General features: G+C 39.0%; 10 protein-coding genes, 1 long non-coding RNA gene and 2 other non-coding genes across 20 annotated transcripts; 6 read left to right on the top strand and 7 right to left on the bottom strand.

The window, feature by feature from the left end:
- Positions 1-1,080: 1,080 nt before the first annotated feature.
- On the bottom strand, positions 1,081-1,241 carry LOC122666462. Its single transcript, XR_006333647.1, has one exon. It is a non-coding gene; the product is annotated as a U1 spliceosomal RNA (small nuclear RNA).
- A 3,277-nt stretch (positions 1,242-4,518) lies between these two features.
- Positions 4,519-4,714, bottom strand: LOC122666480. The gene has a single exon (XR_006333662.1). It is a non-coding gene; the product is annotated as a U2 spliceosomal RNA (small nuclear RNA).
- A 2,786-nt stretch (positions 4,715-7,500) lies between these two features.
- LOC122663652 (10 kDa chaperonin 1, chloroplastic-like) lies at positions 7,501-17,162 on the top strand. 2 transcript variants are annotated; one of them, XM_043859261.1, is made up of 7 exons: positions 7,501-7,781; positions 7,869-7,927; positions 8,088-8,138; positions 15,980-16,045; positions 16,164-16,211; positions 16,393-16,422; positions 16,499-16,555. In XM_043859261.1, the coding sequence occupies exons 1-7, from the start codon at positions 7,700-7,702 to the stop codon at positions 16,538-16,540; spliced, it is 378 nt and encodes a 125-aa protein (XP_043715196.1). In that variant the 5' UTR covers positions 7,501-7,699; the 3' UTR covers positions 16,541-16,555. The 2 variants fall into 2 exon arrangements, with proteins under 2 accessions (XP_043715196.1, XP_043715195.1); XM_043859260.1 differs by lacking the exon at positions 16,499-16,555 and adding an exon at positions 16,943-17,162 and having other exon boundaries at positions 7,508-7,781.
- A 1,264-nt stretch (positions 17,163-18,426) lies between these two features.
- On the bottom strand, positions 18,427-18,777 carry LOC122665934 (peroxidase 60-like). The gene has a single exon (XM_043862061.1). The coding sequence runs from the start codon at positions 18,775-18,777 to the stop codon at positions 18,427-18,429; it is 351 nt and encodes a 116-aa protein (XP_043717996.1).
- A 5,778-nt stretch (positions 18,778-24,555) lies between these two features.
- LOC122665933 (peroxidase 60-like) lies at positions 24,556-26,400 on the top strand. Its single transcript, XM_043862060.1, has 4 exons — positions 24,556-24,774; positions 24,962-25,141; positions 25,590-25,749; positions 25,874-26,400. The coding sequence occupies exons 1-4, from the start codon at positions 24,556-24,558 to the stop codon at positions 26,398-26,400; spliced, it is 1,086 nt and encodes a 361-aa protein (XP_043717995.1).
- A 916-nt stretch (positions 26,401-27,316) lies between these two features.
- On the bottom strand, positions 27,317-51,439 carry LOC122665162 (26S proteasome non-ATPase regulatory subunit 2 homolog A-like). 3 transcript variants are annotated; one of them, XM_043861237.1, is made up of 26 exons: positions 51,253-51,439; positions 51,044-51,144; positions 50,200-50,320; positions 50,045-50,104; positions 46,183-46,250; positions 35,766-35,808; positions 35,401-35,466; positions 35,142-35,180; positions 34,975-35,057; positions 34,427-34,541; positions 34,139-34,205; positions 33,957-33,960; positions 33,346-33,508; positions 31,190-31,297; positions 31,003-31,107; positions 30,780-30,920; positions 30,591-30,695; positions 29,813-30,034; positions 29,515-29,628; positions 29,224-29,439; positions 28,823-28,882; positions 28,631-28,744; positions 28,451-28,536; positions 28,254-28,362; positions 27,954-28,132; positions 27,317-27,859 (listed from the first exon to the last, which is right to left on the bottom strand). In XM_043861237.1, exons 1-26 carry the CDS (start codon positions 51,361-51,363, stop codon positions 27,784-27,786), a joined length of 2,676 nt encoding a protein of 891 aa, XP_043717172.1. In that variant the 5' UTR covers positions 51,364-51,439; the 3' UTR covers positions 27,317-27,783. The 3 variants fall into 3 exon arrangements, with proteins under 3 accessions (XP_043717172.1, XP_043717171.1, XP_043717173.1); XM_043861236.1 differs by lacking the exon at positions 33,957-33,960 and having other exon boundaries at positions 33,346-33,504; positions 34,131-34,205; XM_043861238.1 differs by lacking the exons at positions 33,957-33,960; positions 35,142-35,180 and having other exon boundaries at positions 33,346-33,504; positions 34,131-34,205.
- Positions 51,440-54,557: 3,118 nt separating this feature from the next.
- Positions 54,558-67,574, top strand: LOC122664565 (DNA excision repair protein ERCC-1). Of its 2 annotated transcripts, XM_043860438.1 has the most exons (10): positions 54,558-54,921; positions 55,007-55,160; positions 55,694-55,797; positions 62,908-63,007; positions 63,149-63,225; positions 63,525-63,624; positions 63,836-63,907; positions 64,384-64,452; positions 66,880-67,496; positions 67,536-67,574. In XM_043860438.1, exons 1-9 carry the CDS (start codon positions 54,662-54,664, stop codon positions 67,216-67,218), a joined length of 1,275 nt encoding a protein of 424 aa, XP_043716373.1. In that variant the 5' UTR covers positions 54,558-54,661; the 3' UTR covers positions 67,219-67,496; positions 67,536-67,574. The 2 variants fall into 2 exon arrangements, with proteins under 2 accessions (XP_043716373.1, XP_043716374.1); XM_043860439.1 differs by lacking the exon at positions 67,536-67,574 and having other exon boundaries at positions 64,384-64,441; positions 66,880-67,115.
- On the bottom strand, positions 54,989-91,349 carry LOC122664563 (regulator of nonsense transcripts 1 homolog). 4 transcript variants are annotated; one of them, XR_006333353.1, is made up of 31 exons: positions 90,657-91,349; positions 84,093-84,344; positions 83,821-83,991; positions 83,662-83,712; positions 83,397-83,489; positions 82,976-83,071; positions 82,773-82,823; positions 81,144-81,262; positions 80,159-80,267; positions 77,682-77,804; positions 77,483-77,554; positions 76,759-76,830; positions 76,576-76,642; positions 75,741-75,883; positions 75,563-75,634; positions 75,332-75,460; positions 74,391-74,546; positions 74,146-74,259; positions 73,955-74,053; positions 73,756-73,833; positions 72,873-73,007; positions 71,624-71,698; positions 71,371-71,488; positions 70,818-71,191; positions 70,680-70,742; positions 70,529-70,600; positions 69,789-69,920; positions 69,531-69,650; positions 68,926-69,449; positions 56,883-56,887; positions 54,989-55,000 (listed from the first exon to the last, which is right to left on the bottom strand). XR_006333353.1 is itself a non-coding variant. In XM_043860433.1 (29 exons), exons 1-29 carry the CDS (start codon positions 91,185-91,187, stop codon positions 69,303-69,305), a joined length of 3,834 nt encoding a protein of 1,277 aa, XP_043716368.1. In that variant the 5' UTR covers positions 91,188-91,349; the 3' UTR covers positions 68,590-69,302. The 4 variants fall into 4 exon arrangements, 3 of the variants coding, with proteins under 3 accessions (XP_043716368.1, XP_043716369.1, XP_043716370.1); XM_043860433.1 differs by lacking the exons at positions 54,989-55,000; positions 56,883-56,887 and having other exon boundaries at positions 68,590-69,449; XM_043860434.1 differs by lacking the exons at positions 54,989-55,000; positions 56,883-56,887 and having other exon boundaries at positions 68,590-69,449; positions 69,789-69,911.
- Positions 86,778-108,449, top strand: LOC122664567. Its single transcript, XR_006333354.1, has 3 exons — positions 86,778-86,791; positions 91,506-91,511; positions 108,373-108,449. It is a non-coding gene; the product is annotated as an uncharacterized LOC122664567 (long non-coding RNA).
- On the bottom strand, positions 93,960-94,642 carry LOC122664566 (cytochrome c oxidase subunit 6b-3-like). Its single transcript, XM_043860440.1, has 4 exons — positions 94,478-94,642; positions 94,318-94,409; positions 94,151-94,232; positions 93,960-94,033 (listed from the first exon to the last, which is right to left on the bottom strand). The coding sequence occupies exons 1-4, from the start codon at positions 94,622-94,624 to the stop codon at positions 93,980-93,982; spliced, it is 375 nt and encodes a 124-aa protein (XP_043716375.1). The 5' UTR covers positions 94,625-94,642; the 3' UTR covers positions 93,960-93,979.
- On the bottom strand, positions 96,123-123,109 carry LOC122664564 (protein TRIGALACTOSYLDIACYLGLYCEROL 4, chloroplastic). Its single transcript, XM_043860437.1, has 5 exons — positions 122,737-123,109; positions 116,971-117,220; positions 111,531-111,912; positions 97,248-97,579; positions 96,123-96,408 (listed from the first exon to the last, which is right to left on the bottom strand). The coding sequence occupies exons 1-5, from the start codon at positions 123,006-123,008 to the stop codon at positions 96,211-96,213; spliced, it is 1,434 nt and encodes a 477-aa protein (XP_043716372.1). The 5' UTR covers positions 123,009-123,109; the 3' UTR covers positions 96,123-96,210.
- Positions 123,110-129,342: 6,233 nt separating this feature from the next.
- On the top strand, positions 129,343-129,888 carry LOC122665932 (putative invertase inhibitor). The gene has a single exon (XM_043862059.1). The coding sequence runs from the start codon at positions 129,343-129,345 to the stop codon at positions 129,886-129,888; it is 546 nt and encodes a 181-aa protein (XP_043717994.1).
- Positions 129,889-132,140: 2,252 nt separating this feature from the next.
- On the top strand, positions 132,141-137,473 carry LOC122665931 (putative invertase inhibitor). Its single transcript, XM_043862058.1, has 2 exons — positions 132,141-132,462; positions 136,957-137,473. The coding sequence occupies exons 1-2, from the start codon at positions 132,141-132,143 to the stop codon at positions 137,454-137,456; spliced, it is 822 nt and encodes a 273-aa protein (XP_043717993.1). The 3' UTR covers positions 137,457-137,473.
- The last annotated feature ends 5,313 nt before the right edge of the window (positions 137,474-142,786 follow it).

Raw genomic sequence — 142,786 nt, 5'->3', positions numbered from 1 at the left:
GCATGTGCATAGAATAGGAGGCCAGGGAGGGAGTGGTAGCAGAAAATCCAGTGTATGACAGCAGTGTATTAAATAAATAAAACCGTATGCCTCCAAGAGAAATCACAGAAGAAAGGAAAGGAAGGTTGAGGCAGGGAAGACAACAATTATGAATGGCTAGAATAACAAAGAGAGTGGTAGGAACAAATGAAAAGAATACAGGAATGGGAACAGGAGCAACATGGGACAAAGAGGTTAAATGGAAATGCTCAAGCAAGATTAACACAGAGGAGACAGTTGGGGAACCAAAAGAACATTTGGGTTCTCGGCATTCAAGGAGCTTACAGGGAACAAGTTGGAGGCCCAGGCATCGTGGAGGAATACCCGGAAGAATAAAGCTTCCTCAGACAAGAGAATTTGTTTAGGTCCTGGTGAATACCAAGTGTTTTTTCCCTACTTCAGGTAGTTCTTCCTTTCAGTCATGTAAAAGACCATATGACCACCAGATAGAAGTATGGAAACTGTATCATTAAAGATAATGGATCCATTTTGTATCATATCTATCATCTTAAAGCTCTTAAAGCATGGAAATACAAACATTTGGAGAAATAAATCCAAAAAAAAAAAAAAAAAAACAGATAATAAATCAAAGAATCAGATTCTGCTACTTGAATTTGGGATCAATCATTAATGTAAAATCAATTTTATTACAAAATTCTCAAGAAAAAAAGTACAACATGATTCTCTTCAAGAATTGACATGAAACATGAAGCAAGACAGTTTTACCCAGACACTATTTCCTCTTCTAAGACTAGCAAGAAACACTATCAACGAACTTGAAATCATAATCCAAGCCCATAACTATTCTACAACAGCAAAAGAAAATGACCAGAAAAGCGACATATATTTGCTCAGTGAGAAAATGATTCTGCAATCACCCCATTAATACCGTGGAAATACTGTATGCATTAACTTTTGAGATACAAAAAAGCCCTTTTCAACTGCAGACTTCAGCTCACAGTTACTGCAATAGCTGAGAGTTCGAGATGAACTAGTAAAGGACAGGAGGAGAAAGAACCAAAAAGCTTCGAGTTAGAAATGGTAGGGGCCGCGCGAACGCGTACCCCCGCTACCACAAATTATGACGTACACTCTCCCACTTGGGGAGATGTTAGGCGGGCACCCCTCCCAAGTGCAATGGAGGTCACCAACCTAGGCAATGGGCCTTCTTGATCACCCATAGACCCCGTCCAGGTAAGTATATTCTTAAGTTCTTGCTTCCCCTCATTTCTACACTTCTCTTCCTTGTCTTCTTTAGTAGCGGACCGATGTGGGAGTAAAAAGACACGTCTCATGTTTCAAAACACTTTTAGAGTTCAACAATTTAATAATAGACTTAATACCTAGTAGATAAGTAAAGATCTTTCGTGGCCACTACTCCATGCCCTGGATTTGGAGAACACTTGGAGCTTATAAACTGGTTCTGGCACACAAAAAGAAATAGCATGTGATAGCAGAGACTGGTGAAAATAGGCAACTCCTTCTTACCATAAAAAATGAAGATAGACAACTCCTTTTTTTTAATACCTCTTTACTACTTACCATTAAATATTAAATATATTAAATAAATACCAAGCCTGGAACCTTGAACCTCAAGGTACTACACACTACAAAATACAAACTACAAACCACAAACCACAAACCACAAACCACAAACCACAAACCATTGAGGCCACAAGAATGTTGGTGAGAATAGATAACTCCTTTAATGTAATAAGAAAGTCTTTCATCGATGGGGTTTGGATGTAACTATGCATGCCATTCAAGGTAATCATATCAAAGTCCAAAGAAAAAGGGTAATCTATTTTAACATTTTTTTTCTTTTCTTTTCTATTTTTTTTTTGGTGGTGGGGGAGGGCGCTAAAGGACCAATAAAAATAAAAACAAGAAAAAAACTATTATAAGATTGACATCTACGCAATACCCAGACGGAGTACAGAAATACTGATATAGATTAGTCACTTTTGGCATTGCCATCCGCAAGAAAATTCATAGCAATGCAGTAACCAGAGGACGACAAGTTAAAAAATCTAAATCTACTTCTACACAGATCATGTCTCATGTGACCTAAGCCTACAAAATCCGGATGATTGTCAATCGCAAAAGATGTTAATCTTGTATTTTCTTGGTAAGTAATTCAGCAATCACATTCACCTCTCGAAACTTGTGAGTAATCTTCCAATCAATTGATCATGGCCTAACGAGCCCAAAAAACCCAAGGGACACTAGTAGATTGAACATCTACAAACCGAGAAGGAAAATCTAATTCTATCCAAAGTTGTTTAACATCATTTCTTCTAGTTATCTCCAATCTTACAATTAAGGCTTCAACCTCAACATTAAAATTTGATTGGACATTGAATATTTGGACAAGCGGCACTAAATTAGAATACCCTCAGAATTCCAAAAGACACCCCCAACTCCAACTCTTCCTGGGTTACCAATTGAACAACCATCAACAATTAATTGTGTCCAATTATTCATTATCTTGCACAAAAAAACTTCTAAAATCCTATAAGCAATAGGAGGTTTTGGTTCATTTCCAAAGGCACATAATTAGGGATGCAAGTTTGGCCATATCGGCCTGAACTTGCCCTAAGCCTGAATAGGGTCTGGGTTGAGATAATTGGCCCTGAGGGTTGGTCAAGGCTGGGAATTTCTGGCCCTAAGTCAAGGTCGGGTCGGGCCAAGGTTGAGACCTCGAGCTAAGCCTAGCCTGGCCTGGCCCGGCCCGATCCGACCCTGTTTTAAGTTGTACTATAAAATATATATTGATATAATATATAAATTATAAACTTTAAACGTATAATTGATAATTTTCTCCCGAACCCATTCCAGGCCATGCATTTCCTTCCCCCTCCCCATGATCAGGGCCAATCAGGTTTAGCCTGGCCCGACCCTGAGGGTGGGTCAGGGTTGGATTTTTCAGGACCTGAGTCAAGGTCAGGTCGGGCCTGGGCCCAACTAAGGGGACTTAGGGTTGGGCTAGGGTTCTATAAAGTCTGGCCTAACCCGACCCTGTTGCAGCCCTAGCACATAATATAAAAAAGATCTTGAACAGATCTAGCAACCGTTGTATTCATTAAAAAATTCACATCTAATCATTGAAGGGTGAAGTTCAACTTGTTAGATCTTTTAAATTAGGGCTACAACAGGCTCGGGTTGGGTCAGGCTTTTTAAAACTCTAGCCCAACCCTGAGTCCCCTTAGCTGAGCCAAGGCCCGCCCTAACCCTAACGGTGCCAAGCCGAGCCAAAGCCCGCCCTGATTGGCCCTGCTTGGGCTGGGCTTGGCCTATTGGCCCTGACCCTGACCTTGGCCCTAACCCTAACCCTGACCTTGACCCTGCTGCAATAAGCAAATTAAAATAGTTGAATGTTTACATAACAACACAATAAAGGGTCGAATTCACATTAATCTGGTTAATTTATTATGTTTCTTTTTCCTTGGGACAATGGTTAAGCCCCATTTTAAATAATTATATTCTTTGATCACACGTATCATAACTTCTATTTTTTGATAGATAAAGAATTTTCTTCACGGAATACAACCCAAAGATGAAGCTTTAGTGAACCATAGAGCACATACTAGATACTAACATAACAAACAAATGAAGTATAAAATCAAGGCCAAAATCAGGGTCAAAATCAAGGTAAAAAATCAGGGTCAAACTTAGGGCCAAAATCAGGGTCGGGCTGAGCCCGAGGTCTCAATCCTGATTCTGGGCCAGGAATTTCTATCCTTAACCCGCCCTCAAGGCCAAAAATCGTTAGCCCAGGCCTTATTCGGGATTAGAGCAGGTTTGGGCCGACAAGGCCAAACTTGCAACCCTATTTCAAATCTTTTAAAATTTCTTTGGGCCCAAATCTGATAGGAGACCACAATAAGACTTGTTTCCACCATAATATGAAGTCATGAAAAGAAAGAAATTAAGGCCAAGGTAAGCCAAACAATGAGCAAAACCAGGACCACAACTCAATATGAAGTCATTTAGAAAGAAATTAACGTCCAAGGTAAGCAAAAGCCAGACTACATAGTTTTGATTACAACGGTTCCTAGTTAGAACATAGTTTTGATTACAACGGTTCCTAGTTAGCCGATAAATTATCAGAACCAGACCAATAACTTGTTAGTAGATCTTTAGAACCAGACCAATGAATTATTGGGTGAGTTGGTTTTGGGGGCCGTTTTCAGCCTAATTCCCGGTTCATGACCAAATTTGACACCCTGACCGTAATGTAAAAACGCGGGAAAAGGTCGGGAATCTAACTGAAAGTTTTGGCGACAATTGTAATATAATGTGCCAAGTGCCTTTGTGGATAGTATTGCCACTTGCCGCCATTAAAGCCCAGGCCCAAAAAACACTTCAAAAAAATTTAAAATAAAACAACCTTTTTCTCTGGACAATTATTTTCTATAAATTTAAAACGCCCAATGTAAATCCTGAAACCAACTACAATAGATTTGAAATATGAATTGGAAGGGATGCGCCAGGCCCGTGCAGTAGTGCAACGCATGGGCGACGCTTGAGGACCCCAGTAGCAAGCTACTATGGTGGGCCTTCCCCCAAGAAAAATTAATTTAATATCATGTGGATCGATGATCCACGTATCAGATATTAAACTGATAAGAACAGATACTACACTTGATCTTAGCCAAAAGGCCGAGAAAGGTATGATTTGACCATTTTCTCTTTCTTCATTTTATAGCCCATCTCTCTTTAATTTCTTTTATTTTCTATCGATGTGGGACTTAAGTTGAGGTTGAGGAATCCTAAAAACTTTTTTTTGGGTAACGAGAAACTTTACTAATAATAATAAGAGTGCGTACAATCATTGATATCACTTACACAGACATCTTGAAGCCAAAGAGTGGACTGTGGCCAAGATGTCTCACACCCAAGAGACATAGCCTTCCGAGGAATCCTAAATACAATGTATACTGCACAATGCACATGAAGGGTTGAACCTTTATTTTCTCATTTTAAAAGCAAGCAAATGTGGACCCAAATTTTGTAAGCACGGATCTAAGGTTCATTACTCAAATGTTGAACCTCACCTTTAGTGAAGTTAGTTAGGAGGAGCGTTTTTGTGGGGGAATGTAGCCCTTCCGTGTGCATAGGACCACAATGAGAACACGCACAAAAGCATCTTGGGGTGCAGGATTTTTGCTTTTCATAAGGGATAGGGTGATCATTTCGCCTCCCACAATGTCTGGGCATGGATGGTACACTCCCCTATAGAGAACTTTTCTCCTCAAAATAAATAATGAAAATGTCCCATTAAGGGGTAATTTGAACAATCTAAAAGGTTATAGGAAGTGAAAGTTTGTTTATTAGGGGAATCAGAATAGAAATAGCAAATTAAAATTGACCACTCCAACTAGGGATGTAAACCGGATTGGATTCGGTTCAGATATACTACGATCCGAATTTGAATCCGTTTATTGAATGACACATTTGTATTCGATCCGATATCCGACGGAATTTTAAAAACTAATATCATATTCGAAATCGAGAGTTTATCAGATAACTGAATATTATCCAACCAGATAAACTATCTAATTAGTAAAGGAATCTGACCTATATCAATTAGGGATTTCCAAATCCGATTACCGTTTTTACTTAGGATTAGGCATATACCCAAAATATCCTTATAAAAGTGTTTATAATAAGGTTAATATAGTAACATATCATATGTTTTTACAAAATTATTAAACTAATCGCATTTTACAATTGGATAGTAAATTAACCGAATATTATCCGATCCGAAATGTAAATATTTGAATCCAAACTTTTGGACGGATTCAGATAATTTTTCAGAAACCAAAATTTCGAATTCGAAAACCCTAAATGGATTCGAACATGGATCATATACGAATTTCAGCTATCCATTTACATCTCTAACTCCAACAATCAATCATCTTTCCCAAGTCATTTCTTCCCTTCCACTATCCTTTCGCTAGGCTTTCTAACCACATATCATCCAATAATCATTGTTCATGGGAACTTTGATCCTAACACCAAGGGAGCTAGAGAGGGTGCTGTTATAATCTCTAACCATCAATTCATTGTGACATACATAAATTTTGGTTGTGCAGGAAATCAGAAGAAGCATAGGCAAGAGGAATCAAACAAGGAGTCAAGGTAGCCCTTTCATTGGAAAGCAAAATAATAAAAAGGGAAAAAGTTCTCTGTCCGGGAGTGTGGCCTACGCCAACACTCTCATGAGTCTATCTCTCATTCCCATGTGAAAAGATACCTCTGCCCCCTTGTTTTAAGGAGGAGAGAGATAGACACATGGGAGTGCTGGCATAGGCCACACTCTTGTACAGAAAACTGCTTCCTTAATAAAAATATGGACGGACTCGGTAGGACTAGTGAATTGGGTCACGTTGCCAAAGGATCATCCTTGGTGATGGAGGATTTTTTTTAGTTTTATGACATTACAAACTATTTTCACTTTCTTAATTAGTAAGAAGGAAAGACAAGTTATCCAACCGGCAGACATATTACATATACTGTAAATCTTTTATTTTCCTCTGATTCTATTTAAGATTTTTTCTTTTAATCCAAAAAAGAGGTAGCGAATTAAAATTGACCATCATTCTTGTTGATGCGAGTTCTGAAAACTCATTTTCGAATCAATCATTAATGTACTATGACTGGGGCTAAGTGAAACCAAATTTGAAAAGTAGGGGAGGTTCGCTGAATTATCAGAAAGGGTAGGGGAGATCAAAGTAATTTATTTCTTTTTATTTTTTATTTTATTTGCAAAATAATTAAAATCAATGAAACTTATTTTTTAGCTAGATCTACAAAATTTTTGAATGGAAATTTTCAAAAATTCAAAGATTGTGGAAATAATTGAATGAAATTTTTCAAAAATGTTAATGCTGCTACTATGAATGGATAAGACCGTGCTTTCTTCAAAAATAAAAAATGGGAAGTGATTATTTGTTCGGGTGCGTGGCCTACGACAGCACTCCTTGTTTCTATTTTTCTCCTCCCCAAATAAGGGGTATGGACGTCTTTTCACATGGGGAGAACCGACATAGATACATGAGAACGCTAGTGTAAGCCATGCTCCCGGGCAGAGTTCTTTTTCCTAAGAAAAATAAAGCGGGTGTTCGACGAAAAATTATTTCCTGCAATTATCTACTCGGTCCATTTCCCCAAAGTCCCTCTAATAGGGGGGTGGAAGTGGAACCGTGGAACCCACCCAAGAAATGTGTTCGAGCAAGGGGTAGGATGGTCATTTCCATCCTATGAGAGGAATTGCAGGAAATGGACGGGCAGAAAATTGTAGGGGATAAAGATCCGTGTTCGACTCACTTGTAAGTTGTAACCAAACAGACCAATAATATGGATAGGTGGAAGCAGTGCAGGACTAGGAGAGAGGGCCACCTAATGGAGGCCCAAGCCCAACTGCCCCAAGGGAGAACACACTCCGAACTGTCTAGAAAAAACCGGTGAGCTAACGGTCCAAACCCGTTCGCACCCATATCTTCATTGTAATCGACGAACTTCCGCCGCTATTTAAACGGCGAGACCTGATGTGCAGAACAATAACTATCGAGCTGGGCTTTGTTATTTGAGTTCTACGATCTACTCATTCAGAGCTTTGCCTCTTTTTCCTCCGTGTCTCTCTTCTACCTTATCCATGGCGTCTGCTTTTATTACAGTAGCGAAACCTTTCTCTTCCAACAAAGCAATTCCTTCTTTCTCTAGTCAGAGATCACCAGGTATGTACTCTCTAATGCTTCATCTACTTTGAATGACTTGTTTTCCTTTTTCTTTTCCTCTAATTTTAGTACATGATTTGTTGCTAGGTTTGCGGAAGTATGCTCTGAGAATTAATGCAGCGGCCACGAAATGGGAACCCACAAAGGTCCCTTTTCCCCCTCCCCCCTGCTTGGAAGTCTAATTTTATAACTGAGTGTGGAATCTTCATTTAATTTTTATTTTCCTTTACAAGTTTCTTTGTGGATTTCGAGTTTTATACTTCTTTTTGCTGGAATTCATGGGCTTTCTGCTCCTTTCTCTTACAGGTTGTTCCACAAGCAGATAGAGTTTTGATTCGTCTAGAGGAGTTGCCCGAGGTATATAGCTTTTGCTGTTGTTCTTTGTTATCTCTTTTAGGATATCTGGTATCTAATAATTTATATGTAAATTCTTCCGATAAGACATATTCGTCCAATTCGTGTTTAATTTATTTTAGATAACCTCTCAGGTCAATTCTTCAGAAAGTGAACTCCTAAGTTTATAGTGATGAGATTTTTCAGTGTTTCTGAGTTATAATTCTTCATATTCAGTTCCTGTACCCCTTTTTTAATTCACCTACGCTTACAGTACAGTGACTACGGTCTAAAAGCTCTGGGCCTGAGTGAGCTCAGGTCTTTGCTGGACTCGAGACAAGGGGTTGCTAAATATGCCTGAATAAACAGACCAGCTAAGTTGGTGATACAATACAGCATTACAGCTTCAATTTTGTAATATAAAACTTACATACTAATGTTTTGATTCAGACTCTAGTCATTAATCATTTATCTTGATAATTAAGTGTATTTCGTGCAGTGGAAAACACCAGGTTGTAGAGGAAATTACTTGGTTGTAACGGAAATTGCCTACTAAGTATGGGTCTTAGTAGCATGAGAAATATAAGACATAAAACAAGCACATCAAAAGATATAGGAGGATTTTATATGATTCGGCTTTTAGCTTACATCCATTGGTGAAGATGGGGCGAAGGTTCTACTAATAACAATGGAGAATATAAGAGAATAGTAAAACTCTTATTAACCCAAAAAACCTCTATGCATCCAATGAACTCTTTCTATTTCTCTCAAGTTCTATAGGACTGTTGTACGACCGGCTATGATGTACGGGGCATAATGTTAGGCAGTTAAGAAATGTCATATTGGGAAGCTATGCATAACAGGGATGAGGATGTTAAGATGGATGTGTGAAAAATCTAGGAGGGACAAAGTAAGGAATGGGCGTATAAGATCTGACTTGGGAATTGCCCCGATCAATGACAAGCTCCAAGAGAGTCGTTTGAGGTGGTTTGGTCATGTTCAACGGAGGCCTAGGGATGCCTCAGTAAGGAGGAGTAATATGATCCCGATAGAAAGAGCTAAAAGAGTTAGGGACAGGCCTAAAATGACCATAGGAGTAGTGAGGAAGGACATGCATGGTCTGGGTCTGTTCCAAGTATGACCTTGGATAGAGCTTATTGGAGGGCAAGGATCCATGTAGCAGGCCCTATTTAGCTGAGATTTTCCTGACTTGTTGGGTTGTGCCTCTTCTCTTACCTTCATCTTTTACCTTTCATTTTTTCTTATTTGTCTTTTCCCATTTTCCTTCTCTCATCTTACTTCCCACCCCTCCTTTCCTATCTCTTCATTCCCTTTTTGTTAGACCTCTGTTTTCCTTACATTGTTTTGATTGGATCCATGTAGCCAACCCCATTAAATTGGGATAAGGTTGGGTGGTTGTTGTATTAAAGAAGATTTGTTTTGTCACTTATTGTCCTATCACTCCCCTTTATATAGAGGAGCCTAGATGAATAGTGTCGTGAATAGTGTCATGTAGGTTTCACGTGTTGGCTTGGCACTCACGATGCAGAACTCTCATCTATATTTCTTATATGTTTATGCCGCTGCCTTTGTCATCTTTTGTTGGTCCGTCGACTATATGACTTTCTCACTGTTGGCGCCGTTTCGTAATTGTACGCAATTGACTTTGATGTCTCAATTTGTAGACCATCCGTAGTCACATTTATGGTTGTAATAATAATGCATAAATGTCACATTTATGGTTGTAATAATGCATAAATGTATGCATTTGATTTTGGTGCTTTAATTCATACACCGTCTATATTGAATTCAAGATATACAATAAATGCATGACATGCATTTATTATAATTTACCTTGGCTTGAATTTTTCCAAGCTAAAGAAAAAACAATTTTCTCTTGCCATCTTCGCTTGTGAATGTAGGCTAAAGTTCAAACCACGTAACATCTTCCTGTAGACCTGTACTTAGCAAGTGATTTCCATTACAACTTGGCGATCGCTATAACCTGGTGTCTTTCACTACAAATTGGTATTAGAGCCAACTAGTTATTGGTGCCTTGTCACGATGACTGCACTTGTCTCTGCTGCTAAGTATAAAAAAAATAAAAAAATTGATGAGCGAAACAATTTCAGCCTATGGCATATCAATATGAAAGGTTTGCTTGTTATGCAAGGGCTGTACTAGGCTTTAAAGGTTAAAGCTAAGTTATCTGACAGTATGTTAGAAGTAGAGAAGGGAGATTTGCTTTCAGGGGTTTATAGCCTTATAGTGCAATGTACTTGAGCCTATGAGCGAAACAGTTTCAGCCTATGGCATATCAATATGAAAGGTTTGCTTGTTACGCAAGGGCTGTACTAGGCTTTAAAGGTTAAAGCTAAGTTATCTGACAGTATGTTAGAAGTAGAGAAGGGAGATTTGCTTTCAGGGGCTTATAGTGCAATGTACTTGAGCCTGATAGATGAGGTGTTGCGAGAAGTTGCAGAAGAGAATACAACTTTTGGACTATGGAACATATTAGAGACTACGCTAGTCCCTCACGAACTGGCTATACTTGAAGCAATGGCTTTACACCCTACGGATGAAAGGTCCAACCATAAACGGGCACCTTAATGAATTCAATAAAATCATTATGGACCTGAAAAATGCTGATAATAAAATTAGTGATGAGGACCAAGCCTTGATTGTATTGTGTTCTCTACCTCACAAATATGTGCATTTCATTGACACTCTACTTTATGGAAAAGATACAATTTCTATGGACGTCAAAGTCTCCTTAAACTCTTAGGAGTTGAAAAAGAAAGTATCTAGAAATGGAGTAAAAATCAGCCGAAGTGCCTATTTGTGAGAGGTAGAGGCAGAGGAAGAGGCTCAAATAGCAGAGGTTGTTTGAAATCTAGTCCTCCAAAAAAATCAAATGTTAATACTGTCACAAGAAAGGGCACATAAGAAAAGACTGCTCAAAGCAAAGGTGGAGAGGAAAAGAAAGAAAAAGCCTCTACTAGTGCTGAAGTGTCTGTTGTAGAGGAAAATTCTGATGATGCTAAAAATGTCATCCGTGACCACCAGCTGCTCGGGAAATGACTGGATCCTTGATTCGGCTTATTCCTTTCACATTTGTCCCAAGAAAGATTGGTTTACCACTTATTAATCAATTAATGGTGGCACTGTTTTGATAGGAATAATTTGAACCAAGATGCATGATGACATTCTAAGAAACCTGATAGAAGTCTGACTTGTTCCAGAATTGCAAAAGAACCTCATATCTTTGGGGACTCTTAACTCCCAAGGCTACAAGTATTCATCTTTAGGTGTTCTCAAAGTCTGTGAGGGTGCTCTAGTTGTGATGAAAGGGCAGCTGATCAATGGTCTCTATCACCTTCAAGGTAACATTGTATCAAGTGTTGCATCAGTTTTTGAGTCAAGAGACAGTGTTACCACTCGACTTTGGCATATGCGACTCGGGCATATGAGCGAGAGGAGTATGACAATGCTGAACTATTGAGGTTTGTCGTGCGGCCATGCTATCAAAAAGTTGGATTGTGAGTATTGTTTCTTTGGCAAGTAGTGTAGAGTTAAGTTCTGCCCGGCGGTTCATCAGACCAATGGTACAGTAGATGTAATCCACTCAGACCTTTGCTGTCCTACTCTTGTTCCATCAAAGGGTGGTATCGATATCTCTTGACCTTTATCGATGACTTTCTAGAAAGGTTTGTGTGTATTTTTTGAAACACAAAAATGATGTCTTTGTCAAATTTAAGCAATGGAAGGCGTTATCGAGAAGCAGACTGGGAAGAAAATTAATCGCCTGAGAACCGACAACATGGCATTTTTTGAAAAGAGTTTAATGAGTTCTGCAAGAATGAAGGCATAGTGAGACACCACACTATTGTAAAAACACCTCAACAGAGTGGAATTGTAGAACGGATGAGAAAAACTCTCTTGGAGAGGGAATGTTGTATGCTCTCGAATACTGGTCTCTCCAAAGACTTTTGGGCTGAAGCAGACAACTCTGCTTCTTATTTAGTAAATAGGTCTCCGTCTATTGCTATGGAGTGCAAGACTCCTAAAGAAATATGGTTTGGCATTCTTGTTGATTACTCTATTTTGAGAGAGTTTGGTTGTTCTGCATATGCAATGATGGTAAAATTGAGTTGAGGGCAAGAAAGTGCATATACCTAGGGGCTATACATAAGGTGTTAAAGGATACAAATTATTGTGCTCTGATCCTCAGTCACCTGGGTTTCGTATTATTAGCTATGTAAAATTTGATGAGTCTATGATGCTACATCAACAAAAGGAGGAGTTGATCAACACAAGAAAAAATCACGGTGTCAGTAAAATGGTGAAGTTGGAAGTTGGAACTCTAGACGATCCAAATGGTGTCCAAGAGGTACAGGAAGATGACGAATAACAATACGACATTGCTACTAGCATATAGAAGAGACAAACCAGTTCACCTCAAAGGAACATGGATTGGTTTCTTTTACATTTACTGTAGTTGAGAATGTTGATGGTAAACAGCCTTCCACGTGTCAAAGGTTGTTACAGGCATAGTTCAATAACTCGTTTCGTTTCGGTCAAAAATTTGAATATTTCGAGTATTTCGGTCGAGTCGAAATGAAATGCAACATTCAATTAAAAAAATGCAATATTTCAAAATTTTCGGAAATTTCGGTCATATCGTTTCGAAAATATCAGAAATCTAGTTAATTTCAGTCATCTCGTTTCAGAAATTTCCGAAATCTCGATCATTTTGGCGGTTTTACTCCCACAAATGACCAAGCAAAACTCACAGAAAAAATACCATATTTTGGAAATTTCGGTCTGACCGAAACACCGAACGAAACGAGATTTTAAACCTTGGTTATAGGTTCTGAGTATGCCTAGTGGACTATTCCCATGACTGAATAGATTGAATCTATTCACAATAATCATACTTTAAGTGAGTACGATTACTGTGTTTATCACATGAAGCTCTTAGATGGTTCATTTATGTATTTGTTGTTGTATGTTGATTGCTGCCAAGGACATTTTAGAAATTAGCAAGTTGAAGACTTAGCTGTGTAGTGAGTTTGAGATGAAAGACTTGTGAGTAGCCAAGAAAATTTTGGGCATGGAGATTTACAAAGACTGATGATGTCAGTAAAATATAAGCCTTGGTGTGCACTCATTTGAACATTTTACATGTTGTTGGTGTTGTTGATAGATATATGGGACATCCTGGCAAGGTTCATTTGCAGGAGTGAAATGAATATTGTGCTACTTGGAGGGTACTACAAATCCTGGCTTGATATATGATAGGAACAATGCTCTTAGTGGAAATGTTGTCAGTTATGTTGATTTTGAATATGTTTGCGATTCGGACAGAAGAAGATATCTGAGAGGTTAGGTTTTAACTCTTTTTGGTTGCTTCATTAGCTGCAAGACAACATTACAATCTACAGTTGCCTTGTCTACTATAGAAGCTTTATGGTTGAGAGGTTTGGTTGGGGATCTTGGCTTCTAACAAGATCAGACTGTTGTGTATCGCAACAGTCAGAGCGCCATACATCTGATAAAAAATCAGATGTACCATGAGGGGACCAAGCACATTGATGTCAAAGTTCACTTCATTTGAGAAATAATCTCTTGGGGAAGTATCACGGTGAAGATCACAATGGAAGAAAATCCGGCAGACTTGATGACCAATCATATTCTAGTACTCAAGTTCAAGCATTTCTTGGACTTGATTAGAGCTAGCAGCAGTTGAGAACCCATTGGGGGCTAAGGTGGAGATAGCTCCAGAAGATTGTTTTTTGAGCTTGGAAAAATTCAAGCTAAGATAGAGAATTGTAATAAATTGAAGATATGCATTTATTATTCAAAATGGACGATACATGAATTAGGGTACCAATACCAAATGCGTGCAGCCATGTGTTATTATAACCATAAATGTGGGGCTGTGGACAGTTTATGATTTGAGGCCAAAGGCAATTGCGTACGAAGTGACACTGACAATGTGAAAGTCATACATCCAATGGGCTGATCCCCTTATGTCAATTCAAAAACAACACAGAATTGGTGACCCTTGACCATCATCAGCAGCAGGAACAATTGATGAGTTACAACTTCCCTGACCACCTTGGACAACATTATCAACAAGAAGTCTTCCCTGCATATAAATTTTAAATTATAAATAAAGAGGGAAGGCAATTAGTGCATATAAATTATAAAGTATAAATAAATTATGAATTCACACTGAACACTTGTAAAGATTCAACTCCTTTGCTAGTACATTGAAAAGGAGCTCCCATTTATTTAAAAAAAAATTACAGAAGAGAGAAATTAATTAAGATAGATAAAAGTAAGTACCTGACCATATATCTTCCTCGTTGTCTCCGTTAATTTGTAGCCAATAGAGCATGTAGAAGCACCCCTCATAGTCTATCTCTCCCTCCTCTTTCCTCATTTAATGAAATGCTCCCCTCTCCTCCCCCCCCCATCCCCAACTATATGAATTGATTCCCACTGAAACTCCTCTCTCCCTCTAGGCGTGTATGATGCCAATATTAGGGGCAGCGTGTTGATCCCTCTCCATTAATGTTATGTTGAAGTTGTATATGAATTTCTAGCACAGAGGTAAAGTGTAATTTTAAATGTATATTGCCAAGGTTTGAACCCTAGACCTCTAACAAACTAACCCGAATCATTTCATGAACCCTATATACACTATATTATCACATTTTATTTAGTTTTACCTGCACATATTGGACCTTCTGGACCATTCAAACTACAACAACAGCAACAACAACTCAGTCTTACCCAACTAAATGGGATCGGCTACATGGATCCTTGCCCTCCAATCAGCTCTATTCAAGGTCATACTTGATACAGGGCCTAAGCTATGCATGTCTTCCCTCACCACTGTGTAGTTAAATTGTTACCTATTGGGGTCTAGGATCTGATTTTTGATGGAATGAGATTTCTGATTGAAAGGGTGGTTGCTTTGGAAATACTTCTTCATTCCATCATATGGAGCTTATTACTGGAAAGAACTAGGCAAATTTCTGTGGATTGTTTGTCTAAACCTTTTTCCCTCACTGATAAAATTGAAATGTTGTATGTCACCGAACTCATGCTCATAAAGATTTCAATAGTGCTACTGTATTGGCATTTTGAGAGATCTGAGTGTGGTAGCTGGATTTGCCCTTTCCAAACTTAAGGTTGTTCCACAGCCCAAACTTGGATTGGTGTTTGATTGTTAACTAAGGCTGGGGTATCGGTGGGCTGCTTTCAGACTAATGCTATAGTTAGTGTTAGTACACGTAACACCTCTTTTTTTTTAATTCGGGGTTTATAGATCAGGGGGAAAACCGGAAAAGAACTCCTGAGCTAGATAAAACTGTGTTTAAAGGTGATTTAAACAATTGTTGAACCAGAAGAAAGGAGGCACCATACATTAGGATCTTTGTATTTAATCATACGTACGAATTTTCTTGTGGGTTTGCCTTTGCATTTGTCTTGTTCCTATATTTTTTTGGGTGTACCAACTTGCTTTTGTAGTTGTCTTATTTCTGGGAGGTGCAATTTGGCTGGCCTGGGTTGGAAAATTGATGGATTTTGATCCAAAGTGAGCCTGAGCCTGGCCAAGCCCAGCCTGATTTGGTCTAATTTGTGTCTATATTTTGCCGGGGTCGCACCCTACTTTTTTTTAATATTCTTTTTGAATCCACTTTCTACTCTTAACTTTTCAAATGAAAGTTTTCTAGTATTGAATGGAGGAAAAAAATTCTTTCGAAGTTATAATCAATTCTGATTTAATTGATATTTATTCCTTTGCCTTTATTATCCCTGTAATTTCATGTTAATTGTCCAAAACTGTACAGAAATCAGCTGGCGGAGTGTTATTGCCTAAATCAGCTGTTAAATTTGAGCGCTACCTGATGGGTGAGGTGAGACACAAACACATGCCTACATCCACCCCACCCCACAAAGAGAGAGGAAAAGGGAGAAAGTAATCATTTCAATGGATGCCTAGGATCTTTAATCACATTAATTTCTTTTGAACAGGTTTTGTCTGTTGGTGCTGAAGTGAGCAGTGTAGAGGCTGGAAAGAAGGTAAACAATCAAACAGCCAAGCATGAGAGTGATTTCTTGTAGTTGTCTGCTTGCGGACATCTTACAAAGCATTCCCAATTTTGGCTGTTGACTAACTACTGATCAGAAATTAATAGAATTCTAAATCAAGCGCTTTATTATTTTTTTTTATCTATAATAAGATGGAACTTCATTTTGGCAGGTTCTTCTATCGGATATTAATGCATATGAGGTGAGTAGTGTTATCATGCATATTAGTAAGGTGCTATCTATGGTCTTGAATAGAAAACTCCGTGATTTATATGCAGGGGATGGGACACCCAAAAAATATAGGGACTCACTCCCCTTGATGTCCTCCCGTTGCTTGCCTATGCTCTATGAAATGACACAATCTAAGTGCTTTTAGGGTCCGTTTGAAGTACAATTTGTGAGAAGGTTATTGTCCAATTCGGTCCTCTTGTTTAATGAACCTGCCCAAATGCCACACAGTTGAAATCTTGCAACCGATTGTGTGCAAAAGCCCAATTTCTTTGACCCTATTAGAACCTTAGGCAAGATAACATTGCCTAGATTGTGTTTTGATTACTAAGTTGGAAAGATGCTTGGCTAGCAACCATCTCAAGTGCAATTTCTAGAATTAGTGCCAAACAAATTTTCTTCTGAACTAGGCATGCCTATTTGATTTATGTATTGCACACCATAGTTTCACATTATCATGTCTTGAGGTCTTATTTTACATCCATGGCATGCAGGTGGATTTGGGATCAGATGGAAGGCATTGCTTTTGTCGAGCAGGTGAACTGCTGGCTGTGGTTGAGTAGGATTAAGAATTCTTGAGGATTTTCAGAAGAATAGCAGTTCCCCTTTTATGAGGATAGGTTTTTGTAGACTATTTTATTGAAGTTTCTTCTCCACTGTTTTTCTCTCTCAAACCGTGCAGACATTAAAACTTTGAATTTTTTTTAAAGCTCACATCTGCTGTGTTATCCTCTAGCATAGCATCCCATATAACGCAGAACGTCTTTGCTTTAATTCAAATATTTTCAATGTGGTTTTAGCATTGAAGATAGTAATGAAATTGCTTCTTCAACCTTGTGGTGGATCAGTTTGAGTGGGGGAAGATTTAGCCAGATCCTTTGAAGACTTTCTGTTCTTGGTAGACGACGTTTCTGGTTCTGATATCTAGCCTTTTTTCAAGTACACCCAATGTTGTTTGGGTGGAGATTATAATGCATAATCTACAGGCTTTAGTATTAGTGTTGTGGTAGGCATCCTCAGGCCAGTGTAAGCAGGTTAAGGTCCCTTGGTCTTTTGGTTTACCAATCCAACTTGATTAGGAATCAATCGAATTTACCCTCCCATTGTTGCATGATACCCTATCAACACCATTTGAAGGCCTCGATCTCCCTTGATTGTGGTTGAAGGAAAAGTTGGCTCTATTTTAATTTATAATTATGAGGGAGAAAGAACGCTGCGCTTAGCATGGCAACCTTGCCTAGACACAGAATCGGCTTGGGGCACCTGGAAATGACTGCTTTGCCCCTATGAAAAGGTGGATTTTTTCAAGACGCCTAAAGGCAGTTCTGTGTCTGGGCGTGATCGCATACAAGGCCAGGTAGCGTTCTATTCCCCTGATTATAATAAATACAGGATCAGGCCAAGCCGGGCAGACTCAAATTGAGGTCTCAGCCTAGGCTTGGCTCAGCCCTACACTGGGCCTAGAAATCTCCGCTCTGGCCTGGCCTGACCCGCGGACACCCCTGACTGCGACTTTCATTTATTCCTGTAAGATTCTATAACGATGGTAGGACTAAAACAATTTGGTGGTGATATTAGAAACCGCTCAAAGTTTGAAAATTGTTCTTCCAATACTCAAAAACTATCGAAAAGGAGGGATCTCAGAATAGGATGGAAGATCGCTTTGTCAATTTGTTCCATGTTTTTGAAAAGGAAAACATAAAAGAGAGATTAATGTTCTTCTTATGGATCAAACCATCTTTATTCCAAATAGATAAACTGGTCTTGATGTTCACCAAAATTCAAAACAAATCGCACAACTCATTCATTAATACATTGTAGATCAAAATTATAAATAAATAAAAAATACCAACATAATCAGAAATTTCCTTCTTCGTTTTAGTGAGTATTAATGGTGAAAGCCTCGTGCATTGAAACGCTCTTTTCTTCCTTCTTCATTTCGGTCAGAATTAAAGCCGGGAGCCTCGTGGACTGGGAATCAATTTTTACTTTCTCCATTTTGATCAGTATTAATGGCCCGGCATGATTTCCTAATCTGACCTTGTGTTCCAGTAAGGACCTCTACAGCTCCCATCTTCACCATAGCCTGACCAAACAGGGTAGTGAAATTAGACCCATTAGCTAGAGACATCACTGTAACCCTAGTTCGAGGATCCAATGCCAACTCTTGGTCTATCTGTAGAATTCCTCTGTTTCTCATCAACTGCACATAATATGAATTGTCAAACAGGTTTGTACGTAGCTGGTTCTGATCTAGACTAACTGTGTTGTCCTTCGTTGCATTTTGTGGGCAAATGAGCCTCAAACTTGAGACTAAGGAAGGGTCCATGGTCGGATCAGGCTTTCCTGTGTTCTGGAAATTGTAGAGACGATCCAAGATGAGTGAACAATGTGCAACTCCCACGGTGTGACCACCTAATTACAACATTAATAATACATACAACTCTCTCAACATTGATTTGAACACATCAATTATGAAGTAGATATACAGGAAATTAAGGGTGGGAATTGAAGACATTTTAATCAAGTAGTTAGTTACCAAGCAGGAGAACCATATCTGTAGGGCTAAGTCCCTTATTTCCAAATGCTGCAATGGCTTGAGAGATCGATGCTGAAGGGCTTGGGAGATTGACTTCACTGGCAAGTGATACTAAGCCATCCCTTCTCCCTGTTTGTACATTGTATCTCTCTCCTCCATCCTGCAAATGTAAAATCCAATTAAAAAGTGGCAATTTCAGACCCCAAACCGCCTGAACCGGCATTGGTTGTTTTAGAATTTGGTTTACTAATCCCAGCCCAGATTAGACCATTTTAGAATATTTCTACTGGATTAGAGAGATGCATGGCACATTCCAAAGTCCAAAGATCAACCCACCATAAGCGGTTTAGTATTGGATAATACTTGTTAAGCAAGTTTAATTTTGGACCGGGTCAGGGTTGGACCAACAATGTGAATCTGAGCAGCCCAAACCAACCCTCACCTAGACCCAGTTCTCATTCATGCGCCCACTATGAACTCTTCTTTTATTACTTTTTGTAGTTAAATGTCAAGGGCATTTCAGATCTTCGTACAATAGAGAGAGTAATTATGAGATCATAATGTGAGGAAGTCACAATTTCCTGTTGCAAGAAAAACTAAATAGTTACCAAGAAAACAGCATCACGAGCAGCCATGACGATAAGATCAGCACAAGAAACTAAACCGGGACAAGCTCTCTCCACAACAGCCTTTGCTTGATCGATGACATCGAATCCTCTCAAGCTTAGGTTGGGAAATGCAGTCTTCTCGGTCGTATTTCCATCTAAAAGGATCGATGCATCGCAACCCTTTTCATTGAACCAAAAATACACCATATATAAGCATTAATAAGGTTTAATTAACAAACTTAATTAATTAAGCATATAATAATAAGGGAGAAGTCATTATATATTATGTACCAATAATAGCACACAAAACTTGCTAATTAGTAATTACCACCCTTATACCCATGAGCACATATACATATATGCTTACCCTAACAAAGCAATCATGGAACTGCAAGCGAAGGAGAGCAGGAGCAATGGTTGGGTCCTTGATGAATTGTGTGGTGACGACATTTCCGACGATTTGTTCGACATCTCTGAATCCACATTTTCTGTTGTAAAACCCAACTTGCAGGTCACCAAAGCATAAGCCAATGAAGCTCATGAGTAGAATGAGCCCAAGAAGTGTAACTCCTGCCCTAGCCTTCATTTTTATGTTGGGGGTTAGTTGGGACTACTTAGCTTGATTTAATTTTGAAGTTTGAACTGAACTGAAATGAATAGACAGAGAGAGAGAGAGAGTAGTGATGGAGAAAACAAAATCTCTCTCTCATTTGGTATTTATAGATGAGGAATTAGAGATTTGCCCAAGCGCTTGTATTACTACTACTAATTCATCAATGAGTTGTCCATGAACGTGAACCCATGTAATGGGAAAAAAAAGAAGCAAACATCTGGCAACACTCCTTAATGACCGTTGGATCAATTAGTTGTGATATTGATGAAATCATAGTCAGTGCATCTGATGGCTTGTAACAAAATGGACGGTTTGTTTAATAATATATAGATAGTGTAAGACCTGATTGGTTGTCACATATATAGAATTGGCTTATCTTGTTCGATCAATTGCATATATATGACCTGAAGATTCTGAACCAGTCATTTGCTGGTCAAAGATTTACTACTTTCCATTATTGTTGTTGTTCGTGACATCATCATTAATTACTACTGTTGGATCTTAATTAGTATGAGAGTTTTAGTACCCGCTTGATAACTTTATTGTTGTTTCAGTGCTGAAAAACAGCAGAAGAGGTTTTTCTGTTTCTGTGCTGAGAAACCGTTTTTGTCCCGCTTGGTAAACTTGTTCTGGAAACGTTTTCAAATGAGTAAGGGGTGTGTGGAAAATTCATACACAAAGATCATTCACATCTTCCAATAATTAAGCAAAATATGTTCACATATCTTGTTTAAGACAAAAATGCTACTATGAATGAATTCAAAACCCCAATTTCCGAACTTTAGATTCCTCAAATCAACAAAATAAAGACATCAATGTCCGTTAAAACCACATGAGCTTGGTGAAGAACCACCTGTTTTTTCATCCTCCTCTATCTCTCTTTGCACAAACTCGAGATCGAGAGGGAGAGCGATAGGAGAGAGAACAGTGAAAGATAGGAGCAACAAAAGAGGGTTTGGGAGAGGCAACAAAGAGAAAGAAAGGGGGAATTTCTAGAATAGGGTTTCATCAGATGGTATGACCATATGAGAGAGAGAGAGAGAGACCGAGATTACCTGCTAAGTTTGAGAAGTTCAGTGAGGATCCACAACACCTCTGGTTTCAGTCGCAAGAGGAAGCAGGAGATGAGATTTCTCCTCTAGTTCATTCACAAGAGGAAGCTGGAGATGCAAGATCTGAGCTCTGGTTTCAGTAGCTGGATATGAGACGAGATTCACATCGCAAGAGGCATGGAAACTGTGTCCAGTCGCTGGAGATGGAGATGGTCATGTGAGATTCAACTCATTGCAAGAAACTTCATCGGGAACGATTTTCCCTTCATCTCTCTCTGGTTTCCCAGTTGACGGGTCGAATTGCAGGTTGAAGGAGCATCGAGTGAGAAGTGAGAGATGTGTATCGTGAGGTGTTTGTCCAAAAATTCCTCCTTTTTTATCAGGCATACTTTTGTAAATTTCAGCCCAGAAATGTCAGAACATGTATTTGATGTTCTAGCAAAATTCTTCCACAGACCATAAATTTCAATTTCTGTTCCCAAAAACACTCAACAAAAACACTCCGTTATCAAGCACTTTTTATGGTGTTTTCCCGTTTCTCGGAACAGAAAAACACCAAAAATTGTTTCCCGTAAGGTTATCAAGCGGGTTCTTACTTGTTTTTCAATGCAAAAGGTGTTTAATATGATATCTAAACCTTCGCACGTATTTACAATCATGAATGTAAAGGGTTAAGCCAACATGGTTACAAGATTTTTTGGATTCTATGGAATCGGCAAAGATGATAGCTAATTCTATTGACTTTGGAGAAATTCAGAGAACACGTGTCAAGTATGTGTCTACGGCTTAAGAGTTTAGACAAAATCACAGAATACATTCAAATTTTTGAAAAGATATCTACGAATTGCTATATGGGTAAAAGATTTGTACAACGCCAGTTTTATTTCAAAATTGCATGCAGACAATCTTCACAAGACTCAGATTAATTAGTGTAGTACCACCCCTATAAAATGCCTTATATACCCCCCCCCTTATTTTTATTGTTTTCTCATAATGCCCCTCCTCTAAGGCATGAAATTGTACACTATCCGTGTTGCAAACCCTCTCCCATAAGGTTAACATATTCATGGAATATATTGAGGATGTTTGATTCTAATATAAATGAAAATGATAAATTTAATTATGTGTGAAATCCACATAAATTGAGTATATAGATAAATTGGCTAGTATGCTTAGCAAGTTAGTCAATGAATGATGGTGGTAACTTTTCAAGGTTTATATTTGATTCAAGTAGGACATGTTGGATCACATAAGTGATAAAAAATAAAATATAAGATAAAGGAAAAAGAAGATTGTTAGGCTGCGTGGCGCATGCACCCAGACGCAAGAGGGCAAAATGACCGCCCTCACCACCCGAAAAATTCCACCCCTATTGGATGCACCGCATTGGTGCAAGCACCATGCAGCCTGGCAACGTTTATTTCCCCATAATTAAAATACAGCTTTAAATCAAAACTCAACTATGAAGTTGGTTATTATGAAAAATAAATTTTTATGAATTCTATTTCAATTTCAGATTGATTTCATGAATTAGTCAACATAGATTTTGGGTCAAGAAATTAAGATTGTTTTGGTTGCATCAAATTGAATTATTCAAGAATAAGAAATCAATTTGATAGTTCAATTTTTAAGAATAGATTATCTATATCTGTTTTGGGAGAGGATGGTGGTGGTGGTGGGGTGGGGTGAGGATGGGGCCGGGAAGGGGGGGGGTGGAGGTGGTGGTGGTAGTGGCAGTGGCAATAGTGTTGGTAGCGATGGCGACGGTAAGACCATCAAGAGAATAATGGTAGTGATTTATTTTTAACATGAAAATTTTGCTTTGCCCATCAAATTAACCATGAGCTCATTAAAAAATAAAGAGAATTAGGTGAAATCAATTTCAATTTCAAATGTTAAATAACTTCTCAACTATTTCAAAGTTTCTACTCCATTTGATTTCTATTTCTAGTCCAGGGAGAGGTCGCATGTTTGTCTCTCCCCTAATTGGATATGATATGTACATCTGTTATTCTCCCCCTTTCTCCCCCCTGGCTAGTGGCCCATAGCCCCTTGATAAGAGATGATCAAAAAATAAATAAGGTACAAAAACCAAACCAAACAAATTCTGAAATAAAATCACCACATAAAATTGAAATAAAAATCATACCAAAGCAGACCTCAAACTCTCCAATTTTTTATCTTCAATTCTTTGCAGCTACTAAGATATATATATATATATATATATATATATATATATCTTTTGGAAAAGTCAAATTACTTAGAGAGAGAGAGATCTTTTGGAAAAGTCAAATTACTTAAATTCATTCTCTAACAAACAAAACATAACCATTGAAGACAACTCATGAAGCCATTCGTTGGAGTAAGGTTGTGAGTTTTGGAAGACTATAAATTAAAATAGCCATGCATGATGATTAGATATAAACTTACTTTTGCTTAATTACTTACAAGTTCTTCAATAATATTCTTCTCTTTTTGTTGTGAACTGTTTGTGATTACCAATTAATAGCCTAATTAACAACGATCTTCACTTCGATCCAGTTCGAGTTTATTGTTTGCAAACATTCAAAATAATTAATTTGTCAAACTCTTATTAATTTTTCAATTCAATTGATGTCGATCGAACCAATATAGCGGACCAAACATACCACTAAATAAAAAGGTTTAGACTTTAGATATCAAATTAAACACCTTTCGCATTGAAAAACAAGTAAATCTCTCATATTAATTAAGGTCTAACATTAGTACTTAATGATGTCAACAACAACAAAAATGGAAAATAGTAAATCCTTGATCAGCAAATGAGTGGTTCAGAATCTTCAGGTCATATACATGCAATGGGGCCCACAAGATAAGCCTATTCTATATATGTGACAACCACTCAGGTCCTATTTACCAAACAAACCGACCATGTTGTTACAAGCCATCAGATGCACTGACTATGATCTCATCAATATCACAACTAATTGATCCAACGATCATTAATTAAGGAGTGTTGCTAGATGTTTCTTTTTTTAATTTCCCCATTACATGGGGTTCACGTTCATGGACAACACAACACACGCATATGAAATAGTCATGCAGTAGTAGTAGTACTCTAGCTCAATGATGAATTAGTATTAGTATTGCAAGCGCTTGGGCAAATCTCTAATTCCTCATCTATAAATACCAAAGAGAGAGAGAGATTTTGTTTTCTCCATCACTACTCTCTCTCTCTCTGCCTATTCATTTCAGTTCAGTTCAAACCTCAAAATTAAATCAAGCGAAGTAGTCCCAACTAACCCCCAACATAAAAATGAAGGCTAGGGCAGGAGTTACACTTCTTGGGCTCATTCTACTCATGAGCTTCATTGGCTTATGCTTTGGTGACCTGCAAGTTGGGTTTTACAACAGAAAATGTGGATTCAGAGATGTCGAACAAATCGTCGGAAATGTCGTCACCACACAATTCATCAAGGACCCAACCATTGCTCCTGCTCTCCTTCGCTTGCAGTTCCATGATTGCTTTGTTAGGGTAAGCATATATGTATATGTGCTCATGGGTATAAGGGTGGTAATTACTAATTAGCAAGTTTTGTGTGCTATTATTGGTACATAATATATAATGACTTCTCCCTTATTATTATATGCTTAATTAATTAAGTTTGTTAATTAAACCTTATTAATGCTTATATATGGTGTATTTTTGGTTCAATGAAAAGGGTTGCGATGCATCGATCCTTTTAGATGGAAATACGACCGAGAAGACTGCATTTCCCAACCTAAGCTTGAGAGGATTCGATGTCATCGATCAAGCAAAGGCTGTTGTGGAGAGAGCTTGTCCCGGTTTAGTTTCTTGTGCTGATCTTATCGTTATGGCTGCTCGTGATGCTGTTTTCTTGGTAACTATTTAGTTTTTCTTGCAACAGGAAATTGTGACTTCCTCACATTATGATCTCATAATTACTCTCTCTATTGTACGAAGATCTGAAATGCCCTTGACATTTAACTACAAAAAGTAATAAAGAACGAGTTCATAGTGGGCGCATGAATGAGAACTGGGTCTAGGTGAGGGTTGGTTTGGGCTGCTCAGATTCACATTGTTGGTCCAACCCTGACCCAGTCCAAAATTAAACTTGCTTAACAAGTATTATCCAATACTAAACCGCTTATGGTGGGTTGATCTTTGGACGTTGGAATGTGCCATGCATCTCTCTAATCCAGTAGAAATATTCTAAAATGGTCTAATCCGGGCTGGGATTAGTAAACCAAATTCTAAAACAACCAATGCCGGTTCAGGCGGTTTGGGGTCTGAAATTGCCACTTTTTAATAGGATTTTACATTTGCAGGATGGAGGAGAGAGATACAATGTACAAACAGGGAGAAGGGATGGCTTAGTATCACTTGCCAGTGAAGTCAATCTCCCAAGCCCTTCAGCATCGATCTCTCAAGCCATTGCAGCATTTGGAAATAAGGGACTTAGCCCTACAGACATGGTTCTCCTGCTTGGTAACTAACTACTTGATTAAAATGTCTTCAATTCCCACCCTTAATTTCCTATATATCTACTTCATAATTGATGTGTTCAAATTAATGTTGAGAGAGTTCTATGTATTATTAATGTTGTAATTAGGTGGTCACACTGTGGGAGTTGCACATTGTTCACTCATCTTGGATCGTCTCTACAATTTCCAGAACACAGGAAAGCCTGATCCGACCATGGACCCTTCCCTAGTCTCAATTTTGAGGCTCAGTTGCCCACAGAATGCAACGAAGGACAACACAGTTAGTCTAGATCAGAACCAGCTAAGTACAAACCTGTTTGACAATTCATATTATGGGCAGTTGTTGAGAAACAGAGGAATTCTACAGATAGATCAAGAGTTGGCATTGGATCCTCAAACTAGGGTTACAGTGATGTCTCTAGCTAATGGGTCTAATTTCACTATCCTGTTTGGTCAGGCCATGGTGAAGATGGGAGCTGTAGAGGTCCTTACTGGAACACAAGGTCAGATTAGGAAATCATGCCGGGCCATTATTACTGATCAAAATGGAGAAGGAAAAAATTGGTTCCCAGTGCACGAGGCTTCCCGCGTTAATTCTGACCGAAATGAAGAAGGAAGAAAAGAGCGTTTCAATGCACAAGGCTTCCACCATTAATACTCACTAGAACGAAGGAGGAGGAAATTTCTGATTATGTCGGGTTGGTGGTATTTTTTTTAATTTATTTATAATTATTACTGAATGAGTTGTGGTATTTGTTTTGAATTTTGGTGAAATAAAGATTGTTTGATTCTATCACAGAAAATTAATCTCTTTTCTGTTTTCTCTTCCAAAGAACATGGAACAAATTGACAACCCATAAAAATAAAAACAAAAACATTTGTACAGACAAAGAACTTGATCAGAAAATGCGGGTTATGGATTAATTCCCATATTTCTTAAATGTTAAGCGAGCGGTCTTCCATCTGATTCTGGCATATATATATAAATGGGACCGTGAGGCCGTAGATCAAATTCTGATGTCTAACATTTAAATTTCATCACTAACATTTTGATATTTACCATATTTTTGGCAAGAAGTTAATTACCTTGAACTGTTGAATGTGGCCATATCTTCATCAATATGCAGCAAACGATGTTGTTGGAGTGAACCGTGGCTCTTGCACTATTATGCCCTACCATGTGCTTGTCAAGGGTTTCTCACTTCGATTTTCCCTCTTGAGAAAGTTTCAGAGAAATTAGAAGGAAGACCAAAACTCCTTATGTACAATTCTATATTATGGACTTGTATAAATGTGACTAACCAAGAAAAAGAAAGAATTACTGAACCTAATACGAAAGAAAGTTTCTAAGAACCTTAAAGAATCATAAGCATAGAGAGTGCTAGCTAGGAATAGATTCCGGCTTTGGCTTAGATGTCTTAGGTTTATAGGTACTGGGAATGGAGTGAGCCTTGTCATAATGGGGCTTCTGTTGGACACCCCAAACACTCCAAACAAATTTCAAGGGCGTGCTTTCAAGGAATAGAATGCCAAATATTCATCCATCCTTAAATCGTGTAGATAGTATCACAAAATAAATCCATGTAGACGAGATGTTCAACTGGGAAACCCAGCAGGGAAACTTTCTAAGACCTCTGGAGAGGGAAAATTTTCATCAGCGAGACATTTAACAATTCAATCAAACAGTTAGTGGGAACAGAAAAATAGACATTGCATATACCTCAAAGCTATTGTCTTAGATACAACCAATTCTCTTCCCCTGCACCTCCCCCTTTTCTTCCTTCCCTTTCAAGAAAAACAGATATTTCCAGGCATAAACCAAATAAAGAACACTTTACACAGGAAGACCACACTTTTTTCATCCCCTAGTTCAATAAATGATAGCAGAAAACTTCTTCCATAGGTGATTTCCCTTGTCACGAGGCAACAGTCACTTCCCTATATCAGAATCATGCATGACGCCAGGCCAGTCCACAAATTCGGACATACACTAGGCCCCAAGGAATTTTGTCATCTTCAAGTTGCTACACAATCAAGCCTAGCGATCCTCTTGGTATTCCGGGTTTTCTCTCAAGATGACGAAGCCCTCCAGAATGGGCGAAAGTGGAATGTATCTGCAAAAAACCAAATGGCATTAGTTCGCAGTGTACAAATAGAAAAGGGCTAACAGCAATCCACAATAGATCAAAAGATTATGGTGTCGTTTACTTCTCGGTCGCTAGTTCAGCTCTATCACCGGCAGCCAACAGAACTGGGGTTGAGTGTGTTTGGAATCCAGTTATGGTCTTGGGCCGACCAGCCTGGCCAACCACATCTACTGCTTGACCTACCCGCACAGGCACCGACAAAGGTTTCAGGTTCTCATCCACAGTCAACAACATTCGAGGCTGCTCATCATACACCAAGAATGAATAACTTTTAGATGACAAAGAACCACCACCAAGGTAACAATTTATATGACGAAGTTATAAACTGAAAAGAACAGAAGAAATCTAGTCGAGAATGGACCTGCATCGCCAATACAAGGAAGTAAAGAACATAATGATATTTTCCTAGGATGATTGATTTCATGTCCAGACACGCATGCAACAAGATAATTAATCCCGCTAGTGCTGTCCTGGAAGGACAAACAAAAGAATTGATTTCTTCAATAGGCAATAGTGCCTACTTTTCCTTACAAAAGAAGTGGAGAAGAGTTGACTTACGGAGACAACAGGAACCTCTCAGAATGGAATGGAGACAGAGTTAGCAAACCCTTCCCCAGATGAACAAGACCTTGAGCTATTCGGACCTGCATGAAGCCAACCCAAATGAGTAATAGAATAGTTTTCTATAAAGCCCAAGCAAATTAAAAAGGAAAAATGGAATTGAGCATCAAAGCTTACACAGAAAAGGAGACTGGCTTCTTTGTAATAATAGCTTGAAAGATTCCGAAGCATGCCAGCTATTCGAGCATTGTTGGTGCCTGCACCTATCAAACCTAAGGAGATGATGGCAGCCTGCAGAAACCCGAGATACCTTTTAGACTCTAAGATGATAAAATGTTCAAATTTCAAGCATGCTGCAAAAGGATATACCATAGCTACTTCTGAATCTGTATCATGGCTGAGTCTGCTTAACGTGTCCATAACATTGACCTGGTCAGGAACACCAAGTCAAAAAATTTCCAAGCATCAACATTTCTGAAAGATTAAAAGCTAGCCCCCCCCCCCCCCAATTTATGTACATAACAGAACGTCGGACTCTTTCTTTTCTCTTTTATTTTATTTATTTATTATTTTTTTATATTTTTTTTGGGGGGGGGGGGGGTGGGGTTACAGGTAAATCGGCATTTGCTTTTATTTTCCAAGGAAAGGACCACTTGGCTTCCCATTCCCAATTATCTAACAGAATTAATTGGGACCACCTTGCTGGCCACCATTTTCAGTCAACAAATGCGAGGGTACCAACAAATAAGTACAACCACTCAATTCATTACCTTTGGGTTGGAAATGCAGAGGAGGCCAAGAGCCAAAGGAACTGCCCTTCGGATATTCTGCTCTCCATACTGCAGCAAATGCTCTAATGATCGTATAGCCATCTCAAGACCCAGCTCTTCAGCCATTGCTACCATAGCAATCCCAAGAACAGCAGGTCCCTGGTGCATCTCACCCTTGTCAAGATGTTGAGCACAATGCCCCAGAAGATGCTGAACCTGTATGAAGGAAGAGTTAATGACTAAGACCACACGTGATCTCTGAGTTCCATCGGACAAGCAGAGAATATATACCTTGAGCACATTTCCCGTCCCAGCATAAGCACAAGATAGCAGCGTCATATCACAATATTTTCTAATTTTGTGATTAAAAGTTTTGGAGACTTCAGTAGTAGCCTCAACACTTTCCTGTCAAACACCCAAAGATTGGTAACACACTTGTATTGGCAAGAGAACTGCATTTGTCCATCACATTCTAGAAACAGATATTTTTTTCTTTTTTTTTGGGGGGTGGGGGGTGGGGAAGGCATTTAAGAGACTTAAAAACCATCAAAAGTATCAAAAACAAGCCATAAATCATGAATTCAATTACCTGCTTCCCAAGGTAAAGAAGACCAAGGCCTAGAGGCAGAAGCCGGGTTAGAGGCTCACCCAATTCTGACTCACTCCGATCCATCAAGGCAAAGACGATGGCCTGGGCAACATCCTCATTACATGAGCCCACATATACCAAGCCCAATGAGATTGTCGTAAAGGCAATCACATCAAGAGGAGCTTTTGAATCTCCCAATATCGGAGATAGTTTCTTCCATACCTGGCAATCAAGAAATCAGTCAAGCATAAAATGGAAGTCATTACCATTCACAAAAAGAGCAGTGATATGTACTGCACGACAGCAACCAAGGTGTCTACTTCAATAAACGGTTTTGAGAAGCAAACAAATACAGCATCTCTAACAATCGAGCTTAGTCATTTTCAGTTTCCAAGAACAGATAATCCAGTGACAAAAAGGCAGTGTAACAATATATCTCTGGATCTTATGTACAGTATAATTTCAGATAAGTGATTCCCAAGTGGGAAAGGGAAGATTTCTCCTATCTATCGGGTAGACTCAGTCACTAGTAACTCCCCTTATCACAGTTTTCTTTTTACAACTCAACCAAGCCTTTTCAGAACTAAATGGGGTCAGCTACACACCCTATTTCGCCATTCAACTTTATTTAAGCCCATATCTATTGTCAACCCAAATCGACTCAGATCTCCTTTCTCACCACTACTATCACAGTTTTGTTTAAGAATAAAAAGTCTATATTAACGAGAGCTCCCCCCACCCCCTTCAAAACAAAAAAGCAAAAAAAAGGTCACTCCACCTGCTCATTCTCGGTTCCTGCATAAGCGAGGCCAAGGCCCATAATGGCACCAATTCGAACAGTTGAATCTTCTTTTCCGATATAATCACCTAGAAGCGCCAATGCCTGGAGGACGAAATCCAAAAGATATCAAGAAAAATCTGGGGATCAATAACGTTACCGTGTATAAAAACTATTGAAGTGGCTTACAGGGTCACAGTCATTCTTGATACCACAGTTGACAATGCCAACTCCCAATAATGCACCAGCAATGACATGATTGTCGTTGCTGTGAAAATACTTGTCAATCTGTGCGAGGCCAGAATCGACATCCCACAACAGAATCATACCCTACAACCAAGAACGAAAAGATAAATCTAAGATAGAAGTCAACGAGTCCAAATTGAACAGAAACCTAGAGGGGAAAACATACCAGGCTCGCAGCAGCACTGGCCTTCCCATGTTCCTTATTCTTGAATAGCCAGCTGCCAGTAGAACCACCACTAGAAGACTCTGAAGGGACAGTCATCAACTTATCCTGCAGACCAGAGATAAATTACAAGAGAAATGCAGAACATAAAGATCTGAAAAGAAGCATGGCCTCAAAAGTGCCTATTTACCTGGCCAAACCCAGCATTGACAAATGCATTGACAAATGTAGCTGCTAAGTTCTGCCTAGCAGAGTCAACACTTGCACCAGCACTTGCCCGGCCATCAATCAAGTGCACCTAAGAAAATAAAAGCAGATTAGCATATAGTATGCTGCAAGTTTATACCTAAGGATGTCAATGTGTATGTGTGCATGTGAGTTGGCTACCAAAGGAACTCCAAGACTTAGATGAGTATCAACTTGGTGCAGTATTCAGCTGCTGTTAGAAAGAAGAGGAAAAAAAGAACCTGCAGTTTGGTTTGGTCTGATTTTGCGCCAATTTTCTTGTTCGGAACCAACCCTGTGGTTCATGAATGGTTTAATTCTGGTTCATCTAGAAACCAAAACAGAATAAGGAACCTCCCCCGTGCATGGGCTGAGTTGGAACTCTCCTATCTTGATCCAACAACCAACCACGGTTTCAAGAATCGGGATCGAATCGGCCGGATTGGTATCGGCCGAGGCCAATTACAGCCGATCCGGCTTGTCTGATCATTGTACGGAAAAACCCTAGATGCCATGAATATACCAATTCTGGGGCCAATCCAGGCTGATTCCGATCAGAACCGGATCCGGAATTGGCCGGGACTGATCTTGATCCCGATTCCATGATCCTTGCAACCTACCAACATAAAGAAACTGAAACTGAATCTTACTACTTTCAGACGCAAGCTATTTGGATACAAAGAAAAAAAGAAATACATTTTGCACGGAGAGGAGAGAAGCGGGACACTGAAAGGCCAAAACAGTGACAAAAATAAGGACAATTACACTAGTAATTGAATGCCCACTGTGCTTTATCAACTTGTAATAAGATCTCTAATGCAGTGCTAATCACAAACCAACAAAGTCCAGCGGGAGATCAACTTGCAACAGGATTGCAAGTATAGAGACAACTCAGATATGCATGAAATTATGGTTGAATGGTGGTCTGTTTTTCAAGGAGAACAAGTCTGTAAAATCTTATGTTGTTATAATGGTCAGAATTAAAAATATGGGGTAGTCTCAAAAATAGCAGGTAACCAAAATAGAAACTCAGATTTTGAAACCAATAGAAAACAGCAACCATTAACCAGAATTTAGAAAGTCAAAATTGGAAATATCAAGGAGTTATTAAAATAAGAAAGTTGCTGAAATAGAAAGTTCTTATTTAGTAGCTCATAGAAATGACAACTGTCAGTCTGTAACCCAAAATAGAAACATAAAATAGATTTAGTAACTAAGGAACAAAGTAAGATGAGAACATAGAAATAGAGACTAGAAGAAAATAAGAAGAAGATTGAAGGAAGGATATGTTAGGCCTCTCACCTAACCCTGGAGAACGAATCCCATCAACTCCAACTTTGGCATCCCACAATAGAGCAGTTCTGAATCCCACAGAACCATGCTCAGTTTCTCACAGAAATCACAAGCTCATGGCTAATCTTTTTTCACAAATCGTTCAGATGGGTATGATCCCCCTCCGGTTTAGGAAAATAGGAAAACCCTTATGCATGGGAGGGAGAATCCCTTACAACTTAAGTCTTCTTCAAGATAGAAACTCCTCTAGAACTAAACAAAATCAAAACTATGGCTGGATTGTAGCATATCTATCCATTATCTTATAGTTCTATAAACACTACTAATATAAAAAAAATACAACTTACTAAAATAGAAACAACACTAATCCCGTATAGGCCTTAAATCCCAAATATTTGGGCTTACAGAATTGACCCATTATAATAAAAAAAAACCCAAAATTAACCAAGCCATCACCCATATAACCCATTGAGCACTCAAAATTATGCCTATTGGTCCATTCTTGGCCCAGTTTGACCCAACCAATAGCCTGGTTTGTCGCTGGCCCTCTTGTTCTTCTAAACTACATCAATCTTTGTTGACCATTGAAGTTAGAAACACTTAGACTGAGCAGTAGGAAAGAAAAACTTAGAGATCACTGGCAGCAGAATATCTTTAAGACATCAACTATATGGTATACAAAGGTCATGAGACAAACAGGGTAGAATGAAAACAACAGCCATTTGACTGGAATCTGGATGAGGAAATACTTGTAACAATATCTACACAAAAGGTAGAATGAAATAAAGCAGAAAGTACTTTCAATATTATGAAGATATTACTCAATACCTTATAGATATCTTCCGGAGATTTTGGCTCCATGACCTCTATATCACGGGCAAGCGTAAGATAACCTTCACTTAACTTGGTGTTATAAACGATTTCTTCCAATGCCTCCCTCTCATCATCGTCTTCAGTTATCTCCATATCAAATCCGAAAGGAACACCCTGCATTGCAGAAATATTGTTTTCAAACAATTTCCATACTTATTCATACAACAAACTAACTAGAGTCTCTAAACACATTCACAAGAAATTCACTACTTCAAACATACCCCATTGACCTTGTTTCTACTTGTCCAAATACCTAATCCCTTAGTCTCCTCCAACAGAAACCCCAAATAACAGCCATTATAGCACAAAAGACTGAATTCCAAAAGCAAAAACCTACAGGGATCACCATAAACTAAACAAAAGACAAAATAGAGAGAAAATGGAAAATGCTATGCCCGCACTAACCAGCATCAACCAAAGTATAGCTTTAGATGGTAAAGATGAAATTTCAAGTTCTTTTTACCCATCACCAACAAAAAATACATCACCAGAGAAACAATTCACAATTTTTCACTAAAACAGTGTTGGTTAAGCAAAAAACACGAAATGGCAGCAAGAGTTGTCACTGGGCTAGAAACGCAAGGTAACCAATATGCAGTTTTGCTCCTTAAGAAATAATAGTACAGAGATTATGTTAGGAAATTCTAATAGGATTACATACCTTTTTAATTGGGTATATCTTAGTGAAAAATTAAAAGCAGTGATAGGAAAGATGAACCAACAAGAAATTTAGGACTTACGTGTCGACCAATAATGTAACAGAACTGTTTTCTTTGGAGTAGATTATCACAAGATGTAAACAACTGCTTCACATACTGTCAAAGAACACACGAAGTATAAGAATTTCATTGACTAAAAGTGGCCCCTCTTGAATGGCAACAAAGTGTATTCTATGTATAGGAGGGCACAAGAAGTTAAGGAAAGAAATTCCCAATATAAAAAGAATCTTTGTTTTAAAATTGCAACATTATTATGTATCTTAAAGATAAAATCAGAAGAAAAAAAATTATTTCCATTTCCAAAATGAAGTGCAAACCTGCATGTTATCAAGGAAAAGTGCAATTCGAAGTGCACTCGGGTACTCTTCGAACTTTAAATAAATCACATATGCTATATCGAGCACTAATATATCATCTGGTCCAGGAAGATAGCTGCAACATGTTGCCATACAGACTCATCAGTTCATAACTTGCAATCAGAAAGGAAAGAACAAGGAACAGAAAAGGGAAGCAAGTAACTGGTGCTCCAATCCTGTTACCACATCATTGTAATTATTGTTATGGGGAAAATAAGGCTACCTGGTCGTGTGAATGACCACCGCACCCCCATGGAAAGGCAGAAATCCCTGAGGGTGCGGCAGTCATTTCGCGAGGCCCTGTCTAGACGCAAGAGCCACGCACCGCACGCGACCAGATAGTGTTCTCTTTCCCTATTGTTATTGCCCCCTTTTTTTAAGGTAAAGACTACATACAACTACTTACTAACTTCCATAATCCACATGGCAAACAAGAACAATGAAATAAAGGGCAAACATGCTTTTGATTGTAGATTTCCATGTTCAAATTAAAAAAAATTGGTAGTTACCTAGCAGAACTGGTGAGGTACAAGCATGTCCTTTTGTAGTTTGTAGCATCAACTTGTTCAACTAACGTATCGAGGTCTTCTACCTGGAGCCAAATAGAAAAGTTACAATAACAATTTGCAACTCAGCCAAACAAATGGGACTAAAGGCAAAAAAACCTCAGGAATACCTCCATCAGCAGATCCACAGCTTCAGGTTCGGCATTGTGCTGCAACACAAAGACAACAGGGGGAAAGATTCAACATTACTAATGTACTCCAATCTACAACACAGCAGGACATGAACAAAACAATTACATCATTTGATAACACATTTCCAGATTAACTAGTGAAATAATAATTCACAGAAATATAGACCATGAAATGTCAAATAAGGCTACACATTACACAATAATGTGAAGTGACCAAAAACATTCATATGAACTGTACCTTCAAATGGAAAGCAACAATTTGCGTTACAAGTTCCATCAGATCATCTATTGAGGCATCCTCCATCTGCAGTTGAGCACGATGGAAAAAATATACAAATTACAAAGATCAGACATTCGATCTCACTAAGGTAGACACTAATTTGCAGAATTCAATAAAGTACCCAAACATTAATCATATATACCCAAAAAATTAAAAGAAAAAGTAGATTTTTCTCAAAATATACATGCATTATTTGTAGTCTTTCCCTTGCACCCAGAAAAATAAAATCTCTTCCAGTTCCTCCTTTCGTTTTTCTAAGGCTCTTCTGACCCTTGCAATCAAAGGGAAATAAACTTTATAGGATCAAACTCCAATCATCTAACCTGTCTCTTTGCATACTCCAGTGCTATTTCTCCAGCAAGGTTCCTAGACACAAATATATAATCAACAGCGAGGACAGATAAATTAATATTCTATTACAACACTATATGGAATTGGTAGCAGAAAATATGTTACTAATCAGATAGTAGGAGGGGGATCAAATAACAGTCAACAATGCCAGCCAATGCAGTCAAGAGAGAGATGGGGGAAGGAGGAACAGGCAAGGGCAAAAAATAAATTCTTGGAAGGTCAAAGGTATTCATACATGGACACCTATGGAACACAGCATAATCGTAGCGGAGGCAAGCCAGCAGCCAAGTCTAACACTATCGTTTTTTTATGAATTTCAATCACAAATAATTTAAAGCAAACAAATGTATACAAGGCAGACCTCACCAGTTTAAGCTAGCTAAATTGATTCAAACATACTTCAGTCACTTCATAGGTTTGAGTTTTATCTCACATGAGGTTGCTAATACAAAAAGCTTGGCTGCATTGAAGCAAATTATACACAAATTTTCAGCAAAAAAACTAAGGCAGAGACATGGCACCAAGCTTCCCAATATGGCGCCATATACGTCCTCCACTCTGACTTGCATAAAAATTCTCAAGCTCAAAATCGTAAAAATTAAGCCAGAACTCTCCAAAGATATAGTTAAAGAAGAGTATGTTCTTGTACCATAAGCTGCTCAGTGAAGCTATCTTCAGGACATAAAAGTTGTCTGGGAAAGAGAAGGCAATTTGGGGGTGGGGGAGGGGGGGGGGCATGTTTGGGTATTGATCTGAATGTATTCAATTTGGCATCATCGACCAACTTACTGGTTTTGCATGAGGAAGACCCACAAAAGACAACTGCCTAAACCCATTTGAGGATAAAACCTTATATGCCAAATACAGCAGATAACTACAATGTGACTATTATCATCTGACTCAGGGCGCACAGAGACAGCTCATAGGCATTTCTTGAGATAAGAAAATATATTAATCGTACACAATTCCTTACAACATGTATTTTTCCATTCAAAGTCCAAATTTGAAATGTGAATCAGAATTGATTAAAATCCAGACCAAACATGAGTCAGACAACAGGTCCCAGTCAAACGAACGGCTCTTCTCAACTCCCCTCCCCTTTCTGATAAGTAACACATCGTTGATCAAGAAAGAGAGGGTGGTGTGAGATATAGTAGTACAATCCTTCATGAGGGGAATAAGCTCAAAGTGCTATTCCAAAACAGCAGAAGGAACAACATCCACCCAGAAAACAAAGAACTTAGTTCACAAGGGAATAGTATTCCCAAAACACATCATAGGATGAACAGCCCTGTTTTGCCAATTTATCTACCACCTCATTTGCACATCTCGACTTCCATTCATGGAACAAGAACTCGCCGAGATCTCGGTAATATCTCGCTATTTTCAAAAGACGAGACGAGATGGAAGGCGAAATGGAAAACTACACTGTTTCGGTCGAGATTCGGTTCAACCGAGACTGAACCAAAACCCGCTTTAAGTTATGCTTTAACTCGACCAAGCTCAACTGGTCTCGGTGCTCTCGGTTGTCTCGACAGTGAAGCTCCAAGAAACTTGAAAAAATTTAGTTTTGACCCCATTTTTCGACGGAAAACTCGCCGGATTGCGCCGAAGGTAGTTCAACAGCCTGGTGGAAGTAGCAGTGGATTGATCCCATCCCAACCACCTCTTCCATACCCTAGAAAAGGGTTCCTTCAGATAGTTGATGACAACACTTTTATGTATTATGTGGAAGAGTACGCAATGCTTCGGCAGCACTATGACATGGGAAGCCTATGTGTCACATACAGAGGCTAACTTGCTTCGAAACTATGGCTTGGAATCATAGAGGTATATGTTAAGATCGACGTATTTTACACTTTTACATTTCTAATGCTTATTTAAGTAATTAAGTTGTTTTACATTAATTGTATGCTTTGATTGCTTTCTATTACTAACTTATCTGTAGAATAGGGCCTATTAGTAGTTTAGTATGTCGCACCCTACCAACCTAGGATTCAAAGTCAAACTCCTATTTGGACTTTGATTTTGGAAAATTTGATAGTGCTATTGTGTATAAATGGCCCAAAATAGGCTGTATACCAAGTTCCATGACCAAACTAGGTCAAAAACCCACCGAAACCATCAAACGAGTTCAAAAAAAAGTGCACCAACTCACCAAGATCTCAGCCCAACTTGGTTTGGGCAAAACCAGTACCGTAACCGAGTTTTCAAACCATGCTTCCACTGGCACATGCAGTTCATCTAGGAGAGAAGATAGTGGATGGGTCAGATACAACGAACTGATGTAGATCAAAGGAAAAAAGAGAGAAAATGGGCCAGTAGTATGGTTCAAGCCCAGCCATTAAGCCCCTCCATCGATGCCCAGCCAGCCCTTGGGTTGGGCTTAGTCCAATGGGCCTAATTTCCAGCCCATTAAGTTGTCATCTAATAAGTTCTTGCGTGGGGGGACAGCTAGTTTCTACCTTCTAATTTTATTTAGTTGCTATGTAATTGAATATTAGTAGGTAGTGTCATACCATAGAAGCATCTTTCCTTTTATTTAAGATTATTGTACAAGGTTCCTACTATGCGTGGGACTCCTTTTTATTACTTTTCATTTTCTGTTTTGAGTGCTACAAGCCATAGTTGTCACGGCATCTAGGCGGCCCAAGGCATTGGAGGGGGTCCAGACGCAAGGTGACACCAACAAAGCGACTAGGCGAGCCTTGACAACTATGCTACAAACACCTATTAATTGTAAGGACCTTGAGCCTATACGCACAATTTAATGATGAATGAAAAGCTTGGTTATTTAGACATGAATGCTGTGAGATGAAGGGAGACGTAAGAAGCCCATTAGATTAGTGAGAGACTGACCAAGGCCATAGGTAAGAGGCTTTGGTCATATCCCTCTTCTTCTCCCCCCTCCTCTTCTAGCATTCCCCTTCTTCGTTACTATTTTGATAACCCTACAACAAGGTGTTGACAGTGAGGCTTCGAGTCATCTAGTTCCTTTATTGTTGCTGCTATTTGGTTGTTTGAAGAAGGCTACATTGATTCCCCAAACAGAGGCTGCCATTGAAGACTCAATCCAACCACGCAGCACCATCTTTTAGCCTCCTACCACAGCAAGTTGCAGGCCATGATATCTTCTGTTCTGGTCATCAACTACAGCCCAAATCCCTAGGCTGGTTGTCTTGTGGCTGTAAGTTTCTATTTTCCTCCTACAGTTTCTAATTTGTTTCATGAGTCGCCACATCCAGCCATCAGTTGTGGCTGATTTTCTGAAGTCTTAAAGCATCACAGCCACTTCCTTCGATAGTAGTTTTGGCTCCATCAGTGGTTCTATCAGCTGCTACTGCTGGATTGTTATTCTTGGTCATTGGTTGCTAATAATGGTTTAAATCTGTAATCAGTGATCTGTCCATCGGTGACAGACATTTTGGGGCTGTCCATTGTAATTGAGACATATACTTTTGCTATCAATTTGGGGGTATCCTACCCTAGGGCCTATGAGTTACATGTAGTTACTAAATTTGAAAGCAAGCTGCCACATACTGAAGGCCTGCTGTAGTTGCCAATCCAACCATTAGATTATGTTCATTGTTTGGGAGTATATTACTGTTGTCGTACCCATAGTATTAAAACTCGTCTCGGAAGGCCATTTTGGCCAGACGGAAATTTACGAGATACTGAAATTGCCGAAATATTGTATTTTTTCTATGAGTTTTGCTTGGCCAATTCGGGGTGTAAAATGCCGAAATACTGAAACGAAATGAGCGAAATTTAGACGAAATGGTGCATTTTTTAGACCAAAGTTTCACCGAAATTTCCGAAATATTGCATCTTTTCATTTCGACATAGCATCTCGTCTCGGCCTGGCCAAAATTTTCAAAATTTCGGGCGAGATTTTGAACTATGGTCGTACCCTTGCTGTTGACCTAATTTTAAGTCTGATCCGACAACTATTGCTGCTGTTATTAGGATCCTATACTGCTGTATCTATCTATCTACACCATTAAAACCTAAACCGCAGAGGGATACCTTGCTGCCTTTCTCTCTCAGGTTCCTGAATGCATGACCTGAGACAGTATCTTGTTTGCAATCCTTCTTTGATGATTTGATTTCAACAACAGTACCTCTTTTGATTGTTAAGCCCTATGGTTGGTTGCGGTTTACACATACTTCAGGCTATTATGTGTTAGCCAGCCCTTCTTCATCCAAGAGCATACCTTATTGTGATCTTCAGAAATGTCTGACCTAAGTACTGCATCAACTGAAATGGAAGGCACAGGTCATGGAACTGATATTCCTTCCTTCCGTATTAGCTCCATCAAGTTAGATGGGAGAAACTACCTGATGTGGTCGCAGTCATGCTTTCTCTCTATCGATTCTTGTGGATATGTTGGTTATCTTACAGACGAGATTGTTAAACCTACTGCTGCTGGTCAACCTCAGGAAAAATCATGTCTTTTCTCATCAACTCGATGCAACCTAACATAGCAAGGGGTTATTTATTGCTTGATACTGCAGCCAAAATCTGGAAGGCTGCCAAGGAGACTTATTCTCAGGTTGGTAATGATGCTCAAGTCTAGGAGTTGTGAAAGATTTGTGAGACCAAACAAAAAGAACTTAATCTGTCACAGTACTACTCTGGCAGGAGTTGGATTTTTAAGAAGACTTCCAAGATATCTGCCCTGATGAAGCTACCGCTTTCAAGAAACGTGAAGATAAGTTGAGAGTATATGATTTCTTGGCGGGTCTTAATGTTGAGTACAATCCGATTTGTGCTCAAGTTCTCAGCAGAGATCCTTTTCCCTCTTCTTAGCAGTCATATTCTCTGGTACAATTGGAAGACAGTTGTCGTACCGCAATGTTGCAGCCATGTCACAGGAACGATCAGCCCTATAATCTAGCCCTGGTACTCAACCTCGGGGTGGTTCACACATTCTAGTGATCGATCCAATTCTGATCAACAACCTGTTAACTGCGACAATTGTGGAAAGGAACGTCACACTAAGGATCACTGTTGGAGGCTTAATGGTCTACCAACCTCTTCTCGTGGTTGGGGTCGAGGACGATCTAATCAGTCCCATGTGAACCATACAAAGACATCTGACACTGCAATCACAGGTTCCTCTCTTTCTCAGGATGAGCTGCAAACTCTTAGGCGTCGCATGACCAAGTTGGAGCCCTCTACCACATCAACACCGATCTCTGCACCTGCCCAGGTAACAAATGGTTCCCTCTCCTCTATATCCGAAAAGGTTTCTATTCACTACTCCCCATTACTAACCTTGCAATCTGTTTTACATTTTCCAAACTTTTCCACTATCCTTCTTTCTATTAGTAGTACCACTAAAGATTTAAATTGCAAAGTCAACTTTTTTCCGTCTCATTGTATCTTTCAGGATCTGGCGACGGGGACAACGATTGGCTGTGGTAGAGGTGGTCTCTACATGCTCGAGGATGGTCTTCCTTCAGTTTCACCTGTTCTCAGCCGGACTCACCAGACAGTTTCATCTCCAGCAGCCTTGACCGAATAACATCAGTGGCATAGAAGATTGGGTCATCCACCCATTGGCACATCATCTAGAATATTTCTTAGTTTAGTTAATCAGTGTAATTCCCATGATTTTCATTGTGATGCTCGTGTTTTTGCCAAGCTAACCTGTTCAATTTATCCAAGTTTGAATAATAAGAGTACTACACCATTTCATTTGATTCACTCTGATGTTTGGGGCCCTGCCCGCCATGTTTCTATTTCGGGATACCGATTGTTTGTGACCCATTTTATTGATTGTCATACCCGCACTACCTGGGTTTACTTATTACACCATAAGAATGAAGTGTTTCGCTGTTTTCAGTTGTTTCACAGTATGATCTGGATCCAATTTGATGTGGAAGTAAAGACTCTTCATAGTGACAATGGTAAGGAGTACATGGAAGGCCCTTTTCAAGCTTATCTTGCGGATCAGGGTATTATTCACCAGACTAGTTGTGTTGATACTCCTACAAATGGGATGGCAAAAAGGAAGAACAAGCACTTGTTGGAGGTGTCCCATTCTCTCATGTTTACTACATAGTCCGAAATCTCTCGAGATCTCGCCGAGATTCTCGGTTTTTGGATTTTCCGAGTCGAGATGGCCTACGAGTCCCAAAAGTATACTTTCTCGCCGAGATCTCGGTTTGACATAGGCAAATGCCCATCTAGGTCCTTTATATGAGTGCCACATCTCGAAATCTTGGTGGAAAATCTTGGTATACAGACAGCTATCTATGCCAGGAACCAAGGTAGACAAGACAGACACTTATTTATGCCCAATATCATTTAAGTACATGTTTTTGTATTTCATTTACTTAAGATATTATTCATAAATAAGCAAATACCCCCTTATTTGAATCCAATAAAAATAGTTAAAAAATCAAATTCCAAAAGGAAAAAAAGTCAACCCCCCAGTTCAAGAACAAAAACTGGATTTTCGACGGTAGGTGCAATTTTCAACTTTCTAATGCTGGGGTTTTTCTCAAATCTAAAAATTTCATAAATCTTATTATGCAAAACCAAAAGTGCGGTAAAATATTTGTTTGTTTTGATGTCCAAAAAATTATTTTCATTCAGAGCGATTTTGGCGGTATTCACTTTCCAACAAGTCCAAGATGCTTAAATCGATTTATATTAAGGAGTTATGCACGTCAAACTTAATTCGAAAGCTGCGAATACCGCCAAAATCGCTCGAATGAAAATAATTTTTGGACATCAAAACAAATGAATATTTTACCGCACTTTTGGTTTTTAGCAATGTTTTACCATAATAAGATTTATGGAATTTTTAGATTTGAGAAAAACCCCAGCATTAGAAAGTTGAAAATTGCACCTACCGCCGAATATCCAGTTTTTGTTCTTGAACTGGGGGGTTGACTTTTTTTCCTTTTGGAATTTGATTTTTTAACTATTTTTATTGGATTCAAATAGGGGGGTATTTGCTTATTTATGAATAATATCTTAAGTAAATGAAATACAAACTTAAATGATATTAGGCATAAATAAGTCTATTTGTTCTATGTCTATCCTGCTTTCTAGCATAAGTAAGTGTCTGTCCTGCTTTCCCACTAACTGAAACTCCTATTTAGACTTTGTTTTTGCAAAATCTGATAGTGCCATTGTGTTTAAATGGCCTAAAATAGGCTGAATACCAACTTTCAGACCCAAAAGAGGTCTAAAACCCACCGAGATGGGCTTCCGAGTCCGGGGGGAAAAAAAGTACACAAACTCGCTGAGATGTCGGCGAGATCTCGGCCCAACTCGGTTTTTGGCTGGGCCGAGATGGCTCCGAGACCCGAGTTTTCGAACCTTGGTTTACTATAAATGTTCCTTCTCAGTATTGGAGACTTGGAGTGACGCTATTCTTACAGCTGCCTACCTCATTAACCGAATGCCTACTCGGGTATTGGACTTCCAATCTCCTCTTGATGTTCTTTTTGGTTCTACATCATTTATTGTGCCACCTAAAGTGTTTGTGTGTGTTTGTTTTGCCCATAACCATCGTTTGCCTGGTACGTTGGATACTTGGATCCCCAGGGGCTTAAGTGCATCTTTCTTGGTTACTCGGCTACTCAAAAGGGGTATAAATACTATCATCCACCTACTCGGCGTGTGCTGGTTACTATTGATGTGGTCTTCCAAGAGTCTGTGGCTTATTACCCCTCCTTAGCACCTCTTCAGGGAAGTCTGGTATTGTTGAAGATGTGCCTCCTTCATTGCCTTCATTGATTCCTCTTGATAGTGATAGCCCCATGGATGAGTCTTAGTTGAAATGGATGATACTTTAGTTCAGGGGGAGTTATAGCCAAAGTCTACACAACAACAACATCAACCGGCTTTGCGAGTCTATTCTCGGAAACAACATGTTGATACCACCACTACTACTCTGCCTGCACCAACTCTACCCAGCCAAACGCCATCTCCTGATCCAGGCTCTACTCCAACTGGTAACATCCTTCTTCTAATATCACTAATCCTTCTCTTGATTTACCAATTGCAATTCGAAAAGGAGTAAGAACTTGCACTCAACATCCCATATCCCATGTGGTGTCATATGACTCTCTTTCCCCTTCCTATCGTGTGTTTGTATCTTCCTTCTCTTCTGTTTTCGCTCCTCAGAGTTGGCATGAGGCACTTACAGATCCTTGGTGGAAAGCTGCTATGCTTGAGGAAATGAGGGCACTTGGGAAAAATGATACCTAGGAGTTGGTGGCTCTTCCTCCAAATAAGAGACATGTGAGTTGTAAGTGGGTAGTCACAGTAAAACAGAAGATGGATGGTACTGTGGACAGATACAAGGTCAAGCTTGTCGCTAGAGGATTTACCCAGACTTATGGGATTGATACCAAGAGACGTTTGCTCCTATGGCAAAAATAATACCATTCGAGTTATTCTCTTGTACAGTTAACCTAGAGTGGGAACTGCAACAGCTTGATTCGAAGAATGTGTTCCTCCACGGTGAACTTGGAGAAGAGGTATATATGGAAATACCTCCAAGCTTCTCTTGTCCAAAAGACTCAGGACACTGTTTGCAAGTTAAAGCATGTGTTATATGGGTTGAAACACTCGCCCAAAGCTTGGTTTGGCAGATTTCAAAAAGCCATGGTGTTAGTTGGCTATAAGATCATACTCTGTTCATCAAACGGTCAGGTGATAAGATTACAGTTCTGAACATGTATGTTGATGATATTGTGGTCACTGGAAGTGATTCTGAAGAAATAACCCGGTAGAAGGCCTACTTGGGTAAGGAGTTTGAAATAAAAGATCTAGGGAAAATACTCTACTTCCTTGGCATTAAAGTTGCTCGCTCCACCAAAGGAATCTTTCTCTCCCAAAAAAAAAGTATACCCTTGATCTTCCCCCTGAAATTGGAATGCTAGGATGTCGTCCTGCAGATACTCTCTTTGAGGCCAATACTCATCTCAAGGGTAAAGATGGTGAACCAGTTGACAAAGCTAGAAATCAAAGGTTGGTAAGGAAACTAATATATCTTTCACACACTTGGCCTGACATCGCTTATGCTGTAAGCCTAGTTAGCCAATATATGCATGATCCCTATTCTACTCACTTGGATGTTATTTTTCGGATCCTTCGTTACTTGAAGTCTGCTACAGGGAAAGGTGTCTTCTTCTCTCCACATGATCATCTACGTATTGAGGCCTTTACTGATGTTGATTGGGCAGGCTCTCCTAATGATCGTAGATCCACTTCTGGTTCCTGCACATTTGTGGGAGGAAAACTTGTTACCTGGAGAAGTAAGAAACAAGTAGTTGTTGCTAGATCCAGTGCTAAAGCTGAGGCTTGGGCCATGGCCCAAGGTATTTGTGAGCTATTGTGGTTGCAAGGTCTTCTACAAGATTTGAGTATGTCTACAAACATTGCCTATGATGCTATACTGTGATAGCAAGTCAGCAATCAGCATTGCACATAACCTTGTTCAGCATGATCGGACAAAACATGTAGAAATTGATCGTCACTTCAACAAAGAGAAGCTAGATCAAGGTGTTGTTTGCATCATGTTTGTTAAGTTTGGAGATCAGTTAGCTGATGTGTTTACCAAGGGTCTTAGTTGTAAGCTGTTTCACCCGATTGTGTCCAAGTTGGGCATGTGTGATATCTATGCACCAACATTGAGGAGTGTTGTAATATAGGTGTAACATGGTATAAGGGTATAGTTGGTATTTTGTCTTTCTAAGAATATTCTAAGTTTGTCTTCTTCTATTATAAATAAAGGAGGCTGTGGTCATAATGACACAAGTCATCAATTTTCCCAAAGATTTCCATCAAAGACATGTAATTATTATCAGATTAAAGGTTTCTGATATCACAACATGTATTGGATGTACATGCAAAATGGTAACAACATTTAGCTTCATCAATATAAGCAGATAACAGGTTAGAGATTAGGTTCTGGTTTCAAAAGAAGTAAATAAATTCATAGGTATGTAACCAACCAAAAGAGAAAAGTATCCATAACTTCCTGTAAAAATGCTATCTAGATTATTGACATTCTAGCATCCGTTTTATAACATAGAGTAATTTACTAGTGGAAAATATTTATTGACAAGCTTCTTTTGACCTCATTATGATCATAACTTCTGAGGAAAATACTAAATAGCACAGTTTTGTCTTTTATTGAATAATGGGTTGATGTGTCACATTCCCTATACTTTAGTTATAGTCTTCTAGATTTTCACATAACCATGACAAAAGATATTATCATGAGCCATAATACTCCTAAGCAGTACTCAAGTTCAAAACCATAGATTAAATGTAATAAAAACAAATAAAATGCAGTAGCACACCAAACTCATGACCCAATAATATCAACCATTGACTTAATTGAGTCAACACCTGCTTACCTCACATACTCATGACCCCATGACCCAATGTCTCCATCTGAACCTAATAACCTGTACTTTAGGCTGTCCTGCAAGAGTAAGTGACCATCCGATAACATATTAATAGCAAAGGATACAAAAGTCAAGTTTTGATGGAGAAATATAATGGAAACATCAAACTTAGGCAAAAAATCATAAACAGCTTTTTATAGAATTATCAAACTGTTGCACATGAAAATGATCCACCAGTTAATAATTCCTATTTAAAAGAGACATAATGGAAATAGGTATTGCATAAAATCTTGTTCAAATATATGTCCAGAATGTCAGAAACTAACAAAGAAAAAAGAATAAAGATCAAAGACAGCAACATTAATAAAGAGACAGAATGATGCAAAATTTCAGCAAGAAGAGAAGTGGGCAGTTTTGTTTAAGTGAGGCTTAATTTGAGTGCCCAATGGGTTATATGGGCCATGGGCTTACTATTGGAATGGGCGAATCTAATAAGCCCAAATATTAGGAATTTGAGTCCTATATGGGATTAAGTAGTTAGTTTCTGTTTTGGTGTTTATTGTTTGTTTTATATGATGTGAAGAAGATTTGCATGGAGGATATTCTAGAAGATTGAATGAAGATTTGCATGGGCCGCATGTGACCTGTGTGGAGAGGAAGAAGATTGCTGGAATATTATGTTAGATCTACTACTGCGTACTGTTTTTTTTTTGGGTGGGGGGGGGTAATGGATCTTAGTTATTAGTCAACAGCTAATTAGTAGTTACTACTTTCTGTTTCTTTCCTTTTTCTGTTTTAGCAACTAGATCTTCTTTCTAGAAAGTTGCTTTTTTCTGAAGTTGCTATTTTGTAGCTACTTAGTAGACAAGACTTGCTATTCTTGTAACATATACTGTAATTTTATAATACAAGCAAGGGGAACACATGCGCAACAATTTGGAGTGACTGAGATTGGGTTTGCCCTTCTGTGGGTCAGGGGTGATGTTGTTCCTTGGACTGTGGTGATGCAGCTCCAACCCTATTGGGGTGAAGCAATAGGTTGGTATTGGTGGTGATTCCATTCCCACCGGCCAGATGATGAAACCTTGGTCATATTCCTTTTATTTCTTCTTTCATATGTAGGGGGAAAAAAGTTAGAAAATTCTATCATCAATATTGGTTTGTCCCTCTATGCAATCCTGTTGCAATTGATCTCTCTTTGGCTTAATTGGTTTGAGATTAATTCTGCATTACTTGGTATAAGAACTAAAAAGGGACGGCAATCGAAATCGACAGTTGTTGCATTCTTCTTCTAATTGAAGGTTGATCATGTGAATCTGATTTGACATCACTACAAAACTCATGGTTGAGGTTTTTTTTTTAAGACGGAAAGAGTTGTTGCAGAATTTCAGCAAGAAGAGAAATGAGCCTATTGTTTTGGGTTTGGTTTAGTTTATTGGGTCCAACTGAACCTATGTGATGCAAACCTGAGAGGGTAAGCAAGCCAAGATCGAATCTGGAAGAGAATAGGGGTAGGTGTTGGACAGCTTGGGTCAGATTTGGTTTAGTTCTGATCTTGCTATGTTGGTGTTTGAATGATGAAGGTGGTGATGGTGCAAATGGTGATGGATGATGAATGATGAATGTTGAAGATAGTAGGATAACTTTGGCAAGCTAGAGTCCCACTAGTTGCCCAGCCATAGGAGTCCCACCTAGCCCGCTATAGGAATCTCACTTAAGCCCTCTTGAGTCACACAAGAAAATATTCAGATTGTTTGCTCTAAAAATTCATTGGGTGTCTTTGAGAGCAGCCCATGGTTTGCATTATATAGCAGTGAGGGAGGCTTTAAAAGCCTTGAGTACATCAAGTAGCATTAAAGTAGACTCTTAGAATTCCAAAGCCCCTTTGGAATTCCCCATACATAGATACCAAATTCTAGACATGGAAAACTACTCCCCAAGACCTAGAAACTAAAACCAATAAAACATTAAAGACATAATACATGAATCTAGGAATATGAAAAGATTAACACTAGACTCTAGACTAATACTTAGAAAAATTAAAAGACTTATCTAACAGCCTAGGAATAGGAAAAGGCTTATAAATATGCCTAAGAAATATGAAAATAAGCTACTACTAAGCTTATAAAATCTTGAAAAGGATGATCCAACCTGCTTCTCTAGGGTTGGGGATTCGTCAAAAAATTTCTTCAAACTTGTACTAAAACTTAACAAAGATCTCTCACAATAGAAGAGATCATAGCCCTCAGATCCAAGAGCATCAATGGCAGTCTCAAGCTCTTCTTCTGTGATTCCAACGATGGCAAAGATTTAAGATTGGGCAAAAGACCAAAAACAAGAAGGGCAACAGAATGGTTTTGGCCATCGATTTGCCAGCAAGCTCCCTTAAAATTAATTGAGGATGACATTCCTCCATGGCAATAGAGAGAGAGAGATGCGTGGAATGGGGAGGAGAGAGAGAGGAGGGTATTTGTCCAATTCGTAAACTCATTTTTATGTAATCTTGTAATTTTCCCTTTCCTGTATGTTCTGAGATAAACTGTAGCTGCATCATATAAAATTCTTGAGTATATAGATTATAGATTGTGCTATTTTGCATGCCAATTCACAATACTGTGTACACCAATATTGTTCAACCACAACATATAAAATTCTTGAGTTACATAGATCATTACCTCTACTATTGTTTGACTGTACATTTTCTGGTGTTATTGTGTATGCCAATTCACAGAGGAACATATAATGAATATGCTTATAATATATAAGTTTTTTTACACTTCACATTGATTTATGTTTATTGCTTTGTTTTTTAATGAATATGCTTATATTATATCCTATGTTTTGTTTATTACATGTTGGTTTTATCATATTACATTGATATTGTTCCATACTGATACTAGCATAATATATATATATACAAAGACTATATAATACACACATAGGTGATGCCCAGGCAAGCACACCTAGGTGCCCCTCCACCGTCTTGGGTCACCTAGGCGTCTTGACAACTATGCTCTCATCTTTTTCATTTTTCAATTCAACTTATCTCTTTTTTTTCTTTTCTTTTCTTTTTTTTTTTTGGGGGGGGGGGGGAATAACTCATCAATTACAGAAAGAACAAACAATTAGTTGCCTAGATCAGTTTTGTACCATTGTTTCTGGATTTAAAAGTTTATAATTCTTCATATATTAGCCTTACTGGTTGGTGCAATTATGTACATCCAATAACTCATCAATTACAGAAAGAACAAACAATTAGTTGCCTAGATCAGTTTTGTACCCTTGTTTCTGGATTTTAAAAGTTTCTAATTCTTCAAATATTAGCCTTACTGGCTGGAGAAATTATGTACATCCAATCATCCACCTTAACCAATTAGCTCCAGAATTGTCACGGCATCACCTATACAACGCCTAGACAACTATGATTAGCTCATTCTTAAATTAGTTTTCAGCTAAATATACTCTGGCCAGCCAACCAAACTTATTACCGATTAGAAGAATACTTCTATTCTCTAGCACACCTCCTATCCATTCGTGTTAAGTGTGGTGCATCTGAGTTGTTTTGCTTAATTTCTTTAATTCTCAGTCCCTATGTATCAAAATTCAAAAGTCAACCATAAAAATATGCATATTTCCTTTTTTAGTTAGTTTTCCTGTACATTCTCTACTTCTTTCCTATTACTAACAGAACTTGAGCAGGGAATTCTTTTTCCTACACCATGCCCACATAGAAAACACTAAGCAATGACAATAGAGTTCTTTTTTTATTTTTAACTGAGAATCACACGAACTGCATTGAGTGTTCCATTGTCAAAATATTGGAGTTAATAACTACAAACTAGAAATAGCATTATGAAGCAACGTCACATACCCGTTCTCCTTCTGCCGACATAGTCAACGCTAAAACTGAAAGTATGTCGGCTAGGTATTTCTGCAATTAAGCAGAGAAAGGGAAGGTGAGAAACCACACAAGATGTCTTCTGTCCAAACAAACATAAGTAGGAAACCAAAACAAACGGTTAATACTTTTTCAGGGGAATCCGCCATTATATCGTAATATGCTTTTAAAGTTCCATAATGAGGACGAAGAAACTTCAGTGGCTTCGGAACTGAAGTCATGGAACTTGTTGAGGTTCGTATCTCTTGCCTACAAGAAGACAGAATACACATAATCAAGCTAATCTGTAGATAAGTTGTTTCCCACAAATTAGATAAATGTTCTGCGCAGATTTATCCACAACAGGTGAATACATTATTCCCCATGAAAAATAAATTCTAAAGAATAAGAAACAGAGTGTTACAACTGTAGTTATCCCTAGTAAGATCCCATAGAACAAAGAATATTACAGCATCAAGAAAGTACACTATCAGAAAAAACACTTCCATGTGCTGGACCACCATTAAATTTTACATGCTGTATATAGATATCAAGAAGGGCCTCTTCTATCATATAGTTATATTGATTAAATGAAAACTCTGTCTCAAAACATCCACAGAGGACTTCTTTATAATAAAAAATTTCCATCAGACAAATAACCACGAGGTATTTTATCTAAATTAACAATATGCATGAGATTCAATATATTTGTTGCTAAATTTATTATAATTAACTGGAAGAAAAAAAATCAAGAAAACTTTGACAAAATAAAATTGTATGAATCTTATCCACGATAGGGCATGCATTCCCTACAGAGTGAGATTCAGGATTACTTTTTATATAGGTCATAGCTTAGAAAATGTACGGTTTAAATGCTCCAAACATTCAACTTTAGTTTAACGTAATTATTCAAACTTTAGCTTCTCCCCCGCTTCCCCAAACTTTATTAGTTTGCCTAGTTTTCAATCCCCGCAAAAACTCGAAGAAAGCTACCTCATACTCTCGAGGGCGACTTTCTGCAAGCCTGGGTCAGGATCGTGAACTCTCTCAACATAGAGCTCCAATTGCTGCTTCAAGGCTAAATCTTCGTCCGACTGTAATTAATGGATAAAAACAAGCATCAGATCGCACAGCTAATACGGCTAGTGGCGGAGAACTTTCATAAAACCATAAATATATGGAAAGGATGGTTTTAAACATACAAGATCTTCCTCCTTCTTTTCGTCCTTCTTCTTCTTGGGGTCCTTGGAGGGAACCTTCAAAGAGGCCTCCTCCCGACTTCCGCCATTGTTAGGGTTTGGGTCGGTCGTCATGTTTCAGAGCTCCAACAGTGAACAGACCAAGAATCGAATGGAGCAGGTGAAATGAAAGCAGAGATTCTGAGGGAGATTGGGACTTCGATACAGTGATACACACTTGTGTATTTATGGATTTCTCATCGGCTTATATCTAGGGTCGTTTTTAAGCACTCTTCTTTCTTCTTTTTTCTTTTTTCTATTGTTTTTCATAGAAACATTTTTGCAGTTGTTTAGTGTCATTTATGAAACTTGTTATTTATTTACTTGGGCAAGAGATCATTGTGTGTAATCCATGCGGCAGCGCATGAGATCACTCGCAAGTGCATCAAAATGGATGGGATTTAAAATTCATTGGATCATTGGGTGGTAATTTCATGCATTTCTGTGTTTAGATGCAAGAACACGTGACCAGTTAGTGTTATTTTTCTTCAAATAAACAAGAATAATAGAAAAACCATAATAACAAGGTGTGGACACGCGTGTGGTTGAAACCAAATCTCAAGGCTCATTCAATTTAACGAATGGGAGTAATAATTGATTTCAACGTGCATATCAACTCGGAAACAAAAACCCACAAAAATTTATTTTCAGGGCTATGAAGGCTCTATTTGGTATGATTTGCATTTTATTTCTTTATTGTTTATTAAAAAACAATTTATACAAAAAATATGATTCAAAAACAATATCTTTTTTGTTACTATTACATATAATTGATTATGAAATGAAAAATGTGTTTGGCATTTTTATTTCTCAAAACAATTTCTACAATAGGCACGCATAATTGTAACTCACAACATCAACCTTGGTTGAGGTACTTTATCGATACTTGATGCCTAGTGTAAAATACAACATTGGAAGAGCCTATCAATCACTACGATCATTCAAGGAAAAAAGAATGATGAAAGACTAATACACCTTAACAATCTATAAAAGAATTTACTACAACAAAAAGTCTATTTGGCAATCAAATTCAATACTAATCACTAATTGAGATTCACAACAACTAAAGAGGCCTATCTATTTGACAACCAAATTCAATATTATTCACTAATTGAGATTCATAACAACTAAAGATAGCTATGTCACTTTTGACGCTTACACCACAGTCTTTGCTGATACAACTCAATAACAACAATTGGAAGCTGAAGCACTAGTCTCTATTTAGAAGACTGTTGTTGTGCTTGCTTTGAGGTTATTTATATAAATAGGGAGCGATTTGGTTAATTGTATAACTAGCGCTTTGGTTAGCTGTATAACCTTGTAAGTGTAGACTGTAGACATCTCATTTTGTCACTTCATAGACCGCTTTGACAATGATGAGTCATCCTTGAGGTTAGTGTCTCTCTCTCTCTCTCTCTCTCTCTCTCTCTATATATATATATATATATATAAAAAGTGATAAACTATCCCCAAATTTGCTGATATGTTTGAAAGACGGATTTTTTTTGTCATACCCAAGTTTGATATGAATATGACTCCATTTGCCCCTTCATCAAAAGAATTTTATATTTGATGAGTGAAACCCACACTGGAGGCCATATGATTTGACCAATATTGTTCCTAAAGTTAATAAAAAATCATCGCATATGAAACACGTGAAAACAGTCTTTGAATCGTCAAATTCGGACATTCGAAGCCGAAGTTATTGTTGTCCGATCATTCCAAACCAATCCTGGATAAGCCCAGTCTAGCCCAATTCCAATTGAAATTAGTCCAGTCCAACAGTGAACCGGCTAAAGCGGCAAACCTTAGACAATTGAAAGAAAGTTTGAAAAAGTATTGAAAGTAGATTCAACATAAACCATTGAAAAATGAATGGAAAACATTGTGGGCTATAGAATTGATATAGACCCTCAGATTTTATAAATGACCCATCAATGGATCTAATATTTTCCATAGGCAGAACATAAAAAGGGCCTCTAGTATGGGTGTGGTGGAGCATTTTACCTTTTTGTTATAGAAAAAGGTTCATTACATAGCCCACCTTTTTTTGCCTTTGTGAATTTAGTGAACGAATATGGGAAGCAAGACCATTGGACCTTTGTACAAAGCTTCTTTGGGGTTCATCCTTGATTCAATTATTTTGTGAGCTTATTTCCTTACCAAGGGACTGTTTCAAGGATTACAAGTGGATTAGGAAAAACAGAAGGTGGGGGGAGATATAAATCTGGATGGATTGTAAAGATATGGTGAATTGGATTTGACTGAAGAGCAAGAAAGGATGGCCTTGGGATATTTTTTATTTTGATTGTGTGATAGTTTACAAACATCAACCTCTTTTAAGTTTGTAGTTATTCTGAAGAAAAATAGGTTGGTTGTGGTGGTAGCAAATGATCCACCTAGGAAAGCTAGGATCCATAAGTTAATTTATTGGGTACCTAATGTATGGTCTTTTTGGTTATCTTAATAGTAGTATTTTCTTTGATCATTATAAAAAAAAAAACCCACATAGCAAGAAAGGTCTTCTTCCATGGTCCACCTATTTTTGCCATGTGGCAAGGTGATGTAGTAATTTTGACTATTAGATAAATAGGGTTATATTTTGGTTTCATAACATTCAAAATTCAGAGCAAAATTCAAGCTTTGTTCCCTTATGTATTGGCAATTTTTTTCCTTTTAATTATAGATTGTGCAATTGTTTTTAACTATTTTTTTTGAATCCAATCAATTTGAATGGAAAACTATTGTTGTAACCAAAATTGGTGAAAAAACAATTGTAACTTTATTTTTTTTACTCTTTTATATAAATCATTTTTTTTTTCTTCTAATGAAGATAAATCTTGTCATATCACATGTCTATTAAAAAAAAATATACATTTTTATTAAGGAGAATTCACTCTCAAATTATTTTGAAAACCTTTTTTATTCGTATACTAAGTACTGCCTGCTCGAAAGAATGTACAACTTTTAATAAAAGTAAGAGATCACTATTTGGTTTTATAGCGCTTGCACTAGCGTGGCACTAGCTTGGGGTCATCTCGCTATGCAAATAGAGGCATCAACAAGATAACATAGATACGATTTTTTAATTTGATGGAGGGAAGGGGCGGCAATTTCGTTTGCCATTGTATCTGGGTGTTGGAATGCCCGACCCGACCGGACTAGGTAGTTTTGTTTAAAGGCCCGAACCTGACCCGGTGTCCTCCACAACTCATTAGCGCCTCGGTTTTCGTCAAAGACTTGAAATACGGGCGTAAGGCATAAGAGCTCGATTTGCAGATTCCTAATCACTCAAGGAAGAGAATCATCCAAATCTCTGATATTCAACAGAAGAAGTAAGAGAAAGCGAAGATTGAGAGGAGAAGAAGAGAAAATGGAGGACGAAGAGGAGCGACAGCTGAAACAAACAATAGAAGAGGAGGAGAAGAAGAAAAATAATAAGAGCTCCGTTGTTATAAGGATCCCTTCACATGAAGAGGTCTTCGAGACCTCTCAGTCAAAACCTACTCCTTCCCTTTTCCGTCCCTCTACCTCTTTCTCTGAAGCCTTTTCTTTCCTAAAGAAAACCGAATTCTACACAGCTCCACCTCAACCATCACAGCCTTCGCTGAGGCCTGAGAACGACACTTCAAGGTTAGACTCTGGACAGATTATCATGAAATTAGATTTCTGGTTATCTGTTTGAAACTGACATGTTCTGCGATTTTTTTCCCTGTAGCCAAAGTCAAATTGCACAAACAGAAGCTTCTTCTTCTTCATCTTCTGCTACGGCTGCTGTTGGTGGCGGTGGCATTTCTGCTTCAGTTCCCTCTTCCTCTTCACCACATGTTTCTGTTCAGAATCGCAATGCTATCCTTGTAAGCCATCGGCAGGTTAGTATGCTTTCTGGTTTAATCTGGTACTGGGTAGGGTCCATTTTGATTGTATGACTTTAATCTCTGGAAGCTTTCATTTTGTTTGTAATACGAACATCAAAGCGTTGGGGGCTCGGGCGGAGGTTGGCAGGGAGGGAGAGACCAACTGTGTTCGTGGCCTAGTAGTTTAGTTAAAAATTAATTGTTGCGTGACTTTTCGTGTCCTAATATGGATTGTAGCTCTTACTAATTCCATATATGTACTAGGGTCTTCTAGGTAGGTTGCCAGAAAATAAAAGTAAGTTCTTTTATAAATTGGAAAACATGGTAATCATCTATTCTGAAGCTGTTAAAGATTGGATTTTTCCAATGCCCTCTCTCTCTAAGGCTTAATCCTGGAATGTTGAAGCTGCCGTTAATGGTTTGACGGTTTTTACATTTTTAATTTTCTTTTGCCTAAAGTCAGTACTCATTTTGATGTATTTATAATTCTATTTCAATATCATGCTTCATAGCTTGACTTTCCTGTTTTTTGGGTGGCTTTTGCACAGAAAGGAAATCCCTTATTGAAACATATCCGAAACGTGAGATGGATGTTTGCAGACATTATTTGTGATTATTTGCTGGGCCCGAACTCATGTGCTCTATATTTGAGGTCTGCATTTCTAAGCTATTTTTATTTCTTCTGCGTTCACTTACAATTGGATGCTCAAATTTTATGCACTTTTTCTGTTAATCCTTTTTATAAAAGTTAGAGAATCAATTAATGGCCATGTTTTGACCATCCCAAGAAATTAATATGACTAACTTGGCTACTGCCTATGTTAGATGAAGGTCACCATGAGTTGTGCTCATGTAAGCTCCCCCTGAAATTAGACCAGTTGCCCTGTTAAGCTGAGACAGTTGGACTGAATCCACCTGCTTTGATTTAAATGTTACACCCTGCCTCTAGGTTGATGACAGCATGCTCAAACACTCTATATAAAATGTGTTGAGAGAAAGTTGAGGAGCATGAATCTGTAGTTGGTATTTTACCCTTGATTAGAACTAAGGCACTGTGCTATGGGTTGTTGGATCAAAAGAATCTCAATATCATATTTGGGAATGGCAATGGGGCCATATACCCATCCAAAACTGTAGTTAAAAGTACAACACTGAATCTACTTCTTTATCATTTGTCAATCTGCATGAAGTCTGTTTCTGTGGCAGAAAATTGGAGTCACACGATGGATATCTTGTGGCATGGGAAACAAGGGGATGGCCGGATGGGAGCTTCGCTTGGTAGACTAGAAGTCGGTCTGAAGGAGGTAATTGGCTTGGGATAAGACTATTTGAGAGATGGTCATTCCATAATTGGTGATTTGGAAATGGAGTGATCCTATGGCTCAAATAATAGTAGCTATATATTAGGGTTGAGAGGTGAAGTAAATATGAGAAATAGCATCACAGCCAATGTTTATAGCACGGGCATGTCAATTTGCTACTTGCGAGAGACAGAAAAGGGAATATCTGATAAAGATCACCAAAATACTTGAAAAAGTTCTCACGTAATAGGTCATTGTTATTGGATTCGGAGAACCTTTTAATATAAGAATTCTTTGTTAGATGCAAATTCTTATGAACTCAATAATTTGAAAAAGTGCCGGATGCTAAATATGAAAACAGAAAGAACAAACTCAAGACTTGGTTAACTTGCACCATTTAACAAAGAGAAATGATAATACTACCAATGAGTAGCACTTGAACTCCATGATCCACCTTCCCACCACATGTGGGCTTTACAAAATCTGAAAATAAAAATTAAAAATTTTAAGACACCACATTTAAGTGAAGGGGTAATTCATAGAGTTCTTAGCCCCACGTTGTTTGTGGTGCTGGCCTTCCTCTTTGCTAGATGATTTGATTAGCTTAAATAGTTATAAGAATGGGTAACTGAAAGATGTCATTCCATTTGGTTACTTGGTGCAGTGTAGAAAAGCCTCACAGTTGTTTCAGTGTAGAGATGAACTATATTTTGAACATCAACTCTCTATTGAAACTGACAAAAGATATAGTCTAGGTCTCTCCTGCTCTGCATATGATGCATATTCACTAACTGTGGTTCCTTATTTCTATTCTTCCCAAAACCTTAGCAATATACCCACATGATATCATTGTAACTTGGTGCAGACTTAGGGGGCTTGGTTAAATTGAAACTTTCTAAGTGAAGGAGTTCATGGGCATCATAATTTGGTCCTGCCACTTCCACAAGTTACACTGAACTGTAAGAAAATGTAACAAACAGGCAACCAAGAACTCTACAAAGTTCACTAATTTTTTTAGATGTTTTTGAGACCCAATATCTTTTGCTTGAATGGGATACTTGCCTCAAGAAATTTATCTTTCGCAGCTAAAACAAAAGATCTTCTGAAAAGACAAAAACTGGTTCCTAATCTCTTGATGAAGTCAACACTTTTCACTATTATTCTGGGGACAGGGCATCATAACGTCAAAGATGAGAAAACCAAGTTTGTGCATATATGTAGGGAAACTAGCCATGTGGCTCACTTTCTGGCTGAGTACTGTACAAGTTTATATGAGGCAGTAATGGGCATTGACCTTCTTCCTGGTCAATTCCTTTCTATTTCACCCAAGGACACCGGAGGCCATATATACAACAGGATGTAAATTTGTGTGTTTCTGTTTTATAATATTATCCTTTATTTGCCTTCACGTACCCCTCAAAATAAAGCTACAACCGAGTTTAAGAAATTTATTTGTTAGAAATGATGGGGATTGAATTCAGTTCTACTCAGATTTATGGTGGGCTCAACATCCATTGAATATGTACTTGTGATCCAAATCATTGAAGTAAGGGTATCAATCAGTCAGTCTGGTCTGGTTTCAGTCAGACTGAATCGGTTTTAGGCATGTACTGGGCTAAGCTGAAGCCTAACCATTAAGGTGAAGTTTGGTTTCAGTTTCTGTCCGGTTCGGTTCCGGGTTTCTATCGGTTTTCCTTAACGAGTTCTTATCACTCCACTTGGTTTTGGTTTTCCAATGTATATATAAAGAGTAATGGTAAACTGTTTTTATTCAGTTTTTCAGGTTCGGTTTTAATTTTCGTGTTGAGAAGTGTACCACGATAGGGGGAGTGTCCCTATTGTGGTTGAGTCCATTTTGGTTTCCTTTATTGTTTTATGTCTTTAATTGTTAGGAGTTAGGAGTCAGTTTCCTAATCTAAGTTAGTTACCTATTTTAGATTAGGTTTAGTTTCCTTTTCCTTTTATGATTGTAATGGTTTTATTATAAATAAGATACTTGAGGGAGGAAGCAAACTAACATATACGGCTCCTCCCCTTGCAGCTACTCTTCTCCTCTTCTTTCTTCTCTCTTTTCTCCTCTATAAGGTTATTGGTTACAGGTACTAGGTTTTCTACATGTCGGTTGATCGATTGGTTCATTTTCTAAAAGGCCAAACCGTTAAGAGTTCAGTTCGGGTTTCCCTGGTCAGTTTGGTTGGTCCAACCAGTTCTGGCTGGAATTTGACACCCTTACATTGAATAGTTTCTTTGAAATTCAGTGGCCTTGGAAGATATAGACTCTTTTTATGAAGTTACGCCTTAATAATTTGGAGATCTGAATAAGAACTATGGAGCCAAAATATTTAAACTCTTTACTCAGATCTTTAGAGTAATCCAACCAGGGCTTGGGTAATTCCCTAGGAGGTGATGTGGAATTCTCTGGTGCCATCTAATTTTTTTTTAATATGGCTTGTCATCCATGGACAAGTTTGACAATTCCTACCTGGTAAGTGAGGGATTCACACACTTCCAAATGTGGGATTTATAACTTAGAAGAGGAAGATACTCTAAAACTGCTGCCACATTGCAATGTCGTTACCTCACTTGGAGTCTATTGGAGCTCTATCATGCCTTTGGAGCAAACTATGTACTTATACATGAGAACTCCATCATCAAACAGGATCAGAGTGGTTTGGGATCTTTTGGCTTTTGAAGTAGGATAATGTTAATAGTTGTTGTGGAATAAGATATTTGAGTGATTGGGGGAGGAAGGGCGTAGAGGATGGTGAAGGCCATAGATGTGATAGAAAATAAGGCAGAAATGGTAGTTTAACGGGTCAACTCAATTCAACTCAGCCTTATCCCAACTGAATGGGGTCGGGAAAAATGGTAGTTAAATGGGTATAGACATCATTATTGGATGATATGCATTGTGGTAGATTTGCTAGAAATGAAGCTAAGAAGATTGTTGGAAAAGCAAGGGCGAAGAAATATAAAGATCTTTATAACAATCTGAGCACCATAGAAGGGGGAAAAAATCTATTTATAAGATAGTTAAAGTGAGGGAAAGGAAGAGTAGAGATCTTGACCATGTTAGATGTATTAAAAGTGAATATGGTAAAGTACTAATAATGGATGAGGACATTAAGAAGAGATGTGATGGTTATTTTTGTAGCCTACTAAATGAAGATACTTCGAATAATAGTGTTCCAGAAGACTGCATTATCTAGCAAGACACCACATGTTGTAGATATATAAGAAGAATTAGGGTGTCTGAAGTAACAGAAGTTTTAAATAGGATGAAAAGTAGGCAAGGCACAAGGCCCAAATGAGATCCCAATAGAAGTATGGAAGAGCTTAGGAATCTGTGGTTATCTTGGCTAACCAAGCTGTTTAATAAGATTATGAGCACAAGGAAATTGCTAGATGAATGAAGGAGAAGCATCGTGGCTCTGATTTACAAAAATAAAGATGATATTCGGGCTGCAATAACTATAGAGGCATAAAACTAATGAGTCATACTATGAAATTATGAGAGAGGGTTATTGACACCCACTTGAGACAGGAAACTACTATTATCGAGCCCAATTTGGTTTTATGCCAGTAAGACCCATGACGAAAGCTATTTACCTAATTAGGAGACTTATGAAAAGATTTAGAGATTGCAAAAAGGATCTTCATATGGTCTTTGTTGACCTAGAAAAAGCTTATGATAGAGTCCCTTGAGAGTTAATTTGGCGAGCACTAGAGAAGAGAAGTGTTTCAAGTAAATATACAGACATAATGAAAGATATATATGATGGTGCGGTGACAAGTGTAAGAACTGTGGGGGGCCAAGGTAGTGAATTCTTGATTGCAATTGGGTTACATCAAGAATTAGCTTTAAGCCCTTATTTGTTTGCGTTTATCATGGATGATTTAACCGGAGGCATTCAAGATGAGGTTCCTTGGTGTATGCTTTTTGCCGATGATATTGTTTGTGTAGATGACAGAAAAACAGGAAATAGGGATTAATGCCAAGTTATGGAGATCAACCTTGGAATCAAAAGGTTTTAAGATAAGTAGAAAGAAGACGGAGTATATGGTGTGTAATACACTAGGACGGATAATGAGGTGGTGAAAATTGATGAGAGGGAGATTCAGCAAAGTGATTATTTTTAGGTATCTTGGCTCAATCATAAATGGAGAAGGTGATATAGAGGATGATGTTTCATAGAGAATTAAAATAGGATGAATGAAGTGGAGAGGTGTATCTGGAGTGTTGTGTGATCAGTGTATTCCTTTAAAATCTAAAGATAAATTTTATAGGACAATCATACGATCAGCTGATGATGTATGGTGCAAAATGGTGGGTAGTTAAGAAGCATCATATAGATAAACTCAGTGTAGCGGAGATGAGGATGTTGAGATGGATGAGTGGCAAAACTAGGAAGAATAAAGTTAGGAATGACCATATTAGAACTGATTTGGGAGTAGCACCGATACATGATAAGCTATGAGAGAGTCGTTTGAGGTGGCATGACCATGTTCAACGGAGGCCTTTGGATGCTCCAGTACGGAGGAGTGATTTGATTTAGATTTAAGGAACTAAAAGAGCCAGGAGCAGGCCTAAATAATCTTATGAGAAGTGGTTAGGAAAGACTTGCATAACCTAGGCCTTGTATCAAGTATGACCTCGAATAGAGCTGATTGGAGGGCAAAGATCCATGTAGCTGACCCCATTTAGTTGGGATAAGGCTGAATTGTTGTTGTTGTATGCATTGTAATAGATTATAGATTATTTTTAGTTGGGGCTGACTTACACTAAGGGAACCAATTGGACTAATATTGGGTTAGGTCTTTGTAATTGACAGTTTGCTCCTGAGTTCGGCCAGAGTGTGCCCATGCTCATCTTTCTGTAATTAATTACTAGTTAAAAGGAAATGGAAGTTGAAACTGGAATGTTGGTAAATTAGGTCTTACAAAGGTGTTACTGTTAACTGCTAAGTGGTAAACTTAAATTTATTTTTGGTGGACCTGTTTGTAAGTCAATCTGGTATAACTGTATGTTAGGTAGCTTACTAACAGTTGTAACTCATAACCATTATTTGACTCCCAATTTTGATATCAATTTGTTCTCAGCTCAGATATAGTTGAAGTGGTGGAACCTAGGGTTCGATAACCCTGATTATAGGTCTCTATGGATCCACAAGAATGCCAAATAACTCAAATTAATGGTTGAGTGGCGAGTCTGTAAATAAACTGAAGTTCAGAACGCCTGAAAGAGCAAACGGTCTTGGGACAGACTGGTAATTAGTTAATAAGGAAGGGCAGTACTGGAATTCACAAAGGCTGGTGGTAAGGCTGGATCAATTTAACAAAGGATGGTAATATCAGCTATGGACTTAATAGTAAATTCGATGAACAGTACCTTCTTCAACCTCACGACTCTAAAGGAAATAAAACAGCGAGACTCAGTGTTGTTTCAATTGAGAGATCTCTCTCGTATGAGTGTATGACCTTTGAATGGTCTGAAATTTGGGTGGATGTTGCTAATCCATAGGTTCTGAAATCCAACTATGGGTCAGTCGAAAAAACCACTTGAAATTAGTAAAGTATCTCTGAAACCCCTCCTGTCGGTAGAGTCGAGCTCAGATCTGATTGCATGTTCACTACTCACAGAATAGGAGGACTTTGGGGATGGGAATCCAGGGTTTGAGTCGCCCTAGGGAGATGATCAGACACCCAGAATATGAAGGGGAAAGAAGAAGAGGCGAGAGAGATCGAATGATGTAAAGGGACTGGCGGTTACCTACCCATAACCCACTCAAACCAGATTCAAATCAGAATTCTCTTCCAGATTCGATCTTGGCTTGCTTACCCTCTCGGGTTTGCATCAGGCGGTGCCATTAGAGCAGGGACCAAGAATGATTAGGGAGAGTGTATAGCAGAAAACCAATAAGGGAGAAGAGGAAGAAACAGGAATGAAAAAAGGAGAGACAAATGAAAATACCTGGGAGGGAAGGGACCTGAAAGCAGGAAAGATGAGAAGAGGAAGGGGAAGAAACCACGCAACCTCCAAGCGCACCACACTACCACAGTGAAGCACAGTAAACAACCAGTAAATTTCTCTACTCTCTTTTCATTCAAAACTGAACTCCATCGTAAGTACATGATGCATATAAATAGGAAAATGACTTCTACGTATCTAAAACAGAAGAAAGTCTCAAACTAAGAAACGGCAAAAGAGCTACCTTCCTACCAAAATAAAACAAAATAAATAAAAGAGAAGATTACATGTTATCCCCCCAACGTAGCAATAAATTCTAATAAATCTTACCAACCTTTCATGGACCAAAAAGCTGGGTTGGGCTGGGTTTGTTTCGGCATAGGCTTCCGCTGTGGTCGTGCCAGTCCATCCACATCAATGCCACTGCATCAAGAAGAGCATTTTGTAGGTTATAATTTATGTAATAACTGTGTTTAATTACCATTTGATGCAGTCTTCGGTATCATCTGCTTCATCCAGATTATCTCTATTATCGAATAAGGGAGCTGCAGAAGAACTTCAAGCTCCGTGTGGTTCTGTGTCATGTCGATTTGGTATGTAGTCCTGTTTTCCATTAAGTTTCTATTCCTTTCAGGTCATTTTCTGTTTCTATATTGAGTATGTATAGAATGATAATCATCTACACCCCCACATGAACAATTATATGATATTTTCACTTTTATCCTTTATTTCAGGAGGATGTAGTTAAGCCTCTACTTGAAGTTACAAGGACAGCTCTACTTCATGATTGCACTCTTCTATGTGGGTGGAGGTACCAAGCAATTTCCATTTCTTAGTGTATGGTGACATAGTGATGCCCAAAGATGTATTGGCTATATCTTATGTAGTGATATTTGATTATTTGCTTTTCATTACTTTTATGCTGAATTCTGTAATGGTCCAGATGAGATATTAAGCAACTTTTTCTGTTTCCCCCAAGCTCTTCTCTATTTATTTGCTAATTACTTTTGAACTTACACCATGTCTGATGATGTAAGTTCTCTCCTTGATTTTAAAGCCATTAGAGAACAGCTTCAATTTATTTCTTGATAGCTTCCTGGTCTTTTCTAGTTTGGAGGAATGCGGTCGATATTTGGAGACAATAAAAGTTTATGAAAACAAGCCTGCAGACATTATTCAAGGGCAAACAGATACAGACTATTTATCACGGGTATTTATCCATGTTTATGTTCATGTGGTAATCAGACATTCAGCTTACCATTATTGGGTTAATGTTTTGTAACTTATTCTGTGATGAATTTCCCATCACAAATGAAAAATCTTTTATGAACTATGCTCTCTATCCCTGTTTGAGAGCATTATAGCTAGACTCCACTGAGACTGATTGTTTTTTTATCCTCTCTTTCATTCTTTGGTGGTAGTTGCATCATGCCCTTACAGCGGTTCGACGTGTTAACAAGACTGATGTTGTTACTCTTGGTTCTACTTTTGGGGTAAGGATACTCATTTGCAGCAAAGCATTCATAATTGGTGACTTTACGTACATATCAGTTATCTATGATCTGAAAAGTGCCTACGTTGATTGCACTTTGAGGCTATGTTGATCTTTACTACATGACTAGTAGATACACTTCTCATTTTATAAAGTGATACAGTGGACATCTATGATGACATAACCCTTTTTTCTTGTTTTTGGGTTTTTCCTTGTCTGGTGTCAAGCCCTGGTTTCTCACCTTTGTATTTCCTTGTTCTTTCTCCTAATAAAATTTTGTCACATTGGAAGGGAAATATTTTAGTGATAGCTTTATCTTTACTATCAATTCTATTTGGTGATGTGATGCCTTGAACTTTTCACCAAATACATAACAAAGGCGATAACTTTATACACATAACGAGCTCTCAATTTCTTGATTTTCTTCTTTGTATTTCACCTTCAGATTTTTCACTCAGGTTTGATGTTCCATTGCAGTCTCTTTCCCGTATCATGGATGCATCCATGGAAGACCTTGCTCGATGCCCTGGCATCGGTGAGCACAAGGTAAATTTATTACTGCATTCTTGTATTAGTTCCTTCAAGCCTTTCCAACCATTTATTTGACATTTTACTTTTTCTCTTTTAAGGGTTTAAATGTACTAGATGAATGATGATTGTTGTTAAGAGCAATATCTGGAATGTGGTGAACAAGAAAATAGTTGGACTCTTAGTTGATTAGAATATGCAAAGTTGAAGTGTTATTCCTAACATGGATTATATTCTGTAAAACTCAATAGTTTTGGTGAGTAACCCCCCCCCCCCCAAAAAAAAAAAAAAAAAAAAAATATATATATATATATATATATAATAATTTTGGGAGTATCCACTATATATATATATATATATTATAAATTGTTAATTTAGATTGCATTTGTCTTGGTTGTTGGACAACTATATACTGAAATTTTCCAGTATGTAGAAAAGAATTTTTTGTTTGTCTTTAACTCTTGAAAGCAAATATGCATGAAATAATGCCATGCTGAAAATTTTCAGTTTGTTATTTTCAAAATAAATAAATTTTCTATGCAAATTACTGTGCTTGGGACCACATGTGTAGAAACTGAATTAGTTTTCTGTCAGGAGCAGCCAGAGATTATCCGGGTAGTAGGGTTGATGCAGTAGCATTGACACGGTTGGACTGGCACAATCTGCTATGGAAGCCCAAGCCGAGATGGCACCGGCCCAACCTGAGTTTTTGGTCCTAAAGGGCTTGGTTGATATTTATTTTCTTTATTGGGATAGATATTGTCATCTTTTATTTCCTATTTAGTGTTAGCTTCTGATTTTTATGAGTTTAATTTCTTATATGTACGTGTACTCTACGATTGAGATCTTAGAGAATTGAATTATTTCTGGATTGCCACAATTTTCTGTCTTGCTAGAACAGTATCATCGCTGTTTGATACTGTTGGTTCTTCTTCATCTTCTCCAGTTCCTCCTCCCTTCTATTTTCACCAGTTATTTTCTTCTATTCTCCTTGTTTCTCTTTCCTTTGCCTCTTGCTTGCTTCTGGTCTCTTCTTATTTATTTTCCTGCTGATTCTCTTCCCCATTGCTATTGTTATTCTGTTCCAGTGGTACCATTGTTTCTCCATGCTAGCTTCTTATCTCTCTCCTCCTCATCCCTTTCACTCTGAGATTTGGAGCAAAGAAAGCCCTTCAAAGGCGACCTGAATTCTTGAATCTTAAGCCCTATTATCACCCCTGCTGTAAGTTGGAACTCTGCAAACAAATCTGAGTTCCTCCCTACCCCCACCCACAATTTCTGGAAATTTATTTGAGTTGTTAGTTGCTGTTTCGTTTGAGTACCACTTGGAATCAACAGGCCTTGTGGTTGAGAACCTGGCTGCAAAGTTGTACAACCATTAGAGCTCTAATGAAGGAGTTCTCTCCTTTGTATTGCTGCTGGTTTCTGCCTCCTGGTTTGTGTCTTGAGGTACGAGACAACTCCCTCCCCCTCCCCCCCCCCCCCAACAATATATTTTTTAAAGTTGATTTCCAATATTACCCTTCCCTACTTTCTTAATCAAGTTCTATTCCTTTATTTTATTTTGCTCAGTTTACCTCTGTTCAATAATTGCTAAACTCTTATGTCCTTTTCTCTTTTACCTACCAAGTAACCACTTAAGAAATTCGGTAAATTTCCAGATTGCAACTACCATTATACATTGACCTGGTTAGGCACTTGGGTTCCCAAACGAGGTTTTCGAACCCGGGATTGCATCAAGGGATGGCAATGGGCGACATGACCTGTTTGATAAACATGAACATTACCTACTCAGAAATAAATAAAGTGAATAAAACAAACATGACCTGTTTTTTATCTTTCAACATAAGTGCATTTGGCACACAACTGCACGATAAACCCAACATAAATAAAACCTGATGCAGCAGTTTACAATTAATAACCTGCAAAATCCAGTACGCTCAAGACATTGACAGTTTCAACTCACTAAGTCTTGGCCAACTACTTAGTGTTGTTTATGTGAATACTGTTCCACCATTCCACTCTAGTCCCATATTCACTGTTTATGTGATTTTTCAGGACTGTGCCAAAGGTCCAGCTAAGGATTTTCTGAAAGTCAGCCGCCAACATGATATGTCCATCATCCTCTCTTTATAATTCCTTTTGACAGGCTATGCAGAAGTATCAGTGGAGTTTCATAATCCATGTAGATCTCTTAGATTAGACCCATAGAGACATGCTTTCAATCCTCTTTACACCATCCATGTGTCTCACAATTTGCCAGACTACACTTGTATGGGTCCTTAAACTCTAGACTTTTATTTCATCTTTTGATCTTGAAGGCAGATATGCTTAATATTTTTTTTCTGTGGTAGTCTGACATGTTGGTGGAAGTAATTTGTGCTCATAGAAATTGAACTATGGAGCCTACATCTTTTTGACCTTGTCATCCCAAAAAATTTTCAGGTGAGACGATTGTATGAGACATTCCACGAACCATTCAAGCTTTCTGCCTACAGTCGACCCACTGGTGTTCCTGAAGCTCCTGCCCAGGAGGATGTTGCACCTCGATCAATAGACAGTGATGTGGAAGCTCAGGAGGAAGAATGTGTTGCAACAAAGCAGAAGAAAAAAGACCCTGATTTGACAGTGAAATCAGCGTTGAGTGCTGCTTTTGCAAAGTATTCAGATAAAATTTGTAAGAAGAAAGAAGAAATGGTGGATCATAATGATGAAGATTTTAATGTTGCTCCATCGAAAGCAAAAGCTCAAAAACGGAAGCCCAATGAGAAGGCTGCAAGCTGAGATAAAACATTCCAGATATTGAATGGAAATGGACAGAAAAGTCACTCTGTACACTGAGGGGTTTGGGATTTGAGAAATTACATGGACTTCTTCAAGGAAAGAATTATGGGAGCAAAAAACAAGCAAGCAAGCAAGAAGAATCACCATACCTTGACGTGAATGATCAACAGAAAGATATGATGCTTGCAGGATTTTGCTTCTGGGCCTACTCTGGCAGAGCACCATATTTGGAGTCCTGTTGATGCCCGGCAGTCTGCGTCTTGAACTGTTGTAAGTTAGTGTAGAGTGTTCTAAGTTAACCCAGCAGCGGTAGACAGAATGCACCTTGTGAAACACAATTGGATACCTTAACCTGCACCTTGTGAAACACAATTGGATACTTTAACCTGCCTTTCGTTCTGCCTTTTGTTGACATGTAACTTAGTCAGGCTAGACCAGTAATTGTTCGATTCTTAGATCCCCTTTGGTATGAAATTCAAAATTTGTCCGTATATTCTTAGATGCCCTTTGTTATGAAATTCAAAATTTGTCCGTATTGAAACATTGTAATGAGCTGGTTAATCTATCATATCGTCACTCTTGTTTTCGTTCAGATGATCGGTTTCATGTTAGTTCACTACACTAATCTGTTACACACACACTAACAAATCTTATTGTTACAACTTTTTGGTTTTCAGACATGGATATTTATACACACTCTTGACGGAACGTTTAGGAAATTTAGGGACCAAATCTAGGAAATATGAAAAACTTTTTATCCCTCTCTTCTAGGTTCTAACATCTCACTATGAGTCACGCAGAAGATAGTTTCTGAAACTCCAGGATTATGAGGAAATCTACCCTCTGATATATTTTTTGGTAACAGGAGGTATTCGGCCATTGGCCGACTAAATCTCCCAGGGCTCGTATATGAACCCACAAGCAGGAGACATTGGGACCCCTATCAGGGAGTTTCCTCTCAAGCATATCAGTTGCCCTTGACCTTTGATCACTCTTCATCTGTAAGAAACAGTTGGGCTTTAAAGATACATTGACACTCTTGAATTGCACTTCGAGGTCTGATCCTCTATTAGGTCACACCCTTCTGAGTTCTGAGTAGTCAAGTTCACAATTACGATGAAGCGCATCTTAAAAACCTGAAGCAAGTTAAAAATGCTGTAATATTTCATTTTCAAGAATTGACATTCTTGTAATGAAAAAGTACACGTTTGCAGACATTCAGCTTGTTGGCATAAGCTAGGTCTCTTGTGCTGTGTGCTAGACACAATGTACATCTAATTTTTAAGGCATTTCACCAATGATCTAGTTAACTCTTTCAGCCTGTAACTCGCACTGGGTCAGGCAACAGCACTGAACTGACGGGAAATGGAATACAAGGGCAGAAATGGACCATTTCCTCCATTATATTCAAACGGAGTTCCAGTTTCAAAGACAGCAAATAATAGGATGAAACACAGAACAACGTTATCTCAACAAAGATTACAACTGGAAGTATATATTCTTTTATAAAAAATAGTCTCATAAATATGTCTGAGCTTCAGGGCGGGACCAACCTTCCCCTGGTGGCTGTACAAGACTTGCAGTCGAGCTGTACCCGTAATTCAATCAAGTGGATGCTCTCAAGAGGCAAACAAATAGCTCTGCTTCCTCTGAGAGGTCCACCAAAATTTCCCGGTGTATGTATTATATATGTTTTATATATTTAACAATGCCAGCGGGTGCCTGCTGTCTTTTACATGCATGAGGAACCGAATCCGACCAAAGCCCTCCATTTCTCCATGCCTTGCAATGCTCCCTCCCAATGGTTGCTTCTTCCAGAACAATACAAAACTTCAAGCAGGAACTGGGGTTATCCTTACCTCAGCCTAGCCATGCTGCTCATGTAGCACAGAGAACCGTAACCATTTGTCAGCTTGAACTTCCCAATGCCATTCAATCTGAACCAACTAGAAGTGCAATGGGAAATGACTTCTAGAAAATGGAGATCTCTTCTGCAGGAATGCAGATAAATGGCACACATGTCAGCACAACCAAATTGCTGGATGCAAAGAATATAACCCAACATATTCAGGCCCAATGGCTGCTCAGCCATTGTAGTGGAGTTTCTGGTTTTGCGAGCTCTGGCCGCCCTGCTGCTGCTGTGGCTGTTGCTGTTGTTGTGGACCTTGCAGGTTTAGTGGCTGAGTGTTGTACTGGGTGAAGGGTTGGGAATAGAGAGGATTCATCAAGCCCTGTACAAGCAGTATTAACTGGTTCAGCGCAATAACTATTTTGACAAGGCATACATTATAAGTATAATTGATGAATTAGACCTGTGACTGGAGTGGATTGGGACCTGCCACACCAAAGTGGCTCTGGGAAGCATCTTCTTGGGTTGGGTCATTAAACCCAACCTGTGTGAATAGGCCTTGTGATCCATGAGGCATATAATCCTGAGCAGAAAAACAGACGAAACAGAAGACTAAGACACCAAAATAGACAACTAAGCAAAATTTAGAGTTGAGAATGGACTGCTGGGGGAAGATACAACAGACTTGCCAATTAAGATAAGATTTGCAGCTTAAACCAACCTGAGAAATTAAATCATTTCCTGTACCCAAATGAGAATATCCAGCCTGCGAATTCTGGTTCAAGAAACTTCCTGGGAACCTAGCTTGTGCTCCTTGTGTAACATAATCAACGCCATAGCCACTCTGAGAAGCCTGAAGAACATGGCAGGTATTAGGTTATGTATCGGAACGGCCAATTGAATCTTAAAAACGCATATAGAAAAATGGTAAAAGTGTGACATAAAAGGTTGGAATCCTCTTAGGTAACATCCACCAGGAAAAGGTTAGAATCAATGGACTCAAACAATTTTCCCAAAGGTTAGAATCAATGGACTCAAACAAATTTCCCAACAGTCTAAACAGGTTTGAAACACAGTATTTTAAATTCTTCCACGGAACATGCTAACCAAGAGCATAACTACAATGAAAAGATAGTATTTAGAGCATGAACTGAGTAACATCTGGACTAGCATACTCACAAGATAACACATTCTTGTCAACTAAAATAATAATTTGTGAGCCCCCTCTAGAAGACTAGATATGCAAGGAACAATCATAAAGGACTTAACAGGAAATGCAAGAGTTGGATTACGATAACATGCTTATCACAGCCAATCACCAAATCAGAGTGTGCAGATAGGCGAGTGTACATTTTGTTTAAGAAGACCATGCATAAACTAACACAACAATTGTGGCAGCACCAAGTCTATTTAGTAATGTTTCTCGTACAAATAAGAAACAGAAAAGCTCAGGAAAAGCACCTGTGTGGAGAAGTCCGCAACATTATATGCAACATGAGATCCCTGACTTTTGAAATCATCGCCCAAGAAATCCTGAAAGCATTGTACAATGTTAACAAATGAAGATCACCCGCAGATACAGAACTTATTTATTCTACACGGAACCAGATACCTGAGACATGCCCCCAATGGAAAACCCATCACGGAAAGTCTGACTCAACCCTTGAACTGGCATCTATAGGATATAGAAAAGATATTTTCAGGACACAAACATTTATCATTATGGAAGGGAGACAAGAGTGTTACAAACCTGAGTCATTAGCCCAGTTTGTGATAAATTACCACCCGCAGACGGCTGACTGTTTGGATTGTCCAGAGCAGGAAAGTTGAAAGTAGATCCAATATTCCCCATGCTTTGCTGGGAACCTTGCTGATGCGAGAGATGACCGCCTATAGGACCACCTGCATTACCACGCCCAGCACCAAAACCCCTGCTTCCAGCTTGAGGGACCTGAGGAACAGCTCCAATTGGTCCATGAACAGCTCCACGAGTTGGAATTGCATATGGCTGAGAATGGGGACCACCAGGAAATGGTGGAAGTGGAATTCTAGGTACAGGAAACCCTGTGGGATGCACTCCAGGTTTATGTGTCCCATTCGGAGGACCAAAAGGCATATACGAACCTGGATTTTGGAGAGCATAAAACAGCATTAGTACTAGCCAAAACCAAAACTGCTCTAGTAGAGAATCCTGTGCAACTCTTCTACCAAGTAGCAATGCGTTATGCATATTATTCCATGTAACTAGAAAAAAATTCATGGTTGAAGTGATACAGTTTAGAGGCACAAACATAATAGCATACCTTTAGAGCGACTGCCTCTTCTATCAGCATTTGGGTTTGGCGACCCAACCGACCCAAAATTGTCATTAGGAACAATCCCTGGGCCACCGCCGAAGAAAAGCCTTCGGTCATTGTAGATCTGTTTCACATGGAGAGCAAAGTTAATGATACAACTCATGCATATGCCTAGCTAATCATCATTCCACCACAAGGCCATCAAAGTGGAAATCATGCAAAACCAACACAACAGACATGCTGTCTCTTGGTACCATACCTTCTTTGGCTTTTGAAACTGAACCATACTCTGCTTCAAGTTATTCAAAGGTCCTTCCACCAAGCATTCATGTTCCTACGGAGAAATAAATAAAAGAGAGATCACATACAAAGAAACCATTGATTCATGAGTTTGTGAACAAGCACAAACACGACACACAAAACATAGAAGTTCACAACATATGCGCAACATAAAAAGAAACAGCTAAATGCTCTCCAGTTGACAAAGATACTGTGCATATCCATAAATGGATCCTATATCTCGACATGGCGGTGTACACGAAGCTCCATAGCGGAGTGGCTACCGGTCGACCGACCTATCGGACTTGGTACAAAAGCAAGTGAAAGAAGAACCAACAACGATCTATCTATCCTAAAGGAGAAGTGGGAAGAGGAAGAAGAGGTAGCCAAAAGCACCTGGTTCGAATGATTATTTTAGCCCTGGTTCGACTGATTACAAGATACACAATGAGACAAAGCCTACAGGGGAGAGCACTTGGACAATTCACTTTTTTTACAGGAAAGCCTGCTGGGAGGAATTCCTCAGGGCATAATATGGTTTTTCATCAAGGGGGTGGATCGAAGCGATTGCAGCAAAGAATTCTGAAACGAAGCACTTCGTCTATGGGGACTCGAGAAGAAGAAAGGTAGGCAGTTGCACTCAGAGTGCGCAAAGAGCACTACACAACAATGCACTCCTGCTATCTTACTGTCGAGACCATTCCTTTGTATTGCTTACATGCCTCTTGTTAGGATTTGGAAGAATTTTTTTCCTATAGATTTCTTGGACCATACCAAGTACAGCACCTCCCCTGTCAACATGACTAATTGAATAAATTCACAAAATAACTTCTCTTTTTTTCGGGGCCTGTTTAAGACCACCTAATCTAGCAATGCTGAATCAATTATTTGGTTTTTTATTAGGAAATGTCACTACGACAATTTTCAGCTACCAAACCCCAGTTTGATCGAGACTTAGATGAACTGAAATTCTTGATTGCAGATGTAAAGATGAGCCCAAACAATATCTGGACCACCATTTGCTCCAGGATTGACAATCATCAATCATGCAGATTCAGCCATTATGTATGGCTCTCAGGTGATGCTTAAAGCAGAAGGGTCTTCATTTGCATATCACAAAAGTTCTTTTTGAATATCAAGAGGGGGTGGAGGGAGGATTGAATTTCTCATTACATGTACAGCAAACCCAACAGAAACAAGATTGTAGAAAAGGAAAAACACAGGGATACCTTATAGTGTGTCAATAAACTATTCCACAATGGTTGTTTGCTTAAGACTTTAGGATTCCCCAAGATAACAATGCCATAACGAGCTCGTGTAAGTGCCACATTCAGCCTCCGCGGATCATTAAGGAATCCGATGCCCTGATAAATTATTGCCAGAAGCGAAGCATCAGGATAGAAGTCATCATTCATAATAAAAGACTAGCATAGGTCAGAACACAAGAATAAAGAACATCTAACAGAAAAAAAGAAATAATCATCTGCAGCCAGTTGGTAGAAAGTATAGAAACTCGGGTGTAAAGCTGTCGCCAGGAAACAGGTGGGTCTATGTCAATAACATGCCAAATTTTGTAAAATGGGTAATGGTGGACTTGGAAACCTCTTATACAATAAGAGTAACATTTCACCAGAAAATCAGCACTTCTCATCATCAAAGACCAAGGACCAATACATCTCATTGTTTACACATGCTACCATCAGAGAAAAAGATCTGTAACATGTCCCAAAGTAATCTTTCCCTGAAGAACATGCATTTGAATTGTGCAAGCCAGAAAACCGCCAATAACGGCAAGCTAGTAGTATTTTCCTACTACAACACACACACAGAGATGATGTGAGAAGTGAACAAAATCCAAAAATCAAATGAACATGAGATTCCAGAACCTTCTCTACATTAGGAAACAAAGATCCTTTCTGACCATTCAGGAGATCATAACAAAAAGACATTCTACGCCAAAGGAGACACGTTAATATATTATGCACACCCCAACCATTCGGGGCAAGTTGCCAAACTTAACAAATGTATTCGTTTACCAACACTTAATCCAAAAATCTACAAATTGTATCAGTGCCAAAAGAAAAGAGAAGACCAACAAGATCAAGAACTGACCTGATGCTCGTTACTCCTTACACAAGACAAAATAATGTAGTCTTTCTCCCTTCCCTGGAAGGAATCCACACTTGCAACCTGTAGAGAAAAAGAAATAAGTATCCCCCCTTATAGGACAAAAGAGAACAAATAATTATGCCACAGTAGCAAGCAAATAAGAATTGCATCCAGAGTGCATATCTGTCAAGTCCAAAGGTACCTCAATTTCCTTATAGAGTTGCTGCCTAAGAGCACCATTTCTTGACATGTAGTTCACAATGTATGCTCGCTGCCCTTCATATGGTGTTATTACTCCAATCTGCAAAACAAAAAATTAAATAAAATTTAGAAAGCAATTATAATCTATTTAATACAGTTCAGAGGGCAAAAGAAGGTCAAAACAGGTGGTACCTGACTAGGGATGACACCACTCCTTAAAAAGGTGGTTACAATTTTTTCAACGTTTGCAGCCTCTGTTCTATTCAAGTAAGAAGTCCCACTAGCACTGATCTCCTCTTGTCCCATCTAAGAAAAAAAAATGTGTTAATGAAAATAGAAAACTAATGCACGACCAACATAAAAATTAATAACAAAATGATTGTTACAAAATTAATCAATTTTTTAAAGAAAATATGTAACTTAAGTATATAAAATACCTGAACATAAAAGAACATGGGGCGATTTGGCACAGGCCAAGGAAAGTCAATTCCCGATGATTGTCTTTCATTTATCGTAACCCCATTTTGAAGGGTTCCTTCATAGAAGCTGTTAGAAGGGAACTCTGACAGGGCTGGATGCATACGGTATTGGACCTGCAACTCAGAGCATGAGTGAAATGCAATGAAACCCACCGATGCAAAATGCCACATTGAATTAACAGTAGAATAGAATGGAGAGACTCTTCAGAACTGGAACAACAACCAATTTGAATTTTTCAAAAAACAATAAGGTACAGTTAATGCAGGAAAACAACACAATACATTCACTTTAAACAAATCAGCATGTTATAAAGAAAAGCTAAAAAATTAAACCAAATTATTAAATAGAAATCTAATACCCACATCATGTACCAATCATAGGAGTGGACAATCTGCTGGCATTTGATATGAGCACTGTTTCCACAACCCAGGGAGAGTAACACTTTGACATGAATTGGCACTTCTTTGACAACATAGAGAGTGCAAAGCACACAAAGAGACATTCCATTGCAACATTAGTATTAACTTGGGATGTGCCATAACAGAAGAGAACAATGAGGAATTTATAGAATCAAACGTGTCATTGAACTGAAATTGGGGTAGCAGTTTTGGTCCCTGTTTTGATTGCAAAAGGGGGCTATATTAATAAATTACAGAAGATAAAAATCGTATTTTGTCTCAGAAGCATCAAGATTCCTTTTTTTGAAGGGAGGGGGACAAGTATCTAGATTCCATGGCAGTGTCTATGGGATGCCACACTTCTTGCACAATGAAAAAGGATGAAGTTTTTAAAACCCAGGCATCAACAGCAGCCAAGTTCTCATTATTTATACTATGCATTGAGAACAAAATATATTGCACACATGCACAAGACAATTCCAAATAAACAAGATCATCACCTGCAGTCTGAAAGGCTTCACACCAAGGAGCACCAGGCGCTCAAACAGAGATTGCGCTAGCCCAGCACGAGCTGCTTTCTTGCACATAATGACCGGACCAAGCTGGCAATGGTCCCCAACAAGAACCACCTAATTTGACAGATGTGCAGACAAGCAACTTATCAGATAGGAGACAACCCAAAGACAACCTCCTAATTTAACAGAACCATCTCCTAAGTAAGGATCAAGTACCTGTTTTACACCAAGCACCAGAGGAATAAGACACTCAGGTTCTGTCGATTGGGTGGATTCATCAATAAGAACCTGAAATACAACACAAGATTAAATTGCCAACAACAAATAATAGCTTCAAGATTTAAAATGTTTTTTTGTCAAATTTAGTGCATTCATATTAGAGGGATAATTCAACCTGACGGAATCTAAAATTTGCCAAACGAGGATCTCCGGCACCAACACATGTGCAACAGATGACATCAGCACTCTGAGATATCTCCCTTTCAGTTGCCCGTTTCAAGGCTTTGTACTTCTTCTCATCACTGCTAGATAGTTCTCCTGTAAAAAGATGACACCAGAAGATGTGTCAAATCACAATAGAATTATTACATTTGAGCTTGTTCATCCAAAGAGGGTCAGTTTTACCCATCCATTAGAAAAATCAGTTTTAACAGGGTAAAAGACAATAGTTCTGTTCTGTGCAACTACCAATATCACGAGACAACAGGAGACAACCATGATTTCTATGTGAATTTACCTCAATTTGATAATTGACCCAAAAAAAAAAAAGACAGATTCAGCAAGGACCCTACTAGTTCATAATGAGTCCTGCTCCACCAAAATACAAATACAAAACACAAAAACACCAAGCCTAGCAATTAAATACTAGAGGATATGAATGGATCACAAAATTGGTAGTTCACATTCAATATTTTTTTAGACGAGTTCAAACATCAAAAAGAAATCCCCAACAAACTCCATACTTGACAGTACGAGTCCACTGGCTATAGATAATAACCAATTAAGCAGCAACATATCCAAAAAGTTGTACAATTAGCAGAAGCTATCAAACTCAATCAAATGGTTTTACATGTTGGCAGTCAAAAATCCTAGGTGGTGCTTCTTTGCAGCGCAAAAATACTATACTAAAAACTTAAAATCAGAGTACATTTTGAATATAGGCTCCCAGAAAAAAGCTTTAAGGTTGTGACTGAACAGCCAAACAGGAAATACTGAAGAACTACATTTACCTTGTTCATCTTTCAGTTGCTGCAATTTATGAAGTTCACTTTTTTCAGAAGTATCAAGATGCCGGACCTATAACACACCATCAATATGAAAGTCAGTTTAGGTGCAAACATCAAGAAAAATAATGAATGAAATAGTTGCTCAGTTCATTAGATATGAAGGGGAACGAAAGTAAGACAATGGACCTGATAGTGCAGCGTTAAATGCTCAACTGGAGAGCTTACAGCTTCCCTTGATTTAGCACAAAGCCTGACTACCTGAAATATAAAAAAACCAATCAGACTTAATTAACAAAGCAAAGTCCAGTACAGCTCCATAGACAATGAAGTTATGGAAAAGCCTGCCAATCAAGTACATATCAACATCAACTAAAAGTTCAAAGGGAGGACATACGTCAAGTGCATTAAAAATTCCTCAGTAGCAAGTTGCTACAAAATAATTTGTTCCAGGAACAATATCTTAACTACATATAGTCCAAATCATTGTCGCTGAGCCAGAAATGACACAGGAGTAATTTATCCCAGAAACTACAAAAAAAAAGAGTATAAATTCTTTTCCAAATTATGTCATGCAATGCCACAGCAGTAAAAGGAGAGGAAATTGGACCCATCCCTGGAGGCTTAGGCATAGACTGAGAAAGCAGAAGCATAGGGCGAGGTATAAGCAGAAGCAAAGGTGGGGATTGAATGAGGGATGCATCTTCTGAACTGCTTGAGAGCTGGAAGATTGGGATATCCCAACTTATGCCCGCTTTTAAAGGTAAGACATCGACCTTTGATGGGAAGGGCGGAGTGGATAAGAAATGAATGCAAGCTTATAAATTCTTTTCCAAACTATGTCATGCAATGCCACAGCAGGCTTTACTACCCGTGGCATCTGTTAGTGTCAGAAGGTTATTCAAGTTTATACCTTTAGCCCAGTTGCACTTATCTTCTCAGCTAGTTGGTCAACAGCAACGTTACTTGGAGCACAAACCAAGACCTGGATATGGCATGGAAATACAAATAACAAGAAGAAGGTAAACAAGTGCAATAAAGAATTTAAAAAGAACAAAGAAAAGGAAACCAATATATAACACAAAAAGATGTTGTACGTGCACTTCATTTACCTGGCCTTGGCCTTGTTTTGCCATATGATAAACAATGGCAGCAGAAGTTACTGTTTTGCCCGTACCAGGGGGCCCTTGTATTAAACTTACTGGCTTCTGAAGAACACTCTTTACAGCAAAAACCTATTGACATAAAAGAGGTAAGAAAATCTGAAGAAACTCGGGCATCTAAGATAAAAAACAAATTTTGAAAGTAGAGAAAACATAATGGCACTGTCAAAACACATCCCACATGGCAAAGTAATGAATCAACACTAACTTTCAAAAGCAATTCCGGACATGCATTTTCCCAGAGGAAAAGGAAGGCTAACAAAGTAACTAATTCATGACATGGCGAAAACAAAATGACTACAAGCAAAATGATCATAATGGGGATATATAAGGCAAAGAGGGGGGAGGGGAGAAGCTGAATGTGAAGGTCAGAATACATAACAGAAGAAAATGGTTACACAAGACTCAGAAAAACATGACGCTGCTTCATTAGATAATATGTTCAAAACAATGTATTTATTAAGAACATAATCAACTCCTAGTGTATCAGGAGTAGATTACAGATTTTGTCTTCCAGTTACACTTTAAGATAAGAGAAGAACAAAAATGGGGGTGAAAGCTTAGGAAAAGTACACACCATCTCAATTAGCTAGCACAGCTCAACTCAACTCAGCCTTACCCCAACTAAATGTGCAACATGGATCCTTTTTTTCCAATCAGCTCTATTCAAAACCATATTTGTTACTAATCCTAAGGTTTGTATGTCTTTCCTCACCACTTCTCCTAGAGTCATTTTAGGCTTACCCCTGGCTCTTTTAGCTCCTCCAATTTAAATCAAATCAGGGTTTTCAAGTGAAACTGGTGTTAGTAACTGCACATTTGCACCTTTGATGTAAATTCTGAAATTTAACAATATTAAACGTTTTTTCTCCATTTGTCACTTGCAATTGCTTTCTTTATATTTGGTATGTTATAGTACTCAATCATGTGTAACTTAGGCTATCGTTGAAAAATATACAGGCAAGGTATGACATACATTGCCAACTTAGGATATTAAACCAAAGTAACAATTTGAGTGTGTTTTTCAACAATCTAAAGTTTCCACTGTGTTTAGGGATGTTTAATTAATTAGAGCCTCCACCAAGTTTTAGCTCAAAACAATGCCATTTGACCCTAGAAATGGTGAAACAACTCCACCAACCGACCCCAACAAAATTTCAATGAGAAGTCAGTCGACTCCCGAAATAATTCAGTTTCAACCTTGAACCTTGCATCCTTGCCCAAGCGACCTAGGTCTGTGTTATACACCCTTTTTTGTACATATAATTATGTTTGGATAAGGTTGAGTTGTTCTGTATATATAATTATATATATTAGGCTAGTACCAACATAGAATCCATATCAATGCAATATGATATAATTATACTAATAATGACCAAATATATTTTTAGCTAGTACCAACATAGAATCCATATCAATACAATATGATATAATTATACTAATAATGACCTAATATATTCCTCAGTGAATTGGCGTACAAAATAACACCAGAAAATGGGCAATTGAACAATAGTATACGTAATCATCTATTACTCAAGAATTTTATTTGTTATTGTTGTTAAACAATATTTTCAATACACAATAACACACACACACACACATATATTCAAGAAGTTTAGAAGAAGAAGATAAAAAGAAGCAAAAATACAATACACTATAAACCACCCACCCAGGCCACAAGGCGGGCCAAGGCGACACCTAGGTGACCAAGGCGGTCTCCTCTCCTCCTCCATTTAAGGCGTGTTGTCCCCTTGGCCAAGAAAATCCGCCTGGACACCTAAGCAAGCACCTTGAAAACCATGACAACAAATTCTCAAACAAAAGTCCCATCTTTATTCCTACCTCTGAAAACACATCCTCCATGAATTTGTTCATCACCTATACTATCTCTTCCAACAAGTCCAATTAGATTCCCCCCCCACCCGAATAATAACCTTTGTTCTTTGATTAATTCATTGTATAAATTTATCCATGTGTTCAAAAATTGTTCGGTATTTTCATCTAATCTGATTTAGGGTGCATAGTGATAATCTCTTTTACTAACACAAGTTTGATAGATATTATCCTATCACCAATTCTTTCAACATTTGCATCATCATTTTCAAATATTTTACTACTACTACTCCTCCCACCCGACTTATATTACTTTTATCCTCAGTATACCAAAGTTTATAGTCATCTACTTCCTTAGGTTTTTCATCCTTCTATTTAATCTTTATATAAGCTATGTTGATTCTTCTTCTCATTATATCAACCAATTTTAAACTCTTCCCATTAAAGTTCCTATGTTCCAAGATGCTAATCTAATCCTAGCTAATCTTGATTAGCTAACAAAAAATAAAATAAAACACTCAGACAAAAATTACACAGCCAAAAAATAAGGGATTATATCCGGAACAACTTGAATTGCAATAAAATAGACGTACTTGAGATGCATTAAGTTCCGGAAGTCCTGGAGCGCCAAAACGACGAGGTAGTGTGTTACGAACCACCTGAGCCTCAACTTCATGTCCCAACAAGTGATGGTAAATGTATCTGTATAAAAGACAACATTCATTATATTTGCGGACAAATATACTAAATTCATAAGAATATATCAACCATTAACCAGAGGAGCAGCATTGATAAAGAACTGGAATCAAATGCAGCAGTGCCAAAAATGTTCACCATTTCCAATAAGTTTTCACATGTGTTCATGACATTCTAACCTTCAATGGTTAGATGACAGCAGTTACACATTAAATACATACGAAAAGACTAAATGAATCCCATCAGTCTAATCCCGACTTCCCATGTTCAGCAAGGGCACCCCATAGATGTCAGAAAAGCTTACTTATGTTGAGAGAGAATTAGCAGAAAAAGAAAAATTTATTCATGTGCAGAGGAATAACCATATTGCTGGATGGCAAATATATCTCTAATCCCAAATGAATCCAGGAATTACTTCAAGACAGAGCCACAACAAAGCTAAGAATTGAGAAATGCAAACATATTTCATATGTAAGCTACTTCATTATGAATCTCTACAAATTATAATGAAAACTCAACCAAGTATACAACTATACATTCACAAAAAATATGCAACCATTAATTGCACCCATTTCTCCTGTTTTAATAGACAACAAAATAACCATGAGAACAAAAAGAAACCGAGTATGTACCAGCAACAGACTTAACCAATAAGGCTAGAAACTTATATCCATGAAGACCTTAGCAACTGTAAACCCCTCTGAGTTATTTAAAGAACACATCTTCAACTTAATTTGAGAATTGACAGCATCAGCATGAAAAAGGTTTCCTTATTCAGGATTAGTAACAACTGTATCCACTCTCCCAGTACTTCATGAAAAAAAAAGAGACACAGACACACAGACAGAGAGGCCATTAAATATTAAAAGGTATGTCACCCACCCACTGACACTTGTTTCATCCACAGCAAATGTCTTCATAGCTCCCTGCATTCGATCAAAGCTGGTACTCTTCCAAACAAAATCAACACTGAAACTGTGGTTCACATCAACAGGTACACCCTACATGCAACATTAAGAATGAATAATTAATAATTGCAACCAAAGTGACCAAAGATCAAAGAGCAAACCATCAACCATATTGCTAAATGCCAGCCTGCAAAGGTTTCCTGGTTCCAGAGTTCGACTGGATATTGGTGCTTTTGCAACCCCAAGCCCAAAGTCATTCCTTTCAACCTTTTTTTCTTCTTTTGGGTATTTATTTATTGACCTTCCCCCTTTGGTGACCTCGAATACATCATAAGTCATCTCACCATATCTTCCATCAGTTGCTAACTGGATACCAACAAATAGCCCCAGGCTAAAGAATGTGTGTTGTGAACTCACCCACAAAAACTCATATTTCTTTACCCTCAGATAGCCACGTGCATTTTGGCCAAAAAAAAATCCCACATTGTTTCAACACAACAAGAATTCCCCTAGCTACGTGACAGCATTATCTAAAGTTCTCTCGTTAATCTACATCTTTCCAATGCAGATAGAGTGGATCTTTTGCGCAAATAGCATGTTAGAAAACTCAGATTTAGCAGTAAGATGCTACGTACTAGTAAACCCTCAACTAGAGGAGCAATTGAGGGGATTTTGAAGATGAGTAATGCAGTACAACCTATTTATGAGATGATTGAGTAGTTAGCTTCTTGGGATATTACATTCAAAGACTATTCTGGATGTAAAGAGTGCCGTCCTCCATTTTGATGATTGAGTCTTGGTCCCTCTTCCACCTCATTGAGGAAGTCACACTTAGTTGCAACAAATAACCATCAGGCAACCCTATATCATAAGAGTTGGTGAAGTTTATAGGACAACAAAGACCTAATCATTAACATTCTCTTAAGTACCGGGCAACAGACAATTTAACCCAGGCTGCAATCTTTGTTATCCCTCAAAGTCTCAAAGGATGCCAAATTTCCTGAAATTAGAAGCAGAATAGTATTCAAACGTGATGGTTGGCGGAGTCTTTCAGACAACGTAGTTTATGGCACCTCAATTCATTGAAAGAAATCTCAATTTGGCTTCTGGCATGGGGGCATGGGTTATCTTATCCCCACAGGGTCAAGATCAGGTAATCAATGGGAATCTCATGTTAGCAGTGGGGTTGCAAGGGTTTTTTTTTCCTTCTTTGTTTTATGGTGGAGTGATGTCTACCTCGTTAATGAGATATTGCCAGCAATCAGGCTGGGCTACTTTGGAACCTTCCTATCTCAATATAGGTGTTTTTTTTATGGATTGCCATTTCAAGTATTGCTCCTATTGGACTTCTTATGTCAGGATATGGATCGAATAATAAATATTCTTTTTCAGGTGGTCTATGAGCTGCTGCTCAATCGATTAGTTATGAAATACCATTAACTATATGTGTGTAATCAATATCTCTACATGCGATTCGTTGGGACATAAACTTTTATTTAAATTACTTTAACTTTATAACTTTATTTTCACTTTGACTTTGGTTTTTCCTCCTTTTCAGATAACTTTTACAATTGTCAATCAATAAAAGAGTAACTGATCTTACCTGACTGGCACGGAGCTCAAGAGCAACTTCTTCTTGTGCAGTTAACTTGATCTGGGAAAAAAAATTAAGACACAATGAGCACCCCAAAGAAACAGCACAACAATATAAATTACCCTATAAAGAAATGCAGCAAAAGAAACCCATTATTACTTATCCTGAATCAAATATCTAACAATCATTTGTCACAAATAAATTAAACATACCACATGCCCCACTGACTGCCATGCTGGATGAGTCGCATCCCCTGGATAACGAAGTCGCAACTCATCACCAGGTACAAGCCTTGACTCATTATCTTCCTGCAATATCACATAACATATTTGACCGTCAGTAAATAAATACTATAAACTTATCAAAAGAAATAGGAGTACAGAAAAGTTGAAAAATAAAAACAAAGAACAAATACTCTTAACTCTAACAAAGGGAATACAAAACTTATTAGAAATTAACTTTTGAAGTACATATATCCAAACCTACACAAGGACACTGCAGTTCTTACAATACATATTCTACATTAATGTGCTGACAAAAATATCCATGCTCTGCAGACCATATAATTTTTTAATTGGGACCAAAGGGAGAAAAATTTGCAACAGACAAGCAGCAATAAGAAGACTTAACCACCTTTGGGAAGACAAAGTATGCAATGCGTTTCTTGTTAAGCCCAATATCCCATCGTATTGTGACATTGTCTTTGCTTTGCGATTCTTTCATCATCTGTAACAGATTTGTAATTATAAGATGCTGTCTAATACACTTATCAAATAAAAAGTCATGCTATAAAATGTCCAAAGATTAAGGAAAACGAAAAACACTTTTGAATGTTAAGGCAATAGTTAAAATCCAGAGCAACAGAAAATTAGAACCAAAAAAAAAAAAAAGTACATACTTTATCATAATCGGCTTCCAGCTTGATGAGTGGTGCAAACACATTTTGATACTGCAAATTAAATGGAGATGAATCGTTAGTTTAACCACTGGAAACAGCCAGAACACTGCTAAAATTTCAACTTCGAAAAATATGACTTCTTATGGTGATCTCAAGTACCTGATAAGCATCCTCATACTTTAAGGCAACAGGCTGAGGTTCATCATCCACACCAGGCTTCTCAAGATCTTCAAGAGTGGCATCAGGGTTTGTTTTCCAAAGTTCTTCCACTTTGTTTATCTGTTGAGCACTAATTTGGCGTGCCCTCAACTGTTCTTGTTCGGATGGAATCTGCCAAAGCAAACAATTAGCCAATTCAGGGAAGTCCCCCGCAAATAAACTAGAAAATCGATCAGATAAAATAAACCAAAATAATAATAACAAATGCATACCTTAACAAGCCACTGCAAGAAACAACGATCATCGATGAGAGGACACCACTGACTCAAGTCCCAGTTCATGTCCTTCAATGCATTGACACTGAGACAGGGTTCCCTACAGAGAAGAACAACGACACTCTCTGTCTTGGCTGAAATAAATCCAAGGAGGAAAACATTTCGGCATCCACAGTTATAGCACTCAAGGATGGTTTCTCCAAGAGGACTGTCTTTATGAAGGCAGACTTCCTTGTGCTTTGCTCGAACCTACCAATCCAATCAACAAAAGAAAAATATAGAATCAAGGCAGATCTACAAAGGACAGACTGAATCTCACAGTAGTTAATAGGGAAGAGTTCCAAAAGAGTAAGGTCAGCAATAAAAGATGTTCTTCTCTCCAACTTGAAATGTGAAAACTGCTAATAGTAATATCCAACCCCCTGCCCACCCCCCCCCCACCCTAAAAAAAAAGGGGTATTTGATGTAGATAGATGGTGGTTGAGAGAAGAAAACAGAAACCTGTCCAAGTTCATCCCCACCATCGACCCAGCTTATTTGAAAAAGATATTAGCTATCGGCCAGCAGTTGGAGGGGATATGTTCTAGATCTTGTGGACCCCATGGCCAGCTGTATTGAGGCAAGTGTGAGACCAGTTTCTGTTGCAAGGAGGAATTATTCAGTTCTGTAATTGGAAGGCGCAAATAGGGATGTAAACGGATTGAATTCAGTCGGATAGTGGCATTATCATATTCGTATCTGATTATATTCGGACAGATTCGAATATTATCCTATTAGTTTTCAGACGGATTCGAATAGTTTCCGGATAGCGATTTTTTTGAATACGATTCTCCTAAATGGATAGGAACGCGGATCGAATATGAATTTTCAACTATCCGTTGATATCTTTACCGTTTTGTTGAATGAGGGTTAGGGTTGAGCCTTGAGAGTTCAACAACTACCTTTTCTTCTACTCTTCTTAGTCTTTAATTTTCTTACGTTTTTACTTTTGATTTTATCTTATATTTATTTTAATAGATATGTGATTTAATGTATCACAGTGCATAAAACAATATATATAAACCAATAGAAAATCTAGAAAAAGAATCAAATTACCTTAACTTATAAAATTATAAAAATAAGAAAACAAAATCCAATAAGGTAACTTAATCAGATAGACGGACACAGATATATTTCAGACATTTTATCACCATCGGATTGCAAAACGAATCGGATAATAATCGGTTGGATAGGAAGATTATCATATTCATATCCGATTAGTTTTTGAATGGATTTGGATTCTCCTAAATGGATACGAATGCGGATCGAATACGGATTTTCGAACATACCTTGACATTATTATTGGGATTTTATTTTGAAGTGTTTCTAGAAGATTTGGCTTAGAATGTAATGGATTATAAATAAAAAATAGCTGCTGGATTTTAGGTGCCAAAGAATTGAGAAAAAAACTGAGTTTGAGTTTGAAAAAAAGAAAAACCAACTATGGCTGTGGGATGCAGTTAAGGGGTGAAATACCTATGCTATGAAAGGGTGAGAGGCTCAACCCGAATCTATCTTCTTCTATCTTTTATCTTTTAATTTTTCATGTTATTGTGTTGCTGGAATCTAATATTAACCAGCTGTTAGCTAATACCTACAATCCTACTATAGATTAGGTTATCTTTGATCTAGCCCTACGTTATTTGGTATCAGAGACATAGAAGGACAGCAGACGGAGACTTCCCACTGAAGTCTGATCATGCAAGTCAGATTCGACATCTCTACCAAACTCGTGGACGAGTTTTTTAAAGATGGGGAGAGTTAATGTAGATCAATGGTGGTTGAGAGACAAGAACAGAAACCTGTCCAGGTTCATCCCCCTCCTAATCAACCCAGCTTATATGGAATTGATATTAGCTATCGGCCAGCAGTTGAAGGGGAAATTTTCCAGATCTCGAGGGCCCCATGGCCAGCTTTATGCAAGTGTGAAGATCAGTTGCTGTTTGCATGAAGGACTCTTACAACAACAAACTCAGCCTTATCCCAACTTAATGGGGCTGGCTATAAATTCGCTTTGTATTACATAGATTTTAATTAGTTTTTGTTTCCATTTAGGATTTATTCAGTTACGTAATTGGAAGGCAATCAATGATTAGTTTCCACTATTATTGTGATTTTCTTTTGAAGTGTTTCTAGAAGATTTGGGTTAGGATGTAATGGATTATAATAAAGGATAGCTGCTGGATTTTAGCAGCAAACGATATGAGAAAAAAAAATTGAAATTGGGTTTGAAAAGAAAAAATGACGATGAAAATGGGATGCAGTTGAGGGAGTGAGATACCTATGCTATGAAAGGGTGAGAGGCTCAACCCAAATCTATCTATCTTCTTCCATCTTTCATGCTCAATGAATTTGGTATTTGATTGCTTCCAAGTATTGAAATCAATCGATTTGGTAACTCCTTGAGACAGGGATCTTTAATTTGAATTGAAAAAATAATATATCTCCTGATTCTTCTTAAAGAACGATCTCAACCACATTTTCTTGGACAAAAAAAATGAACGCTTGACGGAATTACAATGGTTATAAAGGAAATATTTTAAGGCTAAAGATGGTATCCCAACTCACAGGTTCCTCCATATTTATAAACTGCAGGACAAAAACAAGATACTACAGCAGCTTTTTTACCTAGAAATTGCCGAAAAATTAAAGTAATGGTGAAGAGTGAAGACAAGCCAGGAACTGCCCATTAATTAAGCCCACACCCTATGCTATCCAAAAGGCACTCAATGTTGGTGGAAAACTGAGGGCAACTAAGTTATGATACAAAGTTGATGCACAATTCCAGCAAGAAGAGAAGATGGGCTTCTTGTTTTGGGTTTGGTTTAGTTTATCAGGTCCAACTGACCCTATGGTTTGAGTTTTGGTCAAGTTACGCTTAATTTGAGTGTCCAATGGGTTACTATATGGGCCATAGGATTAGTTTTTTTAGGTTTACTATTGCAATGGGCCAATCCTATAGGCCCTAATATCAGGGATTTGTGTCCTATAAAGGACCACATAGTTAGTTTCTATTTTGGTGTTTATTCTTTGTTTTCAGTACAACATTTGGAGGAGATTTGCATGGAGGATATTCTAGAAGAATGAATGAAGATTTGTGTGGGACCCATGTGATTTGCGTCGAGAGGAGATTACCTAGAAGAGTGCTGGCTGTAATATTCTGATAAATTTACTACTCCTTTAGTTTCTATTCTGTAATAGATTTAGTTGCCAAGTCAATAGCAATCTAGGAGTTGCTTTTTTGGTTTTATTTGTGTAATAGCAATTAAATCTTTTTTATAGAAGAGTTGCTAGTTTTTAGAGATACTTATTTTGTAATACAACATACATTATAAATAAAGCAAAAGACGCATAGCCTCTAATGATTTTGAATGGTGATTGAGAAACTTGGCTTTTACCTCGGATGTTGATCCTTGGACGACGGTGATGAAACTCCAGCCTATTGTGGTGAAACAATAGGTTGGGATTGGTGGTGATGCCCTTCCCGCAGGCCTAGTGGTGATTCTAGGCCATATCCCTTTTATTTCTTCTTTCATATGTTAAAAAAAGTGTTAGAAATTCTGTTATCAATATTGGTTTGTCACTTTGTGCGATCCTGTTGCAATTGATCTCCCACTAGTTCTTCCCTGGTTCGAGATTGAGTCTGTATTATTTGGTATCAGAGCTGACGACAGATGAAATCGATGGTTGCTGCATTCTACTTCCAACTAAAGGATGATCATGCGGATCTAATTCTACATCACTCCAAAACTGGTGGACTAGTTTTTTTAAGACACGGAGAGTAGATGCATAATTACAGAAAAAGAGAAGATGGGCGGCTTGTTTTCAGTTTGGTTTAGTTTATTGGGTCCAACTAAACCTATTGTTCAAGTTCTGTTTAAGTTAGGATTAATTTTAGCACCCAATGGGTTATATGGGCCATGGGCTTAAATTTTTTTTTTTTGGTTTACCATTGTAATAAAACAATCCTATAAGCCCAAATCCCTACCATGGGCTCAGTGTTTTTGGGTATACTATTATAATGGGCCAATCCTATAAGCCCAAATATTAGTGATTTGCGTTCCATGTGGGATTACGTAATTAGTTTTTATTTTGATGTTTATTGTTTGCTTTACTAGATTTGGAGGAGATTTGCATGGAAGATATTCTAGAATATTGAATGAAGATTTGAGTGGACCCTAGGTAATTTGTGTGGAGGGGAGATAATCTAGAAGATTGTTGGCTGGAATATTCAGTTAGATCTTCTATTCCTTTAGTTTCTATTTTGTAATAGATTTAGTTGTTAAGTCAATAGTAATCCTATTTTGATTTTATTTTTGTGTAATCGCAATTAGATCTTCTTTCTATGAGAGTTGCTTATTTTTAGAGATAATGATATTCAAATACAACACATTATAAATCAAGCAAATGATGCACAGCCTCCAACCATTTGAGTGATTGAGAAATTGCCCCTTTGGGTCAGCTGTGATGTTGTTCCTTGGACTGGTGATGCAGCTTCAACCATATTGTGGTGAAGCAATAGGTTGGGATTGGTGGTGATGCCCTTCAAGCAGGCCTACTGGTGATTCTAGGTCATATCCCTTTTACTTCTCCTTTCATATACACATTAAAATGAAGTGTTAGAAAATTCTGTTATCAATATTGGTTTGTCCCTATATGTGATCCTGTTGCAATTGATCGCCCAAGGTTCTTCCCTGGTTTGAGATCGATTCTGCACTAGAACCCCATTCCAAGTCAACTCTTGCCAAACCCGTAAGCCCAAATCGAGCATAAAGGAAGAAGCTGATGATGTGATAAGGACTCAAAATTTGAACCTATAAATCTGTAACCAACAGATATTGATCTGATTGATTTCAATAGTAATGCTTCTGCCTAACTTCCATATTTGTACCCTACTGTGCCATATTAAGTTCAGGAATGACAATCAAAAGGATATGGACATGCACGTTAATTAAACAGACTACACGGCAATAATCCAGCGCAATAAAACACATAGGGCAATAATGCAGCGAAATAAAACGCATACAGCAATAATACGGTACATGTTTAATACGGTTTCCTAGAAGCTAAAATACGGGCATATGCATCACACATGTAGTTGGAATTTAAGCTTAAAAGTACCTATGCAGGACCCATGAAGTTGAAAGCAATCCTACGGTAAAATAGTTCTTGCATATTAAAAGTATTCTACAGGGTCACATGTGGGAGAGGATCTCAAAGGGAATCCACATTCCAATGCAAAAGGCTACATTATCACTGCTTTTACCTCCTTTTCAAAATTTCCTCTCTCTCTCTCTTTGAGTTGCAGTATTCAGATCCGTTCCCAATTGATCCTACTTGAGTGCATTCTACAGGGGATCACATGAAGCTTGTAGATGGAAACAAAGAACTTACTCGACTTGCAGAAATAGCAGCGTCAAGGACTATTGGAGATGGACCTTAACTCAAGTTGTCAAAATATCACAATGTCCGGTGAATAGACCAGGTTGCATTGGCTGTCAGAGATGGAGAAGATGAAGGGGGGAAAGGTTAGGGCGACCTGCGGTTCTACCAGTCCTGCTTCTACGCAACGGATTTAGGCCTTTAGGGTCTGTATTTTATTGAGACAATGACACGATTTAGGCCCTTTGAGGGTTTCAGGTAGGTGGAATTTGTTCTGATATTCGCTTTGAGCTTTAAAAAACCCATGAGAAAACAAAACACCTCTACCTCTCTTTCAGACCAAGTCCTCCGCATATGCCTCCATGACCCCCATGTGGTGTAATATGGTACTATGTTGTCAAGTGGCAACACAACTATTCAGTCCTCAGTCTAATGCTGCCATGATTCCGATAGAACCACCTAAACTCTTCAGGTCATCAGGTTAGGTCGACCTGCGATCCTACTGCTCCATCATGGTTGAGAACTTAGGATTTTATTTTTTATTTTTATTTTAAATTAACCATATTTAAAACTTTTAATAGGTGACTATAAAATCCGAGTTTTTTTACCGTATCAATAATAAAATATGTAAAAAAAATGTTTTAATGATTCATACCCTATTTTATTTCAACTTGGGGGTTGTTTGAAGAGTGATGCCAATGGATTTGGGATATTGACATAGTTGTCAGATGGAAAATCCCAAAGTAAAAGGGCACAACTCTAAATATTTCCAAGTTTGTTGTTTTACATAAAATACAATGAAGACAAAGTTTTTGTTTTTCTTAATCTAGTGAAGCAAATTTTGATAAACAATGGCAACCGTAAAAGCAATTGGGCCAAGAAAAGAGTATGAACAGAACATTTTGTAGGGCGCTAAAATAGTACAACAGCACTGTGAACACAGTCAAAGTATTCATAACTTAAGTGTTTTTCAGAGGCTTAAGCTCATCCTTAAAAATTCAAAGTTCAAGTTTGATTAACCCAATCAGAAGAACACGAACAAAAAGGAAGGGTTGCCTAGATGATTCATTCAGAGCAAATAATCAGCAAATAAATAGTACAAAAAAACCAATAATTAAAAGAGTTCGACTTTCCACGCACCAGGTGATTGACGATATGAGACCCCGAAGTGTTGCCCCGCGAGTTACAAAACCACTTACGACAAGAAGGAACATTGCAACGCACAACACAAGCCGGGTTCTGAACCCCACAGTATCGACAAGCATGCTCCGTGAAATCACCCTTCCCATACTCATAATTCTCATCATCACCTGTTTCCTCAAAGTTCAGACCACTCATTCCCGCCGCTAGGGCATCCACCGCAGCCTGGTTACTACTTCCGCCGCTACTGCTACCACCACCACCTTTACCCTTGGAAGCACTACCAGAAGCAACAGAGACAGTGCCACCACTCTCGGCTTGGAGATCGGCACCACGATCAGAAGGGTCAGCAACCGAATCAGACGCAGAAGGCCAAACCGAAGACCTGATCGGCTGCGAAAGCTCATGGAATTCAGGATAATCGTAATCATCGCCTTGGGTGTTGAACTCGAGGAAGGTGTAAGCGTCGCCACCCGTATCAGGTTGTGAAGCCGTTTCGTAGAGATTGTTTACAACCGTCTGAGCGGCCATGGATCTCTCTGCCTACGATTGAATTAGGGTTAAAGACAGTCCGAATTAGGGCTATAGATGTAGAGATGTGAGAGACTGGTTATGTTTTGGGGTTAGGGTTTGAAGGAGAGATTCGGAGGGAGAGAGAGAGAGAAGGGTAAAGAAGAGGAAGAAGGAAACAAAGAGAGAAAGAATTTTTAAAGACGCGAGAATTTCAGTTTGGATGTTATATAAAAGGGCGAATTGACGTCACGATCAAACGAAAAAAGAGACGATATAAGCCATATTGGAAAATGAGAGTGGTGACGTGGTGTGGAGTTAACCACGGTTAAATCCGAGTCCGAGGTTTCGTCAAGACTACCTCGTTCTTACTTGGTTTTCGGTTAAGGTACGCGCAAGCGAACTGGGGCCACTCATAAGTGGCGGTTCATTCTTAACTGTTAGATTAGAATCAAATAGAGCCCATCTTCCCGCTTTTATTGGCCGGGCTGCTTTTCTCTCTTTCTCACCAAATATCTAGGGTGAAACAAAGCCGGGTTGGACCGAATTTTTAAAACCCTAATCCAATCTTGAGTCCTCTTAGCTCAATCCTAGCTCAACCCAGTCCTAGGTCGGACTAAGATATCTCAGCCCAGACTCAATTTGTCTGTCGGGTTGGGTCAGGTTGGCCTAATTGACCTTAATTTTTGCCATTTACAGCATCCTATGCATTTAAAAAATGAGACACATGTGATTGGGAATTGGTTTGTTTTATATTCAAGTGACTATTACACTTTTCTTTGAGTTAAGAAACTTAGCCCAAACTTAAAATTGTAAATATTTTTCGTTCAATAGATAAGTAACCTTTTTTTTTTATAAACCAACAGATAATTAGACATTACAAATTATTAACAAATAAATTGTAAAGCATAACCTAGCACATGTCGAGTTGGGTTTACCCAAAGCCTCAACCTTGGCCCAGACCGACCTTGATCCAAGCCCCAAAAAGTTCAACCCTAACCTGCTTCAAGATTGAAAAATGCAATCTAAGCCATGTTCGGATTCAGGGCGGGCACGGGCTGATAGTGCCAAATTTACACCCCTACCAAATAGATAAGGGCTTCCAACAAAGGGTGGAATTTTCCATTTTACAGGAGGTGAGATGATCATTTCGTCCTTCCGATGTCTAGGCAAAGCATCACACAATGTGGCAGTCCAACACGAAGGCCAATGAGAAAAATGCATGCAGAGGCATCAATATGAATAAGATTTTTTTTATTTCTCGAACAGAGGCGATCATTTCACATGTGCGTTCTTATGTTTAGGTGCAGGGTTCTTTTTCCCTTTCAATAGTTTGATTTTTTTTTCTACTGACACATACTCTCAGTCGGGAAGTGTGGACTGTATTAAAAAAAAAAAGTTGAAACATAATCACACATAGTGGTGTGTGTAACACAGTCAACACTTATCCAACAACTAGCTGAATTATTGACCATGTTTCATGCGCGACCATGTAGTGTATAGGTGAAGTATGACCAACCAAATAAACTGATCTAACTCGTGGCATATTAGATGTGGCCCAAATTTTGAGGATATGTTGAGCTAATGGTTCCTCCCTCACTGGTCAAATTTTACATCCAACCAAACTAAACATCACCATTTCCATCTAATGGTCGAAATAACCACCAACATCCTATGTCACCAAGCAAAATTACATGGCCGCCATGGAAGAGACATTTTTCTACATTATGCTTTTAATATATTTATATCAATATTAGAAGCCTTGATTGGGCTACCATTATTGGGAAAAAGCTAAATTTAGGGTTAGGATTTAGTAAGAGTATTTCAACGAAAAATTAAGTGGAGAGACCTAATTAGCATATGAAGGAATTCGGGGGCTTACAATGTGAGTTTTTTAATGTAAAATTATTCCCAACACACGCCATCACTTGTTGACCCTTTATTAAGTGATTATACATGTGATATACTGATATGCCGGCTTTTTGTCTTTTGGATCCAGATCCTCTACGGTCGAGCTGCCCGGTAGGACCGTGCTGCCCAAACACGGTGCTGTGCGCAGTGATCGCCTTACCCCCACTCGGGCAAGGCGTTTGGACAGGGATAAGGTGGACATTATGCACAACACCGTGTCTGGATAGCACGGTCCTACCGGGCAGCTCGGTAGTAGAGGATCCAAATTGCTTTTTGTTTGGGTGACTGGACACATCTGTTAAGAATTAATAACTTACCAGAACAACGATTAACAAAGAAAAGAAAAAAAAAATAAAGAGATCATAAATCCAATACACAAATTTACGTGATTTACCCAAGATGAATTACAACAGAGCGATAACAAGAACTTCCACTATTCTGGTGAAGAAATTACAAAACCCTCACAGTACAGACCTCCTTACGAATCAACAATATTTCTTGAATTAAGCTGAAATCAAGCCTCACCAATAACATATATATTGTTAACATAGTAAATTCGATAGCTCTGATACCATATTAAAATGTCAAAATCGACCTAGAATGCATTCCAAGAATGCATACCAAACACTGCCTAAGTCTTCTAACTACGCATCGAGGATTGAAGAACTCCATCTCCAGAGTTACGAGGAGAAGGAAAAGGAACCCTTCATGTCCAGCCCTCTCTATTATTTATTCTCCTTATTAATTAATATATTTAAATTACTTTATCAACTAAAGAGCAAGAACAATTCTAAGATACAATCAGGGAAAGAGTAGTAGAACATTGTTTTCCTTTACAATATTTACATAATTTTTTACAGAAAGTGATTAAACACAAGCAAAATGAGATGATGAAGAGAATCTCAAAGAGGACCAGGAAAGATTCCAAGCTCAACCTGTTCGTTCCACCTCAGAATCTGAACCATTTAAAACACATAAATCATCACTCACCAAACCAAATTAAAGACATTTACTTCTTTAATTTCCATAAATTTAGTTACCAAAAGAAGAGATTGGTCTAATCAATTGCTTACCCATTCTTCAGGACAAAGTGATCTATAGTAACTAGCAAACTTCTCACACTCAGGTGTATTACCCCCCTTAGCTCTAGCACACCTGAGCCAACAATATATCACTCCTCACTTTTAACCTCCAGTTCAGTTCAGAGAAAGAGAGAGAGAGAGAGAAGAGAAGAGCTCACTTGTGGTATTCGATGTAACGTGCATAACAATGGCGTGTTTGGTTGGTGCAGGGAAAACGAACATCGTTGGGAGCAGTCTTCAACTCTACCACCTGACCAACAAACAAAATGTATGGCCTCAGTGACACACAAACAGCGAGAGAGAGAGAGAGAGAGGAACCTTGATGAGGGTATCATCAGATGGAGGAGGAGATTGGGAGATGGAGGCAGGGTCATGAGGTGGGCGTGGAGCTTGCTTGCCCGTAGCCACTTTCTCTACATCCCTTGCTCTCATCTTCTCATGTGGATCTACCACCGAATCCTCCATGGTTTCTTTCTTTCTTGATTTTTCTTCCTTTCTGTGCTTCCTTCCTTACTCGGACAAGCAAGGCAATTGAAAGCTCAACCCTTTGCATGTTCTTTAAGCATGCATCGATCAGTTAGTCTTCTAATGGAAAGCCACGTAATGGAGAGGGAATAGACACTTGTGTCTGATGGAGGGTTAGTCGAAGTGTCACTATCCTACTCTTCCGCCAGGCACCACTTCTCTTTTCTACATTCTACCATTGCCTTGTGTTCACCTTTCATCTCATGAGAGTAATTATCATTTTTCTGACCCACTAATGGCAGGGAAAAAAAATCTTCTGCAGTACCTTAATCTAGCCCGTGCCTTGCAGTTCGGGCTTGAGAGCTCGACACGTAGAAGATACGATATTCAACGGTGTTAAACTTGAGAAGGAAAAAAAAACTGGGTCAATCGAACTCGCACCATTAAATGAAGCATCTTCCACGTATCGAGCTCTCAAAAGCGAACTACAAGGCACCGCAAGATGAAGGAATTAGAGACTTTTAATCCATAATTGCAATGATCCCTACCCCACTCTTTCCGAATGCATTTTAGTTCTTTCTTTTCTTTTGATGGCCACTACAAATGAAGTACAAAAACTCACTACTCATAAATGTTAGCCAGTTTTAGTTAGCAATAGCATGTGAGATTTCTGAAATTCAATTATAAGGCTGAGGCACATATGGTAAGGCCTCATTGGTGGCCCAAGTATATATTGCAATGTGATAAAGACACCCCCAAGGTCCCTTACATATTAAATTTTAGCCAAAAATAGTTTGTTAAGTGGTAGAACAGTGCTTAAGAAAGGGTATTTGATTAAAGGGTAAGACATCGCTGCATGGTCATGTGGGACCTGCACCAGCACGAGGGCTAATGGGAATGCATGTAGGGACATCAACATGGGTGAGATTTGTTATTTTAGGGGGTGGGGCACAATTTTGCACACTCCTGCATTTGGGTACAGGATCCACAAGACCAGGCAATGTTCTTTTTCCCTTGATTCAGTCCAATCAAAATCCTGACATGGAACCCAAACCAAGGCCAAAACCTCATTTTTGAAAGTTTTCCAGACATATAGCTAACCAGGCTGCAATGTTTCTTGGCTGAATGGAAATCTTCGGTTGGAGGAGTAATGAACCACCCAATGGTAGATCCCAGGCTTCAGGATGAGCACATTCAGATCATACTTAATTTTACCCATCAACTACTCAAAAAGGTTACTAGGATTAGAAGACGAGAAAGATTGAGTTGCCAGGTCTATTGTTACATCTACCTACAACCTGCCCTTGTTTCTAAGATCATAGCTCAACTGGAATGTTTACTGTTGTAACTAGCAAACAAGAGGTTCTGGGCTCGAACAAAATATTTTTTTTTGATGAAACACAGAAATAATTCACTAGCAAAGAAAAGCTACAACAGCAAACCATGAATAAGCCGCATCTCATTTAAAGTAGAATTCAGTTGATTAAATTAAGGGAAAAACAGAAAGAGAAAAGGAGAAAACAGAAAAAGAAAAATTGCGTCTGGATTTGCTCCTTTGCTCCCCTTAGAAATTCTCAAAATGAGTGTTAGAATTCAAAAAGTTGTAACTCAATCATTCCTTCTTTCCTCTTCGGAGAATACCAAGCTACAACTTTACCAGAACGTAGAAGCCTCAGAGAGTAATTCAAGCTGTACCTGATGTCCTCTATAAATGGGCCATGTTTAATGGATGAGGAATCCAGCAAAAACTTTGAATCTACCCGAAAGACTATTGGACCTGCAACCTACAGAACAAAACAAAACAATCGCAATATTGAGAAAAAGGGTTAGGCTACAGCTCTTGCACCAATGAAAATTGATTCTATGTATTGTTGAGTCCAACTTTTACATGAAATGGTGAGATTAACTTATCCCATAGCAGTTGCTATACAATCTAATAATGCATCCTCTTGAATGGTTACAGGATAAAAGGAATTAAGCTCAACCATAAAAGATAGGATCAGTGGCTTAGAAGACCCTTTATGTAGTATATACAGATGTCATCAATTAAAGTGCAACATTAGTTCAGTATAGGATGTGAATGTAGTACTTTATTCCCCCACCTATGCAATTGTCATCTTACAGTCGCATTTACTCACATTCTTAATCCAGAAGCAATAACATGCAAATATGTGAAGCACAAAACCTAGGCTGCATTTGGTATGCATTCTTGGTCAATTTTGCATTGTCGGATGATAAACACAGTTGTTTTTATTGTCCAAGAATGCAAAATCAACCTAGAATGCATACCAAACAGAGTCTTAAACTATATGTAATTGATATTATGGTTTAATTAAGTACTATGATATCGCTACATCAAAATGGCATGTTGTCCTTTGTGCCATGGCCATACAAAGGCACTTATCAGGGGATTTAGATGCACCAACTGGAGGACACCAAGATCTTCTAGCTCAAAACTGACAATTAGATTGGGCGGTGGCTATACAGTTCCCCCCTCAAAATATCAATGTATCACATTTATAAAAATTTAAAAATGCATGTGGAATAGCTTTCATACAAATCTTGCCAAAATACTACCTTGCATCATAAGTTAAAATAAAAGGGTGGTGATAAATAGCAATACCTGCTGTTGGAAGATTAAATTAAGCCTTGGCAAAGCAAGTGGATCCAACTCCCGTTTAACTGGAGAATTCCTTAAGATGTTGGCAGCTGCATCAACAGCCTTTCTAGCAAATGCTGATCCTGAACAAATGTCAAGGCGGGTATCTACCCTTGTCAGGTCACCAAATAGTTTCCTGAACTTCCCATGTTGAAACGTATAGCAAATAGAACCAAACAGATCTGCATTAAGTGGATTTCTTTTTTTGTAGCTCAAAGTAATGGCCCCTCCATCTCTTGACTGAGTCCTTGAATCAACTGCCTCTGAGCTCCAAAACCATGCAGCACAAGTACAACCTATGGTACAGTGTGAAAAACATAAGATGAGAAGAAAAAGAACTCCTAGAATACTCAATGGTATTTCTAGAAACATTACAAGCCAGTGTAGACAAAATGCCAGACTGAACACACCAGGTATGCTGATATTTCTAATACCATGACAATGAACCATAAAAGGCCTCCAAGTGACACTAAGGCAATGGATTATCCTCAAGTAAGGACTTGCTTAGGCAATGAAATCCTGAATAAAATAATAAGAGAGAAAACAGGCATAACTAAAGGCACCTAAAGTACAAAAATAACTTCAGTGATAAAAACCCAAAAAGTTGATTTTATTTATTTGAAGGAAATAAGGGGGTGTATAAATCTTTGGGGAAATTGTCTAGATCTACGAGATAAGAAAATTATTTACAAAGCATGTAGGTTTGACTTTGTTTTACACTTACTTTTCTTGTAAACCTACTCATTTTGTAATTCTTTTTCTTATCTAGTAGATCTAGGAAATTGCCCCCAAATCTTTTCAATGTGATGCAGTTGCATTAGACACTAATCCCGTATTGATGCCAATATGTAAGTTTAGAATGCCTCCAAGGAGCAGTTGGCAGTCCAATGGGCTGAAATTGACCTTTGGGTAGTTATATTATAGGTTAAGCCGTTTATTTTTTTGGGTTTCATTATAATGAGCCTAATTGATAAGCCCATCAAGTGGGGATAAAGTTAGTACACGGAATTAGTAGTTAAGTGTTTGATTTAGATTAGGATACTTAATAGTTAGATAAAGTTTTGTTTTGAGTTTATTTACTTACTGAGTGTGTGAGTATAATTAAGAGTCCTTTTATGAGTCAATTTAGGAATTAGGTCTTTATATATGTAATGCACCCCCCATTAATTGGAGATGATTTGAGTGAAACATTGGACTTACTTTTGAGGCATTTCCCATACTCATTTGGGACAAAAAATTGACCAGTGGGATCAGTGTGGAGCCCTCTATATCTTGGACCTTCTCACGTCTATCCATGTCTGCCACATGGAAAGTTTTGACACTTGGTACAGTCCTTCAGGTTTACCTATTGGGCACCCAAATGTGAGAAGATGCTTCCACATCATCACCATTTCATCAAGCACAAGTTACAGCCTAATCCATTTACCCAAGTGGAGATATGTAGCTTTGAAATTTTATTTGAAAATTCAACCTTATTAACTTCAATTTAGCAGTTGATGAAACGAGGGTAAACGTCCAAACATTATGGGCCATACAATAGAAATGACTAATGAGATCCAAACCTTCAGATGTGGCAAATTCAAGGGGAAGGTTTACCATTCAATGATGAGTTTGCCTAAAGATTCCTTCCACGTGGTTCAAAAGGGAAGATCATCAAGATCAGTTTCTTGAAAGAGATCTCTTTTGCCCGATTTGCAATTGCACACACAGAGGAGTGTGTGTGTGTGTGTGTGTGAGAGAGAGAGAGAGAGAGAGAGAGAGAGAGAGAGAGAGACACAGAGAGAGCAGGAGGTTCTCAATTAACTTCTATTTGGGTGCTCTCAGATATTTTCTAGGAATTGGGGCTGTTTATAGCAAGAAGGGTATTAGTTTGTCTCAACGGAAATATGTGCTTGATCTTTTGTCAGAGAATGACATGTTAGGTTCTATCAAGGATAAAGAGAGTTGACTAGACTAAGTCTAGGTTTATTTGTATCTATATGTTAGGATAAGGCCTGTGACTCAGCCTCACCTAACATACCTTATTTGTATTTGCCATCCTCTCTATAAATAAACAATGACCCCTGTCACTCAAGACAAGCCAAATCATTCTTTGGATCTTCTCTTCTCAAGTTGGTATCAGAGCTCAATATTTTGGGTATTTTTTTTCTTCATCGTTAGGAGGTTCGAATCACCGGCTGCCGCCGAGGTTTTAGCCTCCTTTACTCGATCAAGCATGGTCGACTAAACATGTTCTAAAGCGTGTCGTGCCACACTAACCGCCGTAGACCATCACTGACTACCGTTGTTGACCACCACTCTCCGCTTGCACCATGACCACCACATATGGCCCCCGTGCCTTTCGCCTAGGCCCCAACTCTCTTTGCCTGACCTCTAAGCCATCCGCCTAGGCCCTCTGACCCCGTTTGGCCCCTGCTTGGCCCTTATTGAGGCCCTTGTTACTCCGCTTAGCCCTGCCAAGGCTCTTGCCGCTATCGCCAACCGCAACCAGGGCTTCTACTGCCTTCCACCTAGGCCCCAACCATGGGTTTTGCTACTTTTGCTTGGCCCTGCAATGGCCCCCCACTAGCCTTCATCACAATCCCCTTGGTCCTATCATATCATCTCAAGCTACTTCTTGGTTTTTTATTATTGTGTGATGCTCTACCAATGAGGTATTAATCACCTCCCATTCTTTTGTTGTGCTTTGTTTCTCAGCTCTATGACAGAAAGTATTGGAACTCCCTGGGAGGACCTAGGGGTGGTGAGTTGAGTCGTCTTGGGACTCCTCACCACCAGCCATCTCTCCAGGCGAGACCCATAAAGTTGAATGGGACTAAGTACCTTGCCTGGTCACAGGCTTGCCGTCTTACTATTTGAGGCAACCTTTTTTTGGGGTATCTTATTGGTGACGCTTCGATGCCAACCGAGGCGTCGGCAAAAAATACCTGGTTGGCCAATGACACACTTATTATGTCATTCCTGCTAAATTCTATAGACCAATCCATCAGTCCCAGCTTTGACCTTCTGAACTCTACAAAGGAATTAGGGGATGTTGTTCAACAAACATATGCCCAGATTTACGAGATTCGTTGTCTAGTTTGTGAAACAACCCAGGATTTGTCTCTCTCTGCATACTATTCTGCCCTTAATGCTTTGTGGCAGCAATTGGACTTTTATCACCCTGTTCCCATGGCTTGCACTACTGATGATGCTACATTCCAAATTGAGCGTGAGATGGAAAAGGGTCTATGACTTCCTTATTGGTTTGAATCTGGAGTACGATCAGCTCCGTGTTCAGGTTCTTGGTAGAGATACATTCCCTACACTGCTCCAAGCCTATAATATGGTTCAACATAAGGAACATCGTCGCTCTGTTGACTGTTATGATGCCCCCACTCGATCAGCTCTTGTTACTACTCCATAGATTCTCCAGACCTTAGACCATTTTGGTTCTAGCACTAAACTTGGTCCTCTTGCAGGAGATCTGGTAAATTGCAATTATTGTGCGCGTCCTCGCCACACCAGAGAAACCTGTTGGAAGCTTCATGGTCGCTCTAAAGGTGGGCGTGGTGGGAAACAAGGCTTGGCCTCAAGCTCATCTCTCCGAGATGACTGATAATTCATCCTTTGTTACACCCTCTCCGTTTTCTTCGGAACAGCTGGTTGCTCTCTAGCGCATGATAGCACAGCTTGGTACGATACGCTCTACCATAGCATCTTCTACTACACTTGCTTCTAATCTAGCCCAATCAGGTATATTTCATGTTTCCTCTCATTCTTGTCTTTCTTGGCTCCTTGATTCTAGGGCTTCAGATCATATGACTAGCTCCTCAGACATGTTTCGTACCTATCTCCCTTGTTCGGGTAAGGACAAGGTCCGAGTTGCTGATGGGTCCTTGTCTACTATTTCTAGTAAAGGTTCTGTTTCTTTCTCTCCTACCATCTCCCTGTCATCAGTTCTCCATGTCCCTAACCTCTGTGCTAATTTACTTTCTATTTATCGTCTCACCGTTGACCTTAATTGTTGTTATTCATTTCTACTTCACTCATTGTGTTTTTCAAGATCTGGTGACGAAAGTAACAATTGGATATGGTAGGGTTCGTGATGGGCTGTATTATCTGGATCCAGATCTCACTACTACACCTCCTATAGTCCCAACTCACACTCCTCGGGCAAATAATGCTCTTACTTAGTTGCATTAGTGGCATTGCAGTCGTGGTCATCCCTAATTTTGTGTTTTAAGTTATTTGTTTCGCTAATAAAGAAAGCATTGTACTCGGGACAGGTTTACTTGCGATATATGTGAACTCGCAAAGCACACTCGGTCCCCTTATTCTCCTAATGATAATAAAAGTAATGTTCCTTTTTTCTATTATCCACTTTGACTTATGGGGTCCTTCTCAGACTGTTGCTTGGGGGTTCAAATGGTTTATCGCCTTTATTGATAACTGTACTTGTTTAACTTGGGTCTACCTTCTTCGGACAAAATATGGAACATTTTCCTATTTCCGGTCCTTTCATACCATGATCCAAACTCAGATCAATGACTAGGTTCAGATTTTACGGAGCGATAATGAGACTAAATATATTGATGGCCATTTCCTTTAGTATCTTGACACACATGGCATCTAGTCCCAGATCACGTATGTTCGTACCTCAGAACAAAATGGTATCCCAGAAAGGAAGAATTGACATCTTCTTGGAGTCAATTGCTCTTTGATGTTTACCATCCATGTTCCTAAATTCTATTGGGCATATACTTTCGTTACTGCTGCTTTCCTCATTAACTTGGTCCCTTTCAGTGTCCTTGACCTCAAAACACCTGTTAGTTTGCTTCCGGACCCCTCCCTTGCCTCATCTCCTTCCCAGAGTTTTTGGCTGTGTTTACTTCACTCATAATTCATCTCCCTCTTGATCAAAATTAGATCTGAGAGCTCTCCAGTGTATCTTCCTTGGATACTCTGCTTCTCAGAAGGGTTACAAATGTTATCACACTCCTTCCCGCCGCTTACTTATCACCATGGATGTCACTTTTCATGAAATTGAGTTGAATTACTAGTCATCCCTTCAGGGGGAGAGTGTTGAGGAAGAGATTCCTTTTAGTGAGATCCTCCCTAGTCCTGTGGTTATTGACATTGTTCAAATTCAGGGGGGAGAGGACAGATAATGGTCCAATTGAACCCTCTGATACTACCAGTGGAGAGGGAGAGAGACCTGAAGTTCCACTGGCACTAGTGGAAAAAAGGGCTCCACTCACTTATTCTCAACGGAAGGAAAAGCAGCCCATCTCCCATCCACCATGTCCATTTGTGCTCCCTGATTTAGATTCTTTATCACATACATCAGGTAATTCTTCTTCATCTGATGAAAATGTTACTATTGCTATTAGGAAGGGAGTTAGAATTTGCACCAAACACCCTATTTCTAATTCTGTCTCCTATGAATCATATCTTTTCCTTATCATGCCTTTGTTTCTTGTTTAGAATTTGCACCAAACACCCTATTTCTAATTTTGTCTCCTATGAATCATATCTTTTCCTATCATGCCTTTGTTTCTTCTTTGTCCTCTATGTCTATTCCACAGGACTGGAAAGAAGCAATCACCAACCCTAAGTAGAAGAATGCTATGGTAGAGGAAATGCAGGCCTTGAGAAGAATGATACTTGAGAGCTTGTTCCTCATCTTGAAGGGAAGAAATCAGTAGGTGTAAAATGGGTACACTGTAAAACAAAAGGCTGATGGAACCATTGAGAGATACAAGGCAAGGCTGGTTGCCAAAAGCTTACCCAGATCTATGGCATCGACTATTAAGACACATTTGCTCTTGTTGCAAAAATAAATTCTGTTCAAGCATTGCTATCTTGTGCAGCAAATCTTGGATGGAATCTCCAACAGCTGGATGTTGAAAATGTTTTCCTTAAAGGTGATCTCAAAGAAGAGGTGTACATGGATAATTCTCCAGGCTTTGCATCATCATCTATAGCTGGTAAGGTGTGCCGTTTACGTAAATCCCTCTATGGTCTTAAATAGTCACCTTGGGTTTGGTTTGGTAGTTTCTAGAAGGCTATGCAACAGTTTGGGTACAAGCAAAGCCATGTTGATCACACCTTGTTTTGTCAAACACAAGGATGGAAAGGTTACTGCCCTTATCGTCTATGTTGATAATATAGTGATAACAAACAATGACGATGCAAAAATCTGTGTGTTAAAAAAGCAGTTGGATACAGAGTTCAAGACCAAGGATTTAGGACCTCTCATATACTTCCTCGGGATTGAAGTAGCCTGGTCTAACAAGAGTATTTTCATTTCCCAAAGAAAGTATGTCCTAGACCTTCTCAGTGAGACAAGTATGCTTGGTTGTAAACCTGCTGATTCTCCTATTGAAGTTAATCACCAACTCAGCTGCAAAGGAGGAGATTCGGTACATAAGGAGAGCTATCAACATCTCGTAAGAAGATTGATATACCTCTCCCATACTCGGATAGATATTGCTTATGACCCACAGACTTTTGACCTTGAGGTCGTATAACGAATTCTGAGGTATTTGAAATCAACACCAGGAAATGGCATTTTATTTTCCAACAATAGCCATCTGAAATTGGAATCCTTTACCGATGCTGACTGCGCTGGTTCAATTGATGATTCTACTTTAAAATATTGCACATTCCTTGGAGAGAATCTAGTTACCTAGCAAAGCAAGAAGCAACCAGTGGTATCCAGATCTAATTTAGTGCGGAAGCTGACTATTGAGCTATGACACAAGGTGTATGTGAGTTTATCTAGCTCAAAGTATTACTTGGCGATCAGGGAGTGACAGTTGAAAAACCTATGAGGCTCTACTGTGATAACAAGGCAGCAATCAATATAGCCCATAACCCAGTTTAGCATGAACAAACCAAGCATATTGAATTGACAGACACTTCATCAAGGAGAAACTTGAACAAGGCACAATCTGCATCCCGTTTGTCACCTCCGAGAACCAATTAGCTGATGTATTCACGAAGGATTTGACTTCTAAGTCATTCCATCCTATTGTATTCAAGTTGGGCATGAGAGATATTTATGCACCAACTTGAGAGGGAGTGCTAAGAATAAAGAGTTGACTAGACTATGTCTAGGTTCATCGTATCTGTATGTTAGGATAAGGCATGTGACTCAGCCTTAGCTAACATACCTTATTTGTATTTGCCATCCTCTCTATAAATAAACAACAGCCTCGGACATTCAAGACAAGCCAAACTGCCAAATCATTCTCTGGGTCTTCTCTTCTCAACTGGTTCTAAACTGGTTGATACCCCAATGGATCCTCATAAAAAAAACTTGGAGTTTGTGACGATAAGCACTTTGCATACAAGCATCAACATAGAATATGGATTGGGAAACTCATCAATCTTATTTTAAGTAGGCCTAACATATCGTTTGCAGTTGGTGTTATTGTTGTAATATGGATCTATGGGTAGAATTTTCTTAGGGTTTTCTCTAGTGTTGCGCTAAGGGCATTATTGTACTTGTACCTCATATCATTCTATTATAAAGAAAGTTGGCTGGTGTCTCATAGACACAAGTCACAATTCCTCAAAAATCTTCATGGTATATCCACCTTGGGATCAAAACCCTAATGCCACAGTGAAGTCGCCAAAAACCTAGTGCCGCCACCCTCTCTCTCTCTCTCTCTCTCTCTCTCACTCTCACATGGAAGAAGAACTCGCGAGATCTCGATTTTTTCCATGGTCGAGACGAGATGTATGCCGAGTTAAAAAATTACAATATCTCGGGTGAAATCTCGGTCAAGTCGAGATCTCGAGATCTCGACCCGACCCAGATTTCGACCCTTTTTGCCTTTAAAAGTTCCAGAACTAAACAGAACTCGCGAGTTCTCTATTTAGTACCAGATTTCAACCATTTTTCTCCCCTGTGAGCAGTTGCTGCTTCATTTTGCACCTGGATTTCAACATGCAACCTTTTGGAGACTACATTCAGCTACAAAACTGAAGGATTTGCATCATATTTGTGATTCTTCACCCCAAATTTGAACCTGGATTTCAGTCGTGGCATTCATCTCAGCCTCATCATGATTATGATTATGGCCAAGAGAGCACTGGTTCCGAATATAGTGGCTATGGTCAGTTTGGGGCCTTTGGGCAGTCAACACTTGAGTTCGACAATCAAAGCACTGGGTCAAGTTTTGTGGACATATTCCCAGTCCCAAACCAGCCACACCCATACATGCCTTAGTATGACAGTAGCAATGGATCTCACGCCTCATGGCAACGGCTCCTCTATACCCTAAGATATGGGACTTGGCATATGTTGATGACAACACTTATATGAATTCTGTGGCAAACTATATGCAATACTACAACATCAGTATGACATAGGAAGAATATGTGGACCGACTCGTTCTAAATGAGTGAATGCATCACATTTTATGGGATGATAGATCATAGATGTAATATGTTAAACAGATTGATGTATTCTACACTTTAACATTTCTAATGCTTATTTAAGTTGACTTACATTAATTGACTGCTTTGATTGCTTTCTATTACTAAATTATGTGTAATAGTAGGGTATTTTAATAAGTTGTCCCCCACCAACCTAGGGTCCGAAGTGAAACTCCTGTTTGGACTTTGTTTTTGCAAAATCTGATAGTGTCATTGTGTTTAAATGGCCTAAAAGAGGCTAAGTACCAAATTCCAGACCCAAACCAGGTCTAAAACCCACCGAAACCAGCCTTCGAGTTGGAAAAAAAAAAATTACCTGAACTCGCTTGAGATCTCCTAAGATCTCGAGCCAACTCGGAATTTTGGCAGGTTGAAACCTGTACTCGAGACAAGTTCTCGTTCCTTGCTCTCTCACCCCTCTCTCTCGCCTTTCTCTCCTTCTTGCCTATTTAATGCTCTTCGGCTTATATCTGTATGGCTTGAGAGCCCTAGTTCGTGTATATGAGATCGTTGTAAAGACCACTTGCTGCTACATGTTCTAGAGATTTCTCTACCTATGACATTTTCTGGGATTAGTAGTCATGTTTGACTTAACCACTACATCAACTGGATTCGATGGAGCGAGTCGTGGGACTTATAGTTATTTTCCTTCGCTCCTTGCTAGCTCCATCAAATTGGATGGGAGCAATTAGCTGATGTGATCTCGTTCCTGTTTCCTATATATCTATTCCAGAGGGTTTGCTGGGTTTACAGGTGAAACTGAGAAACCTACTGCTGCTGATCACTCTCAAAGGAAATGGAGTTCAAACAACGCCCTGGTAAAGTCTTTTCTTCTCAATGCTATGCACCCGAATATTGCAAGGGGTTATCTACTGATGGATACTGTTTCCAAGATCTAGAAAGCAGCCAAAGATACCTATTCCCAGGTGGGAAATGATGCACAAGTTAATGAGTTGAGGAAGAAAATTCATGAAACCAAGCAGAAGGAGATGACTCTATCTTAGTATTACTCGAAGTTGCGTGGGATATGGCAGGAGTTAGATTTTTATGAGGACTTCCAAGCTTCTTGTTCCATAGATGCCACGAACTCCAAGAAAAGGGAAGACAAGCTCAGGGTGTGTGATTTTTTGGCTGGTTTAAATGTGGAGGTTGATTAAATTCGAGCTCATGTTCTCAGTCGTGATCCCTTTCCAACCCTGGAGCAATCATATTCCTTTGTTTAGATGGAAGATAGCCGTTGTGTTGCGATGTTGTAGCCCATATCTCAGGAGAGATCAACTCTTTATACAGGTTCTGGTTCTGGTTCTCAACCTAAAGGAGGTTCTACCTGTTTTGGTGACCATCCCACTACTGATAGGGAACTGGTCAAGTGTGCCTACTGTGGGAAGGAACGTCACACTAAGGAAACTTGCTGGAAACTCTATGGTCGTCCCACTACATCTCGTGGCCGTGGTAGTGGTTGCTCCACTCCTGCAGTCCTGCTCATTCAGGTTCTGCCCATCACACTGAGACGACTAACATTGCACCGATGGGATCTTCTTTATCTCAGGATGAGCTTCTACTTCTTAGGCATCTTATAATAAAATTGGAGCCCTCGACATCTTCTTCACCATCTACTGCCTCCGCTGCCACAGTTCCTGATACTCCGGTTCCTGCACTCTCTGCCTCCAATTTTTGGTGGTCATTGTGCCTTAGTTGTATCCAAACTTTGGATAATAGACATAGGGGCCACTTATCATATGACCGGGTACCATTTTTTCCAGTACTCTCCATGTTCAGGTAAAGATAGAGTTAGAGTTGCAGATGGCTCCCTCTCTACTGTTTTAGGGAAGGAGTCTATTTGATGCTCTCCTCTGTTATCATCCACCTTCCCGCCGTGGCATGGTTAGCATGGATGTGATCTTTCATGAGTCTGAAGCTTATTACTATCCCTCAACACCTCTTCAGGGGGAGAACAACATTATTAGGGAAGATGTGTCGATAGTTTCTCCACTTGATGGACCAATATTTCAAGAGCAAGAGAATGAATCTATTCAAGGGGAGTCTACACAGCCTCAATCACAATTTCAGGGGAGTCTATATCATCTCCTAAGCCTCTACATGTTTATGTGTGTGTTCGGAACAAGCAAATTGATACCACCACTGCAACTGTGCCTACTCTACCCAGTCAACCGCCTTCCTCTGATCCAGGATCCATAGTTCCAACCATTCCATCAGGTGAGTCTCTTTCCCTTAGTGATCAAATTGATCCTTCCCTTGATTTACCCATTGCTGTTCGGAAAGGTAAACAAACTTGCACTCAACATCCTATTTCTCATGGTGTGTCTTATGATTCCCTTTCTCCATCCTATCGTGTTTTTGTGTCTTCTCTGTCCTCTGTTCCAATTCATCAGAATTGGCAAGAGGCTCTAGCAGACCCATGATGGAAAGATGCTATGAATGAAGAAATGAGGGCCCTTGGAAAAAATGACACATGTGAATTAGTCTCTCTTCCTCGAGATAAGAAAACTATAGGTTGCAAATGAGTTTCACAATTAAATAGAAAAGGGATGGCATATGGATCGTTACAAGGCTAGGCTTGCTACAAAGGGCTTTACCCAGACATATGAGATTGATTATTAGGAGACCTTCGCTCCAGTTGCGAAGATGAACACTATTCCAGTTATTCTTTCATGTGTTGTTAATTTGGGATGAAAACTACAACAACTTGATGTCAAGATTACATTTCTGCATGGTGAACTTGAGGAGGTGCATATGGAAATTCTTCCTAGCTTCTCTAACAAAGGCACTTAAGGAAAAGTATACAAGCTGAAACGGGCATATGGGTCGAAGCAATCACCCAAGGCTTGGTTTGGCTGTCTTCATAAGGCTATGGTATCTGCTGGGTATAAACAAAGTAACGTTGATCACACATTATTTATCTAAATCAGATTATCACATTATGGTTCTCATTGGCTATGTTGATGGCATTGTTGTCTCTGGAAGTGACCCTACATAGATATCTAATCTTAAGTCTTATTTAGGAAAGGAATTTGAGATTAAAGACTTGGGATCTCTACGTTACTTTCTTGGTATCGAGGTTGCCCGCTCATCAAAAGGTATCTTTCTCTCTCAATAAAAATACACTCTTGATCTATTATCTGAGACTGGAATGCTTGGGTGTAAGCCTGTAGATACACCCCCTTGAAGCTAATGCCCATCTTAGAAATAAAGAGGGGGAACCAGTCGACAAGGGCAGATATCAAAGATTGGTAGGCAGGTTGATTTATCTCTCTCATACTCGTCTGGACATAGCCTATGATGAGAGTTTAGTTAGTCAGTACATGCACGATCCCTATTCTACTCATATGGAGGCAGTATTTTGCATCTTGCATTACTTGAAGTCTGGTCTAGGAAAAGGGGTTCTCTTCTCTCCTCATGATCACATGTGTGTTTGAACTTTGAAGCCTTTACAGATGCAGACTAGGCTGGTTCTCCTGATGATATGAGGTTGACTTTAGGGTACTGTACTTATGTTGATGGGAATCTTGTTACTTGGCATGACAAGAAATAAGCTGTGGTTACTAGATCAAGTATTGAAGCAGAATTTCGTGCTACAGGTCATGGTATTTGTGGGTTGTTATGGCTCAGAGTCTTCTTCAATAGCTCAGTGTCTTTGTCCAACTTCATATGATGTTTTATTGTGATAGTAAATCGGCTATTAGCATTGCTCATAATCTAGTTCAGCATGATAGGATGAAGCACGTGGAGATTGACCGCCACTTCATCAAGGAAAAACTCAAACAGGGTGTAATCTGTATACCATTTGTTAAATCTAGTAATCAGTTGGCTGATGTGTTTACTAATGGTCTTAGTTGTAAAGGTTTTCATCCTATTGTGTGCAAGATGGGCATGTATGATATTTATGCACCAACTTGAGGGGGAGTGTTGTAATATGGGTATAAGGGTAGAACTGTCCTTAGGGTTTTCTCTAGTGTTGCCCTAGGGGCATTATTGTACTTGTACCTCATATCATTCTATTATAAATAAAGCTGGCTGGTGTCTCATAGACACAAGTCACAATTCCCCAAAAACTTCAGTTATGAACCAGTTTATGAAGAAGCTCAAGAGGCTTACTGAGAGGCAGCATGTTGTATTTTGAGATATCTTAAGGGTGCTCTGAAAAAAGAAACTCATTCATAAACCTCATAACCATATCGATCTTGTTAGTTACTCGGATGCTAACTGGGAAATTGATGAAGGTGATAGGAGGTCGACCACTGGTTACTATACATTTGTTGGTGGTAATATTGTTACTGAAGAATACAAACTACAGTGGTGAGGCCTAGTACTGAAGTCGAGTACAGAGCCATGGCTCTTAATGCAACTGAATTAATGTGGTCAAATTTAGTTATTTAAGAGCTCAATTTTCCAGTCAACAAGCCTATTGACACGTATTGTGATAATCAAGCAACTATCAACAATGCTGGTAATCCTATCTTTCATGAATGAACTAAGCATATTGAGCTGACTGTCATTTTGTGAGAGATGCTATAATGCCGAAGTTGATTTCCACTCTGTTTGTCAGTTATACCAATCAACTTGGTGATTTGTTTACCAAAGCTTTATTTTGAAATGTGTTTTTTCAAGGTTGTTCCAAGTTGGGAATGGAGACATTTATGCTCCAGCTTGAGGGGGAGTGTTAAAGTTATACCGCAGAAGGTGTTTTGTAATGGTTCTTATGTTTCAGGAACATATAGGTAATTACTCATATGTTGAGCAGTTTCTTGTCATTAGCTACATTATTATGATTATAAATATATCTTAAAGCTGTCGATTAGGGTAACACAACTCCCTAATCAACCGCTCTTGTTTTTTCCCTCTATTTTCTTCTCTTCTCCTTCTTCCTCTTCTTGATCTGCGCGGGTATTGGTTATTACTTATATGAATTCTGTCACAAGATCCATGTTTGCTATGAACTTTAAAAACCTTGCTAGGGCATCTGATGAGAAAAAGAGCACCCAATGTAGATGAACATTATGAAAAACGAATTAATCTATTTTCTTAATTGAGCAAAATTTCATATAGAAAGTAAGAAATAAATAACTGATCTACGACTGAACATTTAAAATCGAATTTACAGAATGTTAACAAGCTATTCTGAGTGGTATGCGATTGCTGGCAAGTGGAAGCAGGTGATCCAGATAATCCTAAAGACTTACAAAGTCCCAAGATTCATGATTTCTAGCTTTACAGTTTGTCCAATGGAAGTATCATCTTCCACCAAGTAACGAGAAAAAATTAGAAAAAAAAACATCAAATCAAGTCTGATAACTGAACTGAAAAGCCAAGTCACATTCAAATACAACCTGATACCAGTCGGTTTAAAAAGAAAAAAGGTTAGATTTCATCAAGACTCATGACTCAGGACTCAGAAAATTCAGGCTCAAGCATCTCGAAAGTTTCATTAAGCTATACAAGCAGATGACATGGCAGAAAGGGAAAAAAATTCAGGAAAAAATGGTCTGATATGCTACTATGCTGTCAACAACTTGAAAGTCTCAATACGACAAACAAGTAAAATAAATTATAAATGGACAATCAATGTCATTAGTCGCATCCTATCATAGAATTAAGAAAAAAAACCACAGGAAACATAATAGACCCCCCTCCCAATACCATACATAAAATCTGATACACACTTTAGCAAACAATTTTATAAGAGAAAAAGGGAAGAAAAGCAGATAAAAGAGGATTGGTAAAGTTGACCATTTTCTATGATATATTGAAATCCCACAATAGTAATATCTCATCTAACAAAATCAAGGCAAACCACATTACCAATAATTCCAGATATTGCTGCATGAGGTTCTCTCAGACGTACATCATATGATGGCCGATAAAAGAAACCCTTGTCTGTCTTTACCATCATATCCTTTTTTGTCTCCTTTTTTCTCCAGATATCCTTGCTCTTTTCATATGAAAAGGCAGCTTTTGCACATAATCCAGGCATTAGAGCTACAGGAGGGTCACCAATTGTGCCGTTGACAGCCTGGGGATGGCCACTATTTTTGTGTATACTGAAACGGTACCTCAAACCAGATTCAGAGACAAGGGATGACAAATCTAAGGAGATTGATTCAGGTACATCCCAGTATCCTCCATTCCGGTCGATGAAGAGCTCAGGCCATGCTGCTTCCATAGTAACATCATGATGAGGAAGCTGCAAATATGCAAGAAGTGTTACCTAAGGTACTCTCAAGCAAATTCATGGGAGTACAAAATAGAAGTTAAGGCAGTCAATAAAGAATTTCTAAGAACAAGAACATTGTCGCATAAGGAACAGCTTTGCAATTCAGATGCAAAAAAAATTGTCTTAGTTTAGAGTTTAGACACATAATGGTGAAATCCGAGGTTCCAAAACCCGGTTCGGATCGCTTATGGGCCCACCTGAACTAATATCAAGTTATCAACTCACTCAAGCAAATTAGTGGCACGACTGTAAATAATCTGAATTCAAAGTCTTTAAGGAAGAGTAAACAGAATCAGTGGCAATTCTGTAAATTTCAGAACAGGCAAGGACCTTTCTTGAATGAGCAAACAGTAGTTTGGACAAATCTGGAATTAAAATTAAAGATAAAGGCAATTCTAGTAACAGAATCAGATTGGTGACAACTTAAAGTAAAAGTTCAGAAAGCAGGGGCTTATGTACAAATTTGTAAAGTAAGACCCTGTTAAATATTAGCAAGCGACCTTTTTCTTCCTTTCGATAAGGAAGAGGGAGGTGGTACATCCAGAACTGGTCTCAAGCAATCAAACCCAGCCAAATCATCTCTGAAGGATTAAAAACTCCAAAGGTAAGTTACTAACCCACTCTTCTGAAATTTAATACACAGTTAAGTGATTAAAGTGCCGTTATGTCCACACTCCACAGTAGTGGTCTGAACTCTGAAGTAGTCACTGGCGGAAGGAGAACCAGATCCTGGTAGCAGTTTGGTTCTCAAAAACAGAGAGCACTTTGAGGCCTGGCCTTCTAGGGTTCAGATCACCGAAGGAAGGAGGGTTTATGGCCCAATTAAGATCAAACCGACTTCCCACTGGTGAGTTTGAAACAAACTTTGGGATTGGTACTACCGCCAGTGGCAGAATAGGGATGGATTCATAGTTCAAAAACTTGTCGAGATCTCGACCTGGTCAAGAAGAAACTGCAAACGAAATATCAAACCTGCAATGTTACGATCGAGTTTTCCGAGATTTCGGTCGAGTTTTCCAAGATTTCAATCGCATTTTCCGAGATCTCGACAAGGGTGTCTATTACATATGTATTGTTCACTATACTTGGGTTGGGTGTCTATGTAATATGCATTGTTCACTGTACTTTGTAGTTTCTACTTTAAGTCTTTAGCTATTTCTTAAGTAATTATTGAATATTATGTTTCTTCATCTATTATTTCATAATTTACTTGCCAATTACGTCTCATAGCACTCAAGCAATGTGTAGAATAAGCAATATTACATAAGAGTTCGACGTTTACTGTCAACCTAGGGTGCAAATCCAAAACACCAAATTAGGTGTTTTTTTTTTACAATTTGAAGATTTAAATATGTTTAATAAGCCTAAAACAAGCTGCCCCAAAAGTTTCGGAGCCCACCGAAACATCAAACTTGTACCCAAAAAAAGAAAACATACAGTCTCGCCGATTTCAGTTGTCTCGACCAGGTCAAGACACCGAAACGATACGAGATTTTGAACTACGGGTGGTTTGGAGCAGTAAAACGGCAGGGTAGAAAAGCTTGGGAAGAAGAAACGGGGAGAGAAGAGAGGTCGCACCAAATAGGAGATAGAGAAAGAAACAGAAGTAACGAAGGAAAGAAGAACCACGGCAAGAAAGCCCACACACCCCAAACTCAAATCACTGTTACAATTCATTCAATTTAAGGTTCCCAGGTTGACACTGAGAGGGGGTGAATTAGTGCTAAATAAAAATCTTTTTTTTTTTTTTTTTTTTGTCATAGTACTATTGTTATCAATTAACACCACCGGCCAGAGCACTCCGTAATTACCGGCTACAGTTCGCATGCACCATCACCTTCAACCAAAGAGGTCAGGCTTACCAAGGGTTGCATGTCCATCCTGCAAAAACCACAGCACTCCAAATCCACAAATAGACAATACAAAGACGATATACATGGTTCGGCAGTGTGCTGACTGGATCAAGGTTTAGTGGCAATATATTTGTATTGAGATTCTATGGCTACATCTGAAGATGATGACTTTATAATTAATCTAGCCCAAGTGGTAGAATGTTAGATTTTTCCAATGTCGATATGTAGGCATGATTAATTATCGAGTCAGTCATTGATGGGAATCAAAATACATGGGCTGACATGGCTTGCTACTTGTTATTCTTGAGTTGGGCCAAACCGGTCCATTGTGGAAATGGGTTAGGGTTTGGGAGTATTATAAATACTTTTGGTGAGAGTCCCTGCAGTCACTTTTCTCTTTTCTCTTTTGTCCACAAGAAAGAGAGCTTTACGGGAGATTTGGAGACTGTAGAAGATTCCCATCACAGTTATCCAAGTTTGGTCATGGATTCACAACCGTTCTTCATCAAGATACCTAGGTTCAAGGTACATATCGTTTCTCCCGTATTCTTTATTCAATCATGGTCTAGTTTATTGTATGAAACTTGTGTAGGGATTCATGAAAACCCAAGGAGATTCCAACAAAGTATACAAGTGAGACTGGATATATAACATTCTCAGAGTACCAGTCCCAACACAGCATGATAAAATTTCTTTTGGAACAACAATACCATGGCCCACCCTTCGGGTAGATCCCCCAGGCCCATGTAAGATCCTGCAACCCACATGGACCAGGAAAGTTTGAGGCCCATGAGAATCATGGATCTTCATGCGGATGGCCCCAAAAGGGGAAGAACAGTCAAACTCAGGACCTCCGCTTCCTGAGATGTCGTACCTTGCCAATTGAGCCACCCTTGGGGTTACAGCATGATAATCCTGCATTCTACTACTGGAAAATAATTCTTAAGCTTTCATATGCTTTCCCAGCTTTGATACCGACAAATTAGTTTCTCCAACAGAAAGGAAGACAATACTGTAAATTGAAGATAGCTATCTAATTACCCAAAGCTAGGAACCAATAGCCCACAATGACCTAGAACAACAGTCAATCAATAACCCTAATTAATAACAACCAACAACCTTGGTTTAGGGTGATCAGATCTGGTTGCAACTCTGGTCACAAGGCATTTAAGATATATGGAATGGCTTGCCAAAATTAGAAGTGAATCCAAAAGTTAGATTGGAAGATATCAAGGAGTTATGAAAATAGAATGTGGCTAAAATTTAGAAACTTAAGTGAAAACAAAAATAGAAAGTGGAGAATGACTTAGTAAATAAGGAAACAAAATAATAAGAAGAAATAGAAATATAAACTACAAGGAAAATAGAAACTAGAGCATTTAAGTTGTTGCTGCAGGTCACCACAAGGGAAAACAAAGAATTGCTGCTACTAAGGATTCGGGGAACTGATATGGTGGTTGTCCCTGCACTAGAATGAATTCTGAAACTGAGAACAAGGCAACAAGGACCCAGTGAACAGAACAGCAAGTCAAAATCTGAACAGGAAAGGGAGACAAAACTGATATGCACAGGATGCAGGAAATGGAGAAATCTTACCTTTAATGGAGGAGGAGGAAGAAGAAGAAGATAGAAGATAAAAGATACAAGGAGGACATAAACTAGGCTTCCCACCTAGAACTGACTAGCATCTCACCAGTCCAACATGGCATCCCGCCACCCACTGCATCTCACAGCAACGGGTTCTGAGTCTCACAGAAATCAGCAAGCATAAGCAAACAAACTGTTCAATTTTTTTGGGGTAGTGTGATCCCCTACTCTTTATTTATAACTTCAATGAAATAACCAAAATAGGAAACTCCCATGTGTGGAAAGAGGAATCACTTACAACCTAAGTTTTCCACAAAATAAAAACTCTTCTAGAACTTAACAAAATAGAAACTAAGCCTGGACTCTAGCATATCTATTTAACCCTTCAAGAAACAATACTAAAATAAAGAATAAGAAAAGGGCATACCCAGTGCATGAGGCTCCCACTACTGCAGGGTCTGGGAGGGGCATATATCCCGGTGCACTAATCCGTAAAGAAACTAACACTAATCCCGTATAGGCCTTAAATCCTTAATATTTGGGCTTATAAAACTGGCCCATTGAGGGCAGGCCTTGGTGCAACGGTAAAGGTTGCTCCATTGTGACCAAGTGGTCACAGGTTTGAGTCTGGAAACAGCCTATCTGCGAAAGCAGGGGTAAGGCTGCATACATTATGACCCTCCCCAGACCCCGCAGCGGCAGGAGCCTCGTGCATTGGGTACGCCCTTTTTTTTTTTTATAGAATTGGCCCATTAGAACTGAAAACCCAAAAATACTAAGCTCATTCCCATTGGACACCCAAAATGAAACATATTGGTCCATTCATGGTCCAATCCAAGAATCCCAAAGATAGTGTCAGTGGGACAAACAAATTTAAAAAGTCAAGCACACCAGACCAAACTTGATGCTGCATTGGACATCTAATATTATTTCACATAAAAGAGATGCAATTTACATTTTATCAGGCTCATATAGTCTCATTTTAATACAGCAAAAAAACATTGAGACAGCTAATACACAAAAAGAATCATATAAATAATATAATGTTTAATTTAATTAATTAAAATATATTTTTTATAATTAATATTTAGTTAGTTATCCAGAATTATTTTTGGGTTTGTGTGTGTTTTGACGCCTGGATACAATACAGAAACGGCCAAATCTTCATGAAAGCACCCGTTCTACACATCTCCATCAATCTGGGCATCCAAATTAGGCCATCCCTGAACAGATACTACCAAACTCAAAACGATGATGCTTGCTCCCCAATCAAGATCCTTCTAATCAAATTAAGTTAGCTGCTTACATTTTCTTCTATCCACTCGGCTGAGGGCTCAGTTTGGTCTCTGGGACTTGGCCAACAAGGCTTGGTAAAAATTTGGAATGACCTAGCAGGTTGAGCATGTCTGCTTTGCAGATATTATCACTTAAAGAAGCTAGCTCAGGTTTTCAAACAGGATTGTAATGCCTAATCATGATTCAAGGAAAGCAACTGAAAGGAAGAAGAGGAACATGGCTAAGTGTTTTTTGTAAAATATCTCAATACAAAATAATATTGAAAAATAAGAGTGATGGACGGCAATCTTGCCTTGTGAAAAAGCATTGCTTTATAGCAGCGTCTCTTTCTCTCACCATGTTTTTCTGTGCTTAAAAGTAAGGATGTCTCTGGGGCAAGAGAAAGCTGTGAGCACAAACCAATTGCATAGAGTGACTTGTCCAAGAAATGCTTGGCTATATCTTTAAATGTAGACAGTTCCAGCTCTTCAGCACCCACCACTTCTGCTTTAATGGAAGAGAACAGTTTCTTCGGACGAAATTGCCCAATTAATCCAAGCCACCTACACCATACAAAGTGCATTTATAATATTAATCAGTAAGGCAATAATTTCAGAACATATGGCTAACTGAAGCGTGCATTTATAATATTAATCAGTAAGGCAATAATTTGGTAACATATGGCTAACTGAAGCATCCCTGCCGTCAATCAGATATATAACATGCCCCCAAACTTTAAAAAACTTCAACATATCTTCTGTATCTTCTTTAGCAGTTCTGCAGAACTTTGCGACTGCTGCAGACGAAAATTTCCAGCAGAAACAACTTAATAACAGAAAAACAATGATTCATGAAATATACCCTGAACCAAACAAAGTTTAAATTACGTGAGAAGGTCGAAACAGATTTGATGCAGGGTTTGAGTAATAAAAACATGATGTTCACATTGTTTATTTTGAGTATAACGAAAGAATAATAATGCCAAAGTCAAATTTCAAGAATAGGCTGAAGAGGCTGAATAGGCTGAAAAAAATAAGGGGAATAAAATAAAATTCAAGTCACATAATTTGATACAACCAGGAAGAAAACATACAGAAAAACAAGAAAACCAGTTCCCTCGTCCAGGAGAATCCCTCAACACTGCTGCGTAAACTTCAAACTCAATAAACTTCAGATGTCCTTCCCTCCTGTTACAGGTTTCATTACATAGCACCTTCAAAGAGAAACTTCCGTAACTGAGTCCTAAAAACACTCCGCAACACCTATCTGCATGCACGACTCAAACCAACATGACTGACTTTACTGACAACACCACTAAAAACATAGTGAAATTATTCAATATATAAACATAATATACAAACAGAGAATAAATTACTATGATTCGTATCATTTCTGTCCCTCTTGAAATCAACCTTGTCCTCAAGGTTGAAAATCGGGGTGTTTGTCTTTCAACTTGTACCATGTCTCCCATGGTGCATCACTGGGCTTGCATTGGACCACTGCACAAGCACCTCTGTGGTAGCTCTGTTTTGCTTCTTCACCATCCTTCTATCCAACACTGCTATTGGCACCACTCGCATTTTTCCTTCTTCACTCATTGGAGGCAGACATCCTTGCAAAGGAACACCCTGTCCAAACTTCTTCTTAAGGTTGGATACATAGAATGCTGGGAATTCGAGCTCCCTCAGATAACTGAAGCTTGTAAGCCCCAGTCCTATCCTTTATAAAATCCAAAAATTGACATAATACCTCAAGGCAAGTTTCACAGAGGCTCGAAAAGCTACAGTGGTTTAGTGGTATGGTCGAAGACGGAGGTAGACCCAGTCCCCAACTTGAAACTCATGTTTAGTTCGATGGAGATCAGCTAGCTGCTTCATTCTATACTGTGCTTGGCGTAGGTTCTCCTTCAATATCTGAATAGCAGCAGTCCTGTCCAGTAGTCGCTGCTTTACAGCTGCAACATTGGTTCCCCATGGAGTGCACAATGACACAGTAAGTGGTGGCTGTCCATAAACAGCCTCTTAGTGGCTGTGAAAGGTCATCTACTTGCTGGAGAAACTATTCCTACACCTAATGATACTTATTCTCGCCTTTAATGTGTTGCTGCAAAGCCTGATTCCTCCTCCAGCAATAGTTCTGCCTTTACTTCCAGTCATGAACATGGTAGAGGCCGTGGTTCAGGGGGAGGTCATACATCTGGTGGGTGTGATTCTGGAGGACAGCAGATAGATCGCTCCTCACGGCAGTGTACTTATTGTGGCAAGCCTAATCACACTGTTTAGACTTGTTGGGCCAAGCATGGCAAGCCAGAGTGGCACAAACCAGCTAGCCAATCATGCAGTGTTAGACGGCGCTACTGATACAGTATCGTCCAGTGATGCCAAGTCAAGTTCTTCATCAGGTGGTCCATCTGCTAGCTCTTTATTACGTGATGACATCAACCAGTTATTACGACGTTTACAGACTCATGAGATATCCACAAGTACATCTACTGGGGCTTCTACATTTGCTGCTACTTTAGCCCATGCAAGTGCACCTGCTCTCTTTACTACCACTTCTATTCTTTGGATCATTGATTCTGAGGCTTCTACTCATATAACTGGTAAGTCTTCTATTTTCACCTCGTTTTCCGTAATACCTGCTAATGGCACTCCTACACCGGTTTCCAGTCATGGTATAGTATTACCCACCTCTTCTATCATTCTTTCCTCTATGTTGCATGTTCCTCAATTTCCTTTAATCTTTCTCTCTATTAGTCAGTTAACTAAAACATTAAACTGCTCAGCAACTTTCTTTCCTTCTTATTGTGTATTTCAGGAACTCCACACGAGGAAGACGATTGGTGGAAGGCGTGAAGAAGGTGGACGGTACTACCTCTACGGTGTTGCTCCTGCTACCTCTGTTGCTGCTGCTAATACTGCTGGTGATGTAACACCTTTCCAATGGCATTGTCAGTTAGGTCACTTGTCTATGTCTAGGTTAAAAGTCTTGTTCCCTCATTTTAAGTTTGTGTCCAGTCTAGAGTGTGAGGCCTGCAAGTTGGAAAAGCATCATCGTGCTACTATTCCTTCTTGTCATGTGTGTCGTAGTTCTTTATTTTCTTTAGTCCATTCTGATGTGTGGGGTTCGTGTCGGGTTAAAATAGGCATGGTTTTATGTACTTTGTGACATTTGTGGACGATCACTCTTATCTTACCTGGTTGTACCTTTTGAAGGATCGTTTAAAGTTTTTAACTTTGTTTAAGAATTTTTATAATGAAATAAAAACCCAATTTGACACTTCTATTAAGATTTTTCGTTCTGATAATGCCTTGGAATATGTTCAAAATGAAATTTGTGATTTTTGTACTACACATGGGATGATTCATCAGACTAGCTGTTCCCATACCCCATAACAAAATGAAGTAGTGGAACGCAAAAATAGACATTTGTTAGACGTAACTCGTGGTATTATTTTGCATATGCATATTCCAAAGCATTTTTTGTGTGAAAGTGTTCTGACTGCTTGCTATTTGATTAACTGTACCTCGTGCTATTATTTTTGCATATCTCCGTTTTCTATTGTTTTTCCTCATTTACCGTCTTTTCCCTCGACACCTGGCCCACCTCGCGTGTTTGGGTGTGTCTATTTTGTTCATAATTTACATTCCCATCATGATAAGTTGTCTTTGTGGTCCACTAAATGTATTTTTCTAGGGTAACCTCATACACAAAAAGGCTACAAGTGCTATGACCTGGTTACCTAGAAATACTTTATTAGTGCCGATGTGTCCTTCTTTGAAGGCACTTCATTCTTCTTGTCCCAGGGATCCTCCTCTAGCAACGAGTAGACTTCTCCTGGCAATCCTCCCATTCCCTCTCTTATTCCTATTTCGGATGACACCAATACCAAGGTATGCTAGCGACGGTGCAACCCGTTGAGGCTTCTACTGCTCCAGCTGACTCACAACCTGTGTTGCCTTCTTCCTCGGGTGGAGCTTAGATTCCTTCTGTTTCTGATGATTTACTAGTCGCCCTTCGTATAGGCACACGTTCATGTACTCAGAAATCTATGGTTGTGTATCCTATTGATAATTTTATTTCCTCGTCTCATCTTCCATCTTCTATTCATAATTTTGCATTATCTCTATCCACCCATACTATTCCCAAACATGATACGGAAGCTCTCTGTCTTCCTGGATGGAAAGCTGCCATGGATGTCGAAATGGATGCTCTTTTGACTTGTAATACCTGGAGCTTGTTAGATCTCCCTCCTAGTAAGGACTTGGTGAAGTGTCATTGGGTGTATACCGTTAAGTACCATCCTGATGCCTCTGTTGAACCGCTGAAAGCTCGTCTTGTTGGCAAAGAATAAACTCAGATTTATAGGGCCGATTACTTTGAGACGTTCTCCTCTGTTGCAGATTGAATTTTGTTCGTTTGATTATGGCCCTTGTTTCAGTTAGACATAAAAAATTTCTTCCTTTATGGTGACCTGCAAGAAGAAGTGTATATGAAACAAACCCCAGGGTATGTTGCTCAGGGGGAGAATAATAGTCGTGTTGCAGGTTACATAAGGCTATTTATGGTCTTGAGCAGTCTCCTAGGGTATGGTTTGAGAAATTCAATGCTCCTATCACAGCCTATGGTTTTTCTCAGTGTTATTCGGACCACTTTGTTTTTGTTAGTCGCCAAGGAGACAAGGTGATTGTTTTGATCGTTTATGTATATGATATATTTCTGGCAATGATGTAGTTGGGATCATTGAGGTAAAAGGGTACTTACAACAACATTTTCAAACCAAGGATTTGGGTCAACTTCACTACTTTCTTGGTATAGAAGTTGTTAGAAGCAAAAAAAAGTGTTAGCCTATCTCAAAGGAAGTATGTCTTGGATCTCCTATCAGATACCGGTATGCTTGCGTCAAAGCCAGTTGGCATTCCTCTGGACCCTCATCAAAAGTTTGGCGTTGATGATGGCGAACCTCTTAAGGATGTGCATCAATACAAAAGCTTGATTGGCATGTTGATATATCTTACTGTCACTAGACGTGATATATCTTTTGCAGTTGGTGTTCTCAGCCAGTTTATGCAATCTCCTCAGAAGCTCATTGGGATGCAGTTGTTTTGATTCTTTGGTAATTGAAGGGCCCCTGGTAAAACCACATTTCTCGACCCAATAAGCATATGGAGTTAGTTGCTTTTTCTGAAGCTGATTGGGCTGGTTTTGCCAGTGATCATCATTCTACAACCAATTATTGTGCTTTTGTTAGAGGTAATCTAGTTATGTGGCGGAGTAAGAAAACTATTTCCAAGTCTAGTGCTGAGGTGGAGTACAAAGTGATGGCTCATCATGCTGCAAAGTTGATGTGGCTTCATTACTTATAGAGATGGGTTTCACTATGCCTACTCCTATGAAGATGTATTGTGACAACCAAGCTGCTATCTATATTGCCAATAATCCGGTCTTTCACGAAAGGACCAAGCATAGAGAGGTGGATTGTCCTTTTGTTCGAGATGTAGTCTTAAAGAAGTTTATCGGATGTCTCTACCACAGCTCAGTTGGCTGACATGTTTACAAAGTCTTTATTTGCTCCTACTTTTCGCACTTCTTATAAAAAGTTGAGCATGGGTGATGTATATGCTCCAACTTGAGGAGTGTTGAGTTTCTGGGGGTATTTCTGTATTTTACACTCTCTTGATTAATTTGGAGGTTATATATATTTTGAGGAAGATGCCTGCGGCTAGGTAACATAACTTGCAGCAGGTAACCTCCTCCCCTTGGCTGCTGTCTCGATCTCTCTCTCTCTCCTCTCCTCTTCTTCTCTAATCTGGTTGCAGGATCCTGGACTTCTAACATAGACAAATACATATTTCTAGTATCATCTTCTATACTGAGATAAACCATGAGACCAATAAGTTGATTCCAAATCTCGCTATTAACCTCTTGGCTTCAATAAACAAAATTCCATCTCGAAACATCAAATTCTAACAAAAATCTCCAATCAATCAATTAAAAATAAACTGATAAAGCAAAAGGACAAAGTAAGGGAACGGCTATGAAAGAACTCGAGATTTAGAGAGTGAAACTCGATTCCTACCAGTTCGAAGTGACGGGTCTGAGCAGCATTTTCTGAAGAGAGAAGGACCCGAGCTCTTTCTGAGAAGTTGGAGAATAAGAAGGGATGATACCAAGTGGAAAACCATTTCCCAAGAGGGAGAGCTGCTGAGCTCGAATTGCTCGGCTGGCTCTGGAACCATCGAGCGGAAAGGGCTCACCAGGCACTAGACGGACCGTTCCATCAAGGGCTTGTGGACTGGAAATGTTGGTGTCCCAGAAAGCAGAGTCCATTGCCAATCTCATATTCGCCATTTTTCTCCTCTACTTTTCCTTCTCCTGTTTTTCCTTCCCTATCTGTCCTTGGTTCTATACTATTCAAAGTGTGTGTGTGGGTTTTGCCTCTGGCTCTGATCCCTGCAACTCTGGGTTTACCTATCAGGACGGTGCATCTTAGAAAATGAGAAAAGTTTTTTGCTATTTTAAACCATGTTGGTACTGCGCCTCACTTGTTTCAACTTTCAACGGGAAAAGTTGGTAGAGCGGGTGAGCCCCAATGGGCCCTCCCTAAAGGCCCCTTTTGGAACTCCGACAAACTACAGTCCAGGTCCAGCCCAAGGTTAGCCTTGAGTTTGTAGGCATCAGGAGTCCATTATATCATTTGGGCCTTACTGGGACAAGCTTTGTCCCAATTGCTGGGGGCAGTTAACAAGTGTCTTCAATTTCTTTTATCTAGGGGTGTAAGTTTGGCCCTGACAGCCCGAACCGACCCTGAGCCCAAACATGATTTGGACTAAGATACCCTGGCCCTAAGGGCAGGTCAGGGTTGAGAATTTCTAGCCCTGAGTCAGGGTCGGGCTAGGCCAAGGTTGAGGCCTCGGGTTGAGGCCAGCCCGACCCTATCTTCTAATTCTTGTTGTTAGTATAACAATAAAGCTCATCGTTATCCATGTAATTCCATTCTGGATTGTCTTGGTCATAACCTCTGGAAGAACCTGCACTGTTGCCTTGATTACAACCATATTGATCTCAACCAAAACCCATTTTCATGCTGCCACAATAAGAGCCAGTTGCATAGCTACCATCTCCACTCATAGAGGAAGCACCACTAACAAAATTATCACTACCATTGCCACAGCCTGAAACATCATAGCTTCCATCACTAGCGCTACGTCCATATCCAACAACATTTCCACCACCAATGCCACTTCCACCATCACCTGTGGCACCATAATTAGGGCCAATCAGGGTCAGTCCGACCTAACCCTAAGGGCGGGTTAAGATTGGATTTTTCTGACCCTGAGTCAGGGTCGGGCCGGGTCAAGCCTAGGCCCAGCTAAAAGGACTCAGGGTTGAGTTGGGGTTTTAAAAAGCTTGGCCCAACCTGACCCTTGCAGCCCTAATTTTTATCCTTCTTTTCCAATCCTTTCTCAACAACTCAAGTACTCTCTAGTGCCTTATGGTTTCAACCTTTGGTGTTATAGTTTCATCACTTAAGTTGTTATTATCATGTGCAACCCTACTCCTCTAGATAAGATATAAAACCCACGTCCCAAGAAATTTTGTGGATATTATGCGTTTTTATTTATTTTTTTTTTTTTTGGGAGGGGGGTGGGAAGAAGTGTTTCATGTGGGACATCATGGCCCCTATGCGTGCACACGGGGCCAATGGGAGAACGGACAGAAGCATCAGATGGATGGTCATTTTCACCTTTCATGGGGACGGGGCGGTCATCTTGTCCCCCTCTGTGTCTAGGTGTGGGCGGTACACTCCCCCGAAGGAAACATTTCTCCTTTTTTTTTAATTGAAAACTAACCTGTTTCTAACCATCCAAATAGCATGGGCGACTAAACCTATGGATTTATTTTGCTGAAATGTTGCTGGAGAGGGAGAGGGAAGAACAAATTTCCTTCCATTGTTTCTATACTCTAGACCACTTTATCTTCCACTAGACTTACTTATATGGTGAGTTTAGGTTGTATTTGGTATGTATTCTAAGAATAGATTTTCGTTTTAGAACACATTCTGAAGCCAAAAAAAAATTAGAGAATCTATTAGGCTTCAAGATACATTTTAGGCCTAGAATCTATCTGAGAATGCATAACAAACACAATCTTAATCTAGTGAAATTTCATGATGTATACAAAATAAATGTTTTAATGATTTTAAGAATTTTTTTGAGGGGTCTTTGATTTTAGTTTAAATATTCCTAGTAAAACCATATAGAAGGAGAGGGAAAAGGAACGCTAACCTATCACTGGGCATGGTGTGTACCTGCGCCCAGACACAGCCCAACGCAAAAAGATCGACGCACCCCCTAGAAAGGTAGAAGGGACCAGGGGTGCGCTGGTCTTGTCACGCTGGGCTATGTCTGGACGCAGGTACACACCGAGGCACAACACTGGTTAACGTTTTTTCTCCTACAGAATTTCAAATTAAAATCTTATTTTCTTTCATAATAGCCATAACTTTGCCTGAATAATGTTCCAATTATAAGTTTCTATTTCTACCAAAAGTGATAATTGGAAAACAAACAAAGCATATATAGAAAATTTTATATGGCTAAAAATAAAGAAAAACATTGCCAAACCATAACATTGAATGAAATGAAAACAAATTTCGATCTTCTCTTGTAAGGAGTGATGGAAAATTTTCATATTATTATTATTATTTTTTTTTGGATAACAAATTTTCATTGTTTTTTTTTTTTTTTTGGGTAGAATAAATTTTCATTGTTAAGATACAGCTAAACAAAGTAAAAAAGACGTAACAAAGTAATTGTTACCAAATATTCATCCTCATGTTCGTCGTGGTAGTGGGAAAATTATCCTCTCCAATTCCTTAAAGTGTGGCAGTGTGGCAGTGCTACATGGAGATGTCGACATCTGGTTGCCGCATCCAACCATCTATATCAATGAGATCGGACCATTGGATGCGACAACTGTCAGGTGTCAACATCGCCACCTAGCACTGTCGCACTGCCACACTTTAGGAATTGGAGAGGATAATAATCCTATGGTAGTGATGGTACATTAGTAATAAAAAGGGCCACGTCATTTGGATCTCAAGATAAACTTTTCTTGATGACACACGTTGCAAATTAGATAGGGCCATTTTTATGTTTCAATGCCCACACGTCGATTTTTAGCAAGGATGTTCACCAAGTGGCAAGATAAAAAAACATTGAAAAATCTAAACAAACAAGAAGAAAGAGAAAAAAAAAAAAAAGAAGAAGAAGAAGAAGAGAAAGAGAGCACGGTTTATGGCCTTTGCCTCTTAGCACTATGATTGGCTAAGTTCCCTCTGCCTTTAGGTGTAGATGAACTAATGGTGTTTGCTATTGAAGGTTCTGGTTTATATTCTGGATTGCTTAATTTTAATAGATATATTTAGTTGGAAAATTTTGTTTTTGTGATTCATTATTTTTCATTCAAGCAATGGTATTCTGTTCTTATGTGGTTGTACAGATGATGGATTATAGCTGAACGAACTAAGCGTGCCAAGCCCTATAAGCGAAGGACAATAGTACTCGTCAAGATAGTCCATACCTAGGAAGAACCCTATATTCTGTGGTATTATTAGGCCTGTGGTTATAATAAACCGAAGCATGCAACCGAATTGAATAGCAACCCATTGGGGATTCGAAGCCTAAAGATAGTCTTCTCCCGTATTTGCATATCGTTGTTAGCTTAGATTCGTTTCTTTTGTTTGTAGTTTTAAAAATCAGATTTAATGCAATTTAATTTTCATCACTTTCATCTTATCATCTCATTTAGTCTTCTAGTTCCCCATAGATCAACCCCTTATTTGCTACTTGCTAGATTAATTAAGGATTTTATTTTTGACTAGTTAACGACACGATCAAATTTTGGCAGACTACTAAAGCGCGCATGAAAATAGATGGATGACTAAAAAGTACAAGAATGCATGAAAATTCATGGGTAGGCATTTCATTGAATTTGAGTTCAGAATTTGACACATGGCTTATCTAAGATGTCCGACTAATCCAATGCTCAATTGGTTCACTAAAATCAATTTCCACATGGCTCAAAATGGTACACAGTCCTTAGATGCTTATCATGATGGACTATCTAAACGAACTTTTGCCTAATAAAACTAACTGAAAAAAGAATGTTGCATGGTCGCATGCAACCTGCTCCCAGACACAGCCCCCTGAAATAATCGCCTCACCTCTTATAAAATGAAAAATCCTCCCAATCAAGGCCACTGCACGCTCCCATTGGCCCTTGTGCTAGTGCAGGAGCCACACAACCTGGCGGTGACCCCTTGCCCTAAAAGTATAGTTAAATAAAGATACGGCGAATTATTATTGTCACAAAGATCCGTTATTTTTCTAATTTCATAAAGAATCTATTCTGCAACATGGACAGATGATATATTCATTTTGACCATCGAATAAAGAGGACATGGTCTAGATTAGCCACGTCTCAAACTCCAAAGTTTAATTAGGAAAAATGATGCCCCCCCCCCTCTTTGTATTGGCACACCCCTTGTAGGTCCATGCATGCATGTGTACTAGTACTCTAAACATTATTGTACACTCCCACTTCTGAGTGGATAAGGACGATTTAGATTAAAAAATAGAATAAAATAAGGAAAAAAGAACTCTACTTAGTCTTGTAGGTAGTGTATATTCCACGCAACCAACCTGTGAATCATTGGATTAGAATCAAGTGATAATGACCTTTGATGCAATTTAGGCAATAAAAAATACTCAATTTAGTTAAATAAGATTTTGAATATTGCTTGAATAACGGTTGTGCAGGTTAAAGGTTGCGTTAATAAAGGTTTACCATAAATAAAACAAGGGACAATTAAGGCATATCTCACTCCAATATTCTCTCACTCTCTCTCTCTCTTCTCCACGTTCCTTTCTTTGTTTTGAGTATTTTTTTGCAAGGAATCCTTATCATTTCAATATTCTCTCCTTCCTATCATTTATTTTCTAGCAAATGTGAGTTGGTTTTATGCCAATTTTTTCAAATTCTCCAAATATACCCTGTCATTGATATATCTCTCTGATCATGATAAAACTGTTATAAAACATTAGAACAGAAATAATGAGTCTCTCTCTACCAGGAAAAAACAAAACATTCTTTCTTGGGAAAGCTTGAGACAATCCCAATGCTAATATAGTTACAGAACTAATGGGCTACTACACATTCTTATCATTCTCAATTGTTCAATATATAGTGGGTCTGGTACAGTGGAACCTCAAAAAATGAAAAATCTTCTCGATTGTAAGAAATACATAAAACCATCCATCCAGTAAATATGTGCCTGTAAAATTCTCTACTTTCTATTGCTTTTATTTTTTATTTTTACCAAATATTTCTAGTAAAATTCAACATTATTTTCTTATTCTACTTGGTTGTGTGAGGTTGTTGAGAATAAAGGTAAGGATTTACTCACCTTCAACTCTCATTTAGTTTGTGGACTCACCTAGAGAGAGAGAGAGAGAGAGAGAGAGAGAGAGAGAGTCAATCTGCCTTTATTGTTTTTGATAAATGGAGTAAGAATCGGGAGAGTGATCATAAGGATTTATTGCTAAAACAAGGAAAGATACGTGGAGAAGAGGGAGAGAGAGAGAGAGAGAGAGTGAGAGAACATTGGACTGAGATATGCCTTAATTGTCCCTTCTTTTATTTATGGTAAACCTTTATTAACACAATCTTTAACAAGCACAACCATTATTCAAGCAATATTTAATATCTTATTTAATTAAATTGAGTATTTTTTATTGCTTAAATTGCATCAAAGGTCATTATCACTTGATTCTAATCCAATGATTCATAGGTTGGTTGCGTAGAATATACACTACTCACGCAACCAAGTAGAGTTCTTTTTCCCATAAAATAAACATAGGTGGCTCACATTTATCTTGTGGGTCGTATGATCTCTACACAAGTGTTTGGACCAATTGCGGAGTACGTCTGGATATCTACCCAGGGGTAGAGGCATCATTTCATGGTGCTCTGTTATAGGGCATAGGAAAAATCACCAAGTAAAGATCTTTTTTCCTATTTAGAAATACCACCTTCTATTGTTATATGGATGACTACTACCCGATTAGATAAAATCAAAGAATAAGATCAAAGTTATAATTCTACCCAAAAAAGAGCTTAATTTGTTAAAGCAAATCGTATTGTATGAAAATTGGAAAGTGGATATTTTAAGAAATACTTCCTGTAATCTCTTCTTTCCTAAAATATGTTTCAATTTGGATCCTTTACTGCCGAGCTACCCGGCAGTACCGTGTTGCCTAGACACAATGAGGCGTGCAATGATCGCTTTACCCCTGCCCGAGTGGGGGTAAGGCAGTCATTGCACGCCTCAGTGTGTTTGGGCAGCACAGTCCTACCGGGTAGCTCGGCAATAGAGGATATGGATCCTTGGGTCAATGTTCACTTTCTTCCATAAATAACTCAGTTTCTTAATGGGGTTCAATATAATTTGGGCCAAACTAAGTAATATAATTTTGTATCAATCAATTTAAATTACATTTATTTCTTACTAAAATCATGCTGTTGTCTTGTGGGATCCGCTTGTTTCATACTTTAGTAGTATAAATAGCCAACCTATTTTTATTTTTTTTTATAAAAAAGGTATAGAGAACTTGAAACAAACATGATGAGGTATTCTGTGTCTTTCTTCTTTCTTGTCATTCTATTTCTCGCAGTAGTTGATGCTGATATCCTCAATGAAACATGTCAAAAAGCTGCTCAGGACGACAAGAATTTGCACTATGACTTCTGTGTGGCGGCCCTTGGAGAAGATCCCAAGAGCCACAGTGCAGATCTCCAAGGACTAGGGATCATCTCACTGGAGTTAATCAAAGACAATGCTACAAAAATTGGTTCACGCATTGGTGAGCTCTTGAATGATGGAAAAATTAGTCCGGATGTTAAAGAAAGGTTAAAGGATTGTCAAGATCTTTACTCCGATGTGAAATCTGATGTAAATGATGCAATTGATGCCTTCAAATCTAAGGATTACATCAAAGCTAATCTCGAAGTGAGTTCGGCGTCGGATGCATCTACAACTTGTGAAGATGGGTTCACAGAGAAGCCTGGTTTGAAATCACCTTTGTCCATAGAGAATGATAATTTCTTCCAGTTATCTGTAATTGCACTGTCAATTACCAAATTTCTCCATGAAACTTCCTTGGTTTAAACCCTATTTCAATGTGATCTTTAGTTATGCTGTTGGTTCTTGTTTTAATTTTACATAGTAAATAATTGAGTTTCTTAGTTATCGAGTTTTCTTTCACTCACGGTAAAGATGGAATCCCCTCACCATGGCCATGGGTATCGTATGGCCATTGGTATCATAGGATTGGCATGGAAAGGGATAGTTTCGACCCTCTAACAATAGAGGCTGATCACATAATCACATCACCACTAGATATGGGTGAAGGCAATTCCAATTCAACCAGGATCAGTCAAATTTGGCCTGAACTCTAGAAATCAAGTACGAATCAGCCGGAATTGAAATCCTATTCTGATTCAATCAGAATCTCCGATCTCTATTCCTCAAATCATGATGTGTAGATTTGATCTACTAAACGCACAATGTGACAATATTATTCAATGAATTGAAAGATTTTGCCTCAAGATTATTTGCATACATGGTGTTTTCTTTTTCTTGGAGTTGGGGGAGTTGAAATATAGTAACATGGGGATGTGAAAAATATGGTATAAGATATTGGACAATTGTAAATTTGACTTCATTTTTTTTTTTTTTTGGTCATAAATTAGTTGGACATGGATTTTGAATTACAAGTTTCGAGAAACCATGGAATAGAAGTGGGCCTAACTCCAAACATCAAGAACCAAACCCTCTTGACAAAGGAATTAGCCATGTTGATTTCCTCCCTTGAAATAAAAACGAAAATACATGTTTTCAAATTAGATGTTAAATTAGTTGTAAAAGCCATATCCGTTGGGACATTAGTTATAGAGAGTCTTTGTAAAACTGCAACATTTGACATAACCGATTGAAGAAACACACTGCCACAAAGAAACACACTGGTCACTTGTAACCCTAGAAGTGTAACTACTTCTTATAGGGATTGATGAGTCCCATGATGATCCTTAAGTGCATGAAATGGATGAAATTGAAGTAACTTATTCTAGCTAGTAGATGCTAAAACTAATAAGATGTAACTGTTGGGCAATTGTGAAGTTACTGAAATTAAGGCATGTAACTATTGGTCAAATATGGAGGTTGATGAGCATTACCCATTGTAGCCGTTGTAGAGAATGTGATGGTGTAACTGTTGGTCGCATGTTGAACATTTAAATGTGTAACCGTTTGAATAGAGTTATAATCATTTAATGCAAAAGACCAGCTACTTGAAGGCATTGTAACAGTGCACCGCTGGCTGAGCCACTCTGTTGACAACCAATATTCATGGTACCGGCAGAAAAATCATGACAATTTTAGTTGAGCATAAGATTCTACCAATATTTTAATTGATTGGTTTGAAATTTTTGGAAATGCTTACCTTTTATTTTTAAGATTCTACAAATAATTTGTGCATAAATTAAAACGAATAAATTGAGGTAATTGAAAATTTCAGCATATGTAGGAAACTTCAATGAAAAATAATTAAAAAAAAAAAGAGAAAATAATTCTGTAATAATCTGGGAGCTCCATGCCTGTAGGGTGTTGCGACAGATTATTGAACACCTCAAACTGGAATGGGTCAGGATTAAAATGGGAAGTAGTTTTCTGCACGGGAGTGTGGCCTACGCCAGCACTCCCATGTGTCTATCTCTCTCCTCCTTAAAACAAGGGGCTAAAGATGTCTTTTCACATGGGGAGGAGAGAGAGACTCATGGGAGTGCTTGCGTAGGCCACACTCCCACACAGAAATCTTTTTCCCAAAAAAAAAAAAGGTTTTTCAAGGCAGTTTTGGTACAGCTACTGCTGCGTAGAGTCATTGGTGTCAAGAATGATGGTGGCTAACATGTGTTTCTTCAACTTCACTATTTCCAACTGGCTTATCGCCATCAACCGGTTATGGCACTAAATGCTCATAACTCATTTAGAGCAGTTACACATTTAAATTCCAATCAAACCATGCATGCAACCAGTTATTTCGGTTTCAATATTCGGATTCCAAATTGACACCCTTAATTGAGAAACCCCCCCCCCAATTTTTTCACCTCATCGCAAGCATGAGTCGACCTACCTTCTCTTCCGATCGCCTTCTCCTCCCTTTCTTTCTTCTTCTTCTTCTTCTCTTCCCCTGCAATGGTAATTCACAAACTTTGATTCAGAAAGTTTGCAAAAAGGCCTCAAAGAACAACAAAAACCTGACCTACAACTTCTGCGTGACAGCCCTCCAAACAGACCCTAACAGCAAACATGCAAGCTTTGAAGGACTTGGGTTTATAGCACTGAAGCTATCCAAAACCAACATGACTGGCTTGAAATCTTATGCTATGAACATGGTCAATTCCAAGCAGTTCGATGATTCAAAGGTGAAGGAAGCCTTGAAGGATTGTGTCAATTTCTACTCACATGGGATTGACTCAGTAATGGTAGCAATAATGGCTTACAGGGTTAAGGATTATAGAACATCAAATGTACAGATGAGTGCAGCATTTGATTCAGCTTTTGATTGTGAAGATGGGTTTAATGAGAGAAAAGGTTTAGTTTTCCCTCTGAAGAAGCTGAATCAGATTATGATTTATGTCAATGAATTGCCTCTGTATTTTACCTATGTGCTTAGTAATGGAGGTTAATTAATAAGCCAAGTAATTAATGATGTAGATTAGTGACTTTTATTATGTATTTTCTTTCTCTTGGGGGTTGCCGAGTTGGGGAGTTGAAACATAGTAACATGTGGATGTGAAAAATATGGTATAGGTTATTGGACTCTTTTAATTTGACTCCATTTGTTTTGGCATAACTTTAGTTGGAAAATATCTATTTGTTTTTAAATATGTAAAAATTTAATGGGAAAATTGCTTGGGTTTTTTTTTTTTTGTTTTTTTTTGGATTTTTAGGTACCGGCCCTTTGTTGCCTAACATAGTAATTCACGAGGAATGTCATGCAATTTTATTCATATAACATGTATTTGAAAACCCAAGCTCTATCAACATCCGATTTCATTTTAGAAACCTTCACCTCTCCTTGAGCATTTCATGTCGAAACCATTAAAGCATTATTCCAGGTTAATGCATCGTTGTCCTCAAATTCATTCCTTACCGCGAATTCGTCTTCGTCTTTGCCTTCGCCTTCGCATGGACGATTTCTAATAGTCATGGTGATTTACTTACAGGAAAGAGATAAACAAATACTCGCGAGGAGGAGAAACATTTTTATGAATAATTTAATCATAAAAACTTCACTCATAAAAATTTAAGATAAAAAGGTATCTATGGGGGAGTGTACCACTCACACCTAGACACAGTGGGGGCCGAAATGATTGCCCACCTCTATGAAAGGCGGAAACCCCGCCTCCCGTGATGCTTCTATTGGCACTTTCATTGGCCCTTGCACGTGCGCAGGGGCCACACTCCAAATTACAAGATTCAACACTTTTGTGTTTTCATTTACAAAACTAACCACTCTATGTTTCAGTTAACAAAAAACACACAATTTTTGGGTTTGAGTTTACAAAACTAGATAAAATAGTGATTATCCTTAAAAAATGCATATTGTTTGACCATTTTACCCCTGACTTCATCCACCCTACCTTTTCAAATCACCATGTCCACAATCCCTGCAACCCCCGACCCCCACCCCTGTGAGCAACCCCAGCCCCGGTACCCACTCTGCTCCAATCGTCCCTACCCCTACAAACCCGCCCAACCGACCCTCCCCATTACATGCACAGCCCTACCCTTCCTTGAAACCCCGCCTGAAACCCTTTAGCCCCAGTCTTGCAATCGCCTCGTGGCTCCTCCTAATGATTTTCCCTTTTGTAGATTACTCAAAATCCATCTTGCAAATCGTTACCAATCGCTGCAACTCTTATGCGCAGGGGAGTATTGGTGGGGTTTCAGGATGCAAATCATTCCCAGAATTACTTAACAGCTTCTCCAAACCCAATGCTCTTTCTACTGATTATGTTTTTTTTTTCTTGAGATTCCCTATTGAATCCGATTCTAAATTCTAGATATGCAGAAACAGCCTGTGTCCAGTACTCCAGCATCTGTGACGCAATTTCTCTTTAAGGGGGATTTTTTTGGGAGGTATTTCTTGTTGAATTTGACACTCGATGCGGATTTGCAGAGACCTGGTCCCATTATCCCACAGGGTTTGTCTTTAAGCAGAAAAAATTCCCTTGTATCAAGCACCTATCTCTGCACGTCCGCAGCAACCCAACAGAAGGGCGGCAAAGGAAAACCACAAAAGAAAAAACATTGATTTAATATAATCTTCTTCAACAAAAAGAGAAAAAGAAAGGGAGGGTTTAGGGGAGGTGCAGAGATGATGTATCTAAGAAATTGGTCACCTCCAAGCCTCGAGGTATAAATAAATTTTTGAGACTATGGTGGACAAAGAAGAAAAGAGGAATGAAAATAGAGTGGAAATAATTTCAGATTTTACAACTCCACTAGTGAAAGTGGTAAACGGATTTTTGATGTTTTCAAGGCGTTTTCAGTGGTTGCAAGAGAAGTGACCATTGGCAGGGGACGATGCTCGTAGGAGGGTTCGCAAGGGGTGCAGCGGCGGTAGTTTTTAGTGAGGAAGATGGTCAAGAGAAGGAAGGGCTTAGGTGGGGTCTCGGGTTGCAGAGAAGGTTTGCAGTTCCGGAGGTCAGGCGGAGGAGGTGGGGTGGTGAGGTGCGGTGCAAGTATGGCGAGGGTGAGGACGACGGCGGGGTTTGGGGAGAGGGAGCAGGAGAGGGAGGGAGAGGTGGTGATGGTAGTGATGGTGGCGGTAGTGGTGGCGGTAGTGATGGTGGTGGTGGTGGTGGTGGGTACGTGATTGACAGAATTAAGGGTAAAATGGTAAAAAAAAATACATGATTGAAGAAAACTTAAATTAAACCCAAACTAAAAACTATGTACTTGTCAGTAAAACAATGAGTGGTTAATTTTATAACATAAACCTAATTGTGGCTAATCACGTAGTTTTCCCTTTTTAATATCTTAGAACACCGTTTGTTGCCTTGGATGAATTACATAACCCTATATATAGGTCTTACAACCATATGGTAGGGGACTGTAGAATTCAAAATAGAGAGGCAATGTAGCCACAACACAAGCAAGAGCATCAATAGGGGTGGGATTTTTTGCATTTACAGCGGCGGAGTAGTCACGTTGCCTTTCTTTATGTCTGACCTAGCTAGTGACCATGCTGCCAAATAAAGATCTTTTTTCCTTTAAAATATTTTATAAAATTATATTAAATAATTTTACCATGTAAAATAAATTGCAAAAGTTTGTAAATGGCTATGGAATGAGATATACAAATTTTAAATATGGGTTTATGATAGATGGATTGTTGAGTTGAATTCTAGAAATTCTTTCCTATTTGTTTTGAGGGGAGTATGGAATGAGAAAACTTGAAAAATGGGTCCCACATATTGATGGGATGAAAAACAAGAAATGGAAAATGAAAAGAAAATCAGACTTTTCCATTCTCATGAACAATGCAAATGTTTGATTGACTCCATATCGTGAGGGAGAGAGAGTATTTTGGACATGGTTTTAGGTATTGGTTTGGTGTCAGGTGTATCAATCGATCTATATCGATATTGGTTCATATCGTATCGATCTGTATCGGTCATATTGGACGAATATGTATCGGTATTGGTCTATATATTCAAACAGTATCGATTCATATCGTCCATATTGATACCGATATCGATTCCAATATGATATGTATCGATCTGATAACGATACCTAAAACCATGATGTGGAGCATGTAAAGTATGTAGCTTTTTCCATTCCATGAACAATACAAAAGTTTCACGACTTTGGTGGGACTTCGAAAGGGGCGGAATGGATGAAATCTCATCAGACAAGAAAAAGTGGTTGTTTGTCGCATTTTCACCTCACTTAACTAAACATCTCAACATCCCATGGGAACATAGTTTAAAGTATCAGATCGAGATTGGCCTTAGCCGACACTGTTCCACTATCGTTCCAGATCACCCTGAATCGGTTCAAATCCAACAAACTAATTCTCCCGGGCTCGTATACGACCCCACAATACACACAACCCGGGAGATACTGGGGCCCCCAAGTTCAGTAGGGAGTTTTCTTTCAGGCGGGTGGCCCCAAGGGGGAAGACGGAGTTGAACTCAGGACCTTCAGCTTCCTTAGGCCTTGTCCCTTGCCAACTGTGTTGCCACTTGGGGTTAGATCCAACGGAATTACCTTTGCTTTATAATAAAAAATCAATGGGTAAATTACACATCACCCCTTGGTTTTCAAACGAAACTCAATTCATCCCCTGGTTTTTTAAAATACTCAAATCACCTCCTGTATTAGACCCCAATATGATAAATTAGTCCTTACCGTTAGTTTTATGCTCTTAAGTGATGATGTGAGCCAGTTAAATAAATTTAAATCCCTGAACTACCCTTGACATTTAAACATAGATTTTGAAGGATAGTATTGTAAATTTAATTATAATATTTTAATACAAGGGTAAAATAGTCCTTTCAGACCAATAACTAACTGCAGACTAACACCGTTACTGTAGAAGAGAACGGATGAATATTTTCAAAAACCAAGGTTGATATCAAATCGGTCTCGGCCGATGCCAATCCGATCCCAAGATTACAAACCATGCATGGGAATGGAAAAGTATAACTTCTCAATTTCTTAAATTCCACCCCACCAAAATCCCTTTAAATACACCCTGATCCAGCCTCAACAAGCAAAGGCCTTATTGAGAGGGACACACACATGCGAAAAAGTGGAGAGGGAGGGAAGGAGTTGGGCTCACGTTCACGTAAGTGAACGAACGTGAGCCCAACTTAGAGGGAAGGGCTGTATATGGGTTTTGCTACTCACATAATTAAAATACACTGGCCCACCTACTAACCTCTTTATAAGTAACTAACTCTTGTTATAGGAAACCCTAGATGAGCTTTTAAGCTAAACAAGGGCTTAATTGTTTTTTAATCAATCTCCAATCTCTATTAAGAAGACATTATCACACCTCCAATACTCAACAACTAACACTCAAGACACAAATGACAACCTTCCTTTCTTTCTCCCTTTACCTATTCTTCTTCTTACTCTCTCTTTCCTTCTTCAATAGCACAGCCACCGGAGGCGGCGGCGATTTCAAGGGAACTTGCCGGAAATGCGCAAAGGGTGATCCAAACATAAGCTATGACTTCTGTGTGACCTCTCTCCAAGCAGTTCCCAAGAGCCATAATTCCACCCTCAAAGAACTTGGTCTCATTGCAATGAAGCTAACAAAAACCAATGCTTCCTCCACCAAATCCTTCATCAAGAATCTCTTGAAGAACAAGAAGATCAATCCACACGATAAGCTTGCGTTGCAGGATTGCATAGAAGTCTATTCAGAAGCCATTGATTTGCTAAAAGAAGCCATGAATGACTTCAAAGATAAACAATATTCTGAAGCTAATATCAAATTGAGCTCAGCCATGGATTCATCAACAACTTGTGAACAAGGGTTCAATGAGAAGAAGAAAGGTAAAATGTCTCCATTAACCAAGGAAAACAGAAATTTGTTCCAATTGGCTGCCATTTCTTTGTCCATCATCAATATGGTTGGAGGAAAAAGTTACTATTAATTAACCCTTCTAAGTTATCATTTTTAGATGCTTAATTAATTAATTATTGCTAATTCAATATGATTTGTCTTTGTTTTTCTTCTGTTTAACATCTTGTAAATCTCTATATAGAACAAGGAAACCCTAAGAAATTAATTAAGAATAGAATAATTAGTTAGCACAGACAAAGGTTGCAGGATTTGAAGAGTAAGTAGTGCATGATCAGATCACTCAATTTGTATTTGCAGATAAATGATGCATGTCAATGGATCGGGTTTGGTATTTTGGACCAGGAAAAATCCTGTATCAGGACCCGAATCCTCAAGTTGGCCTATTTCCGAATCAAATATATGGCCCATTTCTACCTAGAAATCAATTTTGTTTTTGTATAGATTTGTAACTTGTAAGTCACCAAAGAAAACAAAAAAAAGGGAAAAAGGGGGTTTGTTTGTTACTGCTTATATTCACCACCATCTTGCAAATGATCTTATAGAAAAACCACTAATAGAGGGTGGGAAAAAGCAAATACAACATTGAGTGTGTTTTTTTTCTTTATGTGGGGAGGGTTCCCTACGCCCTTAGTGTGGGGAAATCTCCTACGCTAGACAAATGACGGCACAGAGAATTGCATCATCTGCACAAGCCCATAGGTCAAGGGGAGAGAGAAAATAATTAAAATAGGGAGAAAGAACGTTATCCAGTCGCACTAGACATGCCGCCCTTGCGCCCGGGTCGCTAAATGACTGCCACACTCTTGGTCATTTATGGGGTTCCAAGGGGTGCAACAGTCATTTCACGTGCCCTATGTCGGGGTGTAGGGGCGGAGTGCGTAGCGCAACAGGGTGGCGTTCTCTTTCCCTTAAAAAAACTCATGTGAGGACATATGGTCCATTTGCTTTGTGAGAAATTTTTTCTCCTACATAAGTTGGCAAAAGTAAATAAAAAGATAGAGGGGCATGCAGCTACTTGCTTTCGAAAGCCAACGGTATGCACCAATCACATGGTCAGCATAGGAGGGTAAAGAGATCTTTTCCAAAGAGGGGAGGAGAGAGGATGACACATGTTGAGCACCCTAGCTGTGTACCCAACTTTTTTCCAAATAAAATATGTTACGTACAATAGTCCCGCATCTGTCCCGTAAGGGCTTGGGTGTGGGGATGTATAATATTGGGTTCCCTCCCCTTGTAGATCGGTTTATGAGGGTGAGTTCTTCCAATCCTAACATTGGTGTGTTCACTCTTAGGAAAGGGCTACCTGTCACCGGGCAGAATCCTGGAGCAGGGTAGAACCGTCTAGAAAGGGCTACCTGATCCAGAGTGGGCCGACAAGGATGTCGGCCACTAAAGGGTGAGGTAATGTTATGTACACTAGTCCCACATTAGTCTTGTAAGGGCTTGGTTTAGGCATATATAATATTGGGTTCCCTCCCCTTGTAGACCGGTTTTTGAGGATGAGTTCTTCCACTCTTAACAAAATATAAATTCTTTAGAGATTATTCCATTGAAAAGAAGCATGACGCCCTAGAATTATAGGGTTCACTATTTTATGCCCCAAAACTGTAAATGGCCAATGGAAAATAAATTATTGTTCTCAATTTAGTTTACTTCCAAGCATTTTTTACCAATAAAGCAAAAAAGAAAGATTCCGAAATATAAATATATTTTTTTCTAACAAATGATTGGACCATCAGATCAATATTGTTGAGAGCAAGATAAGAGTTGGGCAGCAGAGAATAGAAGAGAGAGAGAGTGATGTTATTCGGTCATGGCAGAGAATTCTGCGTTGGCAGAGGTGTTGTTGGAGGCGTGTGCTATGGTACAAAAGGGTTTTCCTATGATGTAAAGCGGGTTTAGGGGAGATTTAAAGGTTAAAGTCACATTCATCCTTCTATCAATCACACAAGACTGAAAGAGGGTCTCGCTTTTATGCGTGTCCTTGCTCTCCGCTTTTATGCGTGTCAGTCCCTTCCCTCGTTCTGCCATTAAAGCCTCTATCCTGACCTTCCCTTGCACAACTAACACCTTCTCTTTCCCGCCCTGTCACCTGTAACCCCTTGGCCTTGGCTGTACCTACCTATCACCTTCCAGGGGTGCGACAAGAATGGCTGAGAATAACCCTAAGTTACAGTTACAACTTCAGGCCCCCCTTTCTTCTCCACCCCCTGCTGCACGGATCCCAAATCCGACTGACTCATCCTTTTTCCTGCCATCCCAACAGGATACTACTGACAATGAAGGCAACCCTGAGGAAGAGGAGGAGGATGCCTTTGAACTGGATGGTGATCTGGAAGAGAGAATCACTCAAAAGTGGCAGAATAGCCTTATGGGCCAGATAGTAATGTGTAGACCCTACCGGAAGCAGGCAGTTACAGAGGCACTTCCCCACGCATGGAATCTCCGGTATCCAGTGAAAGTTATCCCTCTGCATGGTAATAGATTCCTGTTTCAATTCCATCACCTGCTGGATTTGTCCAATATCATGGAAGAAGGACCTTGGTCTGTGAATGGAAACCTACTAGCCCTAGAGGCATGGCGGCCGGAGGAGGATTCGACTTTTTGGATGGTGGAGTTTTGGATACAGCTATATGGCGTGCCGTCGGAACTATTCAGTGTGGAGTTGGCTGGCCCTCTAGCCTCCAAAGTGGGTAAAGTAAGCTAGGTTATGATGTTTGATGGCATTCAGTTTGGTGCAAGAGTGAAGTATATACACTGTCGAGTAGCCATTGATATTACTAAGCCGCTGCGTTCCAGTATTATGATCAAATGAAGATCCGGGATGCAGACTAGAGTACATGTGAAATATGAGCGACTGCCCAACTTTTGTTACTTTTGTGGTATGCTAGATCATGAGATGAAGAGGTGTGAGGAAGAAGTGAACCATTCGAAGATACATAACTGTGGCAGAGCCTCTTCATGCCCTGACTTTCTTACTGTCCATTTGGTTCAACCCTTCGGGGATCTGTCCTTTTGCCAAGACAGCTGGAGAATATGGAGGTCATATAGTTATCTAATGGTGAACCTGTTAACCGTGGCAGTTCCCAGGAGCTACATCAAGCTACCCTTCAGTTACAGGGAGAAGTAGGAGTTTCAAGCACAGCCAGCAGGAGGCATGGCGACGGCGAGGGAGGGGATCGGCTTGAGGCTCAGGCATGTCCCCTCAGAACTATGGAACCTGCCACAGCACGTGGTGGGCCCACTGCCACTTGTAACCCAACGGCCAGCATCCCATCGTCCATGACTCAGTTACCTAATCTCCCACGTCCCCCTCCCATCTGTTCCCTATCCCCAATCAACTTCCTAATTGGATAGTCCCACAACATCACGAACATGAACCTCCCCTCCATTTTGTAAAACCCAGAATATTCAAACTGGCTGGCTAACCTCCTTCCCCATTTATCGGGTATCTCCCTTACCCCCCCCATCCACCCCCCAGATTCCCTTTAATCCCCTCCCACCCCTCATCAACACCGCCACGTCTCTCCCAATAACAAACCCGCTTCCTAGTCCCAACCAACAACTACTCCTTACGTCCACTCCATCCTCAAGTCTTGGCCTGCCATTACATGCAACTTATCCCCCACAGAGTTGGGTTTCTCCCATGCCACCTCACCACTCCTCTCCAACTGACATGGACAAGTCAGAGGCCATCACTTTGGGTCGTATGCCACCTCATCAAGCTGGTACTGCCCGATAATCAAGAAGGAAGAAGGAAACACAGAAGAGACCTCGGTTATCTGTGGAGTAGGGGGTGCAACAAGAGGTTGACATAGATCAAATGACTGTAGCAGAGTCTTTTTTGGACTCCAAACCCGTGGAAGCTGGGAAGGAACAGCTCCACGGGGAGCCATGAAAATTTAATCGTGGAATTGTCGGGGGTTAGGGAGGAACCCGACAATTCGAACACTGAGTCGCCTCTCTCACATGGAAAAACCGGATATTACTTTTCTGATGGAAACAAAGTGTCAAATGGATAAGATTGAAAGAATCAGGAGGAAGCTTAAGATGCAGTCCTGTTTCAATGTGAATTCTGATGGAGCCTCAGGGGGCTTAGCGATTCTCTGGAGGGAGAACATTAACATCCAGGTCCTGTCTTCTAATTAACACTTCATTGATTCAAAGGTGACATTAGATAATGGGAACTCTTTCCTCATGACTGATGTGTATGGATCTCCAGTGAAAAAAAAATGACAACAGGTGTGGGAGGATATCATTGACCTCAGCACTGGGAGGCAGAAGGGATGGGTCTGCTATGGGGACTTCAACTCCTTTTTATCTTAGCATGAAAAGGAAGGGGGTGATAGGTCTAGAAAGAGGGACATGGCCAATTTCAGGCGTATGGTGGATACTTGTGAATTGATGGAGCTGGAATCCCATGGCCCGGCCTTTACATGGAGTAACAAGCGAAAAGGAGCAGCAAATATCAAAATTAAGCTTGATAGGGCTTTCTCAAACCAGGCATGGCGAAGCTCCTATGGTGATGCGGATGTCTTAGTTAAAGCCACTCTAAATTCGGATCACGCTCCACTGGTCATTGACACAGATGGTGGGAGAGCTAGGGGCGTGGCCCTTTCACTTCGAGTCCATGTGGTTTCGCCACCCGGACTGTAAGCCAACAGCTACAAGGGCATGGAACCAACCTACTACTTCAGCTGGCCTGACAGTGCTATCTCAGAAGATGGCTAATTGCAAAAAAACTTTTTAAAGGTAGAATAAGGAGGTTTTCGGTCATGTGCAGTCATCAATCTTGAAGCTACAGGAGAAGCTCAGCCAGATCCAAAAAGGACCAATCAGGAGTGGTACCCAGCTGGAGGAACTGGAAATCTCTAGGCAGCTCAATAAAGCATTGGAACGAGAGGAGGAGATGTGGAGGCAGAAAAGCAGGACATCGTGGCTGATCGACGGCGATAGGAATACCAGTTTTTTTTCATATGTCTACCATCCAACGTCGGAGCCATAATATAATTCTTCGACTGAAACTAAGGAATGGAACCTGGACGCAGTCGGATGAGGAGGTGTACAAAGAGATGGAGGATTACTACACCAACATTTTCAACTCTGAAGGCGTGGAGCAGGAGGCCCTACAAGTTGTCTTAGATTCTATTGAACCGACAGTCTCAACCGAAATGAATGACAGACTTTACGCCACACCCACGGTGGAGGAGATGCGCTCGACTCTGTTTGAGATGGCACCACTTAAGGCCCCGGGCATTGATGGTATGCCACCAGCCTTCTTTCAAAAATTTTGGGATTTCACATATAATGATCTATATTCTTTTGTTTGTAATTTTTTTGATTCTGGAATCTTACCGCCACATTGTAATGAGACCCTACTATGTTTGGTTCCAAAGTGTG

This window comes from Telopea speciosissima, chromosome 6 (genome assembly GCF_018873765.1).
Source record: "Telopea speciosissima isolate NSW1024214 ecotype Mountain lineage chromosome 6, Tspe_v1, whole genome shotgun sequence".
Taxonomy (NCBI): domain Eukaryota; kingdom Viridiplantae; phylum Streptophyta; class Magnoliopsida; order Proteales; family Proteaceae; genus Telopea; species Telopea speciosissima.
Note: the sequence above shows the minus strand (reverse complement) of the source record. Positions and strands in the feature narration are given on the sequence as shown.

Coding starts and splice junctions, on each gene's coding strand:
- LOC122663652 (XM_043859260.1), top strand. CDS start 7,700: ATGGCGTCTGCTTTTATTACAGTAGCGAAACCTTTCTCTTCCAACAAA. Junction 7,782..7,868: donor CTCTAGTCAGAGATCACCAG/GTATGTACTCTC, acceptor ATTTGTTGCTAG/GTTTGCGGAAGTATGCTCTG. Junction 8,139..15,979: donor GTCTAGAGGAGTTGCCCGAG/GTATATAGCTTT, acceptor AAAACTGTACAG/AAATCAGCTGGCGGAGTGTT.
- LOC122665934 (XM_043862061.1), bottom strand. CDS start 18,777: ATGGACCCTTCCTTAGTCTCAAGTTTGAGGCTCATTTGCCCACAAAAT.
- LOC122665933 (XM_043862060.1), top strand. CDS start 24,556: ATGAAGGCTAGGGCAGGAGTTACACTTCTTGGGCTCATTCTACTCATG. Junction 24,775..24,961: donor TCCATGATTGCTTTGTTAGG/GTAAGCATATAT, acceptor TTCAATGAAAAG/GGTTGCGATGCATCGATCCT. Junction 25,750..25,873: donor AGACATGGTTCTCCTGCTTG/GTAACTAACTAC, acceptor TGTTGTAATTAG/GTGGTCACACTGTGGGAGTT.
- LOC122665162 (XM_043861236.1), bottom strand. CDS start 51,363: ATGACGACCGACCCAAACCCTAACAATGGCGGAAGTCGGGAGGAGGCC. Junction 30,921..31,002: donor CCAGTGCTGCTGCGAGCCTG/GTATGTTTTCCC, acceptor TCTTGGTTGTAG/GGTATGATTCTGTTGTGGGA. Junction 28,133..28,253: donor TCCTTGTATTGGCGATGCAG/GTCCATTCTCGA, acceptor TATGATGAGCAG/CCTCGAATGTTGTTGACTGT.
- LOC122664565 (XM_043860438.1), top strand. CDS start 54,662: ATGGAGGACGAAGAGGAGCGACAGCTGAAACAAACAATAGAAGAGGAG. Junction 55,798..62,907: donor TCATGTGCTCTATATTTGAG/GTCTGCATTTCT, acceptor CATTTGATGCAG/TCTTCGGTATCATCTGCTTC. Junction 64,453..66,879: donor CTGGCATCGGTGAGCACAAG/GTAAATTTATTA, acceptor AAAAATTTTCAG/GTGAGACGATTGTATGAGAC.
- LOC122664563 (XM_043860433.1), bottom strand. CDS start 91,187: ATGGCCGCTCAGACGGTTGTAAACAATCTCTACGAAACGGCTTCACAA. Junction 83,713..83,820: donor AGTATGAGGATGCTTATCAG/GTACTTGAGATC, acceptor TTTAATTTGCAG/TATCAAAATGTGTTTGCACC. Junction 74,054..74,145: donor GTGGTGTCATCCCTAGTCAG/GTACCACCTGTT, acceptor TTTGTTTTGCAG/ATTGGAGTAATAACACCATA.
- LOC122664566 (XM_043860440.1), bottom strand. CDS start 94,624: ATGGAGGATTCGGTGGTAGATCCACATGAGAAGATGAGAGCAAGGGAT. Junction 94,233..94,317: donor CGTTACATCGAATACCACAA/GTGAGCTCTTCT, acceptor TTGTTGGCTCAG/GTGTGCTAGAGCTAAGGGGG. Junction 94,034..94,150: donor CACTTTGTCCTGAAGAATGG/GTAAGCAATTGA, acceptor TAAATGGTTCAG/ATTCTGAGGTGGAACGAACA.
- LOC122664564 (XM_043860437.1), bottom strand. CDS start 123,008: ATGGCGAATATGAGATTGGCAATGGACTCTGCTTTCTGGGACACCAAC. Junction 117,221..122,736: donor AGACCCGTCACTTCGAACTG/GTAGGAATCGAG, acceptor TGTATGGTGTAG/GTGGCTTGGATTAATTGGGC. Junction 111,913..116,970: donor AAGCAATGCTTTTTCACAAG/GCAAGATTGCCG, acceptor GCATATTTGCAG/CTTCCTCATCATGATGTTAC.
- LOC122665932 (XM_043862059.1), top strand. CDS start 129,343: ATGATGAGGTATTCTGTGTCTTTCTTCTTTCTTGTCATTCTATTTCTC.
- LOC122665931 (XM_043862058.1), top strand. CDS start 132,141: ATGACTGGCTTGAAATCTTATGCTATGAACATGGTCAATTCCAAGCAG. Junction 132,463..136,956: donor CTATGTGCTTAGTAATGGAG/GTTAATTAATAA, acceptor TCAATAGCACAG/CCACCGGAGGCGGCGGCGAT.